Source organism: Thunnus albacares, chromosome 18 (assembly GCF_914725855.1).
Source record: "Thunnus albacares chromosome 18, fThuAlb1.1, whole genome shotgun sequence".
NCBI lineage: Eukaryota > Metazoa > Chordata > Actinopteri > Scombriformes > Scombridae > Thunnus > Thunnus albacares.
In genome coordinates, this window is record NC_058123.1 from 4,006,392 (window position 1) to 4,133,167 (window position 126,776).

At 39.1% G+C, this 126,776-nt stretch overlaps 4 protein-coding genes across 8 annotated transcripts; 3 read left to right on the forward strand and 1 right to left on the reverse strand.

Annotated features, from left to right (window-relative positions):
• Positions 1 to 3,764: 3,764 nt before the first annotated feature.
• On the forward strand, positions 3,765 to 35,740 carry LOC122968035 (seizure 6-like protein). 5 transcript variants are annotated; one of them, XM_044332959.1, is made up of 17 exons: positions 3,765 to 3,950; positions 5,672 to 5,811; positions 8,559 to 8,754; positions 11,164 to 11,349; positions 12,019 to 12,190; positions 13,721 to 13,887; positions 14,863 to 15,057; positions 16,284 to 16,422; positions 20,581 to 20,777; positions 27,428 to 27,622; positions 29,370 to 29,561; positions 30,253 to 30,447; positions 32,401 to 32,439; positions 32,839 to 32,953; positions 34,780 to 34,885; positions 34,984 to 35,111; positions 35,204 to 35,740. In XM_044332959.1, exons 1-16 carry the CDS (start codon positions 3,851 to 3,853, stop codon positions 35,014 to 35,016), a joined length of 2,367 nt encoding a protein of 788 aa, XP_044188894.1. In that variant the 5' UTR covers positions 3,765 to 3,850; the 3' UTR covers positions 35,017 to 35,111; positions 35,204 to 35,740. The 5 variants fall into 5 exon arrangements, with proteins under 5 accessions (XP_044188894.1, XP_044188895.1, XP_044188896.1 ...); XM_044332960.1 differs by having other exon boundaries at positions 34,987 to 35,740; XM_044332961.1 differs by lacking the exon at positions 32,401 to 32,439 and having other exon boundaries at positions 34,984 to 35,740.
• A 10,306-nt stretch (positions 35,741 to 46,046) lies between these two features.
• On the forward strand, positions 46,047 to 48,234 carry ubc (ubiquitin C). Its single transcript, XM_044333026.1, has 2 exons — positions 46,047 to 46,153; positions 47,058 to 48,234. Exon 2 carries the CDS (start codon positions 47,065 to 47,067, stop codon positions 47,752 to 47,754), a length of 690 nt encoding a protein of 229 aa, XP_044188961.1. The 5' UTR covers positions 46,047 to 46,153; positions 47,058 to 47,064; the 3' UTR covers positions 47,755 to 48,234.
• A 644-nt stretch (positions 48,235 to 48,878) lies between these two features.
• On the reverse strand, positions 48,879 to 91,450 carry slc4a5b (solute carrier family 4 member 5b). The gene is made up of 28 exons (XM_044332937.1): positions 91,254 to 91,450; positions 88,358 to 88,419; positions 86,354 to 86,572; positions 79,013 to 79,142; positions 78,570 to 78,730; positions 76,668 to 76,823; positions 76,335 to 76,442; positions 74,336 to 74,391; positions 70,578 to 70,735; positions 70,403 to 70,490; positions 70,163 to 70,317; positions 69,904 to 70,029; positions 69,536 to 69,710; positions 67,554 to 67,687; positions 67,284 to 67,464; positions 67,017 to 67,107; positions 66,103 to 66,161; positions 65,570 to 65,761; positions 63,982 to 64,095; positions 63,576 to 63,689; positions 61,604 to 61,765; positions 61,216 to 61,394; positions 61,056 to 61,128; positions 59,983 to 60,051; positions 59,424 to 59,597; positions 57,946 to 58,110; positions 54,122 to 54,174; positions 48,879 to 49,685 (listed from the first exon to the last, which is right to left on the reverse strand). The coding sequence occupies exons 2-28, from the start codon at positions 88,416 to 88,418 to the stop codon at positions 49,391 to 49,393; spliced, it is 3,648 nt and encodes a 1,215-aa protein (XP_044188872.1). The 5' UTR covers position 88,419; positions 91,254 to 91,450; the 3' UTR covers positions 48,879 to 49,390.
• A 9,509-nt stretch (positions 91,451 to 100,959) lies between these two features.
• Positions 100,960 to 113,895, forward strand: LOC122968061 (substance-P receptor-like). Its single transcript, XM_044333009.1, has 7 exons — positions 100,960 to 101,347; positions 102,743 to 102,918; positions 106,893 to 107,087; positions 111,274 to 111,424; positions 111,631 to 111,827; positions 111,993 to 112,089; positions 113,135 to 113,895. The coding sequence occupies exons 1-7, from the start codon at positions 101,123 to 101,125 to the stop codon at positions 113,300 to 113,302; spliced, it is 1,209 nt and encodes a 402-aa protein (XP_044188944.1). The 5' UTR covers positions 100,960 to 101,122; the 3' UTR covers positions 113,303 to 113,895.
• The last annotated feature ends 12,881 nt before the right edge of the window (positions 113,896 to 126,776 follow it).

Consider the following 126,776-nt stretch of genomic DNA (forward strand, 5'->3'; position numbering starts at 1 on the left):
CACATTAACCTTGAAAACCGTGATGGAGGGAAATTGGTTATAAAAACAATCTGTTCTTTAATAGGCTTCACAACATCTGGACTTTAATTATTCACCTGGTGACTGAAGGACTCAGGTAGCAGCGCAGCTCTGGAAGCTGTCAACACCTCTTCTCTGACACATGACAGGAAATTAATTACACAGCATGTCGAGAAGCTTTTTAAACTCAACCGTAAAGACTGTGGACCTCACAAAACATTTACTATTGATTTCTAATTAAAGAAATATGGGTGTATTTTTATAGTTGGATCAATCCGGAGGCCACACTTTAACTTAAAGAGCTCATAATAATTCCTCTTATCAAGCGATCTATCTGTATTCAACGTGCCTCTCTGATAACGCATCACTGTTGCGATGGTTCAAAGTCAGATGATGACCCTCCTGCTATAAATAAGGTAACTGGGATGAGTGCAACAACAAAACAGAGGCTCAGTGAATGCAAATGCACACACACACACACACACACATAGACACACTGGAGACCAATTAAGGACAAAGGATTTTCAGCCACCGATGACTTTCACTGAGGTTCTGTCGACACTATAAAGCTAACAAACCGCAAATGTGCTGCTCAGGCAACAAACTCTCTTCTTTAATCTAAAGAGGTCGGTTCACCCAAAGTATTCAGCCGTGCAGAGATTCCTGTACCTCCAAACCGGTAATAGAGGTGGAAGTTATGAATCACTTTTGGTGATTCAAATTATTTTGTTCGGTTCAGCTCCTGAGCTAAATGCACGTCCCATACGTACCGTTCATACGGCCGCGGTTCGGTCTGTCGCTGGTTCAAGCTGTCACGCGACGGGTCTCATGCAAGAACATTTTCATACTCTTCTCCTACAACTCTGTTCCAAATCACGTTCAACAAACTCTCTTAACTGCTCAAACTTGTCGTAAATCGCTCGTTTCAGCCTGACGAACGTCACCTGTTCATGAGGAGGTGAACGTTCCTGAGATTTCATCATTAGCATCATCAGCAGCCCTAAAATTGCTATATCAATCAATCAATCAATCAATTTTTATTTATATAGCGCTACTTATAGCAGCACTTGGCGACAGCAGTAAGGAAAAACTCCCCTTTAATGGGTAGAAACCTCAAGCAGAACCCGGCTCTTGGTGGGCGGCCATCTGCTTTGACCGGTTGGGTTTGCAGAGAGAGAAAGAGAGAGGGAAAGGGGGGGGGGGGGGGGGGGGAGACAGAATAACAACAATCATAACAATAACAATAAGTAGCAACAGCCGGGGAAGGATGCCAACAGGACAGCGAGGGCTCGGCCTGCATCCCAGGGTTTCCTGCAAGATGAGAAAGCACAAAAAAACTCTGGGGAAGAAGCCAAGTTAGTGACATGCATTGATGTTACATGAATGCATACAGATGGAGAGGAGGAGGTGCATCATGGGAAGTCCCCCAGCAGTATAGGCCTATAGCAGTCTCATTGAAATCAAGATCTGTGTTTAAGAGAGAACCACATGACCAGCACACACACACACAAAGACATATATATATATATATATATAAAGTCAGAAAAATCAAGCAACAAGTAGAATGAATAAAAACAGTTACAAGAATAATAAAACACAGATAATAAGCTTTAAAAGAGAATAACAGAGCTTGAGCTGGGAGTTACTAATGATGCAGACTTAAATTTTAATTCACACATTAGCGAAATCACCAAAAACATCCTTCAGTCACTTCAGAAATATCTCAAAAATCCAAAAGATTCAGAAACTCTTGTCCATACACCTTTGACTGGTCCTGTATATATACTGGTCCTGTATATATACTGGTACTGTATATATATACTGGTCCTGTATATATACTGGAACTGTATATATACTGGTCCTGTATATATACTGGTACTGTATATATACTGGTACTGTATATATACTGGTCCTGTATATATACTGGTCCTGTATATATACTGGTACTGTATATATACTGGTCCTGTATATATACTGGTCCTGTATATATACTGGCACTGTATATATACTTGTGCTGTATATATACTGGTTCTGTGTATATATACCGGTACTGTATATATACTGGTACTGTATATATACTGGTACTGTTTATATACTGGTCCTGTATATATACCGGTACTGTATATATACTGGTACTGTATATATATACTGGTCCTGTATATATACTGGTTCTGTGTATATATACCGGTACTGTATATATACTGGTATTGTATATATACTGGTCCTGTATATATACTGGTACTGTACATATATGCCATAAATTCTACTTTAACAAAGCTTCTACATGTTCAGTTTTTGTTGACATTGTCAGAAAGGTGATAATTTTTACTTTATGTTTATTATTGAGGTGGTGGTGGTGGTGATGGTGGTGGTGGTGTACTGGAGTGCATTATATTGAAAACTGCTCCTCCTCATGTATGTAAATGAGGTGAAAATTGTTTGATAGCCAAATCAAAAAGGGTTGTTCATGTTATGTGTTTACATCACCATAATTAGTGCGATACTCTGTCCAATTCACTTTAAATAACTTACATCAAAAGCGACACTATAGAGCAGAGCCGCAACACCAGCAAACATTTTTCAGTGTCTTTAGAAGATTAGCGTGTGTGTGTGTGTGTGTGTGTGTGTGTCAACATCTGCTGTTGAGTAGCTGCCTAAATAACTGCAAGCTGTGAAACTGAAATGAGTTTCTTGATGATGGCGGTTTGACACACTGAGTGTGATGCAGGTATATCCAGAAACCAAAAGAAAGGTTATTTATTTTCTGTCTTAAAATGAAACAAAAAACAAAAACCCCAGCAAAAACAGGAAAGCGTTTGTCGTTGTTGTTGACAACAACCAGAGGATATTTTCCCCCCTCTGACTTATTTCCTGCTTGATAAAAACAACAGCAGCGTTGCTCCTTTGGCCTGCGTGGTTTTCGCTTAGAGGAGTGTGTAAATGACACTCAAATGTAGATTAGTGTGAGGCTGCACCATGAGCGGTTTCTCAGCTGGAGTGTATGTTTGGCTGCTGGTTGTGAGGGTGGACACTGAAGTATGTGAATGTGTGTGTGTGTGTGTGTGTGTAAATGCTGGTCTGTGCTGTTTTTGAACTAAGCTGCTGGAGATGGCATTTTAGCATGCACGGCAGAGCGGTTTGCCTGTCTATGCATTTCCACTTTCCTCCTCCTCCTCCTCCTCCTCCCTATCCTCCTCTTCGCTCAGCTCCTGTCATGCTTAACTGCCCTGTCTCCCCACTACACTGTCTTATTGTGTGTGTCTGTGTGTGTGTGTGTGTGTGTGCCTGTAAGTGAAAAGTGGAGGTAGCTTTGGCTGTGCAGGCTAGATAACCCCACTCCTGATAAGACTAGCAGGACAGTGACAGAACCACCCAGAGCCGGACTCCCAGGGCCTTTTTTTTTTTTTTCCACTTTTCCTTTCCTGCCAGTTGAAATGATCCACCCCCTTGTTTTCCACTCTTTTCAGATAAAGCAGTCCCCACAGCCGGCGCCCCCTCCACCCAGCCTCCAGTGGTGACACCGGGGAGCACAAAGGAAGGCAACCCCAAAGGCAGAAGCTCCAGCGCCGTGGCCGGAGGTTTGCTACAGTCGGTGTTGGCTCAAAAGGGACGACTCGTCTCCCAGAAAGGGGACATCCTCCCCTCCGCTCTGCCCCAGAACCTGCTCCCTCTTCTGGGCAGAGGACTCAGCGTCAGCTCCCTCCCTGGAAGTCATTCCCTGGAGCATCAAAGCGGGGGATTACTGAGGAGGGTAAAACCCCCGGCATCCGCTGCAGTGTCAGGCCGAGGCAGCGATCCAACTGAGCCTCCTCCCACAGACACACACTACCAGATGCCTCACACACAGACACACACACCTGAGCAGGAGGCTGAGAGCACCACTGTGGGCGCGATGCAGGATGTAGACACAGAGACAGGAACACTTTCATCAGGTATGAGTAGTATGCAAACAGCAGTGGAACATAACTAAGCACATTTACTCAAGTACTGCACTTAAGTACAATTTGAGGTACTTGTACTTACTTTATATCTGCTACATTACAGAGATTAATATTGCAGTTTCCAGCCATGTTAGCTGCCCTACAGATGTCCACCATGTTGGTCCAGACTGAAATAAATCAACAACTATTAACAATTGATCTTTCGGTTGTTTGCTCCATAAAATGTCAGAAAATGAGATCACTGTCTCCCAAAGCCCAAGATGACGTCCTCCAATGTCTTCTTTTGTCCCGACCCACAGTCCACAACCCAAATATATGTTCAGTTCACTGTCATAGACGACTAAAGAAACCAGAGAATATTCACATCTGAGGAGCTGGAACCAGAGAATTTGTCTTTATTTTTTTCTTAAAGAATGACTCCAAACGATTAATCGATCATCAAAATGCCTTATCGCCGCCATCATCAGCTCAAAATTTAAATTTTTGCAGTACTTTGGTTCACTGTTTGACCGAATACCTGCAAAACTTTAACGTTTCACAAAATTCGTACATTTCCAGTGACAGCGCCCTCTAGTGGCCAAAGTGATTATAACAGGAGCAAAGAAGGAAATCGGGATGACGACAAAGTTCACGTAGATCAGTGTTTGTTTCCCGTTTCCAGCCACGAGTCAACACTGTCTTTTAAAAACCACGACAACAATCGTCTGGTAACCTAAACATAAAGTTAAAACCCAAACCATGATCCTTAGAACCTTAGCAACAACCTTAGCAACCAAGACTACAGACCGACGTCAACTCGTCAGCAAGGTAGAAAAAAAACGTCGTAAATGAAGCCTTCAGAGCAAGTTGAAGCCCTGACTTTTGACTTGCAGGCAACAATTCTACATAAATTCATCTCAAGTTTTGCAACTTTGACATCATAACAGTATAAAAAAATAACAGAAAATCACAAAAAGCATGAAATGTTCCCTTTTATTATCAGCGAAATGCACCTAAAGCATCAAAAGTAAATGTGCTCATTCTGCAGAGAAGTTGCTACTGTGAGTGTAAATATTACAAATATTTTATTATTTGGGTTATTATGAATGATGCATCAATATGTAAGCAGAATGTTGTAGCAGGCTGCGATGGAGCTGGTTTTAATTAATTTATATACTGCTGGCTAGTTCAGTCTATAACGATGCATCATATTTTATAAGACGCTCATGTTTGTTTGTTAAATCTTAATCTGCAAACAAGTAACCAGTAATTTCAGCTGTTAAATAAATGTAGTGGAATTAAAAGAACAATATTTCCTACTGAAGTCTAGTGAGGTATAAATATAAAGCAGCATAAGATTTAAAATACTCAATTAATGTTCTTCAAAATTGTACTTAAGTACAGTTCCTGAGTAATTGTACATATTTTTGCAGTGTAATTTTACTCCATGTACTTGATTAAAGAATCTGAACACTGATCTTAAAAACTCTTCAGAAGAAAACAGAGTGTGATTATTTATTTCACTGTTAACAGCAACCAGTTCTTGCCTCGCTGTGTTTCTGCTGTGTAGTCGTTCTGATCCCTGTAATTTCCGTCATTAATTATACACAGCAGGGATTTTCAGTGGGTTTCTCACATTAAAGGGATTACAAGACAGGCTTGAGAGAGAGAGAGAGAGAGAAAAAATAAATAAGGAGAAAAGAAAAAAATAAACTCCTCTGCTCTCTCCTCAGCTGTGTCGAGCTGTGTGGTGAATTTCTCCGACCCGGAGGGATACATAGACTCTTCTGATGACCCTCCTCTGCCCGATGGCACCATGTTACACTGCACCTACACGGTGACCGTGTACACCGGCTACGGCGTGGAGCTGCAGGTAGGCCTCAGCTGCATGACAGTAACAAACACACACACACACACACAGCTGGACTGCAGTTAAAGCATCACTCACTGTGAGCAGAGTCACTGCTAATCCTGATGCACTAAGTTTGTTATTATTATTGTCTGTTTTGACCGTGTGGATGCTTCTGATTCCCAGGTTGAACTCTGCCTCCTAGTGGCAGCTGATGGTACTGCTGCTGCTCACTAAGTCATGTTTCCATCACTTCAGAGGAAATTACATTGATTTACCATAACGCTAACCCTGACTTTCATCTTAAAGGACATATTTACAATGTTTTAAATGAACATTGACACATGTTTTTCTTGCTGTAATCATCCCTCCTGTTCATACTGACCATTAGAAGATCCCTTCATAATGACCTTACAATGTAAATGACGGGGGACAAAATCCACAGTGTGCAAAAATGCATTTAATAGTTGCTGTGAAGCTTATATGAGGCTTCATATCAAGTGGATATCTGACACATTTACAGTCTTTATTGCATCAAATTCCCTCTTTGTGTTTCCTCGGACAGTGAAAGACTGAATCATTAAAGATTCCCTCCACATATGTTGTAAGCTATATGAAAACAGTCTGCTTTTATTCATAATTTATGTTGGATATGGTTTGTCAAAAAAAAAAAGATCAGTTTACTAGTAAACAATTCTTCCTTCGTCCTTCTCTCTCATTTAAAAATGTAGAATCTATGTAAATGTTGTTAAATTCAAAAGATGTCTCCACCGAGGCTTCACGTTTACACATCACATATGTATAAGTTGTAATTTTATGTTTTTTTTGTCCCCAAAAGGGAGGCGAGTCCTGCAATGTGATTGTGTAAACAGATTTATGTCCCCACACCATGAGTAATACCTGGTACACAACACACACACACACACACATACACACACACACACACACACACAAAATCCAATTTCAGTTCACTGCAACTGGCAGTTTTATTGGTGCGGCAGAGGGATTTCAAACATTACCAGAGTCACTGACAATATCAATTCTGTTTCCCTCTAAAATGAGACAACAACCACACATTTTGGAGTCTCGAGTTATTTCCTGCTTCAAACCAAGAGTTAATGTTGCTCTTATGCTAGGAAGAAGGATTCAACAACAGAACAATAAGTTGCTGTTCACACATCCTCATTTAAACGTCTGCCTAATAATTTACCTTTATTGTGAAGCTCCGTTTCCATAGTTTAGTGTCGTGTGTGTATCTGTTGTTGTCCAAAAACTATTAAAAACACATCAGTGAGTCACATCGCTGCACTAGGTGACATGTTTACAGCTTCGCTAGCTTGTTGTGCTACATCTCACAACCTCTTGACTTTGCACTAAAGTTCTTTAGGATGTATAATGTAGTACAAAGTCAAGAGGTTGTGATATGTAGCACAACAAGCTAGAGTAGCTCTGTTAAGAAAACCTGCATTCCTGCACATGCTCAGTGGCGTCTGCTGTACACAGAACTACTCTCCTGGGAGTGAAAACATGATCGCTGTTATTTATCTTCTGGAGCCGTTTCTGAACAAACATATCGTCACCTTCCTAAAATAATGGCCTAAGTTATTATTTCAGGTTTCTCAGAAAACACAAAAAAAAATCATCATGGTGTTCATGCACCCCTAGCTGCCACTGCACAACAGGCTACTATAATACCGGTCAAACGATGTTATGACTATTAATATTATGTTCAAATGAGATTTTCATTAAATGAAAACACAAAAGTAAAGAGGATCCTTTGTCATTTTTTAGTTAGACACATAATTTCTAGCTGTTAGATTATAATACGGTATTCAAATCTTCTTAATTAGATCATGTAATGTGGAAAAAATGAGACAAAAACTGATTAAATATTGTTTAAAAGGCAGAAAAGAGTTAACAGAAAGCCGATCACTTACACTCGACTTAGCTATTTAGCTGACTAAAATGCTGAATAACAAGACTGAATAAAAAGACTAAATAACTACGCAATATGACGATTTAGTCACACTCCTGACATCGGCCGTTATACTACAGGGGCAGAATCGTGTGATCTGTTCAACTGAGGATGTAGGTGATTTTACTAGAGGTGGCATCATGAGGAGATGATTTAGGTAAAAAATGACTTAAGCCGTTATTTTAGGAAGGTGACGATATTAAAAATATTCTGTCTCAGTCAGCGGACAGAATCATTTTTTTAATCCAAATAGTTAGAAGAAGTGTTTTTAAACGACCTTGTGGGTTTTTCAATCATTGCCGGTTAATTATCTTTTAGAGAAATTGACCTGAATGTATGTTGATACACGAGAGGAACAAACTGGGATCAGATATCATCCTGCTGATAGGTGCATCAGACCAGAAAACACTTCTAATGTATGTGATGTTCTTGAGTTATGTTTGATTTACTGAACAGGACAGTGTGCAGTATTAAAAACATTAAAGATGCACCAGAGTTAGCTTGAAGCTAATTTGCATCTGTAGTCCATTACAATCAAAACATACAACAGCACAACAACAAACAGTACAAAGCAAAAAAAAAAACCCACAAAGAAGACACCATACAAAATACAAAGCTACACACAACAGCACATCACATACACCCACAATGTCAATTAAAAATTAATAATGTATCACTGCGTTTTCTGAAGAAACAAAGCAATAAGGGGACTAATTATTCTGAATTTCAGTAAAATCCGGAGCGTTTTTCCTCTCGTCTTGTAACTCATCCATCGTCATCCCTCATGTGTGTTCAGGTGAAGAGCGTGAACCTGTCGGAGGGCGAGCAGCTGTCTATCAGGGGCGTAGACGCACGAGGTTCTCTGGTGGTCCTGGCCAACCAGACCCTGCTGGTTGAAGGTCAAGTGATCCGCAGTCCCACCAACACTCTGTCCGTCTACTACTGCTCTACGCTGGAGGGAAACATGGGCATCTTCCAGCTGCACTATCAGAGTGAGTCCACGTGCACAGACACCAGCGAGCGTACACGAACATGTCAGATATGAATATGTATACGTATAAACATGCTGTACACAGGAATCCTTCAGAAGGTCCGAAGGGGGCTGTTTGTACACTCTATACATTCTAATTGCATAATCAAAAAATCTTCTCATCTAATCACTTAGCACTGTGATTGAATCTGTCGTGTGAATTAGCTGATTAGAGCTTTGATTAATTGGCTCTCATCTCATTAGGAGGCTGAGAATATGGGCGTTTGTATAGAGTGTGTGTGTGGTGTTGTGTTGTGTGTGTGTGTTTGGCTGTCCCAGCCCATAATGGATATGACAAGAACTGGAAAGGATGAAGCATCAGAGTGTTAAGACCCACCTGTGCCATTAATCACAGCCATCTAATCCTTTTACATCACCAGTTAGGAGAATAAAACACGAGTAATAATGAGATTAAAATGTCTTACGGCCAAGATGAGGTGTAAAAATACAGCGTTAAGACAATAAAAAGCAACACAGATAACATAAATATGCTTGAAATATTGTCACTATTAAGATTGTTCAATTAAAGTAGAACTATGGATATTTGATTTCTCAAACGATCATTCAAATAGATAAGAAATAATTTCCAAATCCTTCAAAAACGACTGAAATTCAATAATAATTTCACAGTCACAGTGAAATAAATGTAATAACTGGCCAGATGGTATCAGAATAACAAGATCACATAATAATTATAAATAATACAAATAACTTGTATGTTCTTGGCTGCAAACAGAAAGTTTGAAGGTCATTTGCTTCCACTCTTGAATACATATTCAAAGAAATAACCTTTTTTTTAAAACCTCAACCTCATTAAAACCATTTTAATAATGAATAAGAAACAGTGTTTTAATAATACTGAACACATACATCATTCTGCACAGTGGAGCTCAAACTGAACCGACGGAACAAGAAGAAAAAACACATTTTCATTTTTTTGTGTTATTTTTCATGTCTTTAAACGCTGTAATGCCTTTTAAATTATTCTCATGTATTTTGCAAACATTCACTGTAGCAGTAATGATAGTATAGAGTCATATTTACTGTAGAAGTAACAGCTGAAGTATAATTACAGTAGTTGTTATTATAATAGAAGCAGTAAAAAAAATAGTAATAACAGCAGTAATAGTAACACAAACAACATGTTATTGCTTATGTGTTTGACTCTTACATGCTGGAAACCACTTAGAGTGATCACATCAATCTTTTTTCTTTTTCTTAATTTCTCACACAGATTAACATCTAATTAACATTTATATATTTATTACATGAATATAAAGAAATGAAACAAGCAGCTTCAGCAGCTGTTTAAACGCTCGTTTCGTCCCTCCTGCATCTCGTCGGCTCGTTTTTGTCAGTTTGTCACCAGCTTCGAGGAGACGACGTGTTTCATTGATAGAAAATGACTTTTTCCTTTTTCTTTTTCCCGTCATGATTTCAATGTGTATCCAGCTGCGGCTTCAGGTAACCAGCAGGAAGCAGATGAGTTACTACGAGGATATAATGGTGCCGCAGCCGCTGAGTACATATCATACATGTATCATGGGAGTAAAGTAAAAACAAATAGAATGATCGTACTTTTATCATTTTTTTCCATATGTTATCATGTATGAAAAGACCCAAAATGAAAACTGTGAGCAAACTACTTGATTACTATAAGAAAATTATTTAAACAGCATTTTTATAGGAATGAGTCTGTCTCAGGCTTTTTGATCACTGTAAACGTCCTAAATAATAATAATAATAATAATAATATAATATAGAATCATTTCACAGTCACAGTGAAATAAATGTAATAACTGGCCAGATGGTATCAGAATAACAAGATCACATAATAATTATAAATAATACAAATAACTTGCATGTTCTCAGCTGCAAACAGAAAGTTTGAAGGTCATTCGCTTCCACTCTTGAATACATATTCAAAGAAATAACCTTTTTATTTTAAAACTTCAACCTCATTAAAACCATTTTAATAATGAATAAGAAACAGTGTTTTAATAATACTGAACACATACATCATTCTGCACAGCGAAGCTCAAACTGAACCGACGGAACAAGAAGAAGAAAAACACATTTTTGAGTCGAGTCCAGTTTGTGTTATTTTTCATGTCTTTAAATGCTGTAATGCCTTTTAAATTTTTAATTTTTATGTATTTTGCAAACTTTCACTGTAGCAGTAATGATAGTAGTGTTAATACCGTAGTATTTATTGTAGAAGTAGCAGCTGAAGTATCATTACAGTAGTTGTTATAGCAGAAGCAGTACTTACAGAAAAAATACTAATAACAGCAGTAATAGCAACACAAACAACGTGTTATTGGTTCTGTATTTGACTCTTATTCCTCCCTGCGTCCTCCTCTGTGTTTAGTCTTCAGGCTGAGCTGTTCCCTGCCGAAGAGGCCTCACTTTGGGGAGGTGTCGGTGCTGGACCTGCTGCCTGGAGGCACCGCCCGCTTTCACTGCCACATGGGCTACCACCTGCAGGGGGAGCCGCTGCTCACCTGCATCAACGCCTCCCTGCCGGTGTGGAGCGGCAAGGAGCCCAGCTGCAGGGGTCGGTGTTTATCGTTGATGGTGTCTTCTTTGGGTTTTTTGGTCTTTGTGACACCAGAAAATCTTGACCAGAATTTTGATGTGAATGAATGAGTTGATTTGATTTGATGTAAATGTCATTTATTTGGCAAAATAATCTCACCACAAGGTTCTCTCAGTTTCTGTTCTGGAGCTTTTGATCGTATCACATGATCATTCTCAGCAGATGTCCCAGCTATCATGGAAATGTTCAAATTAGTGCTGCAATTAAATTAATATGATGTATCATTTGGTCTATCAAATGTTAAAAACTGCTTATCACAGTTTTCCTAAACGAGGTAACGCATCAGCATTTATGCTCAAAAATGACTTAAACAGTTATAATCAATTATGAAAATAGTTGCAGAATCATCTTTCAGAGATTGACTAATCAATTCATTGATAACCATTTCAGCCCTAGTTCATATTCTCTATTCCCCTGAACGCTTGAAGGACTTCTTGTTCATGTTGTAAAACGAACCTCAACGTGTTGTTTTTGTTAGTTTTTATTCCCAAAATGCAGTGAAAGTGAAAAATAAGAATAATTTGTCAACTTAGAACAACTTTCATGATATATTACAATAATAAAAAGGACTTTAAATAATAACATTTGATTGAATAAAAGTTGACTAAGTTGACTTCTTCTCTGCAGCTCTTTGTGGCGGTACAGTGAAGAATGCTACAGTAGGAAGAGTGCTGTCACCTTCTCCCCACCATGGACCCAACGCCACCCAGGACCGCTCCTGTTCCTGGTCCCTGGAGGCACCCAAGGACCAGAGGCTGCACCTCCACCTGGAGAGACTGGCCCTGGGACCCACTGACAGGTCAGAGCGCACTTCTTTGAGCGTTTAAGACAGCGGTGAACAGTTTTCACTTTCTTATTTATACTTTGATTTTGTTGGGTTTTCATACGGAGGCACCCTACCCACGCTGAACCACAGCTGGGGGTCGTCCACTAATTGGGAAGATTGGCGGTTTGATCCCCCGGTTCCTCCAGTCCGCATATCGAAGTGTCCTTGGGCAAGATACTGAACTGAACATTGCTCCCGGAGGCTGTGCCAGTGGTGTGTTAGTGTGTGTGTGAATAAGCATTAGAAACTCCTCCTGATGAGCATGTTGGCGCTTCGCATGGCGGCATCTGCCATCAGTGTGTGTGCATGGGTGAATGTTGGCTTGTTTTTAAAGCTCTTTGAGTGGTCCGAGGACTAGGAAGGCGCTATATAAATGTAGCACATTTACCATTTCCATTCATATCTGGAAACAACAACATGTGACAGTCGCACAAAATGAATAAAACATAGAACAAATAGTTGTTAAGACAGTACTCCTCTCCAGTTATTCCATATTTAAACTGTTAAGATACTTGTTGGGCATCTCACCTCATATTAATTATCCAATTCCTGTAAAAAATACTTACTCGAAAGCTGCTATTATCAATATTTTTATATTTACAAGAGATCAAATATGTGTAATGTGTAAGTCGTTGCTCCTTGTGCTCCTCTGTGTTTTAGCATCTTTCAGCTAATTGTTTTGGTTTTACGGTCTGCAACTTTAAAATATTCCTCCAGTGTTTTAGCTCTGCTCTTGTATAACGTTGTCGGACTCATGATGGACAGTTTTTTTTAAAAGAAGGATAAAAATCAATGCAGCAGAACAAGAGATGTCGTCTTTTTCCCCCACACATTCTTCTGCCTCATCAAAATCTGGCACCTACATTACCCACAATGCAACTCTACTGCCAACAGTTCAGTTGAAGGTTTGGGTGTGTTATGCTAGTGGCGGCTAATGTAGCCTGGAGCTGTTAGCCTCCAGCAGAGATGAGGAGCTACAGACGTCTGACTCCAAATGAATGATAATGTTGCTCCATAACTGCTGGATGTGGAAATAAGCAACTGTTTACTAACAAGTTCAACACATCAACTTAAAAGCTGATGATGTGTCAGTGTTGTGTTTATAGCTACTTTCTGTTGCTCTCAAACTGTAAAAAATTAGTTAATGCAGATTTAAGACTCAGGAAATATGTCATTTTTATCACTGAATACATTTCCTGAACAAGCTTCTTCATTGTCAGATCAGCTTTACACCAACTTCTTATTATAGATGTTTTTTTCTTGCTATAAGCAAAATGTTCTTCCTTGTTCTCTATTGGTACATCATGTCGTTTGGAGTGACATATCTCAGAAAGGCTTTAGTTCAGTGCAACTCCAGAAAACTTGTCTTTTCTTTCCAGGTTGCCACAGAGCCTCCAACAGCTGTCAACTGTCAACAACTGTCTGCTTTTGATCTGGGATTTTTATGAAGAGCTCTCTTGCAGGTTTTCACTTTCACACACTCAGTCTTTCCAATCCTCGCAGGCTGGTGTTGTGGAGCGGCCTGGACGCCGGTTCTGTGGTGCTGTTCGACTCCGGTCGGGGTGGACAGATACCCTTCGAGGGAGTGATCAGCGAGGGTCCGGCCGTAAGGATCCAGTTCATCACCGATCAGCCCAACCACAACACGGGATTCAACATCCGCTATGAAGGTACAAATCCACTAGTAGATATAATTGCACACAAAAATAAAACACGTCGTTCTAGAATTACCGTATAATCATGTAAACAAGCTCCTCCATTCCTGAGAAGATTGCAGGGCTCTGTGTTTCTGTTTACTTTGTGCACTGCCAAGTCGATATTGGCTGAATTGTGAGGAAGTGCGCCGGTTGTCCAATGTAATCTGAGCTTTCAGAGTTTTTGGCAACATCAGATTGTGGAGGGATGGATAGATCTCTTCCAAAACATTTATCCTCATCAGTAAAGAGAAGAAGAACCATCATTGCAAGTGAAAAGAAGATTTATGAACAATGTCTGATTACATTTTTTTCAAAGCAAATGCTATGAATCATTTTGGCATTACAGTCTATGGATGAAAATGCATTTTGTAATATATTGTTAAAGGACAGCTTCACAATTTTTCAATGTGTGTCTTAAAACAACAGTCAGGTGTCTATATGAACAGTGAAAGAGGTTTTTCATATCGGCTATTAAAAGATCCCCTTCAAATGTGCTTTCAATGGAAGTGATGGAGGCCAAAATCCACATTTTGTACAAAAATGCATTTAAAAGTCGATGTGAAGCTTATATAAGGCTTCAGCAGTCTGAGTTAGTCATATCAAGTGGATATCTGACACATTTACAGTCTTTTTAGCATCAAATTCCCTCTTTGTGTTTCCCTGTTGAGCTGCAGTAACAAAAAGAGGGACTTTGGCACTAAAAAGACTGTAACGTTGAAAGATATCTACTTGATTTGACTCATTTGGACGCTGAAGCTTCATATTAGCTTCAGATAAACTTTTAAATACATTTTTTGCACAGAAGGAGGACTGTGGATTTTGTCCCACATCACTTACAGCAAGAAAAACCCATTTTAATGTTCATTTAGGCTCCTGACTGAAAAACTGTGAGCTCGTCCTTTAAGTGTACTGATCCTTCTGTCTGTCCTCTCTCATTTTCCTCTGCAGCATTTGAGCGCGGCCACTGCTACGAGCCGTACCTCCAGAACGGAAACTTCACAACCTCTGACCCGTTGTACGGGGTCGGAGCTGTGGTTCAGTTCACCTGTGACCCGGGCCACTCCCTAGAACAAGGCCCGCCTGTTATTGAGTGCATCAGCGCGAGGGATCCGTACTGGAATGACACAGAGCCGCTATGCAAAGGTAAAACTGAGGACAGGAAACGGAGATAATGGGCCTCACGCAAGAGCGTTTTCATATCTTTATAACCTCTTACTTTTGTCTGTGAGGTTTGCTTGAATTGTTCTGAGTCGGATTCAGCAAACTCTCTTACCTTAAACTTGTCGTAAATTGCTCGTTTGAACATGATGAATAAGATGAGATAAGATATACGTTATTGTCCCCAAAAGGAAATTGTTCGCTGCATCACAAAGCATTTATCTCCAGACAGACTCAGCAGCATCCCTACTATCATTTATACATGAAATACATATAAAAATCTAAAGTTCAGACATACAAACAGAGAAACCGCACACACACAACAAGACCAAAAAATAATATGCACTAATATTGCTCGTTGTACCAGGATATTCACCTTCAATATACCATCTACATATTACATAAGGCTCCCTGTTCTGCTCCATTTAGAAGCAAGTTTCATTCACAGAAATGTTCCCCAAGAAGAACTTCACAATGCAGCCGTGTCATGAGAGGTATTAGGCATAAAAATGAAAAAATACTGCTATAGCTGTCAGCGCTGTAATTGCTGAACGGTATTGTGACAGAAATTAAAAAAAAGAAATGGTTTGGCATGAAGTCTTACTGAAGCCAGGCGTACACTGAATGGATAAAGCCCAATTTAATGTCTCTAAGTCCATAAACTTTTATAATTCTTATCTCAGACAGGTGTTTATCTGCCTGTGGGGAAATACATGACTATTTTTTCTTGAGAGGAAATTCTAAACATGAGAAAATTGTTGAATATTTTCATAAATCGCTTGTATGTGCCTCTTAAGAAATAATCTGTTGGATCTTGCATGAAGCCCAATGCCACTTTCTGAACTATATATATATATATATATATAGTTCAACATTTTGGGAAGATTGCTACCACCGCTAAATATGGAGCTACAGCTAGCAGCGGGTTAGCTTAACTTAGTTTAGCATAAAGACTAGAAACAACAGCTAGCCTAGCTCTGTCCAGATATAACAAAATCCACCTACTAGCACCTCTAAAGCTCACTAATTAAAGTGTTATATCTTGTTTGTTTAATCCAAAGATGCTAAGCTAACCGGCTGCAAAGCTTCACATTTACCGTAGAGACAGGACAATGCTAACGGTATTCTCATCTTTAACTCTCGGCAAGAAAGCAAAGAAGTGTCTCTTTTTCCTCATTTCTTCAACTCGTCCTCCCTGTGTCTCTCTGCAGCACAGTGTGGAGGAGACCTGACTGGTCCAGGAGGAGTGATTCTGTCTCCAAACTGGCCAGAATGGTACGGAGAGGGGGAAGACTGCAGCTGGAGGATACACGTCGGGGAGGACAAACGTGTGCTGCTCGACGTACAACTGTGAGAAAAGCACCAACACACACACACACACAGACTCATTTACTTCAAAACTTCGATCCAAACTTTGGTCCAACAAAGAACTAGATGTTATCAGTATGCAGGGAGGCTCAGTGAGGGGCCCAGCACCTCGGCTGCCTGTTGATATTTCTGTATTCCTGCTCATACTGAACCATTAATTCAAAACTAGACAACATTAGAGAGCATGCTGACAAGAGTACCGCTGCAGTTTTTATGAGGCTGTTGATATTTTTGCCCTCATCTTGATTCTGTGCTTTCACTGGCCTGTGCCAGAGCAAAACCAGCGACTTTTACTGCTGGATTGAATCTTTGATGTTGTGCATGTGAAGACTCCAGATTCATGTCTCAGAAAAAAAAACTGTATTTGTAGAAGTTTTTTCATTTGATTATAGCATCTTTTAAATTAATTCTGATGGCATACGTTTGTTTGTAGATAAATGAGAGAATCCCAGTTAAGATCGAGGCAGTCTGTGTGTTTCTTATCATATAACATTAAGCCATTAATCAGTTTATCAGTCAAAGCAAACAGCTCATCAGCATATAAGTACAGATAACGAAATTACCACCAAACCACCAGTAAAGTCAAAATCAAAGAAAAAAAAACACTCCCATCACATACACACATGCTCGAATCAGAACATTTGAAGCTATAAAAACAAGCAACAAACGAATGCAATCGACCATAAAGCACATTTGATCTAATGCAGCTAACATTATGAACATCATTCACTTTACATAGTGTCAATAACATTAACAAAAGGTCAGGTTGTTAATGGACAGGGTGTAAGAAACTGAGTAAGTAAAGCTTTATTTATGTAGCACTTTTTAAGACACACAGTTACAAATTGCTTCACAAATACATACACATGCAAAATTACAAACAAATAGATTAACAAAATAGTGTAATTTACAATATAGAATATGAAATGGCACAGAGAGAAACCGAACAAACTGAAATGAACTGAGACATGGGAACAGGAAGGGAGGTCTATAGATATAAATGGGTTTTTAGGAGCTGTTTAAAACAGATCTAATAGATTGTGGAGGATGATTCCACAGAGTTGGGGCTAAGACTGCAAATGCACCATCACCTTTTGTTTCGCAATTTGTTCTGGGGATGAATACAAGGCAGAGATTGAGGATTGTACAGGTCGAGAAGTGGAACGAGAAACGAGGAGGTCAGAGATGTAGCGAGGAGCGAAGTCACGGAGTGCTTTATGTGTAATCAGCAGGATCTTGTAGTTGATTCTGAATTATACAGGAAACCAATGGGGGGGGAAGCCAGAGCAGGGGTAATAAGGGACGTACGGCTGGTTCTGGTAAGAAGTCTGGCTGCTTCATTTTGGACTAACTGTGAATGTTTTAGAGCAGACTGACTGAAGCAGGAGTTGAGAGAGTTATAGTACTCTAACAGGGAGAAAATGAATTTGTGGATTAATTGTTCAAGATCAGAAGGGGACAATATAGGTCTTATTTTTGCAATATTTCTTAATTGTTACTGGTGTGTTGCTCGTTAACTGTCTTTGCACTGCTTTATTTTACTGCCAGAAACCGTTGAGGGATTGTCAGATGATTAGATGCATCCCTTTTTCTATTTAACCCTGTCAATTACAGAGAAACTCGCCTTTATCTCCTGAAGACTGGACTACTGCAATGTGCTCTTCACAGGGATCCCTGGCAGCAGCATCCAGAAGCTCCGGTGCATTCAGAACAGCGCTGCCAGGATCCTGATGAGAGCGTGAAAACACAAACTATATAGCACCAATTCTGTTTTCATTTCACTGGCTCCCCTTCTCCCTACAAAGTCCTGCTACTTACATATAAATCCATCAACAGACATGCACCTCCCTACCTACAGGAACTGATCATACCAAAAAACCTCCACTCACAGCCTCAGATCTGCCAGCAGCTTGTTCCTGCGGGCTCCCAGCACTAAGCTCCACACCATGGGGGCCTAGTACTAAGCTGTGCACCATGGGGATGGAGCCTTCTGCTCTGCTGCACCACACTTGTGGAACAGCCTTCCCAACCATCTGAGAGCTGCACAGACCCTAGACTCTTTTCAAAAAGGCTTAAAAACTCTAATTCAGGGAGGCTTTTTCATCTTAACTCTAAATATAATATGTTTTTAATGCTGTAGCACTTTGAGATTCACTGCAAATGAAAAGTGCAGCACAAATTAAGTGCATTATTACTACTATTATTAACTAAACTCCCTGCCAGCACGGATCTAATTACTTGAAACCTAATTATAGGCTTTGGGGAAAAATCACGTATTATATTTACAGATATTTCAATTTTCAAAACCTTGAAAACAGACGCCTCTGTGGTGTGGTGAAACAAATGTCTCTAGGGCAATTAACACATGGCTGTGTTTACAGAATGTTAAACACTTGGCCTGTAGATGAATGCAGCATTTAGCCTTTGAGGTCATCTTGTCTCCCACGCAATTGGCTGTTGACATGACTGCACTCTGAGTCATCATAACTTGTCCTGAACTGATACTACTGGCTTTACTCCTCTCTCTGCCTGTTTCTTATCCCTGCCTGTTTTCTGAGCAACTGTTGTGATTTTTTCCCCGTCAGGATTTCGACCACAACACAGTACCGAGACTGCTCTTGTAAAGGTCTTGAATGATATCCACATAAACACAGATAGTGGCGACATTTCAGTCTTAGTATGATTAAATCTATTAGATTAGAACATCTTACTAAACAGACTGGAAATCTGGGTAGGACTACACATTTGGGAGTACAAAAATAGCATGTGGAGTTCCCCAAGGCTCTATTCTGGGGCATCTTCTGTCGATCTAGAACATACCAAATTTACATTTTACATTTTCATTTTGTCATTTGGCTGACTTTTTTTTCAAAGTGACTTACAAGACAATCATGCATTAGAGAACAGTGACTCAAAGGAGCTGTGTCACAAATTTTCAAGTAGGCTAGCTAACTAAGTACAAGTTTTTTGTTTTGTTTTGTTTTGTTTCAAAGTAAGAAACAACTGGAAGTAAACAAGTGTATAAGAAATACTATAAATCATATTAAAAGACCGACTGGAAATCTGGGTAGGACCTTCTGGCTTAGTACCCACGACTACTTTGTGTTGATTGGTAACTACACATCCGAGTTTACAAAAATTACACGGAGTTCCCCCAGGCTCCATTCTGGGGCGTCTTCTGTTCAGCATCTACTAGCACATATTATTGAAATTAACAAAATATCGTACCATAATTATGCAGATGACAAACAGACCAGAAATCTGAGTAGGACTTTCTAGCTCATTGCTAAACTGGTTTGAATCCAATTTAAAGGACAGGGACTACTTTGTGTTGATTGCTAATTATGTGTGTGAGTGGACAAAAATGGAGTGTGGAATTCCCCAAGGCTCTATTCTGGGGCCTCTTCTATTTGATGTCTGTGTTACCACTAGCTCAAAGTATGGAAAACAAAGTATCTTACCATAATTATGTAGATGACACACAGATTTATATAAAGATATTACGAGATGACTGTGGTCCCATACAAGCACTGAGTAAGTGCATCAAACAAATGAAGGATTGGATGTGCCAAACTTTTCTCTAATTAAACAAAAATAAAACTGAAATAATTGTTTTTGCAGCCAAAGAATAATTAAAAGTCAGTGGTCAGCTTCAATTGCTAACATTAAAAAAACCATTAATCAATCACCTTGTCTAACCAGAATTTCGAAAAACGTGTCCATAAGTTTATCTTCAGTGGACTCGACTTTACAAGTCTCTCTAAAAACTCAATCAGACACCTGCAGCTGATTCTGTCCTCAGTAAGAGAGTGGATCACATCAGTCCAGTTCTCAGACTTTACACTGGCTTCCTGTCTGTCAGAGAACTGACTTTAAAATACTACCATTGGTTTATAAAGCAATGGATGGCTTCCTGACCTGCTGCTACGTTATGAAATGTCCAGACCTCTTTAGATCATCTTGGACAGGAGAAGCAACATTCAGTTTTTATGCACCACATATCCAAAGAAACTCCCAGAAAACTTGAGGTCTGCTGCAACTCTCAGTTCTTTTAATTCAAGGCTGAAGATTTTTGTCTGCACAAAGTGTCTGCGTCTGCAAATAAACTTGCCTTGTCTTTCCCTATCTCCCTATCCTCAGACTGAACATCAGTGACAGTGACATGCTGACCATCACTGACGGCGATGAGGTCACAACACGTATCCTGGGGCGATATGTCGGAGGAAGCAGCCCCTTCAAGCTCTCCTCAACCACCCCTGACCTGACTGTCACCTTCCACTCCGATCCGGCGGGGCTCGTCTTCGGCAAGGGCGAAGGCTTCATCATCAACTACATGGGTGAGAGAGAGAGATTAAGCCGATTCATCATCAAACTGCACAAACAAGGCTGTGAAAGCAAAGTGTGAATTAAATAAGTCTGGTGATGTGTTTTTCTTACTGTCAAAAAATCAGTACACAGTATCGTCCATGTTTCCAAAGCCTGATATAACTTATTTGCCATGATACTCTACCTGTACAATCTAATGCAATCCAATACAGCTCTCAGCCATGAATTCTACTTTTATGAAGCTTGTACATTTTCAGTTTTTGTCAACACTGTCAGAAAGGTGATAATTCTACTGGTGGTTTTGGTGAAAGGGGTTTCTAATATTTTACCAAGCGGCAACCTCCGGGGCTGAAAAATGAAGCCAATGCGGAAGTGCCAAAAACTGCAGTTCCTTGAATGGCCCCTTGAGGCTCCAAAAGCGAGTCAATCCCCATAGACCCCCATGTTAAAATGCCCAACTTTACAGCAGAAATAAACATGTTTACAGTCTGGTACAAAAAACGTTTCAGGTCTCAAAAGCTAATTTCCTCTTTCATGACAACTGTACGGGGTTGTGAATTTTTTTATAACTCACCCGTTTAAATTTTATTAAGCCGTAAAGTTCTGGATAATGAAGGACATGGCAGCTTTGAGTGACAGGTCCGCCAGCCGTTAGGTGGCTTGTTTCAGCCATTCGGCCCGCCTCTTTGCCCATTTTTGATTGGCTGGGAGTTAGGCAGTGTCACGCACTGCCAAGATGGCGACGGCCGGAGCGGCTCGCTTTGAGCTTCAAAACTGCTCTTCAGAAACCAACAGGTGACGTCACGGTAACTACATCCATATTTTTATACAGTCTATGTATTTTACGCCTCTCATGTATGTAAATGTGGTGAACAAAATATTGGAAACACCTTTAAGGTTAATGCAGTCCAGTACAACACCACCAGAAGAAATGGAGGTCGGCAAAAACAAGATTTTCAGGGAGTGTTTAGTTACTATTTAATGGTTTAGTTTATGGAATTCATAACAAAACAGACTTTACAAAGTGTTCCACATGAAAAGGTAATTCAGGTAATATTTCATTTTCTCTCTTTTTTTTGGACCACCCTTTGAGTTTGTTCAGTCAAACCCGTTGCTGATCGTTTGCCACAGCATGCTTTGGCTGTCAATCACAGTCTGTCAATCCACACAGGAGTCTGACTGTTTACAAAGGTGAGAAACTCGCCATTTAGCTTAACTGACAATAAAACAAAGGAAAAGATAGGCTAGTGTATTTTGAATGAACCTGCTTGGCCCACTGTCTCCAGCCAAACTTTAAATTAGCTAAAAATAGGATTGTACTGTCACTGAAATGCCGAACTGATTTGCAAGTTAACTTTAGCTAACTTTGCCAGCCTAACGTTAGCTCGCTGATAATGAACAGCAGACAGGATTCGGCTGTGGAGATGGGACATTCTTTTAAGTGTAACCTGGCTATTAACAGGGCCGCCAACTCTCACGCAATCAACACTTTTCACACGTTCCATTTTCTCACATAGTCAAAAACAAACTCATAACGTAATATACTATTCTTGATGCATTCTTGGTTTTCATAGCACCCTCAGTCTTCACATACCCTCAGGTGGCTGTTTCTTGATTTAATCGAAGAGGTTAGGTCGTATAGAAATGCAGGAAATTTGTTTTAAATTAGGACCCCCAGACCTTCCTGCCAATTATTTATCTTTCCACGTTTTCTCCCCCATGTTAAAGCATAACGAGGCACCTGGTACGACACTCTATGTTCTGTAAATAGCAGTGTATGTGTGTGGGGTAGCATAAGCACAGTTTATGTGTTAAGCAAATGTTATACATCATCACCTTTGGTACCATAAATACTCATTAGCACGCCAAATGTGTATTAATCCACATTAGAGTCCAGTTTTCAAAGATTTATGGTATAGGGAAGTTGTTGAGAGACGGACTTGTTGACAGTGAGAAAAATATAGAATAACATCTGAATTTTTCTTCAAATATCAGTGCAAAGTTTCAGTTTTACCATTCATTTTTATTTTTGCCTTTTCTCCTCAAGCTGCCCACTCCATTTTTCATCCTCTCCTTTTGTCTCGTCTCATCTTTATTTGTCTGTCCTTTCATTTCCCCCCTGCCCTTATTCAATCACATCCTATTTGTTTCACCATCTCACAATGGTTCTCATCTATACACACACACACACACACACACACACACACACACACACACAGAGTTTCACAAGCAGCCAAATAAGCTCACTCCCTCCTTTTACACACAGTAATCTGCACTGCTTCCCAGATCCAACACCTGACACCAATTTAGAATCACGCTGTCCAATTTACTTGTCACCTTCCCGACACCACAAACTCACACAAATTTCCCTACAGAGTAAATCAAGTAGACACACCATGAATACGTAGGCTACTCTCTTTGATTATGTATGTGTGCGTCCATGAATGTGTGTGTGTGCTCCAGATAAATTACCCACCACACGCATTCAGGCTGCATGGAGGAGGAGAACTGAGTCAATAGCGAATGAATAATTGATTCAGGAACTTCAACTTACAAATCCCTGTAGGCCTATTATTTTGTACAGTGTAATGCAATACTGTAAGCCGCCCGATCAATCATCAAATATAGGCTACGTACACGTATACGCACACGCACACACACACACTAGTCCCAGTAGGAGGGCACTTATTAATATGTCTCTCAAGGCTGTAATGATTTTCTTTCTTTAAAAAGCGTACATTTTATTAATGTTTTGTTTTTGTTTTTTTCTTGGTTTTGGATACTGGAGGTGGTTTTTGTTTTGTTCTTCCTTTGTTCTAGACTATTATACACTTGAGATATTAGAATACACAGAGCAACAAAAGTGCCTGTTAATGCGTGAATGGAAAAAAAAAACAACAACCCCATAAACCATCTGTGAGGGCGATTAACAGTAAAATTCAGCTGATTTCATTAAGTGCAATGATGCGTCTCTGCTGAAATTTCTTCTTCTCACAAAGTGATTTTTGAGACACTGACATGTTTTATCGACTAATCTTCTTTTAATGTAATATTTCTCACCCAAAACTCATTTGAAACATAAAAACTCAGTAATATCCCATAAAATATATTCAACAAAAGTCATCACTCAAAGAATGAATTCCTAAGAAGAAAAATCACAAAAATTATTACTGCAATTAAAGTAAATGCAATAAAGGAAATAAGTACATAATATATAGAAGTGAAACCACTTGGAGGAATACTTCAGCCATTAGCCGGTTAGCTTAGCTTAGCATAGATACTTGAAACAGGAGGAAACAGCATTGCTGGCTCTTTCCAGAGGTAACAAAACTCACCTATCAACACTTCTAAAGCTCACTAACTAACACTTTGTATCTCAGTTGTTTAATTTGCACAAAAAACAAAGATGTGAACACACCTGTGTCCAAACTTTTGACTGGTACTGTATGTGCAGGACTAAGCTAACTGTCTGTAGCTTCATATTTAACAGACAAATATGAACATGGCATTAATCTTCTCATCTAACTCTGGGTAAGAAGAAATTATCTCTTGAACCTCACTGTTGGAAAAAAGCCAAACTTCTGACAGACAGTTTCTTTTATCTTAAATTAAACTAAACTCACAGTTCAACAATTTGCAAATCACAACTACAGCTGCAACAATTAGTCAATTAAAATGCTAAAATTCTCTCATTCCAGCTTCTCAAATGTGAATATCTCCTGGTTCCTCTATTCTTCTATGACAGTAAACTGAATATCTTTGGGTTGTGGACTGTTGGACCAGACAAAACAAGACATATGAAGATGTCACCTCGGGCTTTGGGAAACAGTGATCGACGTCTTTCACCACTTTCTGACATTTTATAGTCCAAACAGCTAATCAATTAATCAAGAAAAATAATCGACAGATTAATCGATAATGAGAATAATCTTTAGTTGCAGCGCTAAATACTAATAATTCTGATTTCTCTCTGATCCTACTAGCAGGTTTAGGTGATCACTAGTTCAGTTAAAGAAAGTTAATAACAAACATTGAATAGCTAATAGATTACGAATTATTTTCGCTGAAAGCACTTTTCCCACAGCAGTTGTCTTTCACCCGACAGGGATACCATGTAAATACCGGACCACTGTATATGTAAAGCCCAACTAGGGGCAAGAGTTGAAAATTAGCAATAGCTATAAACAGTTTCATACTCTGTATCAAAACTATGTTGAATTGCATCTTCCCTATCAAATAAAATAAAAATAATAAAATAATAAATATTAACATACTATATATATTCATACACATCATATTTACAGCTACACATATGTGATAACTGGTGTCCATTTTCATTTGTAAACTTGCCTTCATGTTTTCTGTTTATTGTCTGACTGTAGGTGGTTGGTTTTGTAACCAGCAACCAGTATTTTTTTTAGCTTGCTATTAACAAACCTCTAAAACTATTGTTTATAGCTGGTTACCACAGACATGACATGAGCCTGCATCTCCAAGTACAAAGTACCAAAGTTCTAGTGACACATCAACATATAAAATTGTCTTTATCCCATGTGTGCCTTCCCAATATTTTGTTTATTCTGGACAATCCTAAGAATACTGGCAAGGTCACCAGTTTTATCATTTTCCTGGTGGACTTGTTTGGCAACAGTACCAGCTCACCAAAAACTGAATTTGTTGCTTTTGTAGACATTTGTGGAACTCCAAACAAAAAAAAAAATACTCTTTTAATGCTGTCATGATTCCGGTTTTTAACTCCTTGATTACTCTAAGAGCTCAAAAAAGTTTGAGCCGGACATTTTTGATGCCAGTGAGTCCCTGTGATCAGAGGAGTCCTTGGTTCAAATAGACCCTTAGAGCGATCAAGAGACGTTTGGTCTGAGCCTTCTGTTGCTTCTGTCTGTGTAATCAGTTCATGCTGTTGTGTGAGGTCCTCTTCTCAGATACAGCATGTAGCAAAACATTCATCCTGTGTGCTTTTTCATTTCATAAAAACAGATTTCTGTGCAGTTTCAGCCAATAAAACCACATCTTAAAAGAGTACTCCACTGATAGCATCACATTGTTGGACTCATGATGGACAGTTGATGCAGCAGACAGTCAGAGATGTCATCTTTTTTTTTGTTTCCACTCATTCATCTTCCTTGTCAAAATCTAGCGTTTACATTATTCACAATGCAACTCAACCATTTGACAGTTCGGTGTGAGATTCTGGTGTGTGATGCTAGTAGCGGCTAATGTAGCCTGGAGCTGTTAGCCTCCAGCAGAGATGAAAAGCTACAGAGGTCTGGTAGCCTCACTTCTTTCTAACTTCACACCCTCAGATTTTTTACTTTTCAAACTTGTAATCTTCAACCCCAACCGACACTGACTCACAAGGCTTTTTACTACTTTATAAACATCTGAGGTGAGGTGTAAAATTGATGGAGTTCACCTTTAAAACCCTGTAAAGTCTGACACATGAAATAAGTCAGAAAATTCATTGTTTTTAAATTGCATTTATGATTTAATGTTTGTATCAAATATGATATATCTGGCTTTTATGGCAGTTTTTTTATCGTTGCAGTTCCCCTCAGCTCTACAGAGTGTTTTAGCATCTTTCGGCTCATTGTTTTGACTCAGTGCCAAACAGCAAACAGACACAGTTAGCTGTAGACTAGCTGGTGAACATAGTGGAGCATTTAGCAGCTAAAAAAGACCGATATTTTACTGAGTGGTGGAGACCAAACAAGAGCAAAAAGAGAATAACCACTGGACTTAAATGTGTCATGTTGCCAGAAACCAGATGCTAAATGAATGCTAATATCTGATACAGCTGTTGGACTTAAGTAACTATAATTTTGTGATTAATATAAATAAAATAGTTGGTATCCAATGTAATATGGAGAAAAAACACCAACTAAATGAATATATAGCTTTCTTTCTCATTTGAGTAATAAAACAAAATAGATTAAATGATTAAAAAAGGTGGAATATAAATACAAAAACTTGAACCTGAAAGCTCGTTCTTGATCATGGGAATAGAACTTGTAGAACTTTTTCCGTAGCTTTCAACTACATCTCATGGTCTTCATCAGTGAAGAGAGTTCATCAGGTAACCAAAGTGTTGAACTTAAATCACATGATAACAGGTGGCCGTATATGGAAGTTCCAATATCAGGTTTGGTGATGACATCTGACAACTCCATGCACCAATGAAGACCATTAGATGCAGTTGAAAGCCTTGAAAAAGATAGTAAGTGGATCTTGAACATTTCTTTGACAGCACACGGCAGAACAACACAGCTGTGACAGATTACTGACAGCTTGTAATAATTTTTACTGAAGACTGTTTCAGTTTGAAGATGAATTCAAACTGTCCTTCACTGTCAGCGGAAACACTGAGAAGTGATATCTGAAGATTGTCCAACACAGATGAAATCCATCATTCTGTTCCATGGTTTAGTAATCGGACAATAAATCCATAAATCTTTGGTGCGTTCCTCCTCACAGGGAGCATGTGCCAGTATCATGTCATTATTAGATGTGCTGTTTGCTGCTTAACCTTGCTGTGAGAGAGGAAACGCTTCCCTGTAGTCAAACCTGGACCAATGACACCATCATAACGGAGCCATTCATCAACCTTTTTTTTTTTTTTTTTTTTTGTCGTTTCTCTTCTCAGAGGTGTCCCGAAACGACTCGTGTCCGGACCTGCCTGAGATCCAGAACGGCTGGAAGACGACGTCCCACGTCGCTCTGGTGCGAGGAGCTCGTATCACCTACCAGTGTGATCCTGGTTACGACCTGGTGGGACGAGAGACCCTCACCTGTCAGATAGACCTCTCCTGGAGCTCGCAGCCCCCCTTCTGTGAAAAGAGTCAGTCACTGTCTGATTTACACACATACTGTACATCTATGTTTGTGTGTGTGACCTTGTGCATGTTTGTTGTTGTTTACAGGAATCCCTTTTAGGCGGTATTCACTGTGGAGTTCACCTTTCCCCACAGGAGGATTTGGAATAATTTTGGTGACCACTGAGCTTTCGTTTAGTACCACTGTTGAGTCCTAATTTCTCCTCAACCAACACTTTTGTCTCTGTGACAAGCTACCTTTAAAACTAAGGTTGCTTTCTGTTCTGTCTTCACAAATCAGGCCTTTTTCTCAATATGGAGTATACCAAGACCTTGGGAGTCCAAACTCCTGAAGATGTGAGGATGTTGTACACTAAATTTCCAATTAGAACTGCAGCGTTCTTGGATTATACTTCAACACAACTGTACAACTGTTCTGTGACAAAACAAACAAAACACAAATGGGTTCGAACACTGTTGATGCTCTGAACCCTAACAAGCTTTTTCAGGATGATGACGGTTGTCACATCTCTGAAAACATTTGAGCAAATCTGCATAATTTTAATTTAAAAATTACCATATATTCAGCGTCTAAATGGTTTCAGTCTTGCCTGAAAAAATATCAAAACTTAATTTAGTGAAACACTAGTCAGCTGCCAAAACATTCTTGATAAAACTGGCAGAGCAAGACTTCCACAGATTGAGAAAAGGCCTATCGTCTTCTCCTAATGTCTTCCCTTAAAGGACAGAAGATCGAGTTGAAATTGAATGCCCTCGCAACCAAAAAAAGGAGAAAGTGTTGCCATAATAAACTTTCCTCTGTTTGAGCCTGTGAAAGCATTGCTCTCGCTGGAAGGGAAAGAAACAAGGGCCAACTGGAAATTAATTTTACTGTCGCTCCTCTCAATTTGAGAGGAGACTGTGTCCAGAAGCAAATTTATAACGTGGAACTGAATGCACCCTAATGGATTATAAGACAAAGTCCCTCAAGGATCAAGCTCAGTGTTTTTTGGCAACAGCATCAGGCCAAAATGTAGTACACTTGAAATATCAAAATCAGTCATATTTCATAATGTACAATATATACAATAAGCTTTTAAACAACTCAGTGTTTAAAAGTTTTGATCGTTTAGTGTTTGGATCCTCGTCTTTGTGTTGTGTTCACTGAGCTGCTGTAACAACCATAGACTGTATAGAAATATGGACGTAGTTACCGTGACGTCACTCGTTGGTTTCCAAAGAGCGGTTGTGAAGCTCAAAGCGAGCCGCTCCGGCCGTCGCCATCTTGGCAGTGCATGACGCTGCCTAACTCCCAGCCAATCAAAAATGGGCAAAGAGGCGGGGCCGAATGGCTGAAACAAGCTACCTAGCGGCTGGCGGACCTGTCACTCAAAGCAGCCATGTCCTTCATTATGCATAACTTTACGGCTTAATAAAATTTAAACGGGTAAGTTATAAAAAAATTCACCCCCCGTACAGTTGTCATGAAAGGAGAAATTAGCTACAGAGACCAAAACCGTTTTTTGTACCAGGCTGTAAACATGTTTATTTCTGCTGTAAAGTTGGGTATTTTAACATGGGGGTCTATGGGGATTGACTCGCTTTTGGAGCCTCAAGTGGCCATTCAAGGAACTGCAGTTTTTGGCACTTCAGCATTGGCTTCATTTTACAGCCCCAGAGGTTGCCGCTTAGTAACAACTGAAGCTATGTGATTGACATGTTTATACAGTCAGTTAGGAAACAATCCCTCTTTTCTCTGTTGTCTTCTTCCAGTCATGTACTGTTCTGATCCCGGCCATGTGGAGCACTCTACCAGATCTCTGTCAGACCCAAAACTCCTGGTTGGGACGACCATTCAGTACAGCTGCAACCCGGGTTTCGTCCTGCAGGGTGGCGCCACCATCACCTGCTACGGCCGCGAGCCGGGGACTCCGGTGTGGACGTCTCGACTCCCTCACTGTGTTTGTGAGTATCAGAAAGAAAGTTTTTTCACTGTTTCTGGTGCAAAAAGAAGAGAAAACATGAAAGGCTAATTTGTTTTGCCCACCATGAAAAGCTAGTCATTATTTTATTAAACCTGTGGGTTGAAAGGGTCCTTTGGTTTAGACATTATTTGTGTAATTTACCATCCTTGTGATTTCAGAAACCTGTCATCAGGATAGACAGTTTCACATGGCAGTAAGCTGAAGATGAAAGGCTCTTTTCCTGTCGCTGTGCAATCTAACATGAGTGGGTTTGTGTGATTTCTTGCAAAAAAAAAAAAAAAAAAGAAGCCTTGCTCTCTTTCCTCTGCTGACACAGATCACAGCGTCTCTGCATGCCAGAGATGATGCTTCATCTCCTGCATTTTCATCTCAAGACTGACGATGTACGTGTGTGTTCGTGTGTGTGTGTGTGTGTGTGAACGTGTGTGTATTTTCAGGGTTATTAATGTTTGTGTGGAGTGTTTGATATGTAAATGCAATGCTAATGCACCGTACCAATCAGCCCTCCGCCACCTGGAGGAGGGGGTGGAGATTATCCATGAGTCATGTTACCTCAGCCAGAGCCCGTCAGATCTGTCAGTCCGGCCTCTGACGTAAAACCTCTGATTCGTGTTGAAAAACTCAGCGGGATCCGTCCAGCTTTCACTTTTATTTTTATTCCTTCCATTTAGCTGAGGATTCTGTTTCCTGTGAGAACCCTGGTCTCCCTGACAACGGCTACCAGATCCTGTCCAAGAGGCTTTACCTGCCCGGCGAGTCGCTCACCTTTGTCTGTTACCAAGGCTACGAGCTCATTGGAGAGGTTGCGATTAAATGCATCCTAGGAAACCCGTCCTTTTGGAGCGGCCCACTTCCTCTCTGCAGAGGTGAGACTTTTATCTTTATACATATATATATATATATACATATATATGTGTGTGGAATGAAACGCTCCCTTGTGTACCTTTGGATGTATGCATGTACACGATATCTTTGAATACTTTTTTGCCCCATGCTTGTTGATACAGATTGATCATGCCCCTATGCATGCAACCGATGGTTCGCTAAACCCCTTCCCCCAAATGGTGGTTGTCCAATCATGACTTAGCAACCATAAGGCCACAAACATGCACCATGCAAGTACACAAATGGCAAAGCTTGGCCCAGCTGGCGCAAAGGTGCGACCCCAGTGAACATACTGGACGTTCACGAATGAGGGGATATCAGCTTGTTGAAGCTAATCAGAGCGTTTCCATGAACATAGTAGTAACCAAACATGGCGTCCGTGGAAGAACTTACTGCACTAGAGCTGCAATAATCTATTAATTGCCAACTATTAAATAAATCGCCAACTGTTTTGATAATCGATTCATCGTTTGGAGTCATTTTTAAAGAAAAAAATGTCCAAATTCTCTGACTCCAGCTTCTCAAATGTGAATATTTTCTGGTTTCTATAGTCTACCTGAATATCTTTGGGTTGTGGACTGTTGGTTGGGACAAAACAAGACATTTGAGGGTGTCATCTTGTTCTTTGGGAAACAGTGATTGACATTTTTCACCATTTTCTGAACAACTAGTCGATTAATCAAGAAAATAGTCAACAGAATAATAATGCTTAGTTGCAGCCTTATACTGCACAGAGGAAAGAAAAAAGAAAACACGTAAGATGTGATGTGCAACCTTTGAATTGTTCACGGAGGAAGGACGGAGACTTCCTGTCTGAATGAACAGGTGACAAAGTTCTGCTAGAACGAACGAACGGTCCTCTTCCTCTTGTTGTTTCATGCTGTAGTGCCACCTCGCTTCAACGCTCAGACTGCAGCTAGTGGTTGTGCTGTGTGTTAAGACATATTCCAAGGCCTTGTGTCACAAAAGCACTAGTTGCAGATATATGAAAATGAGTGGACTGCATAGGTCACAAGTATGTTATTTCTTTCAATAAGTTAAATGTGTCAAAAATAATATGACAGAAAATGATCCCAGCTTAAACTGGCCCCAGAACACATGTGAAATCGATCTTGCATGTACGTTTCTATAGTTGCGTGTAGCATGTTTGGGGCCAAACTAGACACTGCAGGTCTGTCTTTCTTTTGATTCCTCCACATGTGAAAGCGCTGTACATGGTGCTGTAGTAAGAGAGATACTCTGTATTTAAAGAGTTTGAAGGTTGATCCTTGTTTTAGCCTTTCCAAAACCAAAAGCACAAGAGCAAAAGTGTAAAGAATGAATTGTATTTATCTGCTCTAATGTGAGCTGCAATCGTTAGCATGTCTGGCTAACTAGCTTACTACCTGAACAGTAGTAACCAAGCATGAGATCATATCGTTAGCTTACTACATTGTAGAGTACAGGTTATGTAAAAAATTAAAAAATAATAAAAATGTTCACAACTAGCACATCCACTGTGTGAAAGCCGGTCCAGGGTGCCATCAAAGTTTAAGCTCCGTACTGCTTTTTATTGGATTTGGATTATTCACTCAGCATTATCCGGAATCGGCGTTACATCTGCCAAACACATCAGCTAGTCCTCATCCTAAAAGACTTTACTCTTGTTAAAGTTTAATATACAGTTTCAACATACTAGAGCTGCAGAAAAAAAAATCATGAAACATGTTTCCCACAAGCCCAAGATGACGTCCTCAAATGTCTTGTCACTGTTCTACATGTAAACTTCATATCAGCCCTGCGAGAACGGAAATCTCGACAGGTGTGGGAACAGTAGGGGCATCGGGGATTAGCGAACCGGTCAGGTCAAGGCCGCCTCGTTATAAATACAAACTCAACAGGAAGTGTGATATACAATTTCATAATGCACTGACTGACAGAATGATGTCTTGCAGCCAACCATGACTGCTACCATGGCAACCATGCTTTGGAAGGTGAGTCTGTCTGTGTGTGTGTGCGTGTGTCAGTATGCTCTGGTGCTGTGCGGTGAAAAAAGACAATTTGTTTTCTAGACTGATTAAAAAAGAAACCAAACATCACACGAGCAAAAAGAATTAAAAAAAAAAAGCACTTGACCTCTGTGTCTCTGCTCTGCCTGCATCAGCAAACATCTGCCTGCCAAGTTCATTCCCACCGTGTGTGTGTGTGTGTGTGTGTGTGTGTTTGTGTGTTTGTGCATCCGGCTATTTCCGTTTATCTGTTTACCTGTAACACCCACCTGTGTTTGCTAAGCCACCCCTTTTTTGCTCAGACTTTTAGAGGTTTTATTTGTTTTTCCTGTGATAATATTATCCCTTGAATTAACCTTGTTTTATTCATGTGTTGTCTGTCAGTTGCAGAGGCGCCTGCAAACTCCTCTCTGGACGGAGGGAACATCGCGCTCGCCATCTTCATCCTGGTTCTTCTGCTGTCTGTGCTGCTGGGAGGAGCGTATGTCTATGTCACACGGTAAGCTCTCTGACCGCTCGTTAAATCGTCAAATCACCATCACAGAGCAAGACAAACATTATGTAGGCACAAACACATTCAGCACTCAGGTGATTGTGACAGCACTGTCTGATACTCTCACATGTGGAACAGAACATGCCTCTCTGAGAAGGGCTAAAACAACTTAAAACAACATCGTCAATATTATACAGGCACATATGAAACACTTCAAAAGTTGAATCAAATCATAAATTACATAAGTCATCCAAAAAGTTACCATAAAAACTATTACATAGAAAAATACATAGAAAAAGTATTATATAGAAAAATACATAGAAAAACAGAAACTACTATATAGAAAAATACATAGAAAAATAGTATTATATAGAAAAATACATAGAAAAACAGAAACTACTATATAGAAAAATACATAGAAAAATAGTATTATATAGAAAAATACATAGAAAAACAAAAACTACTATATAGAAAAATACATAGAAAAATAGTATTATATAGAAAAATACATAGAAAAACAAAAACTACTATATAGAAAAATACATAGAAAAATAGTATTATATAGAAAAATACATAGAAAAACAAAAACTACTATATAGAAAAATACATAGGAAAACAGAAAAACTACTATATAGAAAAATAGAAAAACTACTATATAGAAAAATACATAGAAAAATAGAAAACAGTAATACATTATTTGCCAATAGGGGATGCAGGCAAGTTCAACCTAATTATTGTCTAGAATTTGTGTTCATACCTACAACAGAAAAGGCAACACAATCAAAAGAAGAAAATGAAAAGTGCAGCTACATCAACAAATATAAAACCTTCTGGAGAGACAATAATATTCATTAAGGTATCTGTAAAAGTAAAATGTCAATCATACTTAGAAAAGATGTTTTGTTCTATCAACTATAACCACGTACAAAAAAAGGTTTTAGATCAAAATTTAAGCCCTTAGGTGATAAAGTATTAAGGGTAAAAATACAGAGAGCCTCTCTTCTCTTTTCTTTTGATCATTAGTACTACTTCTATGTTCTGAAATACGGGTCTTGGGACAGCGTGTTGTTTTTCCTGTGTAAGCCAAACTGCAGGGATATTTAATCATGTAGATGATTACAAGTAATGATACCCTTGATATTAATTTTTTTTTTTGCCAGAATGCAGATGAGTAAACATATAAACATAAAAGTTACCATTTGATGTAGTGTACCAAAGTTAGCTTACAGCTAATTTTCCTCTGCAGTCCCTTAATTACACTCTCATATCTGTCAAATATGAAGCTGCAGCCAGCAGCTGGTTAGCTTAGCTTTGAACAGCTAGCGTGACTCTGTCCAAAAGTGACAAAATCTGCCTACCAGCACCTCTAAAGCTCATCAGTTAAAGTGGTATCCATCTTGTCCCATTACTCTCCGCCAGAAAGCTAATACATATATTTCCCAAAATGTCAAACTATCCCATCAACATCCCAGGATAGATTAGCAACTGGGCAAAAGTGGACGACTCTATTTATACTTTGGCTTTTATAAATGAAGAAATATTCTAGAAGTAAGCTTGTACGTTTTTATATATTGTTGACATTGTCAGAAAGGTGATAATTTTACTTTATGTTTATTATAGAGGTCCTAGTGGGTGGTGGCTTAATATTTTGCCCCCTCTTGTATGTTAATGAATGAAATATTAGGATATTTACCTTTAGAATTTATAGCAGAGCTTTTTTATGGGAAAAAAAATAGTATATAAATATAAAAACAGTATGAAACTATTGAAAATCTCCCTTTGAACGCTGAATCTTAATTTCTTCTTCCGTTTTCTCTCATCTTGCTCGTTAGGTGCCGATATCACTCCAACTTAAGGCTGCCTCTCATCTACCCCCACCCTTACCGACAGATCACTGTGGAGACCGAGTTTGACAACCCGCTCTACGAGACAGGAGGAGTAAGTTTCCCGTAAACACTGAAACCGTACGTTACTGGACGCCGCTTACTGTCAGACAGCTAATACCGCCTCTTCCATCTTCTCTTTCATTTTTCCAGCAGGACACTCGTGAATATGAAGTATCAATATGAGAAGCCTCACGAAAGACATTTCTGAACAAAAAACGACCGCCCCTTCCCAACTCTTCATCCTCTCCTCCCTCCTTCTCCGCCCAGGAGGAGGCGATGTAAATACGAATAGATGATGTCCAGCCCCTTCTGCCACGAGACGCCACGATTGATTGATCTTGTTCTCTCCTCCTTTTTTTTAACGCGACAGCTTCTGAAGACATGACATGGGGGAAAATAGGAGACGCAAAAGGAGGGAGAGAGAGAAAAGAGACGGACCTGTGTGGATCAGTGTCGCCGGGAGATGATGGGAGACGGAGAACGGAGGGAAAAAAAAAAAAAAAAAGCCCAAAGATCATCTCAAAACATCGAACGTGGTGAGAAAAGAAGTTGATGTTGGGTGTGAAGTGGGGCAAAGAGAAGTTAAGGAGGGGAGAAGGGGGAAGGAGTTGGGGACAGGACACAGTATGAGGAATGTGGAATGAGAGGATTGAAGCACTTTTTAGTATTTTTTAGGAGGATTCGATTCAGATTTCCGTGTGTCATAATTCGATTCAGAATCAGTTCTCGATTCAAACCCGATTACTGATTCAATAAATAGAAAAAGGGGGGACACTACTTTTAGGCTCTTACTCCAATTCACTGTGTGCCAAACCATCGAACCTTTATCCGCTGAACTGCAATATGAAACATAAGCAACCGTGAAGCTAACTGGTGTGGATGAAGGTCACTGACCGACTGACAGAAAGAAGTAGAGAAAGTATGTAAGCAGCTTGTTGGCCTTGTTCAGACTGCCAGACCAAATCTGTTGTTTTTTTGTTTTTTTTTTTTGCAGATCCAGATCCAGATTGATTTTTAGAAAGTCTGGACAGCAAAAAAACAAATCAAAAGAAAATCAGATCGAAGGTGGAGGAGGTGGTTGGAAAATCGATTTCTACAGATGCGTCTCAGTCCGGACGCTCAAATCAGATTTCAAAGTGTCTTTTTACAATTTACGATTTCATTTAGCAGCGACGTACATCTGACAGCTGATACAACACAAGCAGGGATCTAGTCAGGAGAGAACAACACCAGTAAGTGCTATAAAGCTAAGTTTGAGTCCGATGGGACGTAGATGCCAACAGGCGGTGCACAGAGGCAGATATTTCTTTTTTCTCCTAAAGATCGAACAGAGTTTGGTAACTCGTTCCACTGACGCAACACAATCATAGACTGTATAAAAATATGGACGTAGTTACCGTGACGTCACTCGTTGGTGTCTGAAGAGCGGTTGTGAAGCTCAAAGCGAGCCGCTCCGGCCGTCGCCATCTTGGCAGTACGTGATGCTGCCTAACTCCCAGCCAATCAAAAATGGGCAAAGAGGCGGGCCGAATGGCTGAAACAAGCCAGCTAGCGGCTGGCGGACCTGTCACTCAAAGCAGCCATGTCCGTCATTATGCAGAACTTTACGGCTTAATAAAATTTAAACAGGTGAGTTATAAAAACATTCACCCCCCGTACAGTTGTCATGAAAGAGGAAATTAGCTACAGAGACCAAAACCATTGTTTGTACCAGGCTGTAAACATGTTTATTTCTGCTGTAAAGTTGGGCATTTTAACATGGGGGTCTATGGGGATTGACTCGCTTTTGGAGCCTCAAGTGGCCATTTGAGGAACTGCACTTTTTGGCACTTCTGCATTGGCTTAAGTTTTTCAGCCCCAGCAGTTGCCGCTTGAACGCAACACACAAATCCAGAGTGACTGAGGTGCATCAGAGCAGCATGGAGGACAAAACAACAACAGTCTGTTGACAGACGCTGAAATAAATAGTCTGCCGGCACATTTGGGGGGGATGATGGATCTCTATTTCTCATGCTTCCGTGTTGGAATGCCGCGTCACTAGTGTACGTAGTTACTGACGCCTACGTCGTTACCCATGCAGATAGGTTGGTGATGTCTGGACGCACAAATCCGATCTGATCACTTGCAGATAACAGTGTCGTCTGTCTCAAAGATCTGATTTAAGAAATAAATCTGATTTGCCTGCAGTCTGAACAAAGCCTTTGTTTTTAATTTGGAAGCATCTTCCAGTCATTTGCCTGTATGAGAGACATCAAATCAAAGTGTCATTTACTGACCAACATCACAGCTTCAGTGTTTGTTGTAAAAACACAAGTTGGTGTGTGTGTAATGGAGTAAGATGGGAAAAAAAGAGTCGTGTCTAGTTTCATGAAAAATGATCGTTCTCTAAAACGCTGTGAAAATGAAACAGACTACGGAACCACTTATTTTCTTCACAGGTTGAAGTTTTAGTTTTAGTTACTCTGTGGGTGATGGAAGATTCACTAAATACTTCACAGCTTCATCTTGCAAAGATAATTATTAATATGCCCCACACAAGTACGTAAACGCACACACTTCAAGCTACACAAGATCGATTCCATGTGTTGCTGCGTTTAGTAGTTCACCACCTGAATATTCTTAACACGATGCTAGAGCGACTTGTAGCCTGAGCGTTGCAGCTAGGGGGAGCTATAACAAGAAACAACAAGAGAAAGCTGATTCCTTTACAATCACGCTGAGCAGTTATGAACCGTCCTTCCTTGGTGAGCAATTCAAACGTTGCACATCTTTTCTTTTTTTTCTTTCTTCAAGTACAACAGTAAACACAGACGCCATGTTTGTTTAGTTCTGCGTTCATGGAAATGCTCTGGTTAGCTTTAACGAGACGATATTGGCTAGCTAGACTGAGATTGAGCGTTTACATGCGCACCAGTATCCCAGTTCTGAGTCTTATCCTGGTTTTGATCATATTGGGGATGGGAAAGTCTTTACATGGTTTACATGATTCAAACAGTATCCAGGTTTCTGATCATCTGTGTCCAGTTGTGTCTTGATTCCTCAACATCGAATCCACTATGTTGTTTTCATGCGACAGTGTCCTGGTTTCTATTGGACTGCTACAGATAGCATATCCAGGTTTTTCAATGCTGGGATAAGGCCTCATCCAGGTTTCTGGAACCACAAAGGTGTTTTCATGTGCAAAACATAAACAGGATACTAGTGTGCATGTAAACGGTAGGGGTGTGCCCGAATACAAATACATTATTCGGCAAAGCACAAATAGTGTTTTTGTTGGGTTTTTTTTTTTTTTTTTACGAATATTTGTTTCATACAAATATTTTTTTTAAAGTATTTGTTTTTGGGAAGAAAAAAACAAAACATGTCAAATACCAGGGAGCAGGTCAGTTAAAGTCGCTATCTCAGTGTCTCTCCTCTGCTCCGCTGTGACGTCTATCAGCAGGTCTCAATGAGGGGAGTCACATCCACCTGCTACATGACGCACATTTCTTAATTTGGACATCACTAAACAAAAACAGGATTTTTAAGCCTCTTTCCACTTTTATTTGAATACAAATACAAATAATTTTGCTGCCTCAAGAAATACAGATACAAATACAAATACTGGGCTCTCTGCACATCCCTAGTAAACGCACTCCCGGTTGAGCGTTTGCTCCTCCCCGGCCAGGCGTCGCCATTTGCGTACTTGCGTGGGGCATGTTTAGTCTGTAGTCATAAAACGTCCGATCACTGTTGAGCCTTTGTTCTGTGTAACTCAATGATTGGTTCCAGGTGAGCAGATCACATGGCAGCAGATGAGATCTGCACACTGTTTAAAAAACTTGTTTTGCACAATGTGTTGAGCTGCAACAAATGTTTTGAAGAGGATTTTTTTTTCCTCTCTGGAGTTTTTAAACAGTATGTGGACCATATCTGCTGCCGTGTAGTGTTTGTTTCATTAGATGCAACCAAACGTTTGCATTTTTCACAAGTTGAACTACAAGATAACTCGTGTGTACTGTAAACAGTTCCATATTTGTAGTTTCGCCAGCGTAATGTTATTAGCTAATGTAATTACAAAAATCAATTTATGGCTTTTGTTAATTGATTCAGAACCACGATTTTTATGTGAACCGTTATTTATTCACCTACCATTAATGTTTTTGTCTCTCTTATTAGCAATTTAGTGGAAAAAAATGCTGGAAAATGTGTCAGCAAGTGTGAGAGTTGAGGGCATAAATCGGAAAGTAGGAGGATGGGTTTTCAGTTTTTTGTTTACATCCACACAAGTCACCATCTGATGCCATAAAATGATAATAACAGGAGGGAAATAATGTTCAGTTGCTTCCAGTCCAACGCAGGATGTCAGCTGTCTCCTGTCCCCAAACTCCCTCCTGCCTGCAGTCGCCTTCAAGGCTTTTTTACTCCAGCCGGTCCAGGTCTGGCTGTAGCTGTAGTTAAATGGTATTTAAATCTGTGACTTTATGGGGCCAGTGCAGTACTGTTGTCTTATTTCTCTCACATGTAGTTAGACTGATGACTGTGTGTAGACTGGCCTCAGAGTCTCCAGCTCTGCACCGGCTGATGATTAAAAAGGAAAAATCGAAAACACACATTGTCGCAGATGTGGAGGCTGCAATGTGAATAGCGTAGCCGTAGTTAACTGACCGACCTTCGAGTGCAAACTCAATCAACCCACCAGATGATGTATTTATTTTGATGTACTGTATATGTGATGTTTTATGCAGATTGATAAATGTACATTTTCATTATGAGAAGACAAATGTTAACAGTTTCCCTAAATAAATGGTAAAACTTGAATAAAAAAGTACAGAAGATTCTTTCTAAATATTGAGTTGTGTTCAGTTCATTTCTTCTGCGTCATGTTTTCTTTTCAGGGGACAAAAGAAGGAAGCAGAATATAATTCATTAATTCATCTATTGTCATCCACAAAACATCTGTCTCACACATCTGTCTGTGTTCTGTTCACAGCTCTCTCTGAAGTCTTTCCAGAGGTTTTATAGCAGTGAACAAACTTGTTTTCTAATGGAAATGGTTGTTAACTCTGTTTCGTTCAATTTTCCCCTTTATTTATTATTCATAGGTGACAATGCACATTAATCAATAATGACATTTAACAACATCAGACTAAATGCGCCGGGCTTCGCTCAACCACTAATTTGCATCTGTAGTCCTGACGCGATTAAAAACAGATGAAGCACTTCATATAATCAAAATGAGAGGAGAGACTTTTAAAAAGAAATGCTTCGTCCTAACAATCCTAAATAAGCAATACAATACATACCAAATTTAAAACACTAAAAACTAGTTCATCTATAAAAACACTCAGAGTCTCTTATTAGCTTCAACAAGGAATGTATTGCACATTTTCTGTCATTTTTTTCTTTCATCTGCAATCAAAATTTAAGATGGATAATATAAATGTTGCTTTTAGAAAAACTTTAAAGTCCCCATCCGCTCAAAAATGTGTTTTGCTTCTTGTTCCGTCACTCGAATGTTTGAGCTTCGCCGTGCAGAAAGATGTATGTGTTTGATTTTGACACCAGAAGGCTGTTTTCATATTTATCTGCTGCAGGAGGAAAGTTTCTCACCTTAGAGTTTAATGATTTGTGACATCACAGGTAGTTTGGAGCCAATCATAGTCCGGTATGCAGCTTATACAAATATGATGTGGAAGCTGGAAACCTCCTGTACACATACACTGAGAATGAGGGAAAAACATGTCAAACACAACTTATTATGCAAAGAAGATTATTATTATATGTTTGTATGTTAAAACGTGTCTGGAGGGAATCTTTCATTAACATTTAAACTTGTTTCTTCTTCTTATAGCTGTAACGTGCCAACTAGAACTCTCAGATCTTCCTCTGGCTTCTTTTTAGAGGTTCATGTTTCCCAAAAGAAATCTGGTGAAGCTGCTTCCTGTTTTTATGCCCCTAAACTGTGGAACATCCTCCGCTTGGATCTTAGAGCAGCAACTCTAGGTTATCTTTAAACAGAAATTAAAGACCTATATATCTTTTTAATATGGCTTTCTTTAATTTCACCTTATTAAATTTTAATTCTTGGTATTTATACGATTGTTCCTATTGGCCTTATTCATATTGTTTTTAATGTTTTATTATATTGTTATCAAGCAGCAGCTGCCACATCTTGAAGCTGAAGCACCTTGACGTGCCACCGAAGGCCGAAAGACGCCCCAACTTCTCAGTCAATCATTGTTTTCAATGAGTCATTATGGTCTCAATCACTAAATTCAGCCCCTCTAATACGTGTGCTGGTGGTTGTTTTGGAAATTATTGCTCCGTTAATAACATTTGAAGACCTACAGTAGTTTTGATGTCTGCCATGTGTCGTTGATTGACAGCTGTGATTGACAGTTGGCTGACCTGCTGCTCTGGGACTCACACTGAGTCGGATTATTGTTGCAATGTTTCACTAAGTTTAATGTTACTTGATTACGATACCTGCCCTGTTAGTACAAGCTAGCTAAAGTAGCTAACGTTAGCCCAAGTGTGCAGCGCTCGGTGTTCCCAGTAAGCTAACGTTAGCTTGGGTCTGAGGTAGTGGGGCGTGTTTCCCATGGATGTATAAAGAGAACTGGATACAGCGTTGGAGGCGGGGCCACGTTCATTCCTATGAAAGTTGCTCAGTGGAGCATGAAGCAAAAAAAAATCAACTTCCTGGTATGAAAGTACCCGGATCTTCCGCATTGTGCGGCCCATAGAGCATGCAGTGACTTTCGTCGGCTACTTCCAGTTTAGCCCTCCAGCTAACTTGAATGGGGATAAAACAATTCTATCATGCGGCTCTTTGAGGCTTTTGAAATGTGATCGGACCAAACGGATTTAATTCTGATGGTGAAACAAGGTATTTTGTGGGTGTTGTGACGCTCAGAAAAATGTATCTGCTGATTTACAGACGTCTCTTTCACAATGTAAGTCTATGGGAAAAAGTTTTTTGGGCCAGTGTGCATCACGTGATGTTGTAATTACACGGTTTGACCGCTATGTCAAATTTGCTGGCGCTCTTCCTGTATCCAGTTCTCTTTATACATCCATGGTGTTTCCAGAGCGTGAAAGGCAACACCTCAAACTCCTTATCCGGAAGGTTCTGGCTCCAAATGGGAAAAGTTTCAAACCAGCTTCAATGAAACCAGCGGGTGACTTCCCACCTCGCTACATCCATCTTTATACTGTCAGTGGTTGTGATCTATTGGTACTTTTCTTTTCATTTTTCAAATTATTGTTGTTGTTATTACTTTGGTTGCAGCAGAAATGCGTCTTTTCTGCTCTCCAACCCCCATCATAAAAAAAAGAAAAAAAGATTTTAATCATCTTAATTGTTCTGAAAAGTTTCTTTGAAGTATGAACTCCTTACTTTCACCCCAGTGTGCAGTTTTGGCATGCGTTCAGTTTGACAAGCAAGTTTTTCTGGAGTGCTGTTCTCGTCTTGCAAATATACCCTGATGGGTGGGCGGCAAATCCTGCCCCGCAGCATTTCCCTGCCTCCAGCCCGTTTTAATGTCCTAATGATTCCTTCTGTTGCCACCGTGAATGCTAATAAGGAGATAATGCTTCCTGCAAGCATAGCAATTTCCAGAGGCTTTCCTGCTGCGGTTAATTTGACTCTTGAGAAGCTTTTAACCAGATGCTTAATGATATTAGGCACTCTGAGCAAACTGAGTGCCACCCACACAAGTTTAATGATCCAAAGGCATTTCACACAGCCAGAAATACATTACATTTATGTCTACATTTAGAACATTTAGTCGGTGCTATTACCCAGAGAGATTCTAATGAGTTCAGAAACACGAGGAGATCATCAATATTACAAGCAGCTAACAGCGTGGGTCAAACCTACACTATAGATGCAGCAAATGTGTGTCAAGGATATTTATGTATAATAGACAGGCAAACTTTTGTTTTGATCTTATTTTTTTTCCACAGTTTATTGTGCTGCGGGCAGTCGTCGCTGATCAGAATGTAAAGCCAATAAGTGCAACACCAGCAGCAGTGCTTAAAAATCAAATAGCTAATTTTGCCCTGGTGTACTGATAATTGGATGTTTTATTTAAAGCTTTACTCAAACATTATTCATGGATTTTCTACATTGCATCACTTCATCGTACTGAGAATTGGATAATATGAATGCATTTATGAAAAGTGTGCTAGCTTAGGACTCAGGTTGCTTCCATCCTCTCTGATATATTGGATGGTTTTGTACCATCTTCCACAAATCATGTTACCGAGAGATGATTCAACCCTAAACCCCATCTGCTCATAAGAAAAGGAATTGTTTTCAGGAGTAACAGCAGCAAAAACAAAAAAAAAAAAACCCTGGTTATGAGATGGAAACCTCCTCACAAACCTAATATATTCCATTTTACAGTGTTTCATTTAATGTTTCTTGTGCTCGGGAACCTTCCTGATAAATAAAGTGTAAAAACAACAGACAGAACAAATTACATGGGAAAAACAATAAAAAAGTTAGTCTTTGTTTTTCATTTTCATAACACATCATTAAAATGGTCCATGTCACATTATTGCTGGATTACATGACACACATTAATACCTCATTTTTTTCAGGAATAACAGCAGCAAAAAAACACAAACAAACCCTGGTTATGAGATGGAATTTTTTCTTGAAATCCTTTAATTTTACTGAATGACCTCTTTCTCATGATATAAAGGAGAATATAAAACAATACATATTTCATTTACATTCCATTTAACTCATGAAACTGAGAGTCTGATCCTGTTGTCTGACTTTCTCTCCTGAGCAGATGAAATTGTATTGTATTAAACCACACATTCTAAATTTGGTCTTATTTGATCTGATAAACACCTGACAAAAACAAAATCTTTAATCACCTCTTGTATTTTATCACAGTCTGCCGTCGATCAGACCCATCAGTCTGTTCCACAGTCTGCTCATAAAAACAGCCCGACCTGCCTCACAGCTACAGTCTACAGCTACAGCATATTAATTTACTCCCCAAAAGTACCTCACGGCTTTATTTTGAACCAGTTCACGTCTCTTGTAGGTTTAAATCCTCCATTTCAGCAGCGTAGTCCAACACAATACAGACTCAGGCTTGTTAGAGTTCAGTGTGTAGGAGGAGAAACTGATGTCAGTAAATACAGCTAGTAGTATAGTACTTCTTGTTATTGTGCTGTGGAATTGGTATTACATTTTTAAACAAGAGAGCATTTACAGACTTTCTTTGCCAGTTTGGACAACTCTGGAGTCAGGTCTTACTGCCAACAGTCTCTGTCTGTGAGGAGAAGGATTAAAACAGAACTCCACCAAAACAAAAAGGATAAAAATTGATGCAGCAGAACCAGAGATGTCCTGGATAGCATATGGAAGTGGGCCACTTCGGGCAAAGATGCAACACTGCTGGAGTTCTTCTGGCAAATGGATGTGAGCCTGAAACGGCTGCATGTAAAATAGCAAATATGGCCCAAATATCCCAAATCAAATGTGGACCTTTTTTGGTAAACATGCGGTGCTCTCAGGTATGTGTATTCTGGATGTGGGTCAGTTCTGGTCTTTCTGGTTTGTTCTTGCTTGTGGCCCAGATCTGGGAAACAGGAGTCCAGGTGCCATCGTTCCACGCAGTATGTGGGCCGGATGAAAGTGGGTCACAGCAATTTTGCCATCTGGGATCCTCTTTTTTACTCTGCATACTCTTCCTTTTCAAAAACCTGGCGTCTACATTACCCATAATGCAACTCACAACTGCAGACAGTTTGGTTTGGGAGATTGGGATGTGTTATGCTAACGTAGCCTGGAGCTGCTAGCCTCCAGCAGAGATGAGGAGCTACAGAGGTCCACTTGAAAAACATCGGACCCCTCGCAGAAAAAAATATGCACTCAAGACAAAATTTTGTGTTAAAGATTATCTGAAATCAAAAGACAATTACAAAGAGGAAACACTCAATAGAGCGCAACCATTTACCCAGCTCTATAATCTCCTCAGTTAGTCATTAGTTTTACAAACAGTGTTGTATTGGTTAAATGACGGATTCAGCAGCGTTAGGCCTCCTGGTAGCACTAAACCAAAGGTCATGAGGTCTCTATAATCAATGCGTTTTCTCCATAAGTGCACATTGTGTCAATTTAGGAATAATGACTCAGAAGATCCTGTTTTCTAACTGACGGTCAATGATGATGGTGTTGAGCTTCATCATTTGGTGACAGGAACACTGTCCGAGGAAACACAAAGAGGGAATCTGATGCTAAAAAGACTGTAAATGTGTCAGATATCCACTTGATATGACTAACTCAGACCGCTGAAGCTTCACATCTACTTTTAAATGCCTCCATTGACCTGCAAAAGTTTTTTTCATCTGGTTTGTTTTTCAAAGCCTTACTGGTCGGTCTTACTGTGTTGCTTTTCTTATACACTGGAGGTACTATTGTTGCACTTTGTGGGGGCTCCAATCTAAAATCTTGCCTCAGGCACCAATAGTCAGACTAACCCTGAGTGGGTCAGGTGGGTCATTTATATTTCTTTTATAAATATGTAATGAAAGGATGAGGTGGAATTACATTGATGACATTTATTTCTTTGCGGGAGTTATACTACTATTGTATTATTTATTTGTTCTTGTTATTTTGTTTTTGTCCCATTTGTATTTTGGTTGATCCAGCTCCCTTGTTTCATTTGTTTGTTTGTGTGTTTGGTGGGGTGGGATTGGTAATCGGAGAAGTTATTTGGTAGTAACTGGGTTGTATTTTATGTGATTTACAGTACTGATGTATTTCAAAACAAAAAGTGCAAGTGAAAGAGGTAGTCAGTTGAAAAAAACTGATACTACAAATAACAGTAACAACAACAACAATAACAGTATAATACTACCAGTGCTACTACTACCACTAATGACGATAATAATAATAATGTCGTGGTGTTTTATATAAATATTTATTGATCTATTTTTATATTTTTCTTTAAAATAGAGCCGAATGTTTTCTTGTGTTCCCTGAAGCTTCACACATATGTCAAATCTACATCCGCACAGGCTGTGAACGGTCATTTATTACCTTCACTTTTCCTCAAAAAAGTTACCCTCCCCATAATTCTGTGTAATATTATGTCTGTGTATTTTTTACCGATGACATTTATGGTTATTTACTTCCAGAATCACGTTATGGCGTGTTTGTGGATGATCATATTTTATAGTTCCACCGGGCGGGTCAGCGGAAGGATATCCGGTATGTTTTCTATAAATGCCGCTTCGCCGCTTTTGTTTTGCAAACAGCAAACAGGAGCCGGAAGTTAGTGAAACAAACACCGGTGGGAAACATTTGTCTGTGAGTATTTGAGGTTTTAAAAAGAATAATCACCGTGTAACGACCCGTTATTTCATATATTGTATTACGTGACGTTATATGTGATGAATAGACCTTAATTTTGCCGCGGGTGACCAATGTTTTACGAGCTACGTCATCTGTTTGGGAAGCTAACCAGGCTAACCAGGGCCTAAGCTAACTAACTTTCATTGAAATTCATTCAAATTTTAAGTTTGGCAATTAACTCGGTTGCAGACAAAACATAACAAAGAAGAGAGAGAAATGGTGGAGGATAATTTGGTGACAAAGTTAACGTTAAAATGACCGACAAACGTCGAACGTTTTATTTCGGCTTTTGGCTCTTTTAGCAACACAAATAGGAAACATCTGGTTGACTGAATAACTGAAGTATTCGGTGTTTACACGGTGAAACCAGCTCATCCAGTAAACTCTACAAGATAAAGCTGTTTTGTTTCCACAAAGACTTGACAGGAAATTCTCTGGTGGTGACCTACATAAACTGCAGCGTCATATTGGCTGAACTATTCAGTAAACAGTCGACAGAAATGAGTCAGCAGCCGTTTAAATATTTAATAAACTGAATAAAGTCACTTTTTTATAAGCATAAATGCCGAATATTTGCATCCAAATGTTTGTAGACATCAGTGAACCCCTTTTGTGTCAAGTTTCTTTGTTACATCTCATTACAAAAGCAGAAGAGTAAAAATCCTAGGTTTCACTTCCTCAACAATTAAGTAAGGAAAAGAAAAAACATATTTTAAATAGTAGAGGCATTAGTAATAAGAGTATAAAACATATGAGTGTATGTGTCCTACCTATAATATATGAATAAATATCTGTAATATATGCACAAAACAGTCATAAGGTTAATGTTTATCAATCATTTAATCTTTTCTCTCAACAGTGTAAAAATGCAGATCTTTGTGAAGACCCTGACTGGCAAGACCATCACTTTAGAGGTCGAGCCCAGTGACACCATTGAAAATGTCAAGGCAAAGATCCAGGATAAAGAAGGCATCCCTCCTGACCAGCAGAGGTTGATCTTCGCCGGGAAGCAGCTTGAAGATGGCCGCACCCTCTCCGACTACAACATCCAGAAGGAGTCCACCCTCCATCTTGTGCTCCGTCTGAGGGGAGGCATGCAGATCTTCGTGAAGACCCTGACCGGCAAGACCATCACCCTGGAGGTCGAGCCCAGTGACACCATCGAGAACGTCAAGGCAAAGATCCAGGATAAGGAGGGCATCCCTCCCGACCAGCAGCGTCTGATCTTCGCTGGAAAGCAGCTGGAAGATGGCCGCACCCTCTCTGACTACAACATCCAGAAGGAGTCCACCCTCCATCTGGTCTTGCGTCTGAGGGGAGGCATGCAGATCTTCGTGAAGACCCTGACCGGTAAGACCATCACCCTGGAAGTGGAGCCCAGCGACACCATCGAGAACGTCAAAGCCAAGATCCAGGATAAGGAAGGCATCCCTCCCGACCAGCAGCGTCTGATCTTCGCCGGGAAGCAGCTGGAAGATGGCCGCACCCTCTCCGACTACAACATCCAGAAGGAGTCCACCCTCCATCTTGTGCTGCGTCTCCGTGGAGGAAACTAAGCAGCTTCTGCTGATGAAGATGTCTCAGTAACCCACAATATATTCCGGTGTTAAATCACTCCTCCTGATCAGCTGTCACTCATTCCTTCTTTTTTAAAAGTTTCAATAAAGGTTGAGCATTCCTGAAACTTGCTTTCATCTGCTATTGATAATTTCTCTGCACATTTTAACCAGCTTGAAGTGACTTTTGGGTTCCAGATGTTAAATTGAGCTTATAGAGTTGAACAGAAAAACAAGTGATGTAAAGATAATTGGATTTATGTTTGTGTTTTTTAAAGTGTTTGAGCTAAGATGCAGCATCGGTCCAACATTGACTTTAGAGTTCAGGTTTAAGTTGTTTTGGTGGATCTGTTGAGCCTGAAAATGTTCATTCTGGTTTCATTATGACTTTGAGTGCAAAAGCATCTACTGAAATCCTGCTGTTACACATGTTTATCACGACTAATAAAGTGGCTTCTCACAGTCAACTGCACACTCAAAGATCTTTGTTCATAGTGAATTTTTTTTTCACTGCACTTCCAAACAGTCTGATAAACTCCTGAACACAAACAAGTCAAATCATATTTAACTGGTTAAATGCACAAACATCTTACATTAAGTACTTTTGAGGTTGGGATCATTTCAATATTTATCCACTAGTTGTCACCAGAGACTGATGTAAAGACTTGATGAGACATAACACTAACAGCTATTAAAATATACTGTCCGATGAATAATATACATACATAATGCAACTAATGTGAATATTTAATCTGGAAAAAGGTCTTGGTTAACACATAATTTTGACAGTTTATCCATTTCAGATCATCTTGATTTAATTATGTTTTTCAAAGGTAAACGAATGAAATTTAAATGTAAAAACTATTTTTGGCTTTACAGGAATTCACAACATTCAGCAGAATTTGTTTTAGCGAATATAAAATAATTTTGAATCCAGTCATTCTTAAAACATGGATCAAAGATAAACACACTGAATCATGTCAATAATTCCTAATGCATATGACAGTTTAATTTAGAGTAAAAGGACATTTTTGTTCAGTCACCTCTGAATTAAATACAACACAGAGAGAGAGAGTCGCTGTGTGTGGAGCGCACTGCTGGTGACTAACGACAAACCAATAAAACAGATTTTAAATGTTATTTTATTACATTTTTAGGGCTTCACATCCAAAATACACAGAAAAAAAAATGTCAATCACCCTCTTCTCTATCATTCTTATAATGCACAAGAGAAAAAAAGCAAAGATGAACAGTTTATAATCAGCAGTAGTGATGCACTAACACAAGTTGAGAGAAGAGTTTATTATCAACATGTTTTGGTTGTTTCTTCGTCACTACAGGGAAGCTCGAAGCATCTCAGTCAGTTCACACATTAAACCTGAGAGCTGTGATGCTACATTAATATATATTCTGATTAAAAACCTAATTAATATGAAAGTGGAAGAGCACTTCCTGTATGTTTGTTAGGCTGTAAATCAGCCTCTAAACAAGTGAATTTAAACCAATGAGTTATAATAAGTATGCAACACTATGCACCTTCCCTCTGTGTGTGTGTGTGTGTGTGTGTGTGTGTGTGTGTGTGTGTGTTTGGATGCTCTCTCTCTCTCTCTCTCTCTCTCTCTCTGTCTCTCTCTCTCTACAGAATAGTCTCAGCACAGGAGTCGCTAAAGTGAGCATGCAGTTTTCTGTCAAAGTCTCTGTGTATTTGAGGCGTCGGAGGGTCATTAGGGGGGTAAAGGCAGTGTCGTGTGGAGTAGAAGCCAGACCCCTCGCAGTCTGACTCCACCTGGATGTTGACCTGGGGCACGGGCGGGCGCAGCGAAGGCAGAGGCAGAGGCAGAGGCAGGTGTGACGGAGCGTCCCCTGGGGCGAGGCTCGTCTGGGAGTGGGCAGGTGAGGGGGGGCAGGAGATCTTCAGGTGCAGAGTGATGCTGGGGAACAGTGGCGGAACCGGCCGGGTTACACTTTTACTTTACTATCACACACACAAGCTCAAAAACACACAGCGGAAGCTTCAACATACATTCAATTTCATGAGATTGGAAAAAAAAACAAAAAAAAGGAAAGTGTGTGATTATCTGGCTGAAGGTGCAGCGTGTTACATGACAAAAAAAACATCAAAACCACTTAAATTTGGAGGCAGATTTCTGTTAAATTGTGTTGGAATGACTGAAGAGGGCACTGTTCTTCAAGCTTTAGAAGCTTTCTCACACTGGCAGCTGGTGGAAGGAGTGAAAAGCGGATGATGTGGAGCAACACCTAGCAGGGGGAGAAGTGGCGAGCTGCAACAGGAAGTCTCATAGGAGGAACATTTTCTCTGTACATTTTAAAAATAGCACTGAGGGAAGAAGAAGAGCAGCATATTTTACAAGTGGACTATTAATCTATCTCTGTTCTATCACTTCCTGGTATCACATGATCGGTTAAAGTAAACGAGGGATTTTCAGGCACAACTTCAGCTGCTTCCGAGGTGCATTGAGAAGTGAGAGAAAAGTGTGTCGGTCTCATTATAAAAGTTGTTCTTTATATACTACAAGTGTTTCTGGAGTTTCGACCTCTTCGACCTCGACGGTGAACGCATGAATAAGCCGGTGAGTCTCATTAATATGGGCTGGTAAATTTAATCAGAAGGCCACAAAGCCTGTCAAGGCTCATTAAGAGGAGGAGAAGAAGAGGAAGAGGAGCAGAAGGAGGAGGAGGAGGAGGAGTGTACAACAGAGGAGCCTTCACGTCGTCTGTTATTAGATGGCTACAAAGAATGTATATTAGAAGTAATTTATCCTACAGAGACTCCGTTTTAAGGTGATTTGTTAAATTTGGAGTATTAAAACTGTCAGTGTTGTTGTTGTGTGTTTGTGTTTTAATGATTTAATGAACTACAAGATGAACCAAAGACAATTTTCTACTTTTTTGTAGGCAGTAAAGTCATATCCTCTTCTATTCTTGAGTAAAACTATTAACACTACAATGTAAAAATACTCTATTACTAGTAAAAGTCCTGCATTCAAAGCCGTACTTATGTATAATTTGTATTTTTGTCTAAACACAGTTGATGTATCCAAATTAAAAGTGATTATTAAACAGAAAAATGTCCAATATTGGATTCTTATGAATCATCCTTCCATGTTGAAGCAGTATTTTAATGCTGTTGGTTGATGTTGAGCTAATTTAACTTCTGTATAGATGTTGGTCAGTTTAATCATATTTAACAAGCCCATAATATGTCTTGTATGTATAATCTTACTCTGCAAAGTAACCAATTAATAAAGCTGATGAATAAATGTAGTTTATTATTATTATTATTATTGTAAGGTGTTACTTTTGTTGCATCTGTATTAATATGATCATGTTTGATCTTGTTTAGTTTCTAAATGATACCTCTGTGGGATCATCGTGTATTTATGCTCCTTATTTTCACACATTTCAATCATCTATTGAACAGCAGGACAGGATGCTGGTTTCTGTCAGCAGGTAAACAGGATCAGACTGTTCAACACAGCGAGGACAGACGGCAGCCATGCAGGAACACAGGACGTCAGAAAGTGCTCTCTGGTTTACTAATCAGTTAGTCAAGTCGAGAAGAAGGCAATCTGCAAAATGAGGAAACTTAAGGAGCCAAATTTAAAAGTGAAGCTGATATTTGAATCAAAAGAAACAACCAAAATCCTGTCAAGATAAATAAACTTGTCAGGAAACAGTTTAAAGGACCAGTGTGAAGGATTTAGTGGCATCTAGTGGTGAAGTTGCAGATTGCAACCAATTGAAAACTCTCCCTCCTCTTTCAAGCATAAAGGAGAACCTACAGAGGCCACAGAACTTGCAAAAAACATGAAAGGTCCTTTCTAGAGGAAGTGTTTGGTTTGTCTGTTCTCCCTCTGTAGATATAAAGACTCATTCTAAGTTAACAAAAACACAATGATTCTTATTGTCAGGTGATTATACACTAATTAAAACATACTTATGAATATTATATTCCATTTCTTTAAGTCCGTTCTGTTAGATGCCACTAAATTCTACACACTGGTCCTTTAAAGAAGTGACTGATGATTGATCCACATCACTGGATCAATCACTCTGTCAAATACATCACTGGCTTCCTGTCATTTGATGTATTAAACATAATTATACAAATAATAAAGTCACACTACTGTTAAATTAACAACTGTTCACTGTCACTTTCCTGGAAAACTACACTGATCAGGACCTTGTTTCCCCAAATAATCTTAATGCTAAAATGATCATAAAACTCAAGCTTAAGCAGCGTTTCCCAAAACATCATAACACTCTTATAAATAACTGTAATAACAAGCGATCGTAAGAGGCAAAGAATGTCTTCAGAAGCTTCAGAGCCTGCAGGAGGAACCAAAAACTACGTTTTATCAAAGTTTTTAGCATTTTTGATTACTTTTATGTCTGTACTTTTATCATGAACTCTGATGTTAAAGGATGTTTAATGTAAAATAAGTAGAAATGTTTCAATTAGAGAAGAAGACAACTAAACTAAACTAAACACACAACAAAACAGTTTCTTTTTAGTTTTGCAGATGTCAAAGTAAATGACTTGAAGTCATGATGTCACTTCCTGTCTGTCTGGCCTCTGTTCCACTAGCTTCTGTAACTCGGTGCAATCACTCATTCAGCTTTTCTTTCATCTGTTTTTACTTTCCATATTCTGAGACAACTCGGCTCCACTGCAAACACTTTCTATCAGAAGCTGAAACCTTTGTGATTTTAACAAAGTGAACTTAAAAGTTAAAAGTGCTGCGTTTTTTTTTTTTTTAGGTGCAGGAACAGAATCTGGACGTTTCGGCTTCACTTTGGCCTGATTTAATAATCTCCTCTGGCTCAAGTGTGTTTTCAGCCTCTATATGTTTGTTTTATATATTATTCTTATGTTGTTTTCTATATGCTTACATACAATAGGTCTATATTAATACAGAAATCATGACAGAACGATAGATGATGTGCATATTTATGAAACTTTAGGAACCATCACTCAAGAGTGACGACGTCAGCAGCAGCTAAACAGATTCTTAAACCAGCTTCCATCCATAAAATAACAACAGGCAGCAAACTGAGAGCTGAGTCCTTTTCATTCTGACTGATTCCAAATATAAAACATTATATTTTGTCTAGTTTATAATGCCTGCACTTTAAGATTTATGTATTTTTAATATATAGCACAGTAGAGCTGCTACCTCGACCTTGGACTCGCCATAATGCGAAGCTTACAGACAGTTTAAGTTACTGTAAAGTGTGTTCAGCGTCTCTTCAGGGGCTTTAAGAAGCTCTTAATGGTTTCCACTCGCTCTTACAGTAAATGCTGCTTTGGGAGAAGTAGAACTGCTTAACTTTTAAAAAAAATTGGTTGTAACCAGGAAACAAGGCCCAAAAGAGAAGGACTTCCTCTTTTTGTTTTAATCATCATGACTCCCTGGAGGAAAAAAAAAATAGCTACAAGCTTTCAAAGACAAGCTTTACAACAGAATAAAGATATCAAACTGCTGCCTCGTCGTTTCCAGGGATTTACTTTCTCTCTCTCTCTCTCTCTCCTAAATTTTGATGTTGAAAACACTCTCACAGCTAACACAATCACACAACTATAATAGTAATAAATAATACAGATAAATGACAGATAGTCCAACACACAAACCTGAAATTCAGATTGTTAAAGGGCGGGGTCTTCATACAGCTACCTGTCTCCTAGAAATGACATTTATATACCATGAAACTGTCTCCTCACTTACGAATGTTATTAGTCAACAATATGTTGACAGAAAACAGGCTTCCTATACAAGTATATAAACATAATTTCTAGGAGACATGTCTGATACTGAAACTAATGTCTGATTTATAGTTTTTTTTCTTACAAAGACAGTTTAAATCAGTTGCAGCTCATTTTTAAGTAGAGAAAAGTGTGTAATCATAATAATCTTTCTGGATCTACAGTGATTAAAATACATGAACAGATAGGAAGGTGTTGTTGAATTAAATGGATAAACCTAATTTCTATCCGGCAACCGTGTTAAACAGAATATGTACAAATATCAATTACATGCTCTCATGCACTGCGTTGTAAACAGTACTCTCTCTCTCTCTATGCAAGTGCACAAAATTACCCACATTAACCTATCTGCCTGCGGTGTAAAAACAATCTGGCATTTCAAAATAAAATATCTAAAACATTTTCCAACACTCATATATAAATACAAGTGATGCAGCAGCTGAGAACTGAACAAAAAGAAAACAAAAAACATGTGTTTATGTGTTTGGTTGTCTGGCAGTGACAGTGTTGTCCCAGCCAGAGTTTGTGTCAGGTGAGTACATCAGATCACTGTAGGGCACGTGCAGTTTCAGCACACAGTACCTGCGGTCTAGTTCATTTTGATCGGATGTGACTGTGGAGTACGGGTTCATCTCCTGTAAGAAAACACACACAAGAGACAGGAAGAACATATGCACAGAACAACACAAGTGTACACAGGTGTGAACAATTCAACACAAATACCACAAATAACACAGAGACACAAGATAGTAAAGATGAACAAAAACATCCAAAAGTAATCTGAACAGTCACAAAAATACCACCAATATCTTTGACATAATAACTGCAGTGGCTACGTTTACATGCACATCAATAATGTGACACGTCTGACTGCAGTAATGCAATCATGTTCAGGACCCGTATTCATCAAACTGCTAAGACAAAAAATTTTCAAAGTAAAAGAAAAATTGTACACTTTTACTCACAAACCTAAATATAAAAGCTCAAATTTCTGTTGAGAAATACTTATTCAATAATTTAAGAGAGCTCCAGAGTACTCAACTGATTTAGCATTTCACTTCCTGTAAATATATGTTTTCAACCTATAAGAGCCCATGGTAACACAGGTGTCACCAACCCTTTCAATGGTCTGGAAAATGCCTTATACAGCTTTATCCTTGATTTTAACTCATGAAGTCCCTAAGTGAACATCCTGGTGAGGTCATGTGACAATTAGTGAATCTGTGTACCCATGACATCACTTCCAAAATAGCGGTGTGGTGTGCCTGGTCAGGAAATGTGACAGAACTAGCTAATTTTAAAAAGCTTGTTTTTTTGTTACTAAAGGTAGGTTTCAACCCATTTAACAATTCTGATGCTTTAATAAGACGTGCTGTATTACATTTAACCTGTTCTGACCACATTTCTTGAACAAATTGATATAAAACAAGTTAGGGAAATATTGTTAAGACATATATGTTACATTACAGATCTTTGACACTGACGGTGGAATTTCAAAATAAAATTCAGAAATGTGTTCCTTGTGGTCCATTTGGTCTGTTTTATATTCCCCATAACTTTCCTTTAAGGAGAAATGGGTTCTTATGGGTTAAAAAACGGATCAAAATCGATGCAGCAGAACCAGATATTGTCTTTTTTTATCCCACATATTCTTCTTCCTTGTCAAAACCAAGTGGCATCTCCAACATCTTGAGGCTGAAGCACCTTAAAATGCCACCAACAGCTGCTAGATGCTCATTCATAAAGCCTCAACTTCTCTCTAGAAATACTGAGTCAATCATTGTTTTCAATGAGTCATTATGGTCTCAATCTCTAAATTCAGGCCCTCTAATAAATGTGCGGGTGATCATTTTGGAAATTATTGCTCTGTTAATAAGATTTGACCCCCATAAGGTGTCACAAGATGATTAACAAGACAACAGAAGAAACACAACTTTCCTCTAATTTCTGCTTTATTCCTTGTGAATTACTGTGTAATTTCATGTCCTTGAGCCTCTAAAAGTTATCCATATTAAAGAAGAAAAATCAATGCTCCACTGGTTGACTGAAAAATGACTGTAGAAAATATTGTTCATAATGAATAATACAGAGAACGTCTTTACTCCTCATTAAGGCAATTTTAAGTGCACTTCTAAGTTTGATGAATACGGGCCCAGACTATATTATAATGGTGACTTTTAAATTAAATTTCATGTAAATTTAACTAGATTATTCCCTTACAATTGCCAAAAGTTAAATTATTGAGTGCATGTAAAAGTATCCGATGGTTAATTAAGCAAAATAAAGATAAATTATCCACAGTCACAGGCAACAAATCTATCAAAAGCTCTATTAGATCTCCATCTGTCACATTTAGTAAATGTACATCAAACATTTTTTAAAAAAACGCATCAAACATACACAACAAGAGGTGGGAGGGTTGTTGTACTCACAGTCGGAGGTTTGGTTTTGGGTGGGGGGGTTGACATGGGTGGGGTCTGGCTCTGTTTGGGGCTCTATGACCTCCATGGGGATCTGCACCGGAGGGGGGACAGAGCTCCGGGGCTGAGAGGCACAAAGAGGAAGGAGTCGACATGCAGGACAAACTGGGATCTTAAAGGATGAATCTGGTGATTTTCTATGTTTTTCTTATTGTCAACAAATTTCATGTTTGGATCCAAACCGACAATGAACTCATCCTACTAACAAGTATTGTGTGCGTATCCAAAGTCTGATATATCTTATTCCTCTGTTGTCGTCCAAAAACTATTAAAAACACATCAGTGAGTCCCACTGCTGCACTGGGTGACATGTTCCTTCATCACTATATACACACACGCTGTCCTGCTGCCAGAAATACTCACTAGAGCACCAAATGTGGATTCATCCGCAGCTGAAAATAGTCCCTAACAAATGCTCTATTTCATCCTGTTTAAGTAACGTTTAAAAAGAGGCATTTGGTCATAAAACAAAGAGTCAGAAACATTAAGATTTTAACCTGATGTTTGCAGTTCATCCTTAGGGGGACGTGAATATCTGAACTACATTTCATGGTAATCCATCCAACAGTTATTGAGATTAATGTCATAGTGGTGTTAGAGGGAAACTCAGAGGATCACCAAAGTCAGTAGGATTCATCCTCTGGAGAACATGAATGTATGTAAAAGATTTCATCTTAATCCATCTGATAGTTGTTGAGATATTTCAGGCTGGACCAAAGTGGTGGACTGACCGACCGTCATTGCTGCTATTGTGGCTAAATACGAAATATTTGTGTCCCATGTTAAAAAATTTCTGTCTTCAGAAGGAACCAATGTGCTTGAAGTAGAGATTACGGCAGTCAGAAAGTATCCATCCAAATTTAGCGCAACTTTTTACCAAATTTCCAGAATATCGGCAAAACACAAATTTGCATTTACTGCAATTTTGCGAATATTAGGAGTTGGTTCATCAAGATAAACAGTTGGTGGTGCCAATCCTCCAGTCGGTGCCATTAAACCGTTGCAGAAGAAGAGGAAACAACGAGATGACGTCATTAAAAGAGCGACAGTCGAAGCTCAAATGATGGAAAACGTGATGGAAATACGACATTTCTGTTTGTTTCATGTATTAATTGGAGGAAGGTTACAGCCTCCTCATCATCGCTCCACACAGATCTGATGTTTTCGTCTCGTCAGCTGAGAGGAAACATAAGTTTAAGTTTAAGTTTAACATAAGCATGTGACTTAAACATAAATGTTTAAGTCACATGCTTCATGATTTAATTGCTAAATCTGTTTCCATTGCACTTTGTCGCATTTTGATTTTATCAATTAACCAACTTTTAAACCAAACTTAAAAACTTTTTTGCGATATTTTGATAATTTATGAATTTTCTAGTGTTTCCACTAAAGTGTTTTTTATGCACCAATTAAAAATGTAGATGTAGATTGAAAAGCACCTATAGTTGGTTTTGGTCTTTTCTTGGGATTTGTTGACAATTATGAAAATATAATAATAAACCCAGTTTTATCCTTCAATCACAATCATCAGTGGAAACACAGCCGTCCTCATGTTACTTCCAAAGAGCATCTTCACTGTTTTGTCTTTGGTTGAGGACTGAAGCGAGGACATAAGTGGGCACAGTGGGAAAGGTGGACAGATACACTAAAAGGAGCACGGACAGACAAAAAGACTGTAGTAAGTGTTATACAGTGCCTTTTCAGCAACACTGTGGGACAGAGAGGAGAAACATACAGTATTAGTCAGCGAAAACAAACCCAGGAGTGACACAACCACAACAGATGGAGCGACACACGTTTAAATACACAGTAAATAACGAGAAAAGACACTCGCCAGCGTTGGAGATTACAGTAGCTGTGTGTTTGGCGGGCAGACACTGTATCTGTGTGTGTTTAATTTCATGTTTGCGGGACATTTTCCCTCACCTCCTCGTCGCTCTCTGGCTCTACCACCCTCCTCTCTTTCTTCTTCTTCTTCTCGTCCTCCTTCTTCTTCTTGTCTTTGTCTGGCAGGATGTCGTCCAGCCAGGCCAAGTCGTGTTGTGAGAACATCAGATCCAGCAGCTTACGTACAACCATCAGACCCAGAATCTACACAAAGTAGAAAGACAGTTAACCCTCGACAAACTGGAGATACAAGAAGTCGTGACATCATTATCAAGGATCCTCGTTTGCCTTCAGAACAGACAAATAAATATAATTTATAAAAAAGCCTTAAAATTTAGAAAAAGTTTGCTACATATTCACACAACAAACATGACGTTCATCAAGTCAACATCATGCTGCTGGAACCAAAGTTGGGACAAAGTTTTGCAACTCAAGCTGGTCTCAAGTCCCGCTATAAAGACCCAAGTCAAGTCCAGGTCCTAAACTTTGTATTTCAAGTCCTAAACAAGTTATTATGTCCCTCACCATGACAAAAATAATGAATGTTTTTTGAGAGAAATAGAGCCACGCTTTATACGAAAAGATACGTAAGAAATGCAAGCTGATGAACAGGCAGTTTGCTAGTTCGCTAACCAAAACAGTTAGCTTTGTTAGCCGGCTATAAGTAGCCCTATAAGTAGATCCTTATACAGTCAACTACAACTGTTAATTTCTGTATGTCCTAGAATATAGACTAGTTAAAGACTGATGAAAGAAATTAGTAGAAGAAGCTAATCTAAAGTAAGTAGATAAGTAAGATAAGTAGATACTTACAGGGTTAGCTACAATTGCTAATTTCTGTATTCAGTCAGACTCACAGATAAGAGTTTGGAATAATTTATGTAAGTTTTTTTGGAAAGCTTTAGGAGACTCGCACTGGTACAAGTGCACAGTTAGCCTTAAGTCAAAATGGACACAAAATAGAGAAAAAAGACCCAGGAAGAAAAATGCCTGAAAAAGGCCTAAAAAGAAGAAGTAGGTATTAAACAAATGCACCAAACAAAGTGTTTGACAAAATAAGAATTTATCCATTTTCACCATTTTATTTGAGTGTTACTTTTACTTGTACTTTCTACTAACACTACCCAAATGCAACGTGTGTCACTTTATAGGCTACATGGGCAAAATTATCGTTGTGCCTCTCTACGGCTGACAGTGATGATGGCAAATGATGATGATTGAGTGTCCAAAATCTCTGCTATATAGAGAGTAATAGTAGTTTTGGGGGGGACTTATTATCATTTAGATATGGAGATAATGGGGTGGAAAATGCAGCAGGGCATCTGCAGCTGGCACCATTTATCAAAACATGTTTAAAGTGGCTTTAATCATTTGTCTGAAGTTTTGTGTCGACATTCATACATTTCAAAACTAAAATTACCCTTAAATGACTGCTAATGCATTCATAAATACCACAAATGGAAAAAAAACAAAGATACAACAGAGTTACAGTCACACCAGGTCACAGACACACTCACCATTACTGGGAAGACGATGGCCAAGAAGGTTGACTTGAGGATCCAGAGCACAGCCAGACAGAGGATCTGGACCAGCGTGAAAAGATGAACGCGTCTCAGAGGAACGTGACGCAAGAAGGAGAAGTCTGGCTGGTGTTTGGCCGGCATCAGACACAGTTTGATACGCTCCCAGAACTGAAAACAGAAAATACAGAAGACGTTGAAATATTCAGAGGAGTGATTATACCTGATTCACTGTTAGTGTATTAGACATTTCAGTCCTTTACAGAGACAATAAAGCTACCATTACCACTACCAAGTTTACTTTTTATTTATTTCCAGGTGGAAATATTAGTATATTTTCCATTTTATTGATCAAAAAATGCCAGAAACATTGAACATTAACAGAATTTGTATTTCCCTGATGATTCGCAGCAAAATATATCATTATTTTGATCATGTTAAGTGAAATTTAAACAAATTGGACATTTTCATGGAGTTAATAATGCAAAGAATGAAGCTCTCATGAAGTATATCATAACATTTTCTCCATAGAAATAGAAAACCATCTTTAATCTACCTGGATGCCACTTAGTGAGGCGACTCCCATGTAGAGAAACACTCCGTAGAGGACCGGCATCGGGATGTACTGCAACAAACAAACAGCTGTTAAAAAGGCTTAACTGCAACTTTAAAGGTGCAAATAATAAAACTGATGGAGACAAAACAGCATCATATTGTGTGTTGTCAGACAAGACTTTTCTCCAGATCTTCACACATGAAATTATTGTCTTTTAGTAGAATTAAATCTGACATTTTACGACGTTAAAAGTGTGTTAAGATGTAATTTTGACTGTTATCATGATACTGATGACTGAAGCTTCCATGTCACAGAGAGTCAAAGTAAAACTGGAACTGCACCATTTAAAATCCCACTGACATCTGAAATAACACAAATAACTCAACAAACCAGGTATCAAACATAACCTTACTCAACAATATGTTGTGTTTTTCACTCCATATCTTACTTAGGGATGTGCAGAGGGTCCAGTATTTGTATTTGTATTTTTTGAGGCAGCAAAAATTATTTGTATTTGTATTCGAATAAAAGTGGAAAGAGGCTTAAAAATCCTGTTTTTGTTTTTATTACGCTTTTAATTCTAGAAAATTAAAGATGAAAATTAAAGTGATGTCCAAAATTAAGTGGATGTGACTCCCCTCATTGAGACCTGCTGATAGACGTCACAGCGGAGCAGAGGAGAGACACTGAGATAGCGACTAGAACTGACCTGCTCGCTGGTATTTGACATGTTTTGTTTTTTTTCTTCCCAAAAACAAATAATTTAAAAAATATTTGTATGAAACAAATATTCATAAAAAACCCCACTATTTGTGCTTTGCCGAATAACGTATTTGTATTCGGGCACACCCCTATAAGGACTGCCATTTTTTTGTTGTTGTTTAATATCGTTTATTTAACATTTCGGTTTTTAACAGCCTTTAACGAACACTGTTTCCCGTTAGCCAACAGTGTGGACATTTTTAGACGGCTAGAGAGTTGGAAAAATTACTTTGGATGAACATTTTTGTGAATTTTATGGATATGGACGTTACAATGATGTTGATACATACACTGCACATCTACCTACTAACCTGGAGAACAGGAGCGAGGAAGACTGAGACTCCAGTCAGAACAAACACCAAAATGCCGGTCAACCTCTGCTCCCTAAATATGAGGAATCATACAGTATATTATGAATGCAAACAGTGTAAAAGATTCACACACACACACTCAGTGTCAGGATAGTCTTACCTGACTCCGAGGAACTGGGGCTGTTCTCCGGGAGCGCTAGATTCACTCTCCATCTTCAGAGAGTCGATGTGGGCGATGGAGATGACGGTGGCTGCGACGTACCAAGGCAAACCCATGAAGGAGCACACGGCCATCAGTATACCCACCCAGAACAGGTCCAAGTGGTAGCCACAGCCTTTCTGCAATTGTGTAAAATCACAGCAGGTGACAAGACACTCAGGTGTATCCATGGCTGAAGGATCTGAGGAACATATCTGAGATCTTGTGATTCTTCTGACCAGCTGTTCTACAAACAACATTGTACCAAACATAATTTACAGACGTATCTTGTTCCTACAGTCAGTCAGAGTAAAGTTTATCTATTGAAGAAATTGGCCGATTTGCAGACCTTCAGTTTGTTCTCCTTGCGGTTGACGATGACAGCGCTGATCTGCTGATCCATGAAGATGAGGATGGTGACCAGGAGAGCGGGAACGAAGCTGGCCACATACCACCACCAGGGGTTCTTACCGAACGGCATCACCAGCCAACCACGGTCAGGACGTGTGGGCTGCATCATACACACACACACATTATAATGACATTTAAATATATCATACTGGTGAACATCCAACTAACACTGGTAATGGTGCGACTAAAACATACTAACTACTATGCAGTGGTGGAAGACGTATTCACATCACTTATTTATATAAAAGTATTAAAACAGCAATGTAAAAATACTCAATTACAAGTAAAAGTCATCCTAACTCTAAGTAAAAGCACAAAAGTATTTTAAGTCCACTTAAAGAATCAAAGTGAAAGTTATTCATTTTGGAGAAAAACTGGCTGTGACTGGTTTTTATTAACCCTTTCATGCATGAATTATGATCACCTCAGTCAGTGTTTTTATTCCTCTTTAGGCATGAAAAAAAATATTTGAACTTCATTTTTTTAAACACGCATTTTTCAAGGAGTTTGTCCAACTTAGTGGACAGATGATTAATTGTCATTTTCTCCCAACATAAAATCAATACTTGGAAATTTTAACAATTGTATTACTCCTTAGTTGTTACTTGATGTTACAAAATTTTATTTACCTGCAAGGGTCTAATACTATAGAAGGATTGGCAAGATGTTCCTGAGCTGATGAGTATTTCCGGCCGGCAAGCGGCCATCTTGGTTTTGAGAAATTTGTGTTGCACTTACAAAGGCTGGCCAGTGGATGGCAGTGTATGGGATGACACACTAGAGTCCACTGTGTTGGCTGATGTGCAACTATACCATTAAAACCCCATGCATATATAAGAAAACGGCTTTTGAATAGCTGTCCACTGTAGTGACCACTATGCATGAAAGGGTTAATATTGAAGCATCAGTGTTAGAGCAGCATGTTACTGTTGTAGCTGCTGGAGGTGGAGCTAGTTTCAACTACTTTATATACAGTTAGATAGTTTAGTCCAGTGGTTCCCAACCTAGGGGTCGGGCCCCTCCAAAGGGTCAGCAGATAAATCTGAGGGGTCGTGAGATGATTTATGGGAGAGGAAAGAAGAAAAAACAAAATTATGATACAGATATTTATGTTATCTTGGGAACAGTTATTTAAATTAAACCATCTGCTTAAAAAGAAAGTCTGTCTTTGGTGGAACAGCTTTCAACTCAAAAAGTGGAGTTCCAACCGCCTGTTTTTATGCACATTTACAATTTAAGCATTAAAAAAGTGAGCGGCAAGGCTGAAAAAAGCCAAAATATTGCAAAAAATGCATTTACATTTTGTTGAGGTGTAAAAGTAGTTGTGTGGATAAACAGACTTAGTGAAAACACGATGACGTACATGAATCATGTGAATTAAACGTCACTGAAGACCTGAAAACATCAGATCTGTGTGGCGCGATGATGAGGAGACTGTAACCTTCCTCACATGAATACATGAAACAAACAGAAATGTCATATTTCCATCATGTTTTCCACATGGTTTCCCATCGTTTGATCTTTGACTGCCGCTCTTTTAATGATGTCATCTTGTTTTGTCTTCTTGGTTTTGTGGAAATTAGGTTAAAAGTTGCACTAAATTAGGATGTAAACAAGGCTATAGACATCTGAAACATGACAAGAGGATCCAACTAGACACTGCTTGTTGTAGGAGGGTCATAAAGGGGCCAAAAAGTTTGGGAACCACTGGCTAGGAAAAAGGATGTGTTGTATTTTATAAGCTTATCACGTTTTTTAATGTAAAATCTTAATCAGAAAGTTCTGGAGTAAACATACTTAATTATTTTCCACCACTGCTAACAGACACACATGCAGAAGGGCAGTCGTGTGATATAAGCAAATGTATTTACGGTATAAATACACACGTAATTTAGTGAGAAATCAAATACCTTGATCTCAGTTGGAACGATTAGTTTGGGTGTGTCTAACCCGATCAACATATCCAGACCCACAAAGGACATGATTGACATGAAGATGGCAAAATCACTGATTAGCTTCCTCAGCTACACAAAACATCAAGACAAACGAAGAGGAAGAAGAGATGTGTAGTATGACGAAGAAGTGAAGGAGAGAGACATAAATGTAGAGGAGGAAGGTGCGTACATGAGGAGATGAAGACAGGAGAAGAAGAAGAGAGACTCTGTAACATAATCATTACATTATTAAAATCCACATAAAATCAAATGACTGATTAAAAGTGTGTAAAAACAACATCCTTGAGGAAAGAAATGCGTCCGAGCAGTGACATAAAAAGTTGGGGAAAGTTGGAGAGAGGTACTGAGGGAAGACGTAGACCTTGATCTCAGTGGGTACGTGCAGTTTGGGGGTATCCAGGTCCAGCAGGAGGTCCAACCCACAGAAGACCAGGATGGAAATGATGATGGAAAAGTCACTGATGAGCTTTCGGAGCTGGAGAGCGCAAAACAGGGAGAGCAGAGGAGGAGAGAACATGGGAGAGGACCTTCCGCTACGGATAATGGAGGTTTTAGAGGTAGAGGTTCGGGTCGGGAGAAGGACGAAGCATTCAAATGAAAGATATTTCGTGCAGATATTCAGGAGCTTTAAAAGATAAGTCTGGTGATGTTCAAATCCCATGAAAAGACCAAAATCAATAACATTAGTCTGTCAATAGTTTCTGACTTTCCTACTCTGTGGCTCTCAGCTTCAAGCCCATTGGTTCTTCAATCTTTAAAAACGGCTTCCAAATATCAGGCTGCAAACTGAAGTGGCCTAAAAAAGGTGACAGAACCCAAAACCTTTTTAGGAGGCTCTCTGATCTGGCATTTTATAGACTAAACAACTAATCAGAAACATGTACGAGCAAAAAAATGTTTTGGTGTATAGTCCTCTGCATTATCAACATGCCCACAGCCTGTTAACGTAGGATGGAACGACTGCATACGTTGTGGTCACATGCATGTAGACGTGCTTCCATGGTTAGATAGATCTGTCATGTGACTTAGTAGAAATTTGGAATGATTCATTTAGTGAGGGTGAGTTATAAATGCTGTAGTCAGCAAAGCAAAATGACAGCACAGAAACTTTTGCTGCAATGTAATCGTATCTTTCACCTTGTTGTTTAATGTGTTTCTAACTTTCAAGATTTTGCTCTTTTCTACTTAGTTTCTTCGTCTCTAACTCTCTGCTATGCTTGAGGAAGGCTGACAGAGAGACTCCGATCTTTCAGTGCAACACACAGAAACTGGCAACAAAGCCTGCACAACCTCTTGCCAGATGCTGGGTTTGCATCAATGCTCGCAAGCTAGCGAGTAGCTTGCTACATTAGCCGCTACTAGCATAAAACGCTGGAATCTGTACGCTTAAATGAATCGAGTGGAGTTGCACTGTGGTAAGTTTTGACAAGGAAGAACGTGTGGAATAAGAAGGACAATATTTCTGATTCTGCTGCATCGATTTTGATCCTTTTTTTAAAAAAAAGAAAACTGTTCATTGTCAGTCCGACTATGTTATAGTACTTATGATAAATTGGTGGAGTTTTCTTTTAAACAGCCACATTTCAAGTAGCAGTAACCCATAAAATAACTGCGTCCATTCCTGCCACGCAGGTGTCATATTTTTCATCCAAGACAAAGATTTTTGCTGAAAGGCTAAGTTTGCTGCCCTGAAATATATTATTTAATTCTTTAAAAGGGCAAATAAATGGTTTGTTGATGACAAGAAAAATATAATAGATCACCAGACTTATCCTTTAGGTTTGGCCACTTTCATGCTTTGGTAAATATCCCCCTAAATTAGAAGAATCCAGCATTTCACATGCAGGTTTCCTTTCTTTGCTGGCTGGGAGAGTCTCTAACAGCATTAAGGCCATCATGCAAAAACAACTTTGCCTAAAGTCGTTGTGTTGACTGTGAGGTCGTCTTACCTTTGTTGGGAAGTAGCGGCTGAACTTGAACTTCTTGAGAGAAACGGTCATGGAGTAGGTACCAAAGAAGAGGATGAAGGACATGAGGGCCAGATCAGGAACATACTTACAGGAGTTCCCCACCAGCGTACCGCTATACTTCACACACTCTTTCTTACTCAGCTGACTCCAGTCCAGGTCTGTCAAGTTAAACTGCACAGACAGGACGAGGGAGGAAGAAGAGGAGGAGAGCCGGGGACGGGGAGTTGAAGACATAGGTCGATGAAGGTGGGAGGAAAGGCCGAAACCAAAAGGTGGGTAGAGGCATGGAGAAGAAGCACAGACAAAAAGAGAAAAGACAAGCGATAACAGAAGAAAAAATACAAAACAAAAGAGAAATTGGAGCTATAATCCTCGTTATATTGTCTGCAATTACTGTTATTTCTCATTTACTACAGTGCAATAATTTAGTAAGTTACCTTCACACACACGGGAATAACAATAATTAATGTAAGTGATGCCAATCTGAAGCTCCTTTATCTTCTTTCACTTACCAGCATAGTCATGTTATCATCTGCGAGTGGAACTGAAACATTCAAGCCCAGCGCAGATGCTGAGGAGCAAAAACACAAGAGAGAAAAACCAAATGAATGATGGGTAACATGACGTTTTATATGTATGAACAAGAATTACTGTAATTAAAGACAAATTAAGGAAAAACTGAACATTGCAAAAGCAAGGAAATCTTGTTTATACTGAATTACATTGATGAACAACAGCCACGTTTACATCCAAATGTAGCACAAATGTGCTAACGGTACTCATGCAGTCGTCTGTGAAGGAGCAGCCTCTAACAATGTGATCAGTATTTGATATTTAAAACTTAGGCTTGAGAGTTTTCCTCAAACAACTAAAAGTAAATGTGGCCCATCTCTATATAACAGGTCTACACATGCATACTCACTTTTTCAGACAGCATCCGAAAGTGAAGCAGAAGCAGAACAGAATACAAATCACAAAGTGAAGACTAAAGATTTTTATATAATCACACTGTGAAATATCTTCTCAGTTAACACATTGCATTTATATGAACATGACGACTTAATGCCTGCTGAACGACTGTAGAGACGGGAATGTCGGTCTGTCTGTTGGTCCAGACCCAAATATTTAAACTATTGGAAGGATTGCCGTGAAATTTGGTCCCTCTAGCATCATCATCAGGTCAAAATTTCAATACTTTGAATACTGAGCACCAAATACCTGCAAAACTAAACACATTCCCATCAGCCTCAGCTGTGTTTTTTATTATTTTATTGGTCAAATAATTAAATCCAACTGACCATATATGTTAATTTTAGAGGAAAAAAGACTTTTATCTCACCAATGTGATGCCATTGATCACAGTCAGTTATCACAATTTCCTTAAAGTGTAAGAAAACAGAACAAAAAACAGAGTTTGAAGACTCACCCTGGTCCGGAGCGATGCATTCACACCTGTAGGAAGTGATGTAATCAGGCTTGAAGCCACGGTTGATTGGGTAATACTTAAAGGATCCTACCTGTAGAAAATAAAACGTGTTTTTGTCCTTTAACAAACTTTATATTATATCTTAAGTGTTGTGCTGTTTGTCTGTGTTGCTTCGTGTACTTGTAGAGTAAATTTGTAGATGTTGCAGATGTGTGTGGTAAGGACAATTTGGTGTTCGTCCATTTCACACGACACTTTGTTACCCACCATCTTCTTAATGGCATCAGAGATGAATATGAAGGAGATGAGGCTGGAGAACCCCTCCTCGGTGAAGCGTGTCATGTACTGGATGATGTAGCTGGCGTCTGACAGTACCAACAGGAAACACTGCAGACACGAGTGAATGCCAATCCACAGACGCAACTCCATGTAGTCTATACCATTATTCCTGTGAGGACAGACAAGAGAATCTATCTATCTTCTGTCTATCTGTTATTATGTGTACTGTGTGTTTTTTTCCTCTTGTGTGTATCTTACTTGCTGAATTCATAAAGCAGTTTCTCAAAGATAAGAATGGGTCCAGTAGAGCTGAGGATGATGAGAGGTTGGCCACCAAACACACAAAACACAGTCCCTGCTAAAGCTGTGCCAAGGAAACTCTCCATCACACCCTGGGAGAAAGAGAGAAAGGACAGCCAGAGAGGTTTAAAGAGAGGTGTTGTCAAATATAAGATAAGACTGGCTGGAGGGTTTCTCTACTGGCTCACTATACTTTCAGCTGTGCTTGTTTTTAATCCTTTGAACCGAAGGCTTTCCTCCATTTTCAAGCTCTTTATTTAGAGACTTTTAACAGAGTTACAACATGTCTTAACCAGGCATGTCATACATTGTTATTTACAGAATAAGCAAGAACAGATTTCATGAAAAAATTTAAAAATATTTACGCGATTTAAATATTTTTGCTTGTATGTCCGCAGGTTTTCAACATAGTGAAAACATATGTAGGCCTATATGAATGAATAGAGGAGATGTCAATCAGCTGCTATGATTAATAGACAGAAAATGAATCAATTAACCATCTTCCATCTTCTCAAATGTGAAAATGTTCTTGATTTAGTCCTCTATGACAGTAAACTGAATATCTTTGGGTTGTGGACAAAAGAAGACGTCATCTTGGGCTTTTGGAGACATTATATAGACCAAACAACTAATCAAGATAATAATTAACAGATTAGATAATGACAGATAATAATTAAAACAATTGTTAGTTTCAGCCCTAGTGTCAGTGTTCCAGCCTTGATAAAAATAAATAAATAAATAAAATAATTATTGGGGATAATCTAGTTCTAAAAGGCACATCATGGAGTCATGGATGTACTGAAAACTATCACTGGATTACTGTGACACTGAAGGAAATTTAAAACATGATGATTATAAGGCAAACTGACAGCAAACGCGGATTTATGGATGAAGAAGAGAGGAAGAATTATGACCAAAAATGGCATAAAAAGTGCTGTGTCTCAAATCTCATACTTCTGTACTTACACTTAACATTTTGAGTGCATAAGTGCATTCACACTGAGAAGTATGGGAAATGCAGTGCACTGTGAGTTCCCGGATGGTGCACTAGAAACAGTCAAAAAGTTGAGTGTGGAACTATGGACACTTCTCGCCCTCAATGGTCGCCATCTTGGCTACGTAGCGGGAGGGGAGGGACCACTTTTCAAACTGGAACGGGTACGTTGTAACTACGGTGAACATCGCCACATTATACAAATGTAAGTTATACATGTGTTTTTTAGCACTAAGCACCACTATACTGTTGTCAGATATAAGCCATCAGTATGTTTTTTGGGTTAATTTAGCAGTCTGTAATGATTTGGCAGCACGAACGATAACATGAATGCTAACACTAGCTAATGCTAATTTGTGATCATCATATCTGGTAAGTGCACACCGGCCGTGTTTGATTTGAGACAAATCAAACACAAATAGAAATTTGCGCACTACGCCAGTAATACATAGTGTACACAGTGTACTACATGAAAGGGTACTAACAGAAGTATGTGATTTTAGACACAGCTCCAGGTCCAGGCACTCAAGGTAGGTTTGAAAAAGTAGAAGGCTTTTATTTAAATGGGCTAGAGTCATTCAAAAACACACCAATGTGTGTCGGCTTGCACCTTCTTCAGGGTGTGACACCCTGAAACCTACCTACCTTGCGTGCCTGGACCTGGATTTTTTATGCCATTTTTTGGTCATAATTCTTCTGCACTTCTTCAATATTATTCCCTTCCATGAGCACTGGTGGTTTGAGGGACACCAGCAGCTTCTTCTGTCTTTTACATATGCAGATTTATGGATGTTTACCCATGACTGGGACATCAGATATATTTCTAAAAGTGTAAGTCAAACTGAATCCAACAAGACGTGTATCATGTCTTATGTGTTCAGATTTGGATTGTGCTTATTATCGGGTGCAAAGGGTTAAAGACCGGTTACGTTTTTCTTTCTGTCACCTGGTAATTTTCGGTAGCATCTCCTAGCAGTCCTCCAAAGGTGATGGCATTGGTGACGGTGCCCAGGTAGATGAAGAGCACAGCAGAGATGGTCTGGATATGGAAGCCATCGTAGATATCACTACAATAAAATGGCATCTTCCTTTTGATGTCCAGCCATAATCCACCACCAATCCTATAAAAACAAGGTCGAGAACAAATAGCACGTCAACCGAGTCACTATTTATTATTGTGTCCTTAATTGCTGCCTTGCTGAATAAAGAACCGTAACTTGTTAGAATTGGATGTAAATATTGGGGTGCAAAATCATCTAATATGGACATGATCCCTAGGGGTACTGGATATAGTCCCCTGCAGTGCTCCCATACCTCCCAGTGAATTTCAGCTCTTCTCCAAGCTCATGTTGAGCTGGAAGCTCCTCATCTTCTCCTCCAGCTGCCCCACCAGCCGAGCCGTTCATCTGACCCAGCTCGTTCAGGTTCAGCACTGACTTCCTGAAGTAAAACATGGACAGAATAAAACAGAGTAAACAAACAGAATAAGGTGTCAGGCGAAGGCCAAGACGAGCTTGAAGTTTGGAGACGTATGGATATTAAATATAAATAAAGTGTGGTTCAGTGTTCATGCCTCATATCTGCTGATGGAACCTTCTTCGGAGGTTCGATGCGTATTTTGGGGTCCCATTCCCCTGGAGGGAGGACGATCACCTCGTCCAGAAACTCATCAACACCTGCAATCAGGTCGTCACGGTCCCTTGCTTTATATGCAACATCACTGAACAGCTGGTGGGAAAGAAAGACATAGAATCAAACTAACACATCTGATGCATGTATGAGTGCAGCCGATCAGGGCGACAAGGTCACTTACATCATCCACCATGAGCGTAGCGATAGCTCTGCCGATCTCGTTGTAGGACTTGGTTTTTCCATGAGGACCCAGCAAGATGAAGAGAAACCTGCGAGGTTAAGAGATTAATGAACGCGAGGAGACACACACTCTAAAGAGAGATAGGTAGGGAGACATATCGGTGAGAGACACACACCTGGTCGGTACGGGGACCTCAGTGAGGCCTCCCAGAGTTGTGGCTTGAGCTAAACGTACAAAGGAGACGAACGGTTTGTCCAGAAAATCCACCTCGCCAACCAGGACGTTGGACGCTTCAGCATCACGAGGGATTTTCTTCATGAATTTATTCTTCAGCTGGAAGAAGAGAAAGGATGAGTAGAAATCACATATTTGAAGCATGTTGCACTGCAGATGACTTGCTAACGTCTGCCATGATCAACCGGCATTTACTGTGTGCTGGTGACATCAGGTAGTCACAGCAGCTGAGCAGAAAACGGCGTATGAGATTTTTTTGGGAATGACAACAAAAGCCACAATCCAACTTGTGCTTTCAGTTGCTTTTAGTTGCACATTATTTCTTTGTCATTAACTTCTACCAAGAACTCTTCCCTAGATATTTTAAGAGATGGTAATGTTGGTCAATTGTTCGATCCACCACTTCCAGGGTGAAATGTCTTGACAACTATTGGATGGATTGTCCTGAAATTTGGTACAAATATTCAAGGTCCTCAGAGGATGAATCCTCCTTTCATCTGGAACCACCAGTATTAACATTTTCATTTTATCAGGTGAAATATCTCAACATCTACCACATGGATCTGGAACAAAATGTGTTTCCTGCTGACTTTGGTGAGGCTGATACTGTTTTCTCAACATCTTTTGGATGGATTGCCATGAAATTTGGTACAAATATTCGTGTTCCCGACAGAATTAAATATAATGAATAAAATCAGGTCTGCAAGCTACATCAAACACTCAACTTAAGTCCACATCTACACTTCCATGTAATAATCATAGTGGTTCATTATTTGTTTCAATGAGGCCACTTCATTGACACAATGGGGGAGCTGATGCAGAGGTCTCAGGGTCCTTTAGGTTCAAGTGGCAGCACCCTCCAGTGGCTGTAATAATTATGATGGGAGTAAAGTAGGAAATCAGGTGATGTTGTTATTATTAAAAAAAAGTCTGCATAGGGAAGAGGTCAGGTGGATGGATGGGTCAATAAAACGTCTTTAAATTAGATGTCGGATGAACGCTGATTGCTTTGTTTGAAATGTTTCTTTTTCTTTTCCCAACAAGATGAGGTCAGCTCGTCTCTTATGTCCGTAAACGTGTGTCCGTTCTGTAATCTTTTATTGCTGAGGTTGTTGTTGTTGACTCTCATATTTCAGATCCGACATGTTCGGATGTATTTGAGAAGTTCACATTTGGAGTAAAGCAGGAGAAAAAGAAGTGAAATCCTGCTACTATAGTTTGTTTACGCAGCCTCTGGAGTTGGAGGAAGCTTCCTGAAACTGACCAATCAGAACAGAGTGGGCTCATCAGGAGGCGGAGCCTTAAAGAGACAGGAGCTAAAACGGCCTGTTTCAGACAGAGGCTGAACTGAGGGGCTGCATAAAGGACCAGTAGAAGATAAATAAGGAGTTTCTAACTGGAAATCATGTAAATATATTCCAGTAGAGCCCCAGAATATAAATATAGACCTAGAAATGTGCAGAATATGTCCCCTTTAAAACAGGAGATTGCTGTTTGTTTCCTGTTTCCAACCGCAAATCAACATTTACATTTTTCAGCAGTGATTTGAACAGTTGTGGAAGACAAAAACCAAACGATGGAGGTTAAAATCATGGAATTCCACACAGTATAAAATCAAACAACACCATGTTGCAGCTCTCTCTCACTGCGCCCCCCCCCCCTTCTCCTCCCTACCAAGGAAGCACGTGGCAGTGAAGTGGTAGGTGCTTAAATTAAAATCTCTTCGTAATCTGTTAATGCTGCTTTCAGAGTCAATTCACCAACTGGTCCTCTTTCACTCGCTCCTAACTTCTTGGTCCTGAAGAACCCTAAACATTTCAACCTCACATACAGCGCTATGAGCCAGTTCTCTGACTCACACAAGCTTCAGTTGCCATCTGCAGCTGTATTTTAATTTACTGGTGTAGTTTTTAACTCTTTCAGTAGGCGTTATATGTCATGATGTCAGGTATTGAATGCGTGGTCAGATCAAAGAAAGCCGGGGGCGCCATACCAGCCTCCGTGAACAACTAATTAAACCAGACTCAGGTCACATGTCTGTGTTCATTTCTTGCTTGCTTTGAAGTTCTCGTCAAGATATTTACCCGAGTAGCAAACACACACACACACACACACATTAAATTACTGCTGCTGGTTAACAATGAACACAGCAAAACAGGCAATTAGTTTGTTGCTTTGTCTCACTTTTCAGGGAGAGATTCAAACAATTAAGCTCGAGAAGAAACAGCAGAAGCTTAGAAAATCTGCACGGAAACACACAATCGTCAACACACACACACACACGTGTGGAGGTACATGCACATACACAGTTGAGTAAAAATCCCACCTCAGCTACCAGGCTGTGTGGATTAGAAGGATTAAGTAGTTCTGCCAACTCTGTATATACTTTCTCATAAAACGAGGCTCAACTTTTCATAAAAACACAAACACAGCAACATGCAAAGAAGCACAAACTTAGACGTGTGTGTCACTTTATGCCATCTGTGAACTGCAGAGAACTGAATCAATCTATTGTTATTTTCCCCTCAGGCAACAGGAGATTAGTTGATGACGAATCAATAGCAGTAGATTTTACTTTGTCATTTCTGTTTTTGTTCTTTTCTTTTTCATTGTTATTACTCACAAAGCTCAGCTCTACAGACTATATATGTCTAGATTGCACATTATTATATATATTGCAAATTTACATTGAACTATTCTGTCATTTTTCTTCTTCTTATGCACATTTTTCTGCACACACATCGAGTGTCAGACCAGTGTGAACGTCAAGGTCCACCAAAAGTGCACCAGGCTTTATTCACCAGATGTTTTCAGCTACTGGTCTTCATCAGGGTGGTTACTTTATGAACTCTTTTTTTCCCATCCTGCTAAAGGCAAGACAGCTGAAAACATCTGGTGAATAAAGCCTGGTTTACTGGAGAACAGTTGTGCGACATGTTTTAATTTCAATCGTCCTTCCATACTATTCACTCCCACTATTACCTCAAGTTGTTTTGCACTATAACTTACATATTAGACTAATTTTGCACATATTGCAAATACTTTGTGTGTATGTTATTCTCATTATTATAATCTAGTTTTTCCTTTTTTATTTCTTCCTTTAGTGCTACTTTTATATACTTGTTTTATATACTTACTGTTGTATTTTATTGTCTATTTTAATGTTTTATATGGTCTAATAAAGTTTGGGAACTGCTGCCATAGAGCTCCACTGTTGTCCAAAAACTATTAAAAACATGTCAATGAGCCACACCTTCATCACCATGAACACACACACACACACACACACACACACACACACACACACACACACACACACACACCGTCCTGCTGCCAGAAATACTCACTAGAACACCAAATGTGGATTCATCCGCCGCTGGAAATAGTTCCCAACAAAAGCACTATTTCCTAAGTGACCAGCTGTTTTAGGGAGCTTTTTTTTAAAATTAAACTTTATATTTGTGATGTGTGTTTTTAAATATTTATTTCTTCAGTAGGAACCAATGAGCTGAGTAGAGAAAATACTAAGAGATGGAGTAACACATTGTTGGTTTTGGGGGTTTTAATGGGATTTGTTGACAATAAGCAAAATATAGATTATTGCCAGCCTTATTCCTGAGTATAATCTTGTGAACCCTTTATAAGAAGAACAAACATACTCACAAATCCACACACACACACAAAATAATGAACATTTACCTGATCTGTGCTCGGTGTGTCTGAAATATCGTTCATGCTTCGGCTCTGGGAAGGATCTGTAAATGAACCACACACTTATATTTGATATCTGAAACACACAACATGCCATCCTAATCAATAAGGAAATGAAAAAAAGGTGTTTCAGAGCTTGAGTTTTATTGTTATAACTGAGTAAAAGATGCACATTTGTTCCAATTAAAGGCTTATAAGAGCAACAAAGAGCGCATTCAAGGATGTTTGTTCAAAATTTGTGCTAAAACGTCACCGAGACCAATTGTTTCTGTGGAGGATTATGTTCTAATGACCCATTTCCCTTTTTTTCTCCTCAAAGCAGATTTGGGAACAAATAAAATTAACAATGAGGTGAGAACAAGAACGTACCACACAGAGCCCCCCCCCTCCCCAAAAAAATCCTTTCATAATCCCCTTTATTCACATAGATTCACAAAATAAATCGGTAAAGGTGCACACAATGGGACCAAAATCTCTTGAATAAACACACATTATATCCAACAGTTTATATTAATGTAGAATGTATGCACACAGAAAGCCACCTGACGTGTTGAAATCATGCAGTAGCTGGGAGTTAGCTGGGATCAGTGTTGATTAAAAAGAAAACAAACAGAAAGTAAAGCAAATAAAGCAAAGACGTAAAGGCAGTTTTAGTGTGTCAGTGGTGGAAGAAGCACTCAGATCCTTTACTGAAGTAAAATAAAACATTTATATTTAAAGTACAAGTAAAAGTACTGAAGTATTATCAGGAAAATGTGCTTAAAGTATCAAAAGTAAAAGTACTATGACTGATATATTATTATATATAACATTATTAGATTGTTAATACTTAGCTAGTTTAGTCCAGTGGTTCCCAACCTAGAGGTCGGGCCCCTCCAAGGGGTCACAAGAAAAATCTGAGGGGTCGTTAGATGATTAATGCAAGGTTCAGACTACATAATCTCGTCTGATAGCTTGCCGTCTTTCACTACTCATGTGACGTCATCAGAAGAAGGCGCCAGTGACCGACTTCCAGGAACAAGAATGTAAACAAATAATGGCGTTTGAAGCAGTTTGGATTATACTGGCTGTCTGGTTGCCATAGTGACACGAACCTCACAGCTTGAGCAACACCAACAACATCATTCCTCTTTATAGCCCAGAAGATTGGTCAACGTTGTGGAAGTTGTTGTACTTGGCGTGAGAAGGTAAAAAAATTCTGACATCCTAGTCTTTCTGTTGGGACATCATGAGGCGTCCCAGATGCAGCATCTGTTATAATCCACTATGATACACTACACGGGATAAAACTGAATGAATTGTCGTGTCCGATGCCCATTTTTCAGTCTTGATGGCCTACGTCTGTCTGGTTGGGCTATTATCGTGTAGTCTGAAACTTGCATAATGGGAGAGGAAACAAGAAAAACAAAGTTCTGCTACATAAATGTGTCTTTAATTTTTTTTTGAGTTTTCTCTAAACTTTCATTTTTTGTGAAATATTGGAGAGTTTTACCTCTGTTTATGTTTTATGTTTCACTAGTTTATCTAGTCCCATCTTCACTAATCCAGAGGTCGTGATATGTAGCACGTTCCTGCACATGCTCAGTGGCGTCTGCTGTACACAGAACTACTCTCCAGAGCCTGAAAACATGATGCTGTTATTAGTCTTTGGAGCCGTTTCCAAACAAACTAATGTGACCAAACTCTTCATGATGAAGGAACATGTCACCCAGTGTAGAGATATGACTCAGTGACGTGTTTTTAATAGTTTTTGGACAACAACAGAGGAATAAAATATATCAGACTTTGGATACACACACACAATACTTGTTAGTAGATCAGTTCATTGTTGGTTTGGATCCAAACATGAGCCAAATCCTTTAAGTCCAGTACTTCAGTAAATGCACTCAGTTACCTTCCACCACTGGTGTTTATATGGTAAAAAATATTAAAAAATGCCCTTTTTATGTGTGTGTGTGTGTGTGTGTGTGTGTGTGTTCAGACTCACGCAGGCGGCCAAGGCTGCTTGACTGCCGAGAGCGTAGGTCTTCTGTGGAGCGATGGATCCCAGAAGCTGAACTAGTACTACGACTCAGATTAGTCTGAGGACTACGGTCTGACAGAGCGGCAGCAGAAGATGACGGATGACAGAAGAGACGATTTTTTTAGGAGGGAAGGTGAAACAGGTGGCGATCGACGTGGCAGAAAACAAAGGAAGCATCAGGATGTTGTTAGAAGGTTGGATTAAAGTTGCGTGACAGAACTTTGGTGATTGGTACGTTATAGATTAATTCATTAATAGATTTAAACACAAAGAAGCAGCTGTGTATGTGACGCTTACTGGTAGCAGTGTTGGAGGACTTTCCCATGTCTGCCAGTGAGCGGTGGATCGGCTTCTTGGTCTGGTGACGGTGCTTCCTCAGCAACACGAAGATGATCTTCTCCTTCAGATCCGGATTAACGAGACCGTCAGCTATCTGCCGATCCACAATCTCCTCTGGAGTCAAAGTTTACAACTCAGTTAAATTCGCAATATCTGTGATTTTACATTGTTTAAACCATTTATTACATATCAAGTAAAGATCATAACGGCCCAAATATAAGACAATGTTTTATTCTGGTGTGAAAAAGTGGGAGTCATCTTATATTTAAGGATGAGACAAGCTGCAAAAAAATAAAAGTAATTTGCTGCGAGTGGTGAGAGAAGCTCCAGCAAGATGTTGGAAACATTTTAAAAAGTATGAAATCTTTGGAAAAACATTTTTCTCTTTGTGAAGTTTGATTTGCAGCCACATCTCAAAGTTGCATTTTGATTGATTCCCATCAACACATTTTCTCTATACTGCAAAAACAGTATTCTGAGTGTGTATATAGTATTTAGTACATGTCATTTAATATTAATATGTAGGATTGAACTGGGACACAGTGTTTGTTGCTGGTTTCTCTTCAGTGTTTCACTGTAGGATAACTACATCAGTTCAATGGTTTCAGGTAGAACAACAATGATTAGTCGATTAGTTAAAAATGCCAAAAATTTGCTGGTTCCAGATTGTGAAATATGAGGATTTGCTGTTTGTTTTTATCATATAAGATAGTAAATTAAATATTTTTTGGTTTTTGGACTGTTGGTTGGATAAAACAAGCAATTTAAGGAAACAACTTTGTGTTCTGGGAAGTTGCTGTTTCACTTCTTTTTGACTTTTTTTTTATAAACTAAACAATTAACCAAGAAAATAATTGGCTGACTAATCAACACTGAAATTAATACACTCAGATAACAATTACTGCAGTGCAAGTTCACCAAAACAGTAAAGGCAGTTCATTTTTCATTGTGTGATTATCTCAGTGGAAAAAGTAGTAAATGTATTCAAATACACAACATATTGATCTGAGTGGGATCTTCGTCAGGTAAAAGTGTATGTAGTAGGGATGTGCAGAGAGCCCAGTATTTGTATTTGTATCTGTATTTGTTGAGGCAGCAAAATTATTTGTATTTGTATTCGAATAAAAGTGGAAAGAGGCTTAAAAATCCTGTTTTTGTTTTTATTACGCTTTTAATTTTAGAAAATTAAAGTGTTATAATAAGTGTTCATGAATAAACTACCTTACAAAGAAGGTCTCCACACTGATTCTCAAACTGGAGTCTCTCAGATCATAGACGACTGCGCTGATTACTGAGCTAAAACTTAACTTTTCTTCACAAAAACAAATAATTTTAAAAATATTTGTATGAAACAAATATTCGTAAAAAAAAAGCCCACTATTTGTGCTTTGCTGAATAACATATTTGTATTCGGGCACACCCCTAGTATGTAGGCAAATATTTTCAGGTCTCAGCTTCTGAAATGTGGGGATTTACTGCTTTTGTTTGTCACATGTGACAGTTAATTGAAAATCTTTAGGTTTTGGACTGTTTGTTGGACAAAACAAGCAGATCGAAGAACGTGGGCTCTGAAAACCCCAGGCTCTGGGAAGCTGTGATTGTCATTATTAGACTAAACAATTAATCAATGATGAAAATAATTGTTAGTTGCAGCCTTGATGATCCAGCTTGGCTTTTTTTCATCAATACTGCTTTTTAAATAACTTTGCACCTTCTGTACGTGATGTGTGTATAATTATACCTCTTTAATTGATTACTCATCTCAACCACATGTCAGGTGTCTAAAACTGAAATAAACATGGTGAGTTTCTGGTTTTCTAACCAGGTGTTTGATCAGTTTGTTGCTTGTGTTGGACTCACCCACTATCTGTGGCAGTGAGTATCCATCCAGGTCCAGCAGAATGCTTCCAGTCTGCAGACAAGTCCTGAGCTCAAACAGACTGTGGAGGGTCAGCGTGGACACATGAGGCTTGCTCCATCTTTCTCCTCCTTCTTCCACTTTCTCCTCAAACTTCACCCACCTACAGAGATGGAAGGAGAGCGGTAAATGTGGTGTTGTTGAGAGACAGAATGATTGATCTGTTCGGGTTGTTGGGTGCCGACCAGCAGGATGCTGTTACGTAATTTAAACTGTGCGGCTTCAATCACATGAACGTCTGCAGAGTTACAGTCCTGTCAACCAGCGCAGGATGTTTTAGTGCAACCTTCAACCCCTGAATCCAATCAAAAGTGACCCCAAATCCTAAACTAATGAAGGCTCTGACACACTGCTGATGTTTGCAATTGTGTGTGTGTGTTTGTACCTTGCAGACTCTTTCCACTCTAATTCATCCCCCTCATGCTGTAGTGTGTCCATCTCAGTGAAGAGTGTGGGTGTCGGGGTGCTGTCATCTTCCCCCAGTATGTGACGCAGCCGCTCCGCTGCAGGAGACACTGCAAGATGGAGGACAAACAAGAGACAGTTTGCATTAAATCCATGTTTGATCCATGACAGAAGCAACCAGACTAACATGAACATGTGCAAAGATGAACTCAACAACAAGCATGTTAATCTGAGACTCAGGGGTTGAGGCAATATTATGAGATGTTAACAACACTTTAGTCCAGAGAGCAAGACGACCAACAACAACCGTCCACATCAACATGAAAACTGACGAAATCGATTTTCTTTCAGGCTCCGCCATTAGGATGAATTTGACATCTTTAGTCTTGCTAGTGTCATGACTCCAGGGATGACAATGCTGGTTGCTAAATCTGCTAAACTAGACTGAAATATCTCAATAACTGTTGGATTATAAGAAATTTAGTACAAACATTCACATTCTCAAGAGGATAGTCTTGAGATTTCTAAATGCTCGATAATTGCTTGAACGGTGGTGAGAACAGCCACTAACAAACCTACATTTTGTGAAGACTCACCCATTCTCCTCAGATTCTCCTCTGTAGTGATCTGCATATCACCGCCCCAGTATGAAGGGCCGCCCTAAAGACTTTGGACTGGTTTTGCAATGCAGGTTTTTTTTTAAAAGTCTCTAATTGTTTCCACCCAGTTTTAAGAACGAAACCTGGGAGATTGTCTTCAGTCTCTATGAGCGAACCGTTCAGACCTGTGAAGGATGAATCCTCCTGACACAAAGTTTTCACTTATTCAGACAAATAGTTTGACATCTACGCGATGGATCAACACAAAACTTACACGTACAGACATTCATGGTCCCCAGATGATGAATCAATGGTTTCAGTCATTTGCTGATTTTTCCTTTTTGCACGAGTTTGACGTTTAGTGAATCTTGACACAGTTAAGTAAAATGTCTTGACAACTACTGGATAGATTAATATGAAGTCCATTACAAACATGTCCTTTACAACTTTAATGAAGAAAAGGAATAAACAAAACATAAATCTGTGTTTCCACTGCGACCGTTAACAGACACCATGAAAAATATCCGTCATATATGTTATTCATTTGTTCCTGTGTATGAAATACCATCAACTTATCTATAACTTTGTCATCTTTTTTTTTTACATACTGTAATTCTGCAGTCTTGGTCTGTTCTGTACACACAATATCTATCGCATGTCTGTCCATCCTGGAAGGTTTAAGGGTTTTTTTGGGGAGATTTTCCTTATTTGGATAAATAGAGGATGTTGTATTGCTGTACAGAGTTTAAAGCTCCTCGAGGCAAATTTGTGATATTAGGCTATACAAATTAAAATGGACTTTACTTAAAAACGTGCACATAACTGGAACCCTAATTGCTGTCTCCTGGCATACAGTATATAAAGGCTGCAGGTAAAATATATTTTCATTAATTGTTTTCATTAGTGGAATAAACTACTGCTGCTTTAGGGGTTTTGTCTTGTTTATAATAGTTTCTTAATGAGATTTTTTCTTCTACATACACAGTGGAGAAAGTGAGTCTGTTTGATTCAATCCTACGATGCAATAAATCAGACAGAGTGCGCCTCGGACCACTGAGCCAACAAGAGCCAAACTTTGAGAAAGAGACACATTTAATCTAAACAACTCTCATTAATCTTCTTTAACGAGCGAACAAGAAAGTCAGCTCCTCTAACGACCGTCTGATAGAGAGGCGTAATCTATCAGCCGCCACCTTTTTCTAATTTTACTCCGAGCAGATCAATCTCCATTAACATCTGAGCCTGGAAGCGCTGTTCACTCGCATCCCACCACTGTTTATGTGTGTGTGTCTATCAACACGAGAATGTGTGTGTGTGTGTCACTGGCCTCGGTTTGTTCCTCCTTGTGATCCAAAAGCTAAAAAAAAAAGTCAATAATCTATGAACTCATAGATCTGAATAGTTAACTGGGAGTGACACAAGCCTCATGTGACTGTGACGTACACGACCCCAATCAACTCTTCCACATACAGGGAACAATTATGTAATCCATGTTAACTACAGCGTCATATTATAATACAATACAATGTTCCACAAGATGCTCGACGCCAAACAGGGATCAGTTTCCATCTGCTATCTCAGCTCTTGTTGTCATGTTCAGGTCACTTTAGCAGGTCTGCTTGTGTTTGTAGTTTGTGTACTTATTAGGGATGTGCAGAAGGCCCAGTCTTTGTATTTGTATCTGTATTGGTTGAGGCAGCAAAATTATTTGAATATGTATTAGAATAAACGTGGAAAGAGGCTTAAAAATCCTGTTTTTGTTTTTATTACGCTTTTAATTTTAGAAAATTAAAGTGTTACAATAAGAGTTCATGAAGCATGTGTCAGTAGTTCAGCTTTATCTCTGGGGAACACCCCCAACTCTGAGAGTGATGTCCAAATTAGGAAATATGCGTCATTATCTCAAACATCCAGTCCAATAATGGATTTTTCAGCAAACTAATTGAATAATATTACTTCAGTAAATGTTCAAGCAATTTTCTAACTGTTAAGTTGAATGGTATCGATATCATCTGACAGTTTATCATGAATTATGAAGATATATATTCAATCTGCTCATTTGAGAAAATGAACGCAACTTTAGTTTATCTTAATTGCTTGAAAAATCCCTAGGAATTGTCGGCCCGGTTGTCAACTGTGATTTGACAGATCATTATTACTATCAGACTTAACTGGAATGTTTCAAAACTGTTGCCCCTTTCTCGTTATAGTGGGATATATTATGTTATTATACTTTGTTATTTTGTGTTGTTATTGTAACAAAATCTGTTATGTTTTTTCTTTGGCATAAAAACAATTGATAACAAAAAAAAAAGGAAATGTGCATCATGTAGCAGGTGGATGTGACTCCCCTCACTGAGACCTGCTGATAGACGTCACAGCGGAGCAGAGGAGAGACACTGAGATAGTGATGTCACTGACCTGCACTCTGGTGTTTGACATGAATTATTTTTCTTCCTGAAAACAAATAATTTTTAAAATATTTGTATGAAACAAATATGCGTTTTAAAAAAAACCCACTATTTGTGCTTTGCCGAATAACGTATTTGTATTTGGGCACACTCCTAGTATTTATGTGTCTGATCTCTGACCAGCTGATGTAATCCCACAGAGAGAGATCATATTGTGTTTGCAATGTTTCGGATCATTTGTGGGCCACTGGGTAAAATACACTGCCATCTAGTTCTTAGTTACCTAAAAGCTGCACTAATCAATATTTTTATACTAAGAATGGAGCTAATTGTTAGTGTGTGTGTGTGATGTGAAAGCAGGCACACAAGCTGAAGGAGCATTTTTGCATCCCTCAGCCATTGTTTTGGATTTCCAAACCCTCGAACTCATTAACCTCATTTCTAACAGCAGCAGTAGCAGCAGCAGGAAGTCGTTTTCAGCCAAAAAAAAAGCTCAGATAAACTGGCTCTACACAACCTGCGCAACAACAAACTGCACACAAACGCAGCATAGATGAGTTTCTGAGCAACATGAAGCTTATGAGGAGATAAACAGAAGGAGTTGTTATATGCCTTAAACTACAGAAACTGCTAAAGTAAACCATGGAAAGAAAATGTTCAATATCCAGGGACAGAAAGGGTCAAATTAACTGTTGGCATCTAGTGATCTGGTCAGCACTCTGTATTTTAATAAGGTGGTGGATAGTTTTGTACAGAAACTGCTGAAGAAGAAGAAGAAGAAGAAAGGCCTGCTTTAATGTTACTATGTGTTTATGTCTGTGTAAAGAATAGTGCTAAAGAAGGTCAAGACTCTGTGGTCAATGCTTTGGTGATCACTTTGACTTGTGTACAGAGTTGCAGTGTGCATCCTGGTGACAGCTGATACAGGTGTGGACTGATGGCTGTGTGATGGATGCTAAATGCATCATATTGTTATACCATTTCATTTTTCAGCAGCAAAAGTCACAAAGAGGTGTACAGAGTCTATTTTCATGATTCCTGTGTGGCTGATAAATAATACTGTGACATTTCTCACTACCTGTAGAGTTCACTGTGTAGCCTCATTTAGGCTGCTCCATACAAAGTTACCTCTAAAATCTACTTTTACTGTTTTTTTAAATCAAGTTGCTATATTTCTAAATACTAGAAATGTTGAGGAATTAGCTATTAACATGTATTTTTCACCCCACCTGCTGTGCACATGTCCTTGATGGTTTATAAATGGTAAACTTGTCTATAGTGGCTAGAATATAGTGGAGCATTTAGCAGCTAAAGAGCCAGATGTTGTTCTCAGGAGTTGGTGGAGACCAAAAACAGAGATAAAACAGAGTGAATATTGGACTTTTTATATAATATTTTTAAATTATATTCCAATTTATTTGTATGTTCATCAGCTAGGAAGAAACACGACTCCAAATGAAGGATAATGTTCCTGTGTAACTGCTGGATGTGAAAATTGGCAGCTGTTTGCAAACACATTCGCTATAAGAAACTTAATGAGGTGATGATATGTTAGTGATGTGACCAAACAATCAGTGTTTCCTGCTTTAAATAACTGTCTTTTAACTATGTGTGTTTTTGAAACCACAAACTTCCACCATTTACAAGACTGAGAGTCATTGTCAAGCTATTTTTAAATTGTCTCATGAATCCATTCTGCATGTTTTTGAAAACTAAATATTTCTACCACTAAATCAATGTTGATCATTAAATACAGAAAATATATCTACTCTATGCATAGATTATATTAAGTTGAAGATCCTAACTTTTGCAGTCTGTATATTGGAAGATAATATAGAGTGAAAGTTACTAATTGATCATCAACTCTGAAATAAAGATAATTAACATGCATCTATATATCCTTGGTTCCATTGGCAACCATTGCACTGTAATATAGCTTGTGTTTCAGGCTTTTTCCCCTCCTCCCTAATGCCATCTTTACCTATTTGAGAGCCAGGTAGAGTCCAGCGGGAAGCCATAATCGAGGGAAAAGAGGCGCCGGGTTCCTGAGTGCTCATTGGATCTTCTGACCAGAGACAAAGATAACTGGAGAAAGATCTCAGGTCCGCTTTGGGCCAAGAAAAAACAAAAGGCCTCTGGTTTCCTGTCCTCTTGTCGAGGCTTAGAGTCTTTAGCTCACCACTCCTCGCTCTCCACCATGAGTGGGGAGAAGTGACACACTTTCACTCCTTCTCACATGCGTCCTTTCTACTTGTTTCTCCGCTCAAGTCTTCTTTGGGAGTTATTCCACAGCCAGTTTTGTTTTTTTTTTCAATTAGCCATGTACGATTTGGTGTATGCAGTGTAAAGTGGTCAGAGCTGTGCCACTCAATCAGTCGGAAAAGGTCTTCTCTAAGCTGTGGCAGAAATCCACTGAAATCTCCAGAGTAGCAAAGAGCCAGAGGGCTTTAAGAGGGTTGACACACACCACAGGGCCCTCTAGTACTCTCCTCCCAGACCTCCATGCGCACACATTCTCAGACAAACGCACACATGCAAGAAAAGCAAGTCCATCCTCACCAACATAACTTCTACTTTCTTGGTCTGATGACCCCTACAGTCCTGCATCAGTGGCTCTAACTGTCCGTCAAACGTCTTGTGTTTGGTCTACACTCTTGGTATGAATCCTGGCTGGAATAGGTAAAACAAAAAACAAAAAAAAAACAAAGCAAACCTCTCACAGTCACCCCAAATAACACGCACACTCACACATGCACACGCAGCTTGGAGTTCCTCAGCTCTAATCAGCTTACAGGCTTCAGACTTCATGGCCCCCTTGGGAACAAAAACCATGCTGCAAAATATTCATCACATACATACATGCATGCACCAGCAACATCTACCTCCACACACCCTTTTGCTTATCTTTCCCAACAACATAGATCAAACCTGGTCATATGCCTCTTACTACTGTGAGCACATTTAGATGTGTTGTTGTAAAAGTGCAAATTAATGATGTGTTTGAATTTTTTAATGTCAGCTGACAATTTAATGTTTCCTCTAAGCCTGCAGTACCTGATTTTTGACCACTTGGGGGCAGCGGACATATATATCATCACCTTCTAAGTTGATATGTTGAACTTGTTAGCAAACAATTGTTTATTTCCACATCCAGCAGTTACGGAGCAACATTATCATTCATTTGGAGTCATGTTTCTGTTCATGGTCGGTGTGTCCGTTGCTAGCTAGCTTACAGCTAACATCTGTTAGTTGGTACACTGGCTGTTTAGGGCAAATAGTCCAGTGGTCAGTCGTGAGAATGACGCAAGGCATAAATTTTCTTTGCTTTCTGTCTGAACATACCTTGAGAAAGATCTTTTCCCTCCCATCATCCCACCAAAGATTATCATCTTTAAAGTTGATATGTTGAACTTGTTAGCAAACAGTTGCTTATTTCCACATCCAGCAGTTACGGAGCAACATTAGCTTGCAAGCTGTTTTATGTATTTTTCTCAGTAACAATGGCAGTACAAGGTGCTAACAGGCTAAGCTAACAGTGTGTCAGTGGCGTTGCTTTAGCAGCAGTCCAGACGGAGGAGCTGCTAAACATTCTGAGAAAACTACAACTGTGGTCCTAAAAAGAAGTAAAACGACAACAATCAACCAATCACAGCCCTCTGACATCATCAGTGTGCTGCTCCCGTGTTTCTTTTAAAATTCCTTTGTACTTTTTCAGTGGAATGCTAAGTTTTCCAAATTTAAGTTAGTACAACTGAACAAAATCATCCGTAAAACTAAACAAAATCCTTAATTACATGTCTTTAGGTCATTAATATTTAATCATTATAGTCTAAATGATTAAATGTAGGCCTATAGCATAGGTTAATTTTGTGTGACCACCTTTGATAAACACATTCTCTCCATTTTTGGAAAGCTTTGTCTTACATCTCACATCATAATGCCTCAAATTGAAATTTATTTCATTTACTGCCATGCTTTTGTGTCTGGATAAACAGTAACACTGCAATCCTGCAAAAAATCGTTTTGAATTGGGAGGTAAATTGTACTAACTTCAATTTGGAAAACTTAGCATACCACTGAAGAAGTACAAAGGAATTTTAAAAGAAGCACGGTAGCAGCACACTGATGATGTCAGAGGGCTGTGATTGGTTGATCGCAATATTGGTCCAGGAAAACGTCCTACTTGGCTAAATCACATCGTGCCTTCCCACCATGCTCTTATAATACATCCATGCTTCCCACCCTGAGCGTGACGTCAGAGCAAAATGGCCGCCGTGTGAATATGGTCAATAGACACATGTTGGTTCTGACCTGTGGGATCAACGGGTTCATGATGGTCTGTGCTGCCTTCGTCATCGTCATAGTGCTCCTCTCTGTCGTGGTAATATCCCCGGTGTGAGTGTTCACGGTGTGTGTGGTGTTCATAATGTGAGTGACGTGATTCACGCTCGGCGTCACTGGCATAGGAGTGATGTCTGCGCCTTTTACGTCTGTGGGAAACTGGAACACCGATGTAGACCGGCTGGGCCTCTGAGAGAGAGACAGAGAGAGAAAAAAACAGGGATCAATACGGTAACAGCTGAAATCAAAGTCTTCATTAGCAACATTAGTGTGTATCTGTACACACACATAGTACACACACTAAAATAGCATTGTCTGTTGTTAGGTGGAGAGTTTTTATGCATGAATCTGACATTAAAGCTAATAAAACAGTTTTAAAACCTTTTTATTAATATAGAGTTTTACTTATTTAAATCTTACTGTATCTTAAATCTGCATTAACAGATGTTTTGTCCACTAGTTTTTGGAAGAAACAACACTGACATATCATCAGCTTTTAAGTTGATATGTTGAACTTGTTAGCAAACAGTTGCTTATTTCCACATCCAGCAGTTACAGAGCAACATTATCATTCATGTGGAGTCGTGTTTCTGTCCACCTGGTGAATGTAAGTCCAATATTCACTCTCTTTTAGCTTCTGTTTCTGTTCTCCACCAACTCCTGAGGGAAATATCTGGCTCTTTAGCTGCTAAATGCTCCACTATGTTCACCAGCTAGTCTACAGCTAACTGTGTCTGTTTGCTGTTTGGGGCTGAGCAGGTAGTGTACAGTGGCTTTTTACAGCTTTTATGCTGGAAACAACATTGATGAGAGCTGTGGGACCGAACCAAAACAGTTAAAGGGGAAATCTGATAAATCGCCTCAAGTGATGTCACTTGAGTCAGTGTCGGTCGGGGCTGAAGACTACAAGTTTGAAAAGTAATAAAAGTTAGAGAGAAGTGAGGTTATCAGACCTCTGTAGCTCCTCATCTCTGCTGGAGGCTAGCAGCTCCAGGCTACATTAGCCGCTACTAGCATAACACACCCAAACCTTCAATTGAACTGTTGGCAGTAGAGTTGCATTGTGGGTAATGTAGGTGCCAGATTTTGATAAGGCAGAAGAATGTGTGGGGAAAAAAGACTAAATGCTAAATGCTCCACTATGTTCACCAGCTAGTCTACAGCTAACTGTGTTTGTTTGCCGTTTGGTGCTGAGCAGGTAGTGTACAGCCGCTTTTTAGAGATTCTTCTCTGAAAACAGCTGACTGCTGTGTCCAAAAACGACGCTATGAGAGCGCTGAGAGTGAACCAAAACAGTTAAGTTGCAGCCAGACAGATAAACAATGAGCTGAAACTCACTATAAAGCTCCGTAAAGCCTCAAGGAGCTGCAGAGTCACTGATAATTCTCTGTAGGTTCATCACTACGAGCCAAACGCATTACACACTGACAGCTCAGACAGTGGTGTTATGAAGAATATAGTTTACAGATACTTTCATCATACCACAGCTGCCATGTGCAAGTATTATAGAAAGCTTGTTTGGTGATATATGCACAGTAAAGTATCCCAATGCTAAAAAAAAAATGATGTACAAGGTTTGCTGTGTAGTATTAGTATCTGATTAGCGACTTTACTTTTATTTTCTATCATATTTTAGTTTTCATGTGTCTCAATTCATGTGTGTGCTTATGTATGTGTGTGTGATATTTTGATGTATATATTTTATTGGGTCTCATATTAATTTTATCTTGAATTTATGTAATAAAACAGACCATTTTCTGTCCTCCAGTTGTTTATCTTCTCACCTTGCTGCAGTGATGTCACGGTGTACTCAAGGACACTGTGACATCACATTTGGGTTCAGAGTTCAGTTACTCTTTAAATACATATAAATTTAGGAATTTGCACCATCAGCTGAAATATTTAGTTTTAAATCTACAGTGGATTTTGATTTTAAGGTCCTGTTGCAGTTGTTGGGTTTCTGTTTTTCCTCACCATCATCGTCGTCGTAGCGTCGATGACCTCTTCGCCCTCGCTGCCCGTCATGATGATCCATCCTGAATAAAACATACAGAAACAGGGAGGAGGAGGTTTACTGAGAAAATATGGATGAAGGAGAGAAAACCCACCACCATCCTCGTTCTCTCTTTGATCCTCCGTCAGCAGAAATAAACCATCACGCTTGATCAGGACAATTATATTTCTCTGATTTCTTTAATCAGGGAGTCCTCGAGGCCTCGCAATGACTATTTGCTGTCGGCCCACATGGCGACGCATGTGCCACTGTAACCTCACGGATCAATGGATGACAAGAGGAAAACTCAATGGAAAACCCCAGCAGCCCCCTCAGGGCCGGACTGCAGCACAAACCATGAAGACCAAAGGAAACGGACAGGAATTCCCAACATTCCCAACAAACTGCTGCTACCATCGTTTTGTTAAAAAAGGATTTTAGATTTTAAAAATGATTATATGTATGATAAATTGTGTTTTTTGTGTACTATATTCACACAACACCAATCTAGAGCCACTGAGGATACACATATATGATAGAAACCTTCCCTGCTTCCAATATTTCCTCAGTTCAGTATGAATGAATGTGGATAATCTAAGGTTATCAATTCAGTTTACTGCCACCATAAAGCAAAAACCAAAGTACTAAGCATCTTTTAGCTCTTCGTTTCTGTGCAGCAGTGACACCCAGATATACTCTTGTTAATGTTATGCGTACATGATGAACTGATCAGTGTTCCTGTTCCTGCTCGTGACGTCGGTTTCTCTTCCTAAAGCTGATTTGGGGGAGTTTTCTAGGCTGATCGATAGATGTCATTTCTGATCGCTAACTAGTCCCTGAAGCCTGATCACTGACTGTGAAGGACAGTCACATGAGTGCAGCCATGCGTACAACCACACACACGCACACGCAGCCACACAGAGTAGTGAAAAGTAATCCTGGAGCGGAGGATTACTGGTAAAAAACGTGAGGAAAAAAAGGCTCAGAAGGCCGAAACAGCCCCAAAAACATCCAGAGATGTCACAATCTCAGGGTGAATCTCTTTCCACTGTAAACCTTTTTTAACTGCTTCTCTGTGCTGGAGAGATGTGCGAGTTTTTCCAATGAGTCCTGGTTCTGTGGACACACATACAGCTGCAGATCCAATGATACAACAACCAATCAGATCATCAATGTTTGTAGCCTGTAGCTGTTCTCATACCATGCACATTTATGCTCAGACATGCTGGTCATTATGCATCAACCCTGTCTGATAGAAATTACATTTATATGCTGCAAATTTGCAACAGCAAATACATTTTGGATTACATTTTCTGTCAACATAATGAGAAAATATTGTTTATTATCTAGCGAGTTGCAAAAACATATTTCTTTTTTCCTGAATCTTGCAATATTATATCCACTTTTACAGACTACAGTGTTTTTTTATGCTTATGTTTAGGAACTGGCAGGTTAAGGTTAGCAACCCTGTCGTCTAGAAATTACATTTATATACGACTAAATTACGACAGTAAATACTTTTGAAATAAACATAATACTGCCTGAATTATATTTTCTGTCAACAAAATGAGAAAATGTTGCTAATTAATGTATCTGGCAAACATTTTGATGCTGTTACTGATATTGTTCAGTGAGTTTTTCCTTTTCCAGCCAAAATATCAGATCTTGCAGTAGATTATCCGTCAATTTTCACTTTTTCATGGTTATGTTTAGACACTTAAAGCGCTAAAAAACACATCATTGTCTTTGTTTATTATAGGAAGAGTCACCTGACTGACTGGAAGCACAAGACACAACATAAAAATCTCCAGACATGTTTTAAGACATATAAAAATACTCTGCTTAGAATAATGATGTGTGTCCAAAAAAGTATCACTACACTAAAATCCTTAAAAGGGTCAATCTTCTCCTTCACTCTGCAAATATTTTTCATTTCCGGAGGCTTCAAGTTTCCACATCACACTTGTATAAGTTGAATATTGAACCACGATTGGCTCCAAACTAGTTGTGATGTCACAAATCATAATAACATGAAGGAAAAGGTTGTTAAATAGGACTTTGTTGTAAAGTGGGGTCCTGTGTTAGATATTGATTGAAGTACAGTCTGATGTGTTAATCAATAATAGATACTCCTTGATCTGACACTTTCAGTTTAAATCTACAGTTTCTACAGTAATAAAGGTGATAACGGGTTGATTATCTCGTTGTCTCAAGCTAAAAGAAATGATTAACTTCTGATCTTGAGATAACGAGCATTAAAATATAATTGAAGCATTCTCAGCTTCCATGAATTACTTTTACAAAACGAGTTATTTGCTAGTTTTTGCAGCACATATTGTCACATATCGATGCTGGCAGCCCATACATAAAACAAACAGTATAATGTGATAAATAATGCTGGAAAATCATTTCAAACAAGTCATTTAGCAGATTGTGTCGTCTCTTTCTAATAGTAAGTGCAATTAATTTAGTTTGTAATTAAAAGAAAGTTGTTTTTTTCAATAAACTGGCAATATTTGGATTCAGATCACTGACAGAAAAACATAAATAAAACCAAACTAAAAGACTCGATACATATTTTACAGTACGTCTTTAAAAAGCAGCCATTTGCCTCCATTTTTATGAAGATTTTACAAAGCTACATCCTGACACTTCTCCAAAACATGGTTAAAAATTATTTTCATTATTCAGTTTTTATATTCAGTCTGATTCAGTGGTTCAAATGAGCAAAATACAAAGATATGAGATAAAATACATATCAAGTGTCATTCTTTGTCATGTCAGATGTTTCAGACCACAAACAAGCAAAACAAATGCAGATAAGACATCAAAAACATATTGTTTAAAAAAAAAAGCTGTAAATATTTTCCTTCTTACCTGATGGGACAGATGAAGCCGAGACGACCAGAATCGAGACGTTAGTGGCGTTTTTTATAACGTCAGTGTAAAGTAACTTAATAAAGCACAAAAACCTCAAAATAAAACAGATTTCAGGCTGTTCTGTAAAACATCTAATGAACAAAATACTGCAACAAACCAGTAACAAACCAGTGACAAACCAGTAACAAACCACTCGCAATGACTGTACAGACAATCTGAGTATTGGATGCTGCTGATGAGTGTCAGTGTGTGTGTGTGTGTGTGTGTGTGTGTGTGTGTGTGTGTGTGTTGGGTCAATAATGGGGGGAGAGGAAGCATCACTGTTCATTCTGAGTGGCATCCATTCACATTTAATTTTGAAATACTTGTATTTTACTTCAGTATTTCCACTTTATGCTACTTGCTAACACTACACTACAGTATTTATCATTCATAAGCAGTATTAACAGTTAATAAATGGTTTATAACACACTATAATGCAGTTATAAGAAGATATCAGGACATTTTTCAGTGTTTACTAATTCACAGTATTTGTCAACAATTATAACTTCTCCTATGAAGACATAATTTATATTATTACAACTGTGTTTGACTATATTATGATTCATTATCTGTTTATACAGCAGCAAACACTTATGTGTGTCCACAGGAGGAGTTATAGCTGTCAACAGATACATTAATAAACACTTATATCTGTTTATAACTACATTATAATGTGTTATAAACCATTTATTAACTGCTTATATAGTGCAATCAAGTGTTCACCTTCTGTAGACACTTTTAAAGCCAAACTTCAGGTTTTCTCAGACGTTTGAATGTCCTTAAGGCTTCATTTTTCACTATTATACACTGTTTTTGTTTTTTCCTACTGCTCCTTTATTTTTGTTATTTTATTGTAAATGTGGCTTATAAATAAACTTGATTTGATTTGATCATTAATGCTAAATAGGTGGACTTAAAGTAATACTTCTGCTACGTAATACAGATTTACATACAAACAGGAGGGAATAGTGCATTCTTTAGGGACTATTTTCAGCGGTGGATGAATCCACATTTGGTGCTTTAGTGAGTATTTCTGGCAGCAGGACGGTGTGTGTGTGATTGAGTCAGAACAAACTACAGTGTGTGTGTTCATTAACATGTTTTTAATAGTTTGTGGACAACAACGGGGGAATAAGATGTATCAGGCTTTAGATACGCATACAGTACTTGTTAGTAGATCAGTTGGTTTTAGTCTTTTAATGGGATTTGTTGACAATAACAAAAATAAAGAATATATCCTATAAGATCGATCAACTAGAGGCTACTAATTGATCCACACTCACATACTAATCACATGATTGAGACGTGTTAAACACAGCAGAATGAACCAAGTGACTCTTTAACCTGAGCTGTGGCTGTATGTGTCACCACTAGATGACTCCATAAGGCTTTCGAGTCGACGGAGCGGTAGATGATGATTACTGATGGAGCTGCTACTCTGCTTCGGTGTCGTCAGTAATCCTCTCGACACAGATAGCAGAATAAATTAGATGAATTAATCTGAGTGTGTGTGATCTAAGAGAAAACATCCAGGGATAAAAAGACTGAGGCGACTAGAGACATGTCGCTTGGGTTGGGCTGCTTTAATTAGGAAATGGATCAGATGTTATTCATTTATTTATATATATATATAAACTCTTTGGGATGTGGGATGAGAGTTATAGGAAGAGTTATGAATGTAGTAAAACAAACTGTATTTATTCAAAGCTCTTGTTTCCCAACATTACCAGTTTTTTATGTGTTAAATCAGGAATTTCAATCAATTTTTTTAGTTATTTATCACACATTTTGTGTTACATAAAAAAACAGAATACAAGTCTCAGTTGAGTAGTTTGTGGGTCTTGTTTACATCATTTGGGACGGATGGTTTACATCATCTAGACAGTTGTATGATGACAGAGTTGTTTGTGTGAGGATTAAAACATTTTGCATTGACAATATAAAACCTTATCCTCTAAATTTAGGTTTAAATTCACTGAACGACTCATGTGAGGCGTCCATGTTTGTTTACTTTTCTGGCTCATTAAAGTCGAATATATCTGAGCTTTCAGAAAAATCTGTTTATGACTTGGATGCTGACATGAACACTATTTACAACCTGAATATGTTGCATTTCCCAGAGTTCACAGGGTATCTGCTAGGGGTGTGCACGAATACGAATACATTATTCGGCAAGGCACAAATAGCGGAGTTTTTATTAATATTTGTTTCATACAGATATTCTAAAAATTATTTGTTTTCGGGAAGAAAAACAAACATGTCAAATAGCAGCGTGCAGGTCGGTTACATCACTATCTCAGTGTCTCTCCTCTGCTCCGCTGTGACGTCTATCAGCAGGTCTCAACGAGGGAAGTCACATCCACCTGCTACATGACGCACATTTCCTAATTTGGACATCACTCCCAGAGTTGAGGGTGTTCACCAGAGATAAAGCTGAGCTGCTGACACATGTGAAGTGCTCCCAAGGGACTCTCCATAACCTGTTGTTCCCCTTCTCATTCCCACAAAGTTAGGTTGTAAAAAATAGGCAATAAATGAAAAGTGCAAAGAAATAATCACCTTTGAAGTTCTTCCCTACATGTTACATGCTGTGCTGTCTCTGTGTTATGGGTGTATAAATAGGTAGAGGTCTGTCTGCAATGAGGTGACTAGTAAAGTTTTATCTCAGTAGTCAGCACAGTCGTCTATGATCTGGGAGACTCCAGTTCAAGACCTGGTGTGGGGACCTGAACATGAGCACTTATTGTAACACTTTAATCTTCTAAAATTAAAAGTGTAATAAAGCAAAACAGGATTTTTAAGCCTCTTTCCACTTTTATTCAAATACAAATACAAATCATTTTGCTGCCTCAACAAATACAGATACAAATACAAATACCGAGCTCTCTGAACATCCCTGGTATCTGCAGGTCTTGCGAGGAAACCTTGAATTTAGTTTCCTCAAAACAAGGCCTCAGAAGGCAATAAAAAGTCTTGAATATTGTCTCTTTCCTGCTTCTGACAGTAACATTAGTTTAAGGTTGTTTTGTTGTGTGTGTTTGCAGCTGTCTGGAGACGTTTCTACATCTATAAACTACAGTGTGACTGTGCGACTGTGCTGCAGGAAGCTGTTTAATCCTTTTTTTAGCAACACGTTCTCATAATTAACATTCACATAAGTCGACATATGATGCAACTCCAGTACGACCCACAGGAGCGTTTTATAATATGTAGGATGTAATTAATTACAAATCACTGTAAAAAAAAAAAATTAATGTTGTGAGGTTTAGGCACAGAAACCACTTGGTACCACCTCATATTTCTTCCTTAAAGTTAGGCAACCGTTGTTGTCATGGCAACAGTAAACACCACAACAATCACAGTAGCAGTCTAACATCCACCCAACCCGCCTCCTCCTGATACGGACATCTGTCACCTCATATAGACGTCGTCTGAACTGCGTCACCGCTAGATGGCGTCTGTCACTCAAACATAAGTACAGGTACTGAATTTTTTTTTTTACCTATACTGTTGTTTTTCACGGAGTTTCAGTCAGCAGCATCAGACCTGCAGCGAACACTGTTACTGCTGCAGCTACAGCAGGAAGCTCATCAGCTCACTGTGGACGTGACGACTTAAGCGAAAATTGAAATGAACTTAAATCATTTTTAACTGGTTAAAGCCTGGTTAGCCTCTCAGCTAACGTTAGCCTCGGCTCTCCATGTGGATCCAACCGGAGCACCGAGCCCCGTTTTGTTACTCATGTTAAAGTGGGAAGAAGCAGCAGGTCTGACGGGCAGCTGAGTGAAGCGGAGCCTGCAGAGGAAACACCGGGACCATCAGGGTGAGACAGTCCGTCGAGGAGCTGCTAAGTTCGGCTGCACGCACAGATAGGAAACACCTCGGCTGACAGGATGTACCACTCTGTTTGGGGGGGAAAAAAAAAATCTTTTTGGTTTATAACGGCGGTTGGCAACCAGCGTATCAGGTGCATTACCGCCACCTTCTGCTCCAGAGTGTGGACCAGAGATTAAATCCTACACATTAATCCTGTCTGTCTAATAAACTCAAAGAAAACTCTACTGCTCCACTCACTTGGTAGGTTCATTAAAGTTTTAATACTGAGCTCCTGAACTCCAGTCTTCCTAAGTTCTTCCTTCATATATATTGTCTTTCTTGATCACATTTAGTACAATCTAAGCTTGCATGCATAATAGTCTCCTCAGCCAGCTGGAAAAAAATATGTGCATATATATCGGTATCAGCAATCAGCCACAATGAGTTGGAAATTTCAGCATATCGGATATCAGCAAAAAATCCAATATCATGCATCCCTAATTAGAAATGTATTGTTCTATACTACTGAGAAAAATGCAATTCTAGGTCATATCATCCTTACTGGTTTTTCATACTTTCACACCTGTGTGACCATAAAACACATATTAAATTGCATTTTATGTGTGATTAAAAAAGATCTTAAAACATCTTACATTGAATTTGGTGAACCTGGTTCATTTTTGTCTCTGTTTCGTTAATATTTTTGTTAATGAATGTCACCTCATCTGCACATACCAACCTGCTTCTTCAACATCTTTAAAGTTTTCCAGCACCAAACAACATCTTCTTCCCTTTCAATGGAATTTAAAATCTTGTTCTTGTAAACAGTAATAAAATAAAAGAACAAAAATGAACAAAAAGATAAGTATATCCTATCAATATAGATATCTGTCAAGTATTATCAGAAAATATAGATTTACAGTATTCCAGTTAAAACATCACACGGTCGATAAAATAGATTAAAAAGGATCACGAGCGACCTTGTCCCACTCCTCCAAAAAGGTCAAGGTTCCATATTTTAATTAAGGAGGATATGAAGCAGCTCCTGAGACTGTAAAACATATTTAATTTGCTATGTCTCGGGGGTCAGAGGTCAAGCTGGGAACCCCACAGAGCGACCGACAGAGAAGCCAGATGCTGAGTCCGAACGAAGGTTGAACTGCAGATAAACGTCTAGAAATATAAAGGTGAATAACGGGTTTATTATTTGTAATCTTGCTCACGGCTCTTCTTTTATTTAATTACAGGTGTCTTTGTGTATTCAATCATCTTTATCTCCTGACATGCTGCTTCTCTCCAGAGCATCTGTTCATCTCTTCAGTGTCTCGTTGTGTCATCATGTCTCTGCAGTCGAAGCTCTTTCACCTGCAGGTCCCCCCCGACGTTAATTTCTGCTTAATGAATCAGCTCATTTGCATATCAGATAGATAAGACATTATCCTTTGTTTGAAGACTCCTCTGTGGAATAATCGAATGTGACCGTGTTAATCCATCACACACACACACTCACACACACACACTCACACACACACACATACACACACAGTTTTTCATATCTGATGTTATATGTGGAGCGAGGATTGAGACCTCAGGGCAAAGGAAGCTGATTTTACTCAGTTTTCTCCTCTTTCGAGTCCTGCTGATGCATTTTAGCCCTGAAACATGCAACACAGAGATACACATGAAAATACAGTCACATACGTGCACATTATGTATGTATGTGTTTCAATCCATTTTTATTTGCATTTTCAATTTGTGCATTAAAAAAAACTGAGTGGAAAAAAATGTGTCAGCTTCTCTGAGGTGTAAAAGTTGTCGTGTGGATAAAAAAACAGACTTAGTGAGTAAATGATGACGTCACATCTGTGTGGAGCTACAAGGAGACTGAAACGCTCCTCAAATGAACACATGAAACAAGCAGAAATATCATATTTACATCATGTTCTCCACATCGTTTGATCTTTTAATGATGTGTCTTCTTCCTCTGCAACGGTTTAACGGCACCGACTGGAGAATTAGCACAACCAGCTGTTTTACCTCCTAATATTCACATAACAGGCTCAATCGAAGATTATTTTCTGGAAATTTGGTCAAAATTTGCTCCACATTTGGATTGAAATATAAATATGTATTTAAAATGATGAAATATAAAGTATGGCAGGTTACTCGGAGCTGCGTTATTGTAAAAGAAGTTTCAAAATCACAAGATAATCGATCATTCTGTGTCCTATAAAAACTTACATCTATAGAAATCTCTATCAGACAAAATTTAACCTTTTAACATCCACAACGCCGGCGACCCACTTAAGCCAGTTGTAAGCGGCAGCATCACACAGTAATGAGTCAAAGCAATCGGCACAATTTGGCCAGTTGGAGATAACTGGAGAGGTTCGGGGACACCAGTAACACAACAAATTAAAAACTCCCTGAGCTCCCATAAGGTTAGACCTAGAGTGTCACGAAGGTGGATGAGTGAAGCAGGTGGAACCAAATGCAGATGCTGAATATTTAATGAATGAACTCAAAAGTCACAAGAGACACTGGGACCAGGAACAAAGACCATAAACACTCGGAACATACACAACACGAAAGAAGACGACTTGACGAAGACCAAACTGAAAACTGGACTATAAATACACACAAACTAGACACAGGTGAAACACATGAGGTTATCAAACACAGGAAGTAAAGGTGACAAGACACAAGGAGAAAGTATTTCAAAATAAAACAGACAACAGGTGACACAACACACGGGCAGACTGGGAGCAGATAAACTGGGGAAGACACTGGGAGCAGGGCAGGGCTAACCAGGGTGATGCAGGAGTCCAAAGATAACAGAAAAAGTCCAGGCAGGATGTGACATAGAGGTCTGGAATTTTATACAGGTTGACAAGATGTAGAAGGTTTATGGTGATATGTCTGCATAGTTCTGGCATAAAGCATGTCCTGATTATTGTTATTCAAATATGATTCATTATAGACGAGGACCAAAAACACTGTTTTGAGCCTTATTTGAACTGATGTTTGTGTTTTAGCCTCATGCTAAACAAACACATCTCCAGAAACTAGAAGATGTCACTTGTCAAACAAAGCCTAACACATGCATCACGGCCTTATAGTTCTTCTGTTATAAAAGCTTTTCCATTTGGGTATGCCAAATAGGCGAAAACTCTATAAAAAGGATGGATGTTAAGGGGTTAAAACATCTTCTGAATTCACATTTTCTTCCTTCATCTTCTTTCTCAATCACCTCCAGTAATTCTCACTTTTCTTTCCCATTAGCAGTCAGATTGACATCACAGCTTTCCCTTTGTGCCGACATGTCCCCGTTCCCGAAATTCTCACTTTTTAATTTGAGTTTTATATGAAACCAGGTGTCGAGGCGGATCAACAGAAATGAAATAAAGAATTCTCCCCCGTCGGTCTCTCTCCCTCTCTCTCTCTCTCTCTCTCTCTCTTTTGTTCATGTCACATCCTTTTCCCTCATCGCTTGTTCGGACATGAGCTTTCAGTACCTGCTCCGTGGTTGTTTTTTTTCCGGATACAGCAGCTGTGAAGAGGGGGGGAGCAGGTGACAAATGAGATTGAATTCCTGTTTTTTTTTTCCCCTGCAGTGAATTCTAATAGCTCCAATCTGATGCGACAGACAGACAGGCGAGTCATGGTGGAGAAGCCGGACAGATAAATACACTCTCCATTTGTCGTTGTAGTGCCACATATCTGTTTTTCCATTACTTTGGTGAGCTGACGTGCAATTTGGCCGGTCGGGACACAATCTAATTACCTTCTGACCTCAACTCAATAAGCCTTTAATTCACAGCAAGACAAACAAAGAGCTTCGTCGTCTGATGTATGTCAGCCTCGATTTAAACGGACGTAATTTGTCAAACGTTGAAACGTGAAATCAATAAACAAAGAACATGAGCCAATTTACAAACTGACTGACTCTGTTTGTGTATATAAACACTTAATAAATGCTTATAATGCACTACAGTTGTTAGCAGATACACCTGTAAGGACATTTTAAAGTGTTAATTAATGTATTTATCAACTTTTGACCACAAACCTGAACAGTAAAAGAGATTCAAAGCATTTAAAGAGTTAGGAAGGTGATTTTATTTTTTTAGCTTTTTGCTTTAGCTTTTCCAAAAAAAAGTTTCTTTCCTTCCATGATGTCTTCTGCACGGATCAGTCAGGTTTTAACTTCATGCCAGGAACACGCAGCTTCATCCTCTGCTTTTTATGTACAATATGTTACCACTAGGGGTGTGTCCGAATACAAATACGTTATTCGGCAAAGCACAAATAGTTGGGGTTTTTTTTACGAATATTTGTTTCATACATATACAATATTTGTTTTTGGGAAGAAAAAAACAAAACATGTTAAATACCAGCGAGCAGGTCAATAGTCACTATCTCAGTGTCTCTCCTCTGCTCCGCTGTGACGTCTATCAGCAGGTCTCAATGAGGGGGAGTCACATCCACCTGCTACATGACGCACATTTCCTAATTTGGACATCACTTTAAATTTCATCTTTACTTTACTAAGTGTAATAAAAACAAAAACAGGATTTTTAAGCCTCTTTCCACTTTTGTTCGAATACAAATACAAATACAAATACTGGGCTCTCTGCACATCCCTGGTGTGTTGCCACTATGTGCATATTTAATCTTAATCTAGTCTTTACAGGATTATTGTCTTGAAAAGAGTCAACTGGAAACATTAAAAAGTCAGCTTAAATTTTTCAAGTGTGTCTTAAAACAACAGTCAGGAGCCCAAATGAACATTGAAACATGTTTTTCTTGCTGTAATCGTTCCTCCTGTTCATACTGACCATTAGAAGATCCCTTCATAATACACTTACAATGGAAGTGATGGGAGACAAAATCCACAGTCCTCCTTCTGTGCAAAAAAACTTTAAACTTAAAACTTTATCTGAAGCTAATATGAAGCTTCAAATCAAGTAGATATCTTTCAACGTTAGAGTCTTTTTAGTGCCAAAGTTCCTCTTTTTGTTACTATACTTCCACCTGCAGCTCAACAGGGAAACACTGTCCAAGGAAACACAAAGAGGGAATTTGATGTTAAAAAGACTGTAAATGTGTCAGATATCCACTTGATATGACTAACTCAGACTGATGAAGCCTCATATAAGCTTCACATCAACTTTTAAATGACTGTGTGGACACACTGTGGATTTTGGCCTCCATCACTTCCATTGAAAGCACATTTGAAGGATCTTTTAATATCCAGTATGAACAGGAGGAATGATTACAGCGAGGAAAACCTCTTTCACTGTTCATATGGACACCTGACTGCTGTTTTAATGAATGATTAATAACAGTATGGCATAACTGCGATCCTATGATAGGCTATATGATGTAATTGGTGAAAAATACATTAAAAAGCACTTTCAATGCACTTATATCCGCTTACAACTACATTACAGTGTATTAATTGTTTATATACTCCTTGTAAATGCTAAATGGAGGGTTAAAATAAAATATTACCTGTTTTGGACATTAAAACCTCTAACATTAAACAAACCACTATCATCAGATTGACCCACAGTGATTCAGGACTGGTCCTGCTGGGATCGTATTAGGGTCCAGATAAGTTATGTTGCCTCTCAGGGTCACACAGAGTGTTTTCCAATAGCTGATATTGGCCAGACAAGACCAAGACTGATCATTTGGTGTGCGCGCGCGCGTGTGTGTGTGTGTGTGTGTGTGTGTGTGTGAGGGGAGGGAGGGGGGGTTGTGGTCCATGTGAAGAACGTGAACGGTCGGTGAGTCGTGCGTCGTGGTGCGTTATGGCGCGGTGTGATGTCCTACAGGAGCGCGCGTGACTTCACGGTGCGTAAAGACAGTTTTACTAGAAAATGTGTGTGCTGCGCTTTTTTACGCGCGCCGCTCCTTTCCCCTCCTAAAAGGAATCCACTCCGGTAACAGGACACTGATGATCTATTTTTAACATCCAACTCACTGAACAGGCTGATATCCAGAAGATGGACCCTCTCGACAACGCCACCGATTTTAACGCCACAAACGGGACAAACGTGTCCGCCAACTACAACTACGCCTTCAACCAGTTCATCCAGCCGGTGTGGCAGATCACACTGTGGGCTGTCGCTTATTGCAGCATCGTTGCGGTGTCTGTGGTCGGTAACGTGGTGGTTATCTGGATTATTCTGGCGCATAAACGCATGAGAACCGTCACCAACTACTTTCTGGTAAGTACCGCATGCTTTCTGTGCGTTATAGGCAGGATTGATTATTGATTCTGGTTCTATTTAAATGTTTAGTTTGTGAAAATGATCACAACTTTTAAACTTGGAGATACTGAAGGTTTGTTGTATTTGTTCCCTCAAATATGGATCAATCATCTGCAAACCATCATGAACCAACTACTGCAACACATATCAGCTGCATCCATCATGACTATTGATATAGAAGCGACGATCAGCTGCATCGATCTGTGATATGAGTACATTTATTATTTATTTGTACACCAAATAAACAAATTGTATTGGCTGACTGGCAGATATCAACACATGAGATCACTGATTTGTATAAAACCATTCAAGAAGTAAATTAACATACAGTATAAAATCAATAGTCAACATGAAATTCAATTGAAAGTGCTGCAGATTCTTGCATATTGACTTTATTTACCTTGTAGGATTCAGCTTCTCTGTAAGGATTTTATTATTATTAATGTTTGGAGTATAAAATGCCAGAGATGCCAGTTTCCCAAAGCTAAGATGACATAATGCTTGTTTCATCCAACCAACAGTCCAAATCCAAAGACATTCAGTCCAAAATCACATGAGACGAAGAAAAGCAGCAAATCATCACATTTGAGAAGCTGTAAACAGCTAATTTGGGCATTTTTCCTTGAAAAATGATTAACAACCAACTGATGAATCAACTAATCATTGCAGCTCAGACTTTATTAGCTCATAATCTGCTTCAAATGCACATATATTCATCACAGTATTTGTTTGAGAAAAAAGGATGTAAATGCAATTAATCAATGCTTTTTTATTAAAGAGTTTGTTCAGGCTCATAAATGTTCAGTATATCAGATTATATTGTACATCAGTGTGATATCAGAGGATGTCATGTTGTCCTCCGGGCAGCTCTTCCTTTTTTACTACAAGCTCTATTAATGACATGCTTGTCATTGTGATTCTGATCACACAGTGTGTGTTGGCAGAAAAAAAAGCCTCATACCTGTTCTGGGATGCAGCAGGTCATTGGGAGTTTCTTTGCAATAATGCATCACAAGTTACATTTCTAATGTGATGTGAGCCACATAAACAAGTGAAATGTTAGTATTCTGTCCTCTTTGTTTGGGAAATTTGAGATGTGCTACTGTTTTTTTTATATTTTTGGAACATGCTTACTGGATTTTGGGGTTTAGCGCTCCACTGAGAATCCTCTTCCAAATAAATGCATCACAAGTCTCTCCGGCCAGTTAATGCAGAGAGATGATTAGATTATATCTTCTGCCTTATTAACTCTGACTGCACACTTCTGGCAGTGCTGATTATAGACTCGACATAAAGTCAGTTTGCTGGTGTGTAGTTATTTATTTCAAGTAATTTTAAATCACTGTGTTGCAGGTGAACCTGGCCTTTGCAGAAGCCGCCATGTCAGCGTTCAACACGGTGATCAACTTTACCTACGCCGTTCACAACGAGTGGTACTTCGGTTTGGCGTACTGCCGCTTCCACAACTTCTTCCCCATTGCAGCCATTTTTGCCAGCATTTACTCCATGACGGCCATAGCGCTGGACAGGTGAGTGACTGTCTATATACTGTGAGAGCCGGCCTGAACAGTATCATCTTAAATCCCACACAGCCCAGGAATCTTTACGACTCTCCGCCACAGGACTGGAATTCAAAATGAGCGTTGGTACCTCGAGGCTGTGTAGGCGCAACTGGTGCAATATGGAGGAAACCTCATCTAATATAAAGGCTTTTCTCACAGTTCTTGCTTACATGGTTCTATGAAAGGTTATGAAAAAAAGAAAACAAGAGTGAGGCTGTACTAACCCAGCAAACATTGAGACGTTGAATGACCGATGTTCGTCCAATCAAGATGTCTCGTTACGGTTCAAAAATAGTTCCGAAGTGGTAATTGTGCCAATGTTTGGGATGTTACCTGGACATCAGCTGGACGTCCTTCCTGGGCGTTTGAGTTTATGTACACAGTGTCCATTCTGCAGCTTTATATACATCCTATATGTCCAGATTAACAACTTAATATGCTTTACGTTCTGAAATGGTCCAATCAACATCCTGTCTGACCCGGACGTCTGTTACACATCTTAACAACGCGTCACTCTCAAGACGATCCTGATAATAAATTATACATAAACAAACACACAGGAAACAGATTAAGTATCTTAGTTAATACAAGACATATGCATCATTTTTTTACAGAAACACAGACTCAGTATTGACATGCAACAGTATTTTATTAGCATAAACAACACAGAAAAAAGGTGATCATCAAAAGTACAGCTTCTTGTAGATAAATGACAGTTTGAACTCCCATCTGATGGACTTTTCTCCAGTTTCCACTGAGTCACTGCAAAAGGGCTAATGCTAATGCTAACTGGAGCTCAACTCTGCATCAACATCAATAGGTGAACTCTCTCCAGCACCAAACAGGAAGCAGCAAACTGGTTAGTTACTATAACAGCCAAAAAAACTCCTCAAATACCATCACACACACACACGATAGACAATTAATTAACAGTGTTATGAGTCGGTGTTTAATTCGGTGTGTATTTGATCCATCAACCAGCACGTATTTAAGTGAGTAATCTTAGTTTTTAAAATGGTTCACCTCTCATTCCCACCAGCTTCTCCCATTAAATAGCCCAGTGAACCAACACAGGCTGGTAACGAGTTTATACAGTTTATCTTTATGGATTATATTGATGCCCAATCGACAAGAACGACGGCTTTTATCTTGTGTTTCTAGTGTTTTTGTGGACATATAAGGAATTGGTAATGTCACATCTCTTAAAGGTAGTTTGGCTTCATATTTTCCCCAGAAAGCACAGAGGGGCCTCAGTTTAATTCAAACTGCTAATATGTATATTTTTTAACATTTTGTCACCACTACAGAAACACCAGCTAACTGCTAGAGTATGATAAGGTTGTCTGACGTTGACTGCTGTAAGTTATTGGTTTGATTAATGGTTTAAAGTCTAATAATGTGTGTTTGTATTGATTACTGACGGTGGCTGATTGTTCTCAGTTTCCAGCGGCAGTATGCAGTAAATGGTTGCCCTTTATGTGTGTGCGTGTTTTTTAAACTACTTTCCTAATTAAACACGATGTGCTTGATGGTGTTATTAATGACTCCTGATGAAACTTGAAAGCTCAGCATTCTCGTTGCCCTTTAAGCTTCTCTTTTTATAAGTCACATTAACATTTATTCACCTGGAAAAAGCTGATATTTCCCTGTACAATATGACCTCCTCTTTCTATCACCTGCTGTGTGTCTGCAGTTCATTTACTGGTTTTTCAAACATGATTTCAGGAGTTAAACCTATGACTTTGTATCCAGGCTGCTGCTGTTTCTACTGTATTTCATGCAGTTTGCAGGGTTTCCAACATCCAGTAGCTTAAACTGTTGGTAGTTAATGGTTGAAGGTGGTTTCTGTTGAAGGCAGCTGTATTAACTGTGTAGCTGTTTTAACATTGTAAAAATGCAAATGTGATTGTCTTAGTTGATATGATCTAAGAAACGTTAACCCAAAAAAAATGTATTTGCAAAAAGAGTCAATCAGCGTGTTGTATCTGTTGTTTCTCTTCCCAGTTGTTATTCAGTTATAACTTAATTAATCAATTAGCATTTTTTTTGGCTGTTTTTTCAGAACAAACCACTGAAAACACAAGGGCAGTTTCTGCTCCATTGTTCAACAGTTTTTCTAAGCAGGATGGGCAATCATCTCAAAAGGAATCTAGTTGTAGTTTTACACATTGTCTTTAGATTTGTCAAACTTTCAGAGTCTTTTCAATGTCTTCTAGTGTCTGGTAGACATTACATCAACATGAACCTCTCCCAGTCAAATCATAAATTCAACCAAAGATAAACATCTGGTTCTTCAGTAGAAAGTCGAAGGTCCCGAAAGTTCCCACAATATGTGTTTACTTGTTACACTATACGGGAAAGAAGAGGGAAGAAAACTCCACCATTTCTCTGCTATATTAGAAAACTAAATCAATATGTCCACTGTGTGTATGTACAAATACACACAAACAGACACACACACTCTGTAACACACATTAACACAAACACATGACTGTTAGCTTACACTGGTGGTTACACAAAACCAGCCTCAAATACCAAAAACATGGCTGATTGGAAGCTATTGAGGAAAATAAAAGCTTTGAGAAATGGTTGGTAATCATGTAAAATACTCTGTTTTACATATTGTTACTACATAACTTAACAGAAAAATGTCTGTCTGTCTTTGTGTGAACAAATTTCAGATTGAAACTGTCGTAGTGAGGACATTTCTGCATTATGAGGACATGTTGGTGGGTTCTCACATCATCAAAGGGCTGTTTGAGGGTGAAGACTTGGTTTTACAGTTAAGGTTGATTTAGGTTAGGATAAGGGAAAGGGTTTGGGTTAAAGGGGATGTATTATGCTTTTCCTTATTTTCAGACATATATATAATGTCACAATGTCAGACGTTCATGTTAAAAGTGGCCGATGTGTCAAATAACGAGGTAAATGTATGTAGCAGTAATCCCTATTAGCAGCTTCAGATTGCTCTGAACACTAAGTTTCCAACGTTTTTTCTACTTTCAGCCCGAACTGACATCAGTCCGTGACGGATTTCTTTATATGGACATCTGCTACGTGCACAGTGTGCGAGTTTGCTGCTCTGCTCCTGGAGTAGTTACGCCAAGCCACGACTCCATTACACAGCACAGCAAAGTAAAATAAATAGTTTACCTGTTGGAGGTTCGCTGGTTGTCTGCAGCTCTTCATAAAACATCATCATCACTGTGGCTGTTTCTGCTTGTACTCTTCCTCCCTGCATTATTTCTAACTGATCCACTGAACAAATAACTCCAAATAGCTCCAAATGTTGTTGTTTCGACCGGTTTTTAGCACTGCTAACAAAGCTCCGCTAATTCAGTGAGGAACATGTTTTTACTTCCTGTATATTCTTCACAATAAAAGTCTCCCATTAGTTACTCATTGAAAAGCTTTTAATGAAGCTGTAAAGCAGGAAATGTTTGGTTTGCATTGACGGTAAAATTACACAACTCTGGGGGTGGGGGGCCTTAAAGAGACAGGAGCTAAAACAGAGTGTAAGAGAAAGTGGGTATATTGAGTTGCTGCATAAAGGGCCAGTATAAGATAAAATAAAAATAAGAGTTTTTTGAACTGTGAATCATGCAGAGCTACTCTAGTGGAGTCCAAAACTAAAAATTTAGAGCTGAAATAAGCAGAATAGGTCCTCTTTAAGTATTTAGTTGTGATGGTTCAGGTTGTGGTTGGGGGCTAGTGAATGCATTATGTCAGTGAGGGTCCTGACAACTAACTTTAGGGACAAACATTTGTTTACACAGTCACATTGTGGGGTCCTCATAACGTAATTCATTAAATTTTGACTTGGTTCAAGGTTAGGGTCTCCAGGAAATGAATATAAGTTGATGTAATGTCCTCTGAATTGATGGAAACATGATTGTGTGTGTGTGTGTGTGTGTGTGTGTGTGTGTGTGTGTGTTTGCTAGATACATGGCTATTATCCATCCCCTGCAGCAGAGGCTGACCTCTACAGAGACCCGTGTGGTGATCGGTGTGATCTGGATACTGGCTCTGCTTCTGGCCTTCCCTCAGTACTACTTCTCGTCCACCACCGTGCTGCCTGGACGCACCGTCTGCTACATAGATTGGCCTGAATACACCACCGTGGACTTCAAGAAGATGTGAGTACCTGTGGGGAACACAGTAGACCATGAAACCAACAGAAGGTTCTGCTTTACTGAGAAGCTGTAAAAGAAAAGTTCTTTACACTTCTAGCAAAAATGAAGCAATATTATCATTCATTTGTAGTCATGTTTGTGTTCACCAGATGAATTTAAGTCCAATAATCGCTCTTCTTTAAGCTTCCTTTGGTCACTTTCAGTTCCTGAGATCTACTGTACTATACTCTACTACTATAGTTGCCAACTTTATCTCTCTGTTGTATTTGTTACTTCTAGGCTGGATTACTGCAATTCATTATTATCAGGCTGCTCTAACGAGTCTCTACAGACTCTCCAGCTGGTCCAGAATGCTGCTGCACATCTACTGATAAAAACTAGGAAAACAGATCATATTTCACCCATTTTAGCTTCTCTGCACTGGCTTCCTGTAAAATCCAGAGTAGAATTTCAAATCTTTCTCTTCACCTACAAAGCCTGTAATGATCAGGCTCCATCATATCTTAAAGAGCTCATAGTACCCTACTGGGAGGCAGCGCCTTCAACTATCAGGAGGCATGTTTAAGAGTAGGCTTAAAACTTTACTTTTTGATTAACTTTATAGTGAAACTTTATCAAAGTTTCTGCTATAGGCCTAGACTGCCGGGGGACTTCCCATGATGCACTGAGCTCCTCTCCTCCTCCTCCTCCTCCTCCTCCTCCTCCTCCTCCTCCTCCTCTCCATCTGTACACATTCATATCCCATTAATGCTTGTTACTAACTTGGCATCTTCCCCGTAGTGTTGTGCTTTCTCATCTCGCAGATATTTATGAATCTGTGGTTGTGGACCGCCTGCTGCCCTCGTGGTCCTGCTTAACACCTGCTGCTACTAGAATATTAGTCATGTTTTATTATTAGTATCATTGTTATTGTTATTATTGTTGTTGCTGTGCGTCTCGGTGTCTCTCTCTCCTCTCTTCCTCCTTCTTTCTCTCTCAACCCAACCAGTCAAAGCAGATGGCCGCCCACCTAGAGCCACTCGAGGTTTCCTCCTGTTAAAGGGGAGTTTTTCTTTGTTGTTGTCGCCAAATGTTGCTCATGGGGGAATGTTGGGTGTCTGTAAATTAAAGAGAAAACTTCTGTTGTGATTTGGTGCTGTATAGATTCAACTGTCACTCTCAGTGCTCTCATAGCGTCGTTTTGAGCCGCAGCAGGCAGCTGTTTTCATAAAAAAAAGTTCTAAAAAGCCACTGTACACTACCTGCTCAGCACCAAACGGCAAACAGACACAGTTAGCTGTAGACTAGCTGGTGAACATAGTGGAGCATTTAGCAGCTAAAGAGCCAGATATTTCCCTCAGGAGTTGGTGGAGAACAAAAACAGAGCTAAAAGAGAGTGAATATTGGACTTACATTCACCAGGTGGACAGAAACACGACTCCACATGAATGATAATGTTGCTCCGTAACTGCTGGATGTGGAAATAAGCAACTGTTTGCTAACAAGTTCAACACATCAACTTAAAAGGTGATGATATGTCAGTGTTGTGTTCACTATTTGTTGTGAATATAATTTAATGCAGGTTTAATTGTTCCTTTAGAGCTGCAACAAGTCATGAAATTCAGGCCTAGTTTGGACACTAATTAAAAGGCTAAAGTGCTGATTTGATCTGGTGGACCTGGTGTAAAACTGGTTCCCATTTTGAATGTGCTCTCATGTTCCATCAGGGACCAGAATAATAACCTAAGGAAATAAACAGTTGGTTGTTAAGCTGAGCTCTTCTTTCAGTATTTCCTGGCTTCTCTTCAGGCTGCTCAGGGGTTAGACTCCCCCAGGAGGTCATTTATTTCTTTTAGGGTCAAACCCTTAAAAAGAAAGTCATTCTGACTGCTGGTATTTCAAGAATTTGATGCTCAGTAACCTTATTATTCCATGCTTACGAGCCTATATTAATCCTGTGGCAATAACACACCTTTGTGGTTAATAAGGTCTGATCCCTTGTCGTCCCACACTGGATATGATACCTGCTGCTGCTGCTGCAGAGAAGCTTCATCCAGGCTGACACGGAGCAATAACCTTTCCCTTGAGGGATTAATTTAGTATATGAGAAAATAAACCCCTGTAGCTAAAATGAATCCCGCTCCGGTGATGAATCTGTCTACGAGTGCTTGATTGCCTCAGGAAATATGTGGAGCTAAAAGAGGAAAAGGGGGCTTCTTAAATTAATGCCTTGTAATCACCCATCTCTTCCTCTTTAATACACCTTCCCAACATCTGTGCAAATTAAAGCATCTTTAATTTAGTGGTTCTGATGTCTTGAGGCCGAGCTCGTTGCAGAGAAATCACTTCCATGTTGGTTTGTGTATTCTGTGTGTTTGTGTTTTAATGGATGTGTGAACAATAATGAAGATAATATTAAATGTTTAAACCAGTGGTTTCCAACCTTTTTGGCTTGTGACATCTTACAAAAAAGTAGAGTCTGTTTGAGGCTCTTTATCTTCTTCTCACATGATTTAATTTGCTGTCAGTAATTATTACTCAAAGAGGACCAATTATCCAATATTTCACAACAAAAGCAAATACTGGAGAAACTTCCAAGATATGAATACAAGTTTGTGTAGAAGAACTTTATTTTCGCTGCTTCCATTAATCACCTTTGATTCGTCTTGTGATCCTTTGAAGAGGAACAACCTCGGCGAGCTACAACAGTAAAATATCACTTATGCATCAGTATTAAGAATATGAGAGTAAGACTTAAAGATACCTTCCATATATATATATATATAAATACTCTGCTTTAAATAATCATTTGTGTCTAATCTAAAAGTTCAATTACTTCATTAAAATCCTCAAAGAATCGATGAATATGTCAATATTTTTCATTCTAGACCACGATTGGCTCTAAACTAATTGTGATGTCACACATCCTGCTCGTAGGTTCACGAGTTAAACTGAGATTTCAGGTGAAAACAGAGAAACTTTCCTCCTTCAGCAGATGAATGTGAAACAAACTCTGAACAGAGAAGAAGAACAAACATCCAACTGAAGGAACGAGAACAAAAAACATGATTTTGACAAGGACTCTTATTCATAGGAGTATTTTTACACTGCTGTATTGGTACTTTTACTTAAAGGGTAACTACACACTAAATTATTTGTGTTGTACACATAATCACTATGTTGGCATATGATGTTAATACAGATGATTTTCCCAACAATACACATATTTAAAAACAGCTTTTTCTCAAAATTTGCTTATTTCTGGCTGCTTGGATTTGACAATTCAGTTCAGCCTCTCTAATCGTGGCGTATTAGGCAAGAAGTCTATTTTGTATTCATTATTTCAACCTTTATTTACACAGCGTGGTCCAATGAGAGCAGAAACACTCTCTTTTGCATGACAACCTTGTTTAAAAAGGGCAATAAAAAAATATAAATGTCATGAAGGCAAATAAGTGATAAGATATATATATAGGAGATGTATATCAGTTGCTATATCAAGTGTCTATATCACGCTGCATGTATAGTAGATGAATAAATGAGTATCAGATTAGATCGTTAGCTATAGCTTGGTGACACTACCTGCCATTAATTTTTACCCTAATTTGGTGGCACGTTAATGTCAAGAATTTCTTATAATTACCACCAGTTCGTTTAATATTGTCACAAACCGGCTCAATGAATGTGACAAAGAGGGGAAGCAAGTCAGGTTCAGGTGCCAATTATTTGTTTTATTTGAAACTAAAACAAATATAACTATATACAAAAGGCATGAGGTGTGGAGAGTAACTGCATCAGTTGTGTATGCAGTGTGTGGATGAGTGAGATGTTTATATGCTTCTGTTGAATGCAAAAGAAAAATACCAAAACAAACCAAAACCGGGAGAGATGTGGATCCCAGGAGAGAGAGAGAGAGACAATGGATCAGAGTGGTATTTATAGCCTTGGTCGAGGCCTATCCAGGTGTCCCTGCATTACCCTAACGACCCTCCCTGACTGCCAGCTCCTGCAGAAAGTGGCCAGGTAAACCACTGCGGGCAGAAAGGGAGGGGTCGTAACAATATTTAATCCAATACAGGCTGGATTCAACTAAACAACACTAAGCGCTGTGCACCAGCAGTTCTGAAAAACTATATTTAAACATCATTAATCTCTTTTTCCTCTTTCACTCATTTCCTTTTTGTCGTGTCTCCTGGTGAACCTGCTGTAGGTACTATGTTTGCGTGACACTCCTGATCTACTTCCTGCCCCTTGGCATCATGGGATGTGCATACACGACCGTGGGCGTTACCCTCTGGGCGAGTGAGATTCCCGGAGACTCCTCTCAACACTACAAAGAGCAGCTTATTGCAAAACGCAAGGTGATGCTAACACACACACACACACACACACACTGCTACCAGTTGTGTCTTCCCCTGCAGCCTCCTGAGTGGCCGTGCACCATCATTAAACACTATCGTTTCATTTAATGGCTTTTTAATCCCCATTTGAAAACAAACACAAATTGAAAAGATTATTTTAAACCCTCTGCGCCTCCACGTCTCCTCCCTGTTGTTGTCTGCGGCAGGTGGTGAAGATGATGATTGTGGTGGTTTGTACCTTCGCTGTCTGCTGGCTGCCCTATCATATCTACTTCTTACTGCACCAGTTCTTCCCCGATCTGTTCGAGCACCGCTACATCCAACAGGTCTACCTGGCTATCATGTGTCTGGCAATGAGCTCCACCATGTACAACCCAATCATCTACTACTGCCTCAACATCAGGTAGGAAATCAGCTTTACTTTACGATTTACAAAATGGCCGCCTGTGTGGGACGTTCATCTGTTTCCCTATCGTTTGTGTAGGCTCATGTGGTAGATAATCTATATTTGTGTCTATAATCCTGTTAAATCCATCCTGTTATTAAATATTTGTCCACCTCTCGGCAGGTTCAGAGCAGGTTTCCAGCAGGTGTTTTGTTGCTGTGCTTCCACCGTCGCCAAAGAGGAGCTCGAGCTCAAATCACCCCGCTACCTGCAAACACAGGTGTGTGAGAGAAAGACTGACTGACTGTTCACACAGAATGCAAAGTCAATTTTAGAGGTGGTGAGATTGCATTGAAAAACAATTAAAAGACAAAATTAGATGCAATTTGCACAGGAAGATGCTAACTGATGCAAGTGCGCAAGTTAAAAATGTTTCCATTAAGCAAAAAACTGGGGCTTTATGAATCTGCTTCATGGATGTACAGAGACGAGAGGAGGAAGGAGAGAGACTGGAGGGAAATAACTGCAGTGTCTGATGAGTGCTGAATTCAGTCAGAAGTTGAGCTGAACTCAAACTCACAGACATGGTTGGTGCGTCTGTTGCTAGCTAGCTAACAGCTAACGTCTGTCAGTTGGTACACTGGCTGTTTGGGGCAAATAGTCCAATGGTCAGTCGTGAGAATGATGCAAGGCGTAAATTTGCTTTGCTTTCTGTCTGAACATACCTTGAGAAAGATCTTTTCCCCCCCACCATCCCACCAAAGATTATCATCTTTTAAGTTGATATGTTGAACTTGCTAGCAAAGAGTTGCTTATTTCCACATCCAGCAGTTACGGAGCAACATTCATTTGGAGTCGTGTTTCTGTCCACCTGGTGAATGTAAGTTCAATATTCACTCTCTTTTAGTTCTGTTTTTGCTCTCTACCAACTCCTGAGGGAAATATCTGGCTCTTTAGCTGCTAAATGCTCCGCTATGTTCACCAGCTAGTCTACAGCTAACTGTGTCTGTTTACCGTTTGGCGCTAAGCAGGTAGTGTACAGTGGCTTTTTAGAGCTTTTTCACTCTGAAAAAACTGCCGTTTCTGCTGGAAATAACAGTTGTGTGTAACAGATGTGGGCTGTAAAACCAAAACAAAGGGCTGAAAGAGGCTAAAACGGAGAACGGCAGAGAGAACGATAATTCTGCAGGTTCATCACTATGAGTGACTCCTTTCACATTACATGTTGTCATTTGATTCATCGTGAATATAAAAATATTGATTTGTGCAGCAGAATTTCACTGATTTCATGAATCTAATGATAACTTAACCGTCTCTATTTCCAGGTGAGCATATATCGAGCCAGTCGGATGGAGACCGTTGTTTCCACTGCCGTCAACCCTGCAGCGGTGGAGAAAAAGAGGTCAGAGCTGCCATCCTGCGGCCCTCAGAGCCTGCCTCATGTGGAGGTCACATCCAACGGCTCGGCTCAGAGACGTTCACCAGAAGCCTGAACAGTCCCTCACATTAGAGCGAACACCATCATGAGTCATTCAGTGTGGAAACAAAGTCCTGATGTATGACAAGCAGCGGCTCCAACCTGGCGTTAACGTCATCTACTGTTGTACAGGCCAAGTGCATTTATTTAGCCATGTTATTGTGTTTCAACCAGCTAGCCAAGTGCATTAATACCCAGCGGATGCCTGCAGCGTCAGTGGATGTCTTGAGGAAATGTCTTGAAAACATAAAGTAGACGTGAACCTCAGATGCCCGATAGCGGCAGTGGAAACACGGCAGTGGAACTCACACTGGTTTGCTTCATCACTCAGCATGTGTGCGGCGCCGACACTTGACCCCCGGCATTCTCGGGCGAGTTTTGGAAAACGTGATCCTGCGCTTCCCTTGGCAACAGTGTCACGTCAAGTTGAGTTCATAACGATGCTGTGTTTGTGTTGAGAGGCAGACAGACAGTGTGTGTGTGTGTGTGTGTGTGTGTGTGTGGGGAGAGCTAGCACCTGTTGGACAGGATTAGCCCCTTGTTTTGACAATGTGTAGAGCAGGGTTCAGTCTGCAGCAGCTAGGTCACAGGCCGACTAAATATAGAGGACCGGGCAAAGGAAAAAAGACACATATAGAAGGATTTATGAAGTGTTAAAGGAAAGAAGTGAACAAGAAAACATGAGAAGCTTCACTACAGCGAGTGATTTACTCAAGTACTATACTTAAGTACAGTTTGGGGTATTTCTGTTTTATGCTACTTTATACTTCCACTCCACCACATTTATTTGACAGCTTTAGTTACAAGTTACTTTTCAGATTAAAATTTTACATGAAATAATGTAATGAACTCACAAAATACAAAAGATAATTAAAGTTTAAAGGATAAAGCTGGTGATTTTCTATATTTTTCTTATTGTCAACAAATGTCATGTTTGGAGCCAAACCAACAATGGCTGCACCGGGTGACATGTTCCTTCATTATGAAGAGTTTGGTCACGTTAACTTGTTTAGAAATGACTCCAAAGACTCATAACAGTGATCATATTTTCAGTCTCCAGAGAGTAGTTTTGTGTAAGACAGACGCCACTGAGCATGTGCAGGAACACAGTTCTGTTTACAGCTTCACTAGCTTGTTGTGCTACATATCACAACCTCTGGACTTTGTACTGAAATTCTTTGAGAAATGTGCAATGTAATACACTCTAGTACACTCACAGAACTACTCTCTGGAGACTGAAAATGTGATCACTGTTATTAGTCTTTGGAGGCGTTTCTAAACAAAGTAACATGACCAAACTCTTCATGATGAAGGAACATGTCATCCAGTGCAGCGGTGAGACTCACTCATGTGTTTTTAATAGTTTTTGGACAATAACAGAGGAACAAGATATATCAGGCTTTGGATACACACACAATACTTGTTAGTAGATCAGTTCATTGTTGGTTTGGATCCAAACATGAAATTTATTAACAAGAAGAAAAGTATAGAATCCTTTAAACCAGTGGTTTCCAACCTTTTTGTCTTGTGAGCTCTGTTGTGTCTCCTTGTCACATTTCACATGTCTATGAGTTGTTAACAGCTCCACCAAATAGTGATTTTTCCCTCTAAACTTCTCACATGCTTTCATTTCAATAAATGTTCAAATGATCCAATATTTCAGCAAAAATCAAAGATTAGAGGAAAAAGTCCAAAAACTGAAAACAGATTCGTGTATCAGAACTTTATCTGCTGACCCTTTGGAGGGGCCCCGACCCCTAGGTTGGGAACCACTGGACTAAACTAGCTAACTGTATATAAAGTAGTGTAAACTAGCTCCACCTCCAGCAGCTACAACAGTAACATGCTGCTCTAACACTGATGCTTCACTATTAATAATCTAATGATGTCATATATAATAATATATCAGTCAAATGGGACATTTTACTGCAAAACAAATACTTTTACTTTTAATATTTTAAGTAAATTTAGCTGATAATACTCCTGTACTAATGAGGATTTAATATCCAGGAGTTTTACTTGTGATGGAGTATTTTTTAATTGTGGTATTGGTATTTTTACATGATTACTCGTGTTATCAAATGCATCTCTGTTTACAAGCTGTAGATCAGGGGAGGAGGTGCGTCACCGGGGAGGAATGACGCTATTTCAGCCTCGCAGACAACAGCTGCTCAAAACAAAGCGATGAATGTCCACGTACAGTTTTACTGGACTGTGTAACTGCTCGACTGTTTACTGTTGTGTGAGTGTGTGAGGACCAAATATTATGATGTCTATGATTTATGAAGACATCTTTTCATTTAATAGTTCAGTGCTGTTTCCATTACAGAACAGTTTGTGCAGTAGTAGTTGTGGCTTTTTTCAAGGTTCACTTCACCCAAATTGGAAAAAAAAAAGTTTTCTCACCTACCTCTAGTGGTATGTATGCATGCATATTGTTTTTATTTTACTGTATATGTGCAGGTTTTTAGCTTTCAGACTGCAAGATTTTAGCTGCCACGTCAGAAATAGACTTGTGAGATGGGGAGAGCATTTTGGGCACCCATGGTTTTCATCTTTGGACGAGTTTAGGCGACTCATACAGTGGTCGCAGTTCTCCTGTGACTCGGATGGGCATGAAATTCTCCTGGATCAAAAGTACAAAAGATAAATGACTGCATCAGACAATATCTGGACCTTGATAAGTCAAATTTACAAGCCTGTGGACATAAACAGTTCAGGGTAGAAATTAACTATGACTCCCATGATGCATTATGCTATGAAACATCCAATCACCAAGCTTAAATGCTGTTACATGTGCTGCAAACAATTCTGAGTTAATTTTGGATGAATTTATCAACTATGATCTTGTGTTTTGTTCATAACTGCATCAACAAAGCATTTTGAATAGACTCTGACTGGCTGAGGCTCATGGGTATTGTAGTATTTTAAATCGTCCGCCAAAACTGCTGGAAAAAAAACATGATTTTTCAGAAACAGATTTTCAATAATCAAAACTGGTAGCCTCAACATAAACTTACAGCCTTGTTCAATTGTCTGTGAAATAAGTTTCTATGTTAAAAAAAACACTGAGGATGATGTTTAAAGAAAATACAGAATGTGTAAAAACCATGGACTGTGTAAAAATATGGACGTAGTTACCGTGACGTCACCCGTTGGTTTCTGAAGAGCGGTTTTGAGGCTCAAAGCGAGGCGCTCCGGCCGTCGCCATCTTGGCAGTGCGTGACTCTGCCTAACTCCCAGCCAATCAAAAATGGGCAAAGAGGCGGGCCGAATGGCTGAAACAAGCCACCTAGCGGCTGGCGGACTCACTCAAAGCAGCCATGTCCTTCATTATGTATAACTTTACGGCTTAATAAAATTTAAACAGGTGAATTATGAAAAAATTCACCCCCGTACAGTTGTCATGAAAGAGGAAATTAGCTTTAGAGACCAAAACTGTTTTTTGTACCAGGCTGTAAACATGTTTATTTCTGCTGTAAAGTTGGGCATTTTAACATGGGGGTCTATGGGGATTGACTCGCTTTTGGAGCCTCAAGTGGCCATCCGAGGAACTGCAGTTTTTGGCACTTCCACATTGGCTTCATTTTTCAGCCCCGGCGATTGCCGCTTGGGAAAAACACGCCTCCTTCCACTTCACAACTCTATTGATCTCATGTGTTTCAGCAACAAGGAACTTTGTTGTATTTGCTGTACTGCTGTTTTGTCTTTTAACTTCTTGTTTACACTGGATGTAGGGATATAGTGTCACATTGTGTGGGTGGACATTTGCTGTTTGTGCCTGCATTTCAACAAAACTCATCACTTTTATACAATATAACAAACAGGATTAAGGACTGACAGAGCCGGAAAGAAATGAGAGACTTTCTTCTAAACCTCTTATTACCACAATAGCACTAAGTGGATCATTTCTCCCACACAGCACCGGGATCAGCTGCTCATGTTACTGTCATAAAAGTCATGGTGAGTGCTCGCAATGTGTCTGTATTTCTGTTTTTAATATGTGTTTATAACAATATGATATCAAAGCAGAAGTTGTCTGAATGTGATTGTTCAAAACATTTTACCATGACATGGGCTTATTATTGTGTAACGAGCATACTATTTAAAATCATATGAATAAAATATACATTATTTATTACATGGTTGGATATTTACCAGTCCTTACATCCCAACCCTCACCTATGGTCATGAGCTTTGGGGAGTGACCAAAAGAAAGAGACTGTGGCTAAAGCGTCCTAAGTTTCCTCTGTAGGGTGTCTGGACTCAGCCTCAAAGACAAGCTCAGATATCAGGAGGAAGCTCGGAGAAGCTCCTTTGTATTGAATGGAGCTAAGGGTGTGCCCGAATACAAATACGTTATTCGGCAAAGCACAAATAGTGGGTTTTTTATGAATATTTGTTTCATACAAATATTTTAAAAATTATTTGTTTTCAGGAAGAAAAAAATCATGTTAAATACCAGCGAACAGGTCAGTTATAGTCACTATCTCAGTGTCTCTCCTCTGCTCCGCTGTGACGTCTATCAGCAGGTCTCAATGAGGGGAGTCACATCCACCTGCTACATGACGCACATTTCCTAATTTGGACATCAGTCCCGGAGTTGGGGGTGTTCCCCAGAGATAAAGCTGAACTACTGACACAAATGAAGTGCTCCCAAGGGAACACTTATTGTAACACTTTAATTTTCTAAAATTAAAAGCGTAATAAAAACAAAAACAGGATTTTTAAACCTCTTTCCACTTTTATTCGAATACAAATACAAATAATTTTGCTGCCTCAACAAATACAGATACAAATACAAACACTGGGCCCTCTGCACATCCCTAAAAGGAGTCAGCTGTGGTGGTTTGGGCATCTGGTTTGGACGCCTCCCTTTGGAGATGTTCCAGTCACATCACACTGGAGGGATTACAGAGCTCCTCTGGCCTGAGAACACCTCAGGATCCTCCAGGAGGAGCTAGAGGACGTCAGTGAGGGGAAAGATGTCTGGGTTACCTTATTCAGTGTGCTGCCATCGTGACCTGGTCCTGGTTAAGTGACGGAAAACAGATGGATAGATGCAAGCAAAAATCACCCATCAGGACCAAACTTTTGACTCATGTTCACTACAGTGAGAAATAGCAACTGGAAGTTTACAAACAGATTAGAGAAGAGACGAATCAGGAAATGGAACAAATGAAGAAACAGGAAGGCTGCACAAGGTCAACACAACACATTTGTGGTGCTCACGGCATTGAAAAAACGACCTTTAAGAATGAAAGCAGAAATCTCAGTTACAGATATCCCCAAAACCTTGACACATGAAAACAAAATTATCTGCACTGATAAACAGATATAGACTGACATAGAGGTCAATACGACCTCTATGTGTTACCTATGACCTCAGTAAGATAAGATAGGACTTAATTGATCCCTAGTGGGGAAATGTTACAGCAGTGCAGAAAACAAGGTAACAGATAAGAAGAGGAGTAATAAACACAACCAAATAAATAGTCAAGTAAATGGAATTCACTCTGTATACATTATATTCATTATACACATTACAGTACTAGACTACATGACCTGACTGGTGGGTTGTAAAAATAGAAAAGTTGTAAAAAAGTAATGGTTCTGGTAGATGTAGCTATAGATATGTATGTAATGAATACAAAATCAATTAAATATGCAGTAGTGTTACCAACATACTGCATACATACTGGATTTAAGTACAGTCCTTAATTAAATGTACTTTCTAGCAGTGTTAGAATGTATGAAAGTAAATGTATGTTGAGAAATAAGATGATAAACTTTTATCTGAGTTGTTTTTATGGGACCAGAGGGGGAAAACATCCCTCTGATATCATCAGTATAATCTCAGCTATGTGAGAGGCTGTCATGGTATTTTTCTCTCTGGTCTTTAACAAGAGACATGTGTGTTTACTGTTTGGGATCTTCTCTTCTTCATGATCTTATCCTCCACTGATGATCTCGATTAGTTCTCTGTTTAGAGAAACAGATTGAATGGTGCTGCTGCAGACAACATGAAAACATGCGTCTAGCTCCATCTAGCTCTTAAATCCCAGATTGCAGACTGTTACATGTATGAACATACTGACACACGCACCAAAAAGAAAAGCGTGAAATGAGCATAAAAACATCATCATCCTGCTCTCAACCTTCACTTATTTCCCACATTGAAATCTCATCAGTGACACAAAACATCAGATCTTAAAGGCGACGCTCTAGGGCGACTGACCTGCAACTATCAGTCTCTTTACAGATTACAACACCACAAACAGAGTTTCTAAAGGATCCTAATCAACACTTAAACACACCCAAAGACTTTGATAGATGTCTGGAGGGCTTCTGTAGCGCTGCATTTACATTACAGTCCACTTCACTGGGAGGAAAAACCCCACAGCTGCTGGTTTGGGGCTCTACGTAAAGACCCCTGTGATTTCCTTGAAGAAACTTCTTTTTAAGAACAGCAATAAAGTTGTAAAACACCCCCCTAATATAAAGACATGAAGGCTAAGACAGATGGGACGGAAAACTGAGACCATGCAGAGATGTTTTTGTTAAAACCTTTCAGAGTAAATTCAAATCAAGTTTCAATTCAAATGCAAACTGAAAGTCAAGATTCAAGATTTGTCTAAAAGTCTTTTAGGCTAAATTTAAAATAGAATAATAGATTATTGTTACTAGTATTAAAATACAGAATATTTAAAAGACGAATGTTTGATGTTTGAATAGTTTGGGGTGTGGAATATGGTTGTTGCTATAATATTTTATGTATGATAATATTGCGAGATTTATGATTAGCTGTCATTTTCTGTCCTTTTTCTTTTTTTTTCTTTTTTAAAATTAATTTTCAACAACATAATACATTACGAATACCTACAATTAAGACAAGACATACCAAAAACCACGACACAGGAGCAAACACAAATACAGAAAAAAAAAAAAAAAAAAAAAAAAATCAGCAGTATTCACAACCTGGTGCATTTATAAAATGCTGTTTGTATGTACTTAAACTGTTATATTCATTACCCCCATACTTATAACTCTTGACCATTCTTCAAGTATATTGCTATTGGTGACCAGTCCCTTCTTAACACATATGATAGTCTTTCCAATGGCAAAATGGACATAAGTTTTTCATACCACATTAGGATATCAGGGGGCTCTTCGTTCAGCCATTTTTGTAATATTGCGAGTCGTGTCGTATACAAAATAATTCTAAGAACGTTCCTGTGCTTGTATTCATAACTAGTATCTAACCCCAATATAAAGTGATGTAGACTTAGAGGGATTTCTATCCCAAATATTTTCTTTATCTTGTTTCTGTCCTTTTTCTAATCTTCACTATGTTTTCTTCACTGACTGACCTGGATGTTGATGTGTGTTTTGGACACGTGTGTGTTCATACAGTCTTTATGGAAGTGTTGTGATGTTTGACTATATATCTGATGAAAGTCGGACAGACTGAAGCTGTAGAGCATACCATCTGATACCATTTTGCTTGATATGTTGTATAAGTGGATTGGCTAGTTTCTGATAGTTTTAAACTGTTTTCAGTCTTACTTGACAAATAGATATTTTAATATTTGCATCAATAATCACGTGTCCTCCTCAGTTCCCCTGCTGTGTGGAGTTCCTCAGGGGTCCGTCCTCGGACCAATCCACTTCTCATTATACTGTACAAGCTTCCTCTGGGTCATTTGTTCAGCCGCTTTCAAAATGTGTCATATCACCGTTACACCAGTTATACACAGATCTGTTTCTCTGTTAAACCCAATAACCTGAATCAACTGTCTTCCCTCCATGATTGCTCAGCCTCCATCGATGATTGGTTGTCTCTTAATTTTGACAAAACAGTAGTTCTTTTAATTGGACTTGATATCTTCTCCACTGCAGTTGATCAGTTTATAGGTCAATGTCATTCAGTTCTACCACTAAGAGTCTTGGTTTCATCTTCGACCAGTATATGACTTTTGACCATCATGTTAATAAGCTCGTCCAGTCCTGTTTTCTTCAGCTAAGAAATATCGAAAAAATCAGATGTATCTTCTCTTCTATGGATCTCAAACTATTAATTCACACTTTCATTTTCTCCCATATAGATTACTGTAATTCCCTTTACACGTGCCTCAGTCAAGATGCTTTGAATCACTTACAGTTGGTTCAAAATGCAGCTGGAAGTAGCCGCAGGTCACATATTACCCCTGTTCATACAAGGCCCTGTATGACTTTGACCCCAGTTACACTTCTGATCTTCCTCTTTCCACCCGTCAATCACTTTGTTCCTCAAATCTCGACCTTTTATCCAACTGCAAAACAAAAAGTGACCGCAGCTTTGCAGTTTTAACCCCAAACCTCTGGAATCATCTTCCCCAATCTGTCAGATTTGCTGAGTCTGTTTCTCATTGTGACGTGTGGTGCTGTGTTGTATGTTTTTGTTCGTTCTACTTTGGTCTCTTTCTCATTGTGCTGTGTTTTATATTGTAAATGTTTTTGCTTTAGTTATTTATGTTTTTTGTGTGCATTTTTGTGAAGCAGTGTATTTTTTTTTTTTAAAATGCTGTATAAATAAAGCTTTACTGACTTACTTCCTGAGGAATTTTCTGTAATCAATTCACACATTAATCTTTGAAATTAGTTGGAGAAATATTTACTATTTAATGCCATCTCTCCCCTTTTCCATGAGTGGATCAAGAGCAGAGTTATTATTGCATATGTGTCATTAAGACATGAACATTATTTATAAGCTAAATTAGCCACAGCTTGTCCAACTGATCTGTCTGTGACTGTCAGACATCAAAATCCTGTCAGCAGCAGCCTGAGCAGCACAGAGACACACAGACAGGTGAGCTGCAGCCTATCAGGTGAGCTCTGATGTCATAGTGAAAGATCTGAATGAAAAATAATACAAATAGAAGTTTTTGAGATGATTGAAAGATATATTTGAGCATCGCTGTCGCCCAAATCCACAAACTGACAGAAGGACAGAATCTCAGGTGAGGTTTGAAAACCTTCCAGCAGCACATTACCTGCAGGTTTCTATACATTCACTTTATTGTAACATTTATTGCAACAGTCTGTGATATTATGTTATTTTTAAAATATTCATTTCGGTCTCAGATTTATAGTTAAGCAGTCTATCAATAAATAAAATGTAAAAACAGAGAAAAAAATCATGATATAAGTCCGGTTTCAGGTGAGTCAGCAAATGCATATAAAGTAAATAAGTAAAGTAAACACTGTGCAGAGTCAGGCTGTTTGTGTGTGTGTGCGTGTGTGTGTGTGTGCACATGGGCCTACGCAAGAGAAAAGAGTGGTGGACAGCACATATACAATTATTTTGGCTGTCTGACAAAAAACGTCAAAAGCCTGCGCTCTTGCAGAAGTTATTATCACACTAAGATAAAGGCTGCAGTGCAGATAAAGAGGTCAAATTCCTCTGCGTTAAAATCAGACGGTTGCCTCAATCTGTCTGCTCATATGCAACACTTTCAACACAGGAGGCAAACAGGTGAGCAGTGGGAAGGGAAACATTAAATTAAACTTATAATACTGTGAGAAATAAGGAAGTATGAAGACCTTTTAATGATATTAAAGTGTTCGTAGTGAGTTTAGGTTTCAGTCTAAAAGACAGAGATACAAATCAAAAGAAATTCCCTCCTGCTGCGTCTACAATATTATGTGATCTGTGAAATCAGTTCCATGTGAAAGCAGCCAACTGAAATGAAATATCAGCTCTTGCAGACACGGGCTATAAAATTGATTGAGTACAAATGCATTACCGAAGGAAAGTGAAAAACCTGGAATGAGTTAATCAGTCTTAATGAAGAACAAATGTGGCGGCGCAGGAGCAGAATATATCCATATCTTGTGGTTTTTGGACGCAGCGTGTGTTGACGGGAAACTGGCATCTTCTCATGGACTCAACAAGGTGCTGAAAAAGTCTCTAAAATGATTTTAGCCTTTTGGTAACTCAACAGCATCACGCCTGCAACCACACTGGACTGACCCTAAACTACTCAATGCAGTCGCTCCCTGGATCTCGATCCGTCATTTGGACAAAACCCGGTGGCTGATTTATGTGTTGCTGCTTTAAAGTGTCGCCATCATTCCTGCGTCAGTAATTCAGTCTAAAAACTCTCATGTGGAATTGATTGTGAAACAGACTTTGTGGCAAAATAACATGAACGTAACTTCTGCCAGACCTCCGCAGTCTGGATGTTAAAGTGCTCATTAAACCCAGCGGGGATTTCTTGTCAGCTTCTTATTTACATCATCAAACCCCACGATTTCTTGTCATTTGTACTTAATAGAAATGCATCTCTTCATAAAAAGTGAAAACACATGATGATAGTGTGTGAAAGCAGGATTTCAGACAGGAAACGTAACGTTAGCGCCAAGCTAGCAGAGATTAGCGGAGTGGCGGGTCACCATCAGCCCCGTATAGGCAGAACGCTCCGTCCTCAGCAGTAAGAATGTGAAGGAAACATGAGATGTCTTGTCATTTGCAATGCATCTCTTCATAAAAACTGAAAACACATGATGATAGTGTGTGAAAGTGGGATTTCAGACAGGAAACGTAACGTTAGCGCCAAGCTAGCAGAGATCAGCAGAGTGGTGGGTCACCATCAGCCTCGTGTAGGCAGATCGCTCCGTCTTTAGCGGTCAGAATGTGAAGAAAACATGAGATTTCTTGTCAAAAGTGCTCAAAAAGTGAAATCCTTTCAAAACATGACAGTGTTATACGCAGGTTTACAAGTGAGGTGCCACCGCCGTGATGACGACTTGGCTACCTCCACCTGGAACTACGTATTCTCAGATGAAACATCGCCATCCTTGGGGCTACTACACAGAGATAAAGACAGATCCCAGTTTGTGCATTGGTTTTGTACCTTCCATCTCATTATAAATAAAATGAGGAGGCTGTGTTTGATCCAAAATCAATATGTGACCACGAGTCCACTAATCATTCACAACACTCCCATTATAAATACCTAGAGGCTGTACACATGTTTTACCCGTCAATTTAAGTTTAATCAGGTTTGGTATTGAAGCACGGTACAGTAAGCTGTCAGTACAATTAAAGTCTGAGCTTGTTTGTATTGTGCAGACTTGTATGGAGGCCACAGGGGGGAAAGAATCATGCATCTCACGTTCTTCTCTCTATAGGAGCGTTTATCTTTTGGCTGATGGTTTAAAGTTCAAAAATTCAGGCTGAACTGTTTTAAAAACTCATTTGTTCATTATCATTTTAAATAGCAGCAGTTAAATGTTGCATTGGTGGAGCATTACATGGTTACAGAGCACTTTATAGTCAGGTATACGCTGGTATGTGTGATACTACAGTTGGTTTTATGTTGAACTGGTTGAAGCAATATTCTGCAACTAGCAATCATTTACATTTGTCATTTTGTCTGTAAAATATTGGAAAAAAATATCTCAGAAATGCGTTTTATAATTTCCCACAGCCCAAGTCGATGTCTTCAAATGTTTTATTTTCTCCGACCAACAGTCCAAAACCCCAAAAATTCAGTTTATCATCACAGAAGACAAAACCATAAAATCTCCACATGAGCATTTTGGAACCAGCAAATGTTTGCCAAAAATGACAAAAACGATTATTCAATTATCAAATTTTTTTTCGATTGACTAATTGATTAATCAGCTCATCGTTGCAGCTCTAATAATAGAACTTTACTGGTTTTATTAGTCTTATTGTGGCTTTTTATCTGTTGAATGTGTAAACTTTGGCTTTTCTAAATGTATTTTTACATATTAATGATTTTAAGACAGTTAAAAGTATATCTGGAGATAAATGTTAAAAGTAATTAATCTGTCAGATTAAGTGATAATGAAACTAACTGTTGTCATTATCCTGCTGGGAGACTCTGTTTAAAAAAGGGCTGACTGAAAGCTAACGATGCCCTGCAGCTATTAACCTCTTCAACCCCACAAAGCCCTTTTGTTAGTTAACAAGCGTAAAGGAAACACTCCCATCGTTATGACCCCAAACTGTATGTTTCACACTAACAGGACGGATCCATTGATTCTGACTGTTTTGACCTGTTTCAGTCACCATCAAGCTCACTGAGGTCACGACCTTTCAGGGAGGGTTTCAGCAACTATTTAACAATGTAAAACATACACATGGTTGATGTTTTATAAGCTGATTACAGCATTTTTAGACTCACTATATTAAAATGTAATTACTTTTGGGCCAGTAAATAAATAAGTATTTTACTGATGACCAGAAGGGAAGAACAAATAAACTAACTAACTAACTAAAAATTAAAATAAAATAAAAATAGAGGGTTCAACATGTTTGAGGGGGGATGTTGGGGTCATGACCTCATGATTTCTAAAATGTTGGTTACATCACAAAATAAGTTTTGTCAGACCAGGAGAAAGTTTTTCTACCTTTGTTTTGAAGTTCTTGTACTTTACTTCAGTTATACTTCCACTACATTTCAGTGGAAAATATTACTTTTCACTCCACTGCATTTATCTGACAATAGTTACTAGCTACATTTCAGATCTGTATTTTACTTCAAAATTGTACTTAAATATAATACTTAGGTAAAAAAAAAAAAGAGCTCCATGTTGTCAATATTAAAATGCTGCTTGCATCAATGCATCAGTGATAATAATCCAATAATATATATGATTGATGTAACATTCTGCAAGTATTTTAATACTTTAAGTACACTTTGCTGGTACTTACTGGATTTTTATTACTGCTAGTTGATACTTTTACCTCTGACAACTCTGTGATTTTCAGTCAGGAGGTATTTCTCTTCCTCCTCTGACCCTGCAGGGGTTCGGGGAGTTGGGCCTGCAGGAGTCGGACATGGCTGCCAGTGATTTTTGATTGACAGCTGGAGGCTAACCTCCCTCTAAAACTCCTCCTCACCAATGACCACAAACTGTTCTACTTTATATACTCTAAGCTTTCACTAGTATAACCAAACACTCTCAGTTTGTACCATTTTCATATTTCAAAAGACACTTTTTGGTCATAGGAGTAGTTGACAAATACTGTGCATCAGTAAACACTTAAAATGTTCATTATATAGGCTTTTAACTACAGTATAATGTGTTATAAACCAACATCAATGTTTAGGAGTTTAGGAGTTGAATTGAAAAAAGTCTCTACATATTAATATCTTGGAATATAGTTGTTTGACAAATTATCTTTCAACACGTTGGTAATCTTGTAAAGAAAAAGTAAGTTTTAAGAAGTGATTTCACTTTGCAGCAAACAACTGGCATCACTCATAACGTCTATCATTCATCTCTGTGCTGTATTATGAACGTCGAACTAGAGCTCATCACTGTAATTCACACGTTACATGATGGACACTAAAGATACGGAGAAAGATTCAGCTGCACCTTTTAAAGCCGTCCTTAGTTAACTTCCCTTCTACCTTTGTGAAATACTTTGTTTCCTCCAGCTACCAGACCCGAACCTCTCCATGGATCAACTTCAG

Bases quoted from the DNA above. Each gene is read 5' to 3' on its own strand.
- LOC122968035 (XM_044332959.1), top strand. From the start codon at position 3,851: ATGCCTCACACACAGACACACACACCTGAGCAGGAGGCTGAGAGCACC. The intron at 15,058-16,283 runs GTAAAACTGAGG...GTCTCTCTGCAG, and splicing joins CACAGAGCCGCTATGCAAAG to CACAGTGTGGAGGAGACCTG. The intron at 29,562-30,252 runs GTGAGTATCAGA...CCTTCCATTTAG, and splicing joins TCGACTCCCTCACTGTGTTT to CTGAGGATTCTGTTTCCTGT.
- LOC122968061 (XM_044333009.1), top strand. From the start codon at position 101,123: ATGGACCCTCTCGACAACGCCACCGATTTTAACGCCACAAACGGGACA. The intron at 107,088-111,273 runs GTGAGTACCTGT...AACCTGCTGTAG, and splicing joins ACCGTGGACTTCAAGAAGAT to GTACTATGTTTGCGTGACAC. The intron at 111,828-111,992 runs GTAGGAAATCAG...ACCTCTCGGCAG, and splicing joins TACTACTGCCTCAACATCAG to GTTCAGAGCAGGTTTCCAGC.
- ubc (XM_044333026.1), top strand. From the start codon at position 47,065: ATGCAGATCTTTGTGAAGACCCTGACTGGCAAGACCATCACTTTAGAG.
- slc4a5b (XM_044332937.1), bottom strand. From the start codon at position 88,418: ATGGATCATCATGACGGGCAGCGAGGGCGAAGAGGTCATCGACGCTAC. The intron at 79,143-86,353 runs GTCAGAACCAAC...TCCATCTTGCAG, and splicing joins TGAACCCGTTGATCCCACAG to TGTCTCCTGCAGCGGAGCGG. The intron at 69,711-69,903 runs GTATGGGAGCAC...TTGTTTTTATAG, and splicing joins GAGCTGAAATTCACTGGGAG to GATTGGTGGTGGATTATGGC.